Here is a 142622-nt window from a genome sequence, read left to right on the forward strand (position 1 = left end):
TATATCTAACAGGCTACAGATTGTAAAATAGATGACATCATTAGTGATTAACATCCTAGTATTTAATATCTATGAAACAGTGATCAATGGTGCTACATTTAGAATTACATTTTCAAGCAATAAAATTAATAGAAACATTTTCAAGCGTGTACAAGTATATGCAAGCAGCTGACAACATTAAATTCATATGTGGAAAATATTTCTTATTATTACAATTCAGAGCTACAGAGTTTCTTTGAAGCCGGTTTAGAGTCTCAATGACGGTCCTTCAATTAAAACATTGTTAGTTTTAATCCACAATATACAATAATAATAACAAGCCGCACTCTGTGGACACAGACAGGACGTGTTGAGTATTAAATATAATCATGCATGCTCACGCTAGACTGCAATTACACTTAAACCATAATTGAATAATAATGAGTGGAGGCCGTGTATGACCCGGAGCACACAAACATGTTGATAAAAAGGATGCACGCACTCTCAGGGTCAAATGTAGATAAAACAGAATATTGAGACAGACGTTAAAGGTAAATTAATACATGAAGTTATGAATCTAAACTCTTTCCTCAAACAGGCGTAACGTTACCGGGGAACAACATCGGTCTCTGAAACCACATTAAAAGTTATGAAGACTCGTTATTGTATAGTGTAGATTATTAGAAATGAAGTGACGACCCGGTTCATAAATTCATAATAAATAAAATGCATTTAGTGTACCAGGATTCGGCCAGGATTCTGAAACGATGTATTCAATAAATGAGAATAGTGTAAAACCGCAGCTTTCATTTTAAACAGTCCATAAGCATTATTTTAGGCGTTTTTTTAGACATTTTTCCTTTTTTCTAGATGCTCTGTGATTTTCCCATGCATGCTGTTTTGTTACATAACTGTTTATGATTGTTCTAACACATCAGGAAGGGCGAGGGACCTGAAACGAGAGGAGAGTAAACCGTCAAAGTAAAACAGGAAGTCACGCAGGACAAACGTGGAGAGAGGACACTAAACCAACTTGACATACGGGTGTGACAAACCTCAGAGGGCCCACAGATGGTTGGTGCAAAAAGGGAAGTTGAAAACTTCTGAAAGACCCACTAAGGTGTTTGGAGGCATATGTTAGATGATCATCACACACGTCCTGGAGCCCTGACAGGCTGAAAGGTGAAAAGGAGGAAGCAGCCAACGGATTGCTAAGATGCAGAAGTCGAAGGGTGCTGACAGCTGACCAACAGGAGGGACTTAGCAGGTCTCCCTAATACAACAACTAACGGGATAGGCAAAACTTACAGCGGTTCTGTTGAGAGTGACATGGAGTCACAGAACGGAAATTGAAAACCGCCCACACTGTTTGAAAGCAAATATTTGTATGTGTATCAGGCTTTAATCATGTTTTTCAATGTCATTTTATGACTTTCAAATTAAAGGAAGCGCTAGCCAGACATCATCCAACTTTGAGATATTGAAGAGAAGTCTGAAGCTGACCTGATGCTCATTATCTAATACCTAGAATTTTATATAGAGATTTATTTTGAGACATGAGTTAAAATGAACACATGCCTCATCACACACACATCCCAAAAAGAGGGATGTAGATATATTTACAGCATAACTAGCAAAGAGATGGTTTCCGAATTGAATGAGGGAAACGCTTAACAGAATAAATGACACCGAAGGTTTTAGTTAGCGGACCCTGACAATGGTGGAGACTCACAAATGGAGATGAACCACTGCTGTGATTTCTCACTGAGGAACTAGCAGAGAACAGTGACATTGACAAACCCTTCTCAGGTTTATTGGACTCATAAGTTGATAAGTAGATACAAACGATTTGTTTATTTCTGTGATAACAGACTTGGAACAGTACTGACTGGGTGAGAAAGAGCCATCTTCGCGGTCCAGTGTCACCATGAACTCTGTAGAAAGATTGGGAGGAGGGGCAAGTGGAGGTTGGTTGGGGGTAGGGGACAGGGGGGCTTCCTGAAAGGGTATGTTTGGTACAAGAGAAGGACCCCTCTCTCCGTGCCGCACACATTTATTGTATTGTCCACAAACTGACAGGTGTTTTAATGAATCAGGATGTATGACAGGTGATATGACAGGGATTTACTGCCACTCGCTTTGGAGTGATATGATATATCATGCCATCAGTTACCATCTCTTATTGTCACAAATCTGAATATATAGTCAACCTCCATGTAATGTAACTTGCATTGACGCTGCATTATAACACTTCTGACTGCAACTATTTAAATGTATGTTTAGCTACATGCCTATTTTGATATTTGTGTGCCTCCACAATACTATTGTTAAGTTGTTTAAATTACTATAGTAATTTTCTATAGTTATCTCACGTTGCCACTAGCATAACGATGGGAATGTTAGTCAAATTATTAGTATTTAAAATCGCATCACATGCTCCAACAAAGAGAACGATGATGATGGTATAATAATATTTATGACTCAATATGGCTGAACATAACAAGAGCAAAACAGCAGGTATCCCTTTACGTGTTCCTCTTCCACCACAGGCTGAGTGAGTCCTGCTGTTCCCTTAGTAACGACAGATCTGAATCTAGCTCGCAGTGAGGGCACATCTGCATCTCAGCCATAGCAACCCAAGTTAAAATCCTGAAGAAGGGATCATTTTGTCGTCCACTGTAGGTTCTGCTTTGCAATATACAGTATATAGTGCACCTGCTACCCAGAAATAAACATATGGAAGGAAACAGTTAGTGGCAAGTGCACCAACTACTACATACAAATATATGAAATGTCCTGTTCCGCAAAGCTGTTGTAGTTGTAGTGATTCTCCTTAATGACAAAAAGTTGCCTAAGGATAAACAAATAATTAAAATGACAAACATTTGTTTTTGCAGTCAGGAAATTGAAAGAAGAAGTGTGTGTGTGTGTGTGTGTGTGTGTGTGTGTGTGTGTGTGTGTGTGTGTGTGTGTGTGTGTGTGTGTGTGTGTGTGTGTGTGTGTGTGTGTGAGAGACATCTCATACACCAGAACAGACTTTTCCTCTCGGCTGTTAATATAAAACGAACCACCCCTCGTGGCCCTGATGGGTTTACTGCCGTGCGTTAGGCCCCGGACTGAGTCAACAGGGCCACAGGGGGAGAGCATTGCTGTGATTTGTGGGCCCGTTAAGGCTGAAGTACACAATGTGCTTGGTGGACTATGAGAGAGTGTGAAACTGCTCAGGAAGAAGGAACCTTTCGGACCTTTCGTCTCCAGGAGCAGCTCACTGAATACGTATTAACTCACTCATTCCTAAAGGAGTCCTCGGGCTGCCAAGCAACAGAGGGACACACTTGCTCTCACTGCTCTCTAAAAGTGGTCACACAAAGGCCTAAAAAGTTAGTATAAAAGATCCATATGACAAATAGGTCAAACGACAGGCCTTTTGATGCAAAAATACATGCTTCAGTACAACTGAAATGACCTTTTTTGGACTTAATTAATTAATGTATAATACGCAATCCTCAGGGATAGAGGTTAGATTATGAGATCAAGTGAATTACACAGATATGTGGTCTGCATTGTGCACTCGTTATGCTGTTCAAGAAAGCATAATGTATATATAAATACATAGAAAATCCTCTGTTTCTTGTTATGTTATGTCTTCTATGCAAATTTGCACAACTAATATTTTGCATATAGTTGCGTTCTGCACCTCTGCAATGTGTCCACTTGACAGCACTGTTTCATCTGTTTTTGATTTCTTTACTTCTCGAATACTGTATCAATCTGCAACAGAGATTCCTGACATGCCCGTGTCCATAGAGCGTATGTTTTAATATTATTAACATTCAATGAATAGAAGAGAAGACATAGTGGAGTTCATCACCTCATATATTGTGTCCAAGGTCAAGGGTTATGAAACTGAAGGGACCATCTGGGGTCTCAAAAACTGAAAGAAATTTCACCTCTTGAGGCTTCTAAACGATAATTTAAAGGAAATAACTGGAGGAGGAATATCTTTGTGTGATGAAGTGCACACAGGATGCCACCCTAAGGCAGTGCAGCCCCCGATGAGGCAGTTTGCGTCTCACTTACATTGAACAGTTTGCAAACTGCTCTGTCCAAACTGCTCGGGGAACTGTGACTTGTTCCAACTGCTGCTGCAGCTTTCTTAACTGCTAAGTAGGTTGATCAATATCAAGGGCATATTGACATGTATTAGGTAGGCTTCATGTGGTAAACCCCCTCTTTGGTCTCAATGAAATATAGACATATTGAATCCATTCTCATGACATTTTGTGCATTCCCTGACGTTTTATCATCCTTCTCCAATTCCGTTGCAAGCCAAATTCAACCAAACACTGCTATGTAGGGATACTCTTTTCCAAAAATGTTAGACATCTCAAGGAAGGCGCTCAAATGAACGTTTTGTTTAACTCAGCTTTCCGTTTGTTGCTTCTACATACAATAAAAGCCATTTAACAGCAGTCCGAGCATGCGCGTTAATTACTGCTGGGATGTAAGAGCCCTGCACATGCGCAGATCAGACATTATTTTGGCTTCATACATCTTTATTTAGGCATGAGAGCCAGATCATATCCATAGTAATGTACCCCACACATCCTCAGAGTGAGCTGCAAAATGTCAGTTCCTTTAAAATCCCATGTCGTGAGACAGCTTCAAGCACAATCACTTTAGAAATGTATTGCTGTCGTCATTTGTTGCCTCTTTGTCTGTCTTCTTCCCGGAAACTCTCCCATGAGGAGGAGTAGATGTGGTCCACGCGTTGCCCCATATTCCTTGAAATCACCATTACTAATTCACTTTAAGAGGGCCTCAAGATGTGTAAGGGTGTGTGTGTGTGTGTGTGTGTGTGTGTGTGTTAGGCTGAGATAGATGCAGGAGAGACGACCTGGGCTTTAGGGCTCCGACTGACACACTGACCCAAAACTGAACCAAGAAAGAAAACCGGTGCCTCGTTTCACACTGAAACGCGAGGCTAATGTGTTCAGATTAATCCGCTCCGGAGGTCAATGTTTTAGACACATAAAAGTAGCAGCTCTGCGTAGATGGAGGACATAACTCCCCGTTTCCTGTACAAGGCTCCGGGTCTACTGTCTATTCTGTCTGAGTGTCCAATCCTGTGTGTGCATCCTCCATGTGGTGCCCTAAAAAAGTCCCTCAATGCAATGCATTGCTTTTTGGAGGCGTGAAAATGACAGTTGCCCGACCCCTGAGAATGATGATGATGATGATGATGATGATGATGATGATGATGATGATGATGATGATGATGATGATGATGAGTTAAGTGTGGGAAATCTGCTCACCAGCGGTTAAACTATTGAGTGTCTGCTGTGATAGTCTGTCAACAAACATCATGTGCTAGCTTAGCGAAACCCGGCATGGCATCGCAAAGTCACTGCTGATTACAAAGAGGGATATCCAACGTAGGTAATGATGGGAGCAGAGCTTAGTACAGCCATCCGAAACAAATGGAAAATGTTAATTCTCTTTCCTGGGTTCATAATTCAGAAGCTCATTATGGGATTTTCTGGTAAACCAACAATGTTTTGGTTACATTGTTTCTCAGTAAACACAACTAAGTGTTGGGCCTAACAAATGGGTTCATAGCATTTTATGTGCTCATAAAACGTTTCTGTAATTGACATTCGAGGCATGCGTTGTTGACATTTGATTACTATGACTAACTGTGTGGTTTCTTGTCAAAAACAAAAGCAAATAGCGTCAGAATGCTATGCAATCACATAATAATCTAAAATACATACGTTGAACACATGAGTTTAATCCTATGAACACAAGCATTGAAACTAAAGCCGTTCAATTCATTTTCCAAACAATTTGTTTTGGAGCCCATCCCAGCATGCATTGGGCAAGAGGCGTAGTACACCCATAACAGGTACTTGCACAGTTCTCCTCAAGGAAATACCCCCGGGCCGAGGTCTTTTGTCTCACCCATTAAGCCTGTTCTCTGTGGAAAGAGTCTCCGGTTTAGGAGCTTCTTTTTTTTTGCTGTATTGCTGTGAAATCATGTTGCCTTTTGGCTTTTCAGCATAACTGATGTTTTTGTACACTGATCTCCAAAAGCTGCTTTTGTGTCGGGAGCATATGCCTCTAAAGCCAAAAGCCCTAATCAACAGATCAACATGTATTTGAAGTGCTGCCGGGGATTAGGTTGCTCTGGTTGCTCTGTATCCTTTTAGAGGAGCCTTTTAAAGCACGGGCTCCCTGGGAGAGGAGCTGTATGTATTCAATGGTAACAGCAGCTGTTCTTGTGTGACAGCTAGAAGTTGTGCTATCATGAGGGTCGGGCCTTCTTGTCCGCTGGGACTTTCAAAAAATGATTCTTGCAGTACAACAGTCAGCATGGAGGTATTCTTTGAAGAACTGCACGTAGGAAGAGATAAAGAAATAAAATGATTGTAGTGGAGCCTTACTTTGATCTAGAAAGTTAAGTTAAACTAGTTAAATAAAGCTCAGAGAAATTACCACAGTTTCTAAATGAGACATTTTATTTCAATGGATTATGATGGTTAGGTTTTAATAAACAGGAGGGCAATAGCTGGTAGCCAGATGCCATTTCTGAACCTCGTACCGTCCGGTAAAGCACTATCCTGCTAGTGTAAAAGCCCCCCAGGACACCATAACAAGGAGCACTGTATATATTTCCAAAGAGGTGGTGAGAATGTGAATTACTGCCGCCCTACTTCTCCTTTCCTCGCCTCCCGGGAAAAACCTTCAGGGGAGCTGTGTGCATCTTTACTCCCAGGGTGACACAGATGGTTTGTGCATTATACAACATGACAAGTGCATTAAACACGGCGCCCAGCACTACTGTATCTGCTCAACGCATAACTGTGCCTTTATGGAAGGCCTCTTAAACTGGAGATGCTTCCCTTCCAGATGCTTGAGCAGAGTGTCTGGAGGACACTCAGTATGAACAATCTGTCTTAGATAACTGACAACCCAATTAGCTTATTATCAGTGCATCATGTCTTGCATTGGCCAGATTGTGTTTAGGCCGATAAAGTATTTTCCTAGAATTGTTCAGCGCCTTGAATATGTTCTCATTTCTTCTGATGACAATTTTAGTCTTCAAAGAACAGTTTTATGTGTGTGTGTGTGTGTGTGTGTGTGTCTGTGTGCGTGCCGCCCTGTCTCATTCCACTTCCAATCTTGCAAGCAGCTACACCAAACTTGTGTGGCCATGTTGACGCTCCAGAACCACAAGTCCCTCGTTGATACTGTAGAAGCCTTTTATTGGAATAGAAGTCCTTTTTTTTTATATATAAAAGGGCTTTAAAATGGCATATAGCCCTTATAGCTCTGTAAACCTTCTCTGTTTAATTACTAGAGCAGGATCATTCCTAATGATGTAAAAAATGAATCACATGTAATTCAATTTAAAGAAAAAGATCTTCAAGCTTTTTTTTTTCTTGTGTAGATAATTGGATCATATAATTGAAAGACCATATTTGTGCTGTGTAAAGTTGCTTCTTCCATATTTTGAGTGATGAGTCATTTAAAAACAAAAGCCTTTTGTTGAACATTTTTGCTAGAAAAATGTATTGAGCTGAAACAGAATTATTGAATGAATGAAAAGAACTTATTCTTACATTTCCACTTCAGGTTAAACTCCATAGGTGCTAGCGGATATGGCCACTAGTTGGTAGCCTTGCTCTTTTTGATTTGATACAGAGGTAAAGGTGAACACCTCTTCTGTAAAGTTACATTGACATTTAAATTTCTGTAGGCTGTAAATTACCACCACCACCACCATCTTGCAGCCGTTTTCCTTGATCATTCTCCAGAGTGAGGATTAAACCCACATTTTTCTCACAGTGAAAAAGACACCACGATCGCCCTATTTTATAGTGTTTTTCTTAACGTGCTGAAACAACTCCAAAGTTTACAGACCACAGATGTTTACAGACTACAGATGTTTACAGACTACAGTGGGCACCACACCACGCCTTTGATTGCGTGAGTGGGAGTCAGGTTATTCCGTGTACGTGTACGTGTACGCGCGCGCGTGTGTGTGTGTGTGTGTGTGTGCGCAGGGTAGGGGAGGGAGGAGAGGGGGGCAGGTACCAGCGTCTGAGCCCCTCCCTCCTCCCCCGACAGCCACGGTGCGCCTCTGTTCCAATGGAAACAGGTGGGATCCCCGGACTCCTCCAATCACGCCCTCCCTTCGAGCGGGGGGGGGGGGGGAGAGAGAGTCCGGAGGAAGGAGGCAGAACCCAGCCAACTTCCACAAGCACTACGGGAAAAGTCGCGAAAACACATCTGCCCCCCTTCCACCTCCACACATACACACACACACACACACACACACACAAACACACCGTGTTGTCGTCGCCTGCGTGGGATAACGCCGTCGCGGTGAATGCCAGCAGGGCCGCGGTGCCCCGGACCTCTGCGGGAAGTTGTTACCGCCCAGCGGCCGCTGTTGAGGGCGTGAGCGAGCGTTGCATTGCCGGGACGGTGCTCCGCGATGGAGGACATGCACTAGCCGGAATTTGGGAAATTGTTTTTTTTTTTTCTCGTTTTTTTTTTTCTTGGATTACTTCCCGTTAAAACAGTTGGTTTTCCGTGGAGATTATCTTATCTTTTTCCCTTTTCTTGGAAGTGCGGAGTTTTTTTGTTGTTGTTGAAAATGCCCGCAAAAAGCAAGTACAACCTCGTTGATGATGGGCACGATTTGCGGATCCCGTTGCACAACGAGGAAGCCTTCCAGCACGGGATCAACTTCGAGGCGAAGGTGAACTCACCGGAAGCACATATAGGTTAAAATCTCACCCACATGTCCCACTATGTCCCACTATGTTCCCACTGTTACTAACGTTTCCACACTGCGTTTATTCATATATGTTGAACTTTCGCCGACTCGTATCGCACCGAGAACTGAATGCTCGTGACACTTGGCTTAGTTGAGTGAGTTTTTAAGTCATGAAGAATAACCTCGCGCGAAACGCGTGAACTCCTGGCGTAAATATGCCGCTATTGTTTCGTTAACATGTTGTGTTGTCGTGTTGTGTTGTCATGTTCTCCTCCCCGGCTGCAGTACATCGGGAGTCTGGATGTCACGCGGCCGAGCAGCCGAGTGGAGATCGTGGCTGCGATGAGAAGAATTCGGGTGAGTTGAAACCGCGACGAAACGCCATCCAAAACGTTGCGGTTTTTTTTCTCGACTTGCTCGTTTTTTTTCCTCCCAATTCGGACGTTTGTTAGAATAAATCACGGGGACATTGACCGGGATCCCGTGCTGTATTCGGCGGATTTATGGTTGACTTTGCAGACACTTTAGTGCGGAAAGCACCAACTTTCTGAATCTGCTCACCGTCCTTCTACCTAGTCATACGGTTGATTGTGACTAAAGTACTCGTGGTCATTTTTTCTTTTCTTATGCCGAATGGAAAACAACCAGATTAATTGTAGAAGTCTTAATGATTTCACATGGGAAAATGTTGCCCACGGCCTCTTATTTATGAAATGCGTTACTAGTGTATGCTAAATGAATGAATGGCATAACATACCACCCACATTGGTCTCAAAGGGGTTTGAAACAGATGACCTTAAGCCAGCAACTACAATGTTATCATTTGGACGTAATGCGATGAATGCTTTCTAAAAGCACCGTGAAGCCCATTTAAACGCATGCTTAGTACGCTCCATCACTGTAGTGAAGTGTGTGTGTGTGAGCTCTCCTCCCGTCCCTCACCTTCTGCTGGGTAAAACTAAGATTTACAGCTTTGTTTTGGGCTCAATAAAGAGGACTTGATCTTAATCAGTGTGTCCGTCAGCCTGGCAGCACTTTGCCTAGCAACCGAACATAGATCGTACCCGGTGGGGCAGAGGTATTTGAGGATTATGGTGATGGACTGGGAGAAGTGCTGTGGCTAATCGATGATACCATGAAAAACGCACACACACACACACACACACACACACAGAGGCGCCACAACTTGTGTGAACGTATTACTTTCTTAAATATCTGCATTATTCTTTCTATTGACGGCAGGTCAGTGGAAGGCATTGTGAGTGCAGTCTGCATCGGACACCCGTTATCTGATGCATGACTTTACACTGTAGAGCACAAGGGGCCAAATGTTCTCATTGCCCTTTACAGAAGACTGACTTGTACCTATAAACCGGACCCCCCATGGTGCTGCAGCTGTTGTGGTCGGCAGGAAAACGGGCTTTGGTTTGGCCCCTCTCGTGTGGAATGGGGTTGATGCTGACTTAATCAACCCTTAATAACAAGGTGCATGTTTGTGATGGTAAATCAACATTTATTTACTTTAGAATAAAAGCTGCTGCTTTACATGTTAAGAGCTAAAACTACCGGTGCGATTTAATGTGACACGTGATATGTTATAATGTGTCTTGTGATTATTTTTACATAAAAGGTAAGAGAAAATAAGCAAAAAAACACAAACATGACTCACATTACACAACTTGAATGCCCATTGATCGATACGGTAGACTCTATATAACGTTGACAACTGCCACACAGACATATTTACGCAAACGTTTTTCCATTCCACACTTTTTCGGGAAGGTAATTTCAGGATGTCTACTTCCTGTAAGAAGTAGACCTAGTTACAACATTGTGTTGCTTGGGTTTGGTGTTTGGGGGGGGGGGTCTTTTGTTTTTTTAGGCGACTAGAAGAGTGACAACTTGAACGGGAAAGGGTTGTTTTTGGCAAAGTCAGCCCTAACAACGCCTTTGGCTGCGTCCTGGCTCTCCCCTTACAAAGTTCTTCCCGGTTGGGAAGGAACCGACTCGTGAAGTTTGTACTTTGTACTTTCGTGTAACTTCGGACGCCCATGTGGAGTTTCTGAATGTTGGTTTGGTAAAATGATTTGCCCCCACCCACCCGTGTTTTACCGAGAGTCCCAGGTCTGTCAGAACTACGCTGGTTGCCCGGCAACCGCTTGGTGTATGGTGTCATTGTTCGTTGTGTGCATGACTCACCTGTAAGCCGGTAGCTGATAACAAACTAATGACACGCCGAGGTAGGAAACAGCCGCCGACAATACGAGCAGCTCTGCAAGGTCTGGTGAACTTTGTATGTGCGGGCGCACACACACACACACACACACACACGTCAGACTAATGTAGAAAATGCGAATCGCATTTTGTGGACGAATTATTGAAGCTGAAAGCAGCGACGTTCGACTCGGATTCAGTTAGCTGGAGATGGCGAGAACTTCTCGGTCCACGTGGAGATGACCATGCCGTGTGATGTACAGGTCCTCGTCTTAAATGAAATGTACTGTCATTGTTGGGCAGAGCTTATCTGGTTGAGAGGAGAGGAGAGCTTTAACGGTGCATTAGAGGGGTTCATTTCTCATTAATCTGCCTGTGCTGGGTTAACAGACTGAAGGAAGACGGAGCGGCACGGAATGAGAAGATTAAAGATGCGTCTTAGGAAACTGAAAGAGCGCAGCGGCACTGGGGTGGGGGGGGGGGGGCAGGACCTCTGTGTGTTCACCCGGCAGCTAACAAGCCTCTTTTTTAACACCAACTAACTGCTGCGGAAGGATTTCAGTGTTCACTCTAATGTCCCCTGTTTCTCTGTTTCGTGAGGCGCAAACTGAAAAATGTTCTTTTTACTTTATTTAAAAATATCTGGGAGCATCGAATCATCTGGAAAATCAAGCAGTTCACTGATAAAACAACATGTATTTGTAAATCTAATAAACTTCCTAGTTAATTACTTTATTGTGATATATATGTACTTCTGATTACATTCTAAATTTCCTGCACCTGATTTTCTTTGACACGTTGCAGCATGTGTTCTGAAATGCTTCATCCGGGGCTGTTTCATCGCGCCGAGCCTCACGTTGTTGTTGCCGCGTTGTACGGATCACAAAGGGTCACGTTAACGTTATGAAGAAGTGGTGAACATTGCGGAGCGATGACACCATTACCCGTGACAGCTACGTGAGGTAATTACACGGGGGGGGGGGGGACTCTGCTTTCAGTGCAAATGAACCCAACAAATGCACTGTAATGTATTTATCTAACGGCATATTTCCCATCACTCCGTTGTCACGAATAATGGCTTTATAATGGCATTTGCTATTTATTTATAGCTCTTCACAGGGTTGTTTTTAGTATAGACCCATCAGGTAATAGCTGTAGTTTTTGCAAAGATGACTTTTGTCGTGTTTTTGGCATTTTTGTCTCGCACACTTCCCTTTTCGAACGAGGGGCGGCTGCAGCTCTCGCCCTGTGGGTTTATTGACGTTCCTCTCAGATAAATAAACATGCCTGTACACAGAGATGTCTTGCATTAGCAAAGACTTACCCCCCCCCCCTCCCCCTGTGGGACCAGCTGCCGTTGAACGTGGCCCTTTTTTATTCCTTTACATTCCTTTACTCTCCGTCCTCACGCCGCCTCTTAATGATTGTTCACCGCAGCGAGGACGAGAGGGAGAACTCCGGGTTAAAGGTTGATCATTTTTGATAAGGGACACCTATTTATTTGTTTATTGTTAGTTGAGTGCGTTGCACGGTAATTTATATACTCTGAACAGTTACAGCAGTCATTGAAGAGACCAAGCCGATCCCGCTCAGCACCCATCGGAGTAACAATGATCACCGGTGTGTGTGTGTGTGTGTGTCACCTGCCTCACACACACTTGCATGCTCCCCTCCCTGTTCACCCAATCGCATTATAAACCATGACACGAAGCGCCTTCAGTTGGAGGAGTGTGAAGCTCGCTTAACTTTTTTTAATTGCCCATTTTGAATGATTTTGACTTCTTTGTCCGTCACGTGGCTCCCTGCTAGTTTGAGTGGATGATACTTTGAAGAAGGTGCCCTTCTTTCAAAACCACAGGGATTATTTATTCACTTTAATTAAATCCTGTTCACTGAGCTCAATCATTTCTTTGCTTTCATCTTGTTTTTTTTAAAAATTCATTTGAAATGCGAAAAGCCGGTTTTTACTTTGGAAATAGGTCCGTGCAGCCCTGCAAAGTGGTCTCTAATCTGTGAAGAAATCCACTCATTTGAAAAACCGATCAGGATGTAAGGTTTAGTGGTCTCGTTTGGTAGCAGGCGCGCTCTGTTAACTTTCTCAGTCGTTGCTACATCATTCCAGGCTGTGAAACTAGAGAGCAGCAGCCTCTGCTGACCCATAAAGGTCATCAGTAGTCGGGGATGATCTTATTGGAAACCAGTCTCAAGCATCCTGCTCGTCTAGCACCTGAGCATTAAAATGGAAATGCATTTAGGAAGCGGCGATATAGGGATTTGCCCTCGCATGTGACGTTTGTCCTCATCCCTGCTGTTTAGAGCAACAACAAAAAAAGTCTAGATGATGTTATACTTATTATGCATGGATGTCTTTTGAAGAACATTTTCAAACATCTCTTTGTGCAAGTCAAGCCCCTTTCTTCCTTTTCCGCCCTGAGCTCCGAGATATTGTTCAGAGGCCGCTTTTCTTATTTAAGGTCGCAGTTGAAAGGTCAAAAAGTGATCTAATAAAGACCAACGCACGGCTCATTACCCTTCCTCCCTTTGCTCCCGCTGCTCCTCGGGCTCCTGATTTACCGCGCTGGAGGATTGGATTGGATCGGTGCGTCAATCGAGCACGACGGGTAGCTCACGTTATGGCGTTGATTCAGCACCTGCCCAGCGCCCCGCTTATCCACAAGCGTTTCTCCTGCGCCATCGGGGCCCTTCAGAGGCAGGTTGTAAATGTATGCCCAGAGTGGCTTAATGCTTAACCGGCTGTATTCAGAGACAAAAGGGGCTGTTGGGGCCCGGCTGTGCATTCAGAGGTGGCGGCTTGACGGCCTGCCAGAGTGCGATTCCACCTGGAAAACAGGCTTCTATTCTTATTCTGCCTCCTGTGAATCCGCGGTTTATTTCTCTCGATGCGTGATGGAAATGGCTTCTAGGTGTCGGCCCAAGGAGGCTCACACAACAGTCGGACATATCGATCCACCTATCGAATTAATTCTTTGAGTTAAATTATTTTAGCATGCCTCAAGATACTCTCCGAAAGATCAGATGGCTATGACAGTAGAATGTTAGGAGTTATATTAATAATTTTGACGCATTTCAAGTGCTCCTCATTTTCTTTTCTTTTTATCTGTCCGTTATGTCCCGTTTCTTTGGGTTCGCCCGTCTCGTCCTCTTCCATGTTCATGTTCTTTCACCTTCTCGGGGGATCCCAGTGCTTTCTCACAACGTCTCTATCAGCCTGCGCTTTTAACAATGTGTGTGTGTGTGTGTGTGTGTGCGTACCGGGCTGCCTCTGCCACAGCCTCATGCTTTTTCTCCTTTGCAAATGCTCTCAATCTGGCACATCATCGCTCCTCTTCACCCGTTTCCATCATCTTGGTTCCATTTTATTCTCTTTCCTGCTCCCACCCCCCCCCTCCCCCTCTCCCTGGAACAAAGTGTTAAGCCGTTCACATTGGACTGCCCTTCATTACAGGCGGAGGGGAACCGAGTCCCGTTTTTTGTTTACCCAGAATCCCCTGAGCTCCGTCGGTCGTCCGTCGGGCCTAACCAATGGATACACGGGTGGGATTTGGTCCCTCCTTTCTCATAATTAACGGCAGCATTCCCATTAACACTTTAACCCCAGGAACGTTAAATAACCCAGATGGATATCCTAGAACACGGTCCTCCCGCGTTGCTTGTGGTCAAAGGATTGCGCTGATTATGTGGCTGTAGACATCAACTGCTCCATGAACAGAGTGGAAGAGTTAGGAGTTTTATTTTTGATTCAATTCAGCCATGGAAGTAAATGCAAGCAGATATATGGCCGTAAATCTCATGTCCACTTGTCCAGGATCTCTTTATATCGTCTACCGTTTATTTCCCAGCAGTTTCAGTCAGGGGATTAATCCTCATTGTGCACGATGACGGTCTCCTCCCGTGTGGGAAGAGAACGCACGGCCCTCATGGCCCCCGAAGTGGCAATGACAAACTAGGCAAACAGCGGCGGACTGATTTGTCAGCAGTATTAACCGCGCTCCAATTACATCTTTACCTCCTTTTTGATCCCACCCTCCATCTCTCCGTTTCCGCTCCGGCGCCGCCGTTCATAACCAGTTCCAGCGCTCGTTCCTCCTCTGACGATGGGGTCATCGTACAAAAAATACCCCACCCCCTGCCCAACCAATACAAGAGTCTTCCCATATACCCCTCTGACTCCCTCGTTCCCCTTTAAATGTCAGCAATAAATTGGGGGAATGAGTCGAGGTCGTGCCCTGAGACGCTGGCGATCTCTGAGGTTTGAAGGTGGAGGCCGAGGCAACTTGGACCCGCTTCCCCTGCGGCATCAACGCGGGACGGAAATGATGCTGCCTCCGGGACAGAGGAGACCTTTGAAAAGTAGAGGAAAAGGTCGGCTTCAAGTGGAGCATTCAACGCGTTGTCCATCAGCAGCCAGGAGGCTGGTATCGCATTCAAAGCAAAGTGGTCCCGCCTCACCGAGGCTCTTTAGTTTTCTTTTGCTATTCCGTCCTGTTGACCTTGAGCTTCTTGTTGCAACTTACACAGAGAAGGTACACAATACAGGGATGCTTGACCTGTCAGTGAACCCCGTGTGGTCTCAGGATACATCTGCACTACTACCACAAAGCCCTTTAACACACTTTAACACTGCTACGGTGACGACTAGTGTCCACACGGCGTACGAAAACTAGCAGCTGTTGTGCAGTTGGATTGTGCGTTATCAATGCTTTTACTGCCCACGCGAGGGTGTGGAGGGGGAGGGGAGGGGGGGGGGGTGGGGGGGGGGGGGGGGGGGAGGCAAACTATTATTGCAGCAATAGGCGAGCGACCGGTGGCGTTATCAGCCCAACACAGGGTCGTTTGAAGTGTGTGACGATGGACAATGCTTCTTTATGTGAAGTTGAATTAAATATTTGCTTTTCGGGGCGCGTTCGTATGGACTGTCAGACCCCTCGAGCAGCAGGCCCAACGGTCTGAAGGACGACAAACTGCTCCCCAACAAACGCACACAGACACACACCTGATTGCTCTGGCATTCAGCCTCCGTGCCCCTCCGAGGCCCACTCCCCTCCGAGGCCTACTCCCCTCCACCTCTCATCCAACCCTTTGTTCTGTGCCCAGCATCCTGTTCCCTGTTAAAGGGGATCTATTTGTGAACGCCGTGATGAGCAGGTAAATCAAGACATGCTTTTCCTACCTCCATCCTCTCATTCTCTCTCCTTATCTTCCCCTTCCATTGCCTCCAGAGATTGTCCCTAATTCCCCCCCGCCCCCCCCCACCCCTCCACCCTTTTCTTCATACTCCTCCCCTCCCCCCCATGACCCTCCGCTTTTGTATTCCTCTGGCTGTACTCGTTATTCCGGTTCCTCTTCTCTTCATTGGCCTTTAGTTGTTCCTCCTCCTTTATTCCTCCTCCTCCTCCTCCTCCATGTCTTCATGTTGCTCCTCCTTTTGTCTACTTCACGCCTCTTCTACTGGTTCATCTGAACAGTCCGTAACTCAAATACTTTACTTAGTAACTAGTAGTGATTTGAAAATACAGAAGCACATTTCCATTTAAGTGTTGTTGCCATGATCAAAACATGTCTCTTAATTTCCTGTTGACCATTTGATTTGTCAGCTCGAATGGTAATCCAGTCGTAATTATTGAGAAAGAAGCCATTTAACTCTAGTATGGACATTTAGATTTAGATTTTTTTTTTTTAAAGAATAATATCTAAAGGAAAGTCATAATAAAAAATAGGACACACTGTTTGCAACTTAAGTTTGACCATGATACGGTTCATCAAAACCATATCAGACCATGGTTTACATTGATGGACAAAAATCTACCCGTTCATGTGAAAACACACGTTCAAGTGAGCAGGCTCTCAGGTTCTATAAATATCCTCAAAATAGTCCCAACAACAACAACAAACACCTGATTCATCTCTTAGACTTTCCAAAAGATGGGACTTATAATGAGCAAACGGTGGTGTCCGTCCCCTTTTTGAATGACACTTCAAATGACATGGCCTGTATTTGCACTGATTTTATGGTCAGGCTCTGGCCCGTTTGTTGTTCCTGAGTTGCTCTTGGTAACCCGTTGTAAACGGATTGTGACCCTGGTGAAAAGAAGCTCGAGAAAACCTACAAAAGGCCTCGTTTTGCGATGCATACTCGCTTACAGTTCCATGCGGGTCACTCACTCCTGTCCACTCACGGAGCAACAGAAACCACTGCTGAGCGGGTAATGTTATGCACGCTGCCCTCATCTGGGAGATAACCACCAGCAGCCGCCCTCCCCTCTGCGGCCGCGGCTCAATCCCGCAGTGGCCCCTCCTGTCCTTATCTGCTTCCCTCTGCTGTCCTCTGCTGTATCTCAGCGGCGCCGGGAGCCGCCCTAAACGCCCCCCCCCCCCGCGCCCACGTCCTCGCTTCAATCTCAGCGCTCCAACTTCCCCCGCTCCCTTTGCGTTTGGCCGAGGCCAACTCAAGTCTGCCAAGCAATGATCCTCGCCTCCATTAATCCTTTTAAAATGTCACATAGGTTTTTTCCGAGCCAGACGCCTCTTTGCCACGGGGGGGGGGGGGGTTTGGGGAAAGACTGTCTGACAGGGAGGTTAAAACCGTCACGTCCGCGGTACAATAACATCAAATGTTGTTTCGTATTCTTCACTCCATTTGTTTTCTCTGGGTGTAACGTCAAAGGGGCTGCCGCGTTCTTTATGCACATTGAACACGCCGAGGAGCCGCGCGTGTCGGATGGTTGCCCTCCGATGTGTTTTTGATGGAACCCTCGCCACAGACGCCTTTTTTCCCTTCAGCCCCCGTGTGGATAAACTCTTCCCCACCACAAACATTCTTCTTTCCATTATTGTTTGTTTCTGTATTCTTTTCTGCTCCCTCTCTCAAACTCTGGTGTTTGTTTCTCTCTCACTGTGTTTATTCAACCCACCGCTGCTGACATTTAATCAGTCTATTTCACAGCTAATTGGAAAAAACAACAATGCAATTACAGATTAACAGCTTTTACATTAAACCTATGTAGATGGTTATTGATGAAAAGACTAATCAAATGTATTTTATAACCACATATTACATCACATTACATGTCATTTGGCTGACGCTTTTATCCAAAGTGACTTACAATAAGTGCATTTCCACATAGAGATACAAACTCAGAAGAACAAACACATATCAGCACCAAGATGTGTATATATACACAATAAACTAATGTGGTATATTAAATATTTTGTATCCCCCATATATATGTGTATATATAGATAATACATGCCATTCGTGAAAAGCCATGCACTATATAATAATCATAACAAACTATGATCAAGCATTAATGCATCCATTAAGAGGCGTCTATTCCAAATCTGTGAACAGTATCTGTGTTACACCTTTTTTGCGTAAATTAAAACGCACCCAATTCATCACAGTAAAGAAGCGATCCGACTCCCCGATAATAACAACAATGGTCCCTTGCAGCACGGTCTCCATTGGAATGGGATCGGGGAGGAAACGATGTACATCGAGCTGATTGTGTAGTTTCCAGCTCAGAAGAGCGCACGCCACTTAATTGATCCTAGTTTAGTGTTGGAGGGGCCGCTAGAATATAGCGAGCCAGCCATCCATCAACGATTAGGTTCTCCTCCTCAGCTAGCCTCCTGCCACGTCGACCTCGGGGTCTTCGGTGTGTTTGTGTTTGTTTCGACCCGTTGAGCCGTAAACATCCGGATCAAAAGACTTTGTTTAAGGTCAACTTTCTGACCCGACTCCCAGGCAGCAGCTAATCCGTGAGAGTTGTGCGTGTTGTGCAGCAGCCTCTCATTCCGCGGTCCCACTCGCCGAGTCGATATTCGCCAGCGGCGCCCTCAGCGGATGCGGTTTGGAGGCGGCGCGCTGTCAGTTACTCGTCTGTAAAAGCGTCTGCAGGAATCCTCCAAGCGACCTCATGCTGACAGCAGGGCGTCGGGGATATTGGGCTGTGTGTGTTGTGTGTTTGGTTCTGCCCCCGTGTGTGTTGACGCCACGGTTTCTGTTCTTTTTGAGTGTAGTTGTTTTTGTCGCGAATGCCACTGAACCTTTTATTGGAGCCCGGGCTGCGTAACAAGAAACGAGATGGCAAACTTTATCAGTCCCAAAGGATGACATCCACTCCTGCATTACCTTTCACAATAAAAAGACCTCAACATACAATATTTCCATTCAAGGAATAAGCTTTTTACCCTTAATTCAAGAATATATGCAGAAAGAACAGAATTATATAGAAGAGGGAAGACTTTGGTTTTTGGATGGTGGCAAATCTCTTCTGGATGGCTACCCAATTACAAAAAAAGGAAAAAAGAAATGTGTGTTCAAATATGTATGCTATGCAAAAGCATGTGTATGCTGACATTAGCTTAATTATTGGCTCATTTATCATTAGCTAACGACGTGAATACGACACAGAACTGCTTTCTATTGAGAAGGTATGGCTTAGGAGTTTTTTCATTTTTTTCCTGAAATGAGAAGCAGTGCCCCAGTAATAAAAGGCTTCCAAGAAAGGGTGTTTGTCCTTGACTTAACTGAATGATTTCTCTATTAATGGCATGTCACAGACACCTGATGAGAAGCCGTACGCCACACGCCCCCATTTGATTTGATTTGGCCTCCATATGGGTGACCTTTACAGAAACCGATTAAATCCATAATCTCCATAAAGAGTTATGGAGAGAGTTAGCTAATTTAACACTTATAGTTAATACATGCCCGTCCCATTTTTTTTTTAAACAACAATCTTTCTTGGCTCAGTTAAATCGCTCTTTATTCATCTAAAGGGCCAGGCGTATGTATTTTCCAGAAAAAGAATCTTATTCTGTATTGATGTATTCTACTTAAGGTTTGCCCAATCGCATTATTACCATCTCCAGTGAATCAGAGCTTGAAGCCATCATTCTTGTCTTTGAATTCTCACCTCTGTTTCATTTGCAGTCGGTGCATCCTTCACCCGTCTTTTCTTTCCTTCCCTGCATACTTGTATTATTTCTCCAATTTGCTGCATTGTAAAGCGTTGCCTCCCGAGAGTTGCACCCCAGAGTTCACAATCATTTCCTGTTAACGAGCCCCGGTTTGGCCATTGTGTGTTGACATTCACCCCACTCATCCGGATCGATGACCTGAAAACCTTTTTCTACGCACTGCTTTTTATTGGCATCCCATTTTTGACCTTTTCACTTGGACCTCGAGGTCTCCCATTGCTCGCAAGTCATTGGAATTTAGACCCCAAGGGTCGACAAACGAATGCATTGAATTCAGGTTTGTAGAAATTCCTCTCAAGACGCATGAGGTATTCGACGTACCCACAAATTGCAAAGCAGCAGTGGGATAATGGTCACTCGGAATCAGCCCCCGCCTGCACTTGGCTAACCTCAACCAAGTTTCCAGAGCCTGGGCCTAATGAATCGAGTTGTGCCGCGGCATCGGAGGCGAGCCGCCAACGGTGATACGGCAGCACGAGGAGGGCGCGCAGCTGCCGCCGTGCACACGAAGGGACACGCGCCACTGCTCACGCTTGTCCGTCTGCGTCGCTTTTCGCGGAACAAGGCGGCTCGTCCCAGTGAAGCGTCCTCTCTAATGGATTCAGCTCGTTTATGCAACACAGAGACTGGTTAGAGGGCAAAACCATGGCCCCGAGGCAAGAGAATCCTTGATGGAGGATATGACTGAAGAAGAGATGGAAGGTGTTGGGGGGGGGGTGGTTCCACAGCAGGAGACAGAATGTATAGAAGGAAGAAAAACAGCCTTTTCCTCTTTGGGGGATTTGACTGGGAGCCGTGGGGTTTTATTCCTTGTGTTTTGAACAATACATGCATCGGCATTTTTTTAGTAGTAAACTTTCTCTCAGCCAGGGTTACTTTTGACGCACACTCCGGCGTTGTGTTTACCCGGAGAGCAGTCCCATGTACACAGATGGAGAAAAACAAAGACAACATAACCACATGTCAGACTATTACCATAAATCAACAGAGATCAATGGATCTGTTTTATGTGGTATTTACACGGCGCGAAGAAGTCAAGATGTCTAACAGTCCCACTCGCACGGGATGATGAGCAAATACCAGCATATGGCAGGACATACTGTACACACAACACAATCCTATGTGTGTGTGTGTGTGTGTGTGTGTGTCTCTTGAGGGTGGGGACTGTGGGCACAGTGCAGCAGGTAGACCTGGCAGGATGTGTGTAATGTCAACATGTCGTCTCCCCCTCCCCCTCCCCCTCTCTCTCCGTTTCATTCTGGAATGGCTGTAAGTTGGTTTGCCGGTGGGTTACTGCGTGTGTGTGTGTGTGTGTGTGTGTGTGTGTGTGTGTGTGTGTGTGTGTGTGTGTGTGTGTGTGTGTGTGTGTGTGTGTGTGTGCATGTGTGTCCAGGAAGGAGATTTTATGGAGAGGAAATGGGAGAACAATACCTCTGGCAGTGGGGCAGAAAGAGGGGGGGGGGGGGGCCCTCTTTCTCCTCCACTACAGTCCATGTAGCCTCTTTGAACTTTTGTCCTGAGTTTGTGAACGATGGTGAACCTGAGACTCTGCAGTAAAGATGAAATACCTCGCATCAAAGTGACCAAACACCTCTAGTCTCTTTGAGCAAGTCAGTCCCAATTTTTCAGAAGACCCACCTGTGCTTCAAGCTCCCTCGTGGGAATGTTTTCAGCTCTTAAAATCTTCCGAGGCACCTCCTGTGACTTCCTGCGGCGCAGAGCTTGCAGATGATGAGCCGGTGGAATGCTGCCCCCGGGGGGGGGCTTCGGGCTGATCCTCACTGCTCCATGGAGCTCGTCTAATTTGCCCTCTCACCAGAGACTCTGGATAATTGGTCCCAATGAGGGATTATCCTCCGGCGACTGCACATTTCAGATCAACCGGACGAAATGGCCGCCCTGCGTGACCCCCCCCCCCCCCCCCCCCCTCCCCCCCCGATGCCAGAGATCTGCCAGTGAACTCCTGACCGGCTGGAAAGCAGCGAGGCCGGTCTTAGTTGGTCATCTGACGGGTAGATTTGGGACCACGTTTCGCTCGAAGCTCGTCTCATCAACGCACAAATCACACCCTGCCCTGTTGTGCTTTCCATTATTTTAGCAAAACACTTCTTTTACTATATCATTTTGAAAGGAGTTGAATTGATGCCCCATTACCGCCTAATGACTGGATTCCTTGTGGAGCTCTACCCAATTTGCAACACCCTAATTGTGTTGTAGATTAGGGGGTCTCGATGGCGGAGCCCTAACGCGCACAGAACTGCCAAATTGTTCAACGCTGAACTGTCTAATTGCACGAGGGCAGTGATTGGCCCGCCGGCGGAGTCCTCTCGGTGGAGACTGGAAGCACTCGAAGCCGGGCGGGCCGATCTCGGTGCACTTCTCACTGCTATGGGTGGAAGCTGGGAGTCTGATTGTGCATCTGATTGACTGGCACTGCAGGGTTATTGAGATATTAGCAGTGTTGTGCATGTATTTATTTTAGAAAATATAAAAACATCAACATCCAAAGAAGGGGGGGTGCTGAGAGCATATTTTATTCAAAAGAAAAATCGACTCACTGCTTTCCTTTTTTTTAAATCACAATATTTCGTATTGGAAACCATTAATTAAACGTTCTAATGATAATGATACACTTGATTTAGAGTTTATACGCTTCAGCATTTAACATGGAGTAGCATTTTGCTTTGAAATAGTTTTGTCAAAACTGTCAACCACAGTCCAAACAGATTGTATGTACAATTAAGAAAATAGCTTTTAAACGCTGTGTTTGAAGGTTTTTGTAATTCAAGCCAAGTTTTCTGCTGCGAATGGACGTGCCCTGCAGGCATTTCTGAGCTGGACTGAATTTGACGGGTATGAGTTACTCCACGGAATAATATACCTCACCGTGTCGAGATAAACACCAGCATTTCAGCCCACCTTTCTTCCTCATTTGACATTTCCCCTTCTTAAGCCTTTCTATGATCTCCTCTCGCTGTAACTCTTGGTGTGTGTGACACCTGCTGTGGGATCCTGGATTGACTTTGCATTGACACGTTTATAGTCCGTTATTAATTTCAGCCCGAGGTCTATCCATTAACAGAGGGCTGGGGCGATGATTGATCTCTGTAAAAGATCCGTAATAAACTCCATCGAGGACTGCAAAGTGTGTGTGTGTGTGTGTGTGTGTGTGTGTGGTGTATCAGCTATTTAACACAGCACAACAACTGCATAAGGTCACTTTCTGTGAATGTTTTAATTGGAGGTAAACGTTTGATGAAAGGCTCCAAAGCGTCATTACACATAACGCGTAACTTTAGACATAAAATCTCACAATTGGTGTTTAAAGTCAGATTAGTCGCATTTAATCCATGGGTTTCATGGCGCATCCTCAGAGCTCCACATTGTAGCCGGTGAGTAAAATATTCATCAGCGAGCGCTTTGAAGTGTGCCGGCCCGCCACCTGTGGCAGGATCCTCCATCGAGAGCGAGGTGGCGGTTTACACCGCGCTTAAGGACTCTCTGTGGGCAGCGTGATCCCAGCCTGCACAAACCATAGAGAGATTCCCATCCTCCCTCTACACCTCCGTAGCAATATTTAGTTTGATGCCGCGGGTCGGTCCGCGCTACGCTTCTTCAGCCATGCGGTTAAACATTGATCATAGCATTTTCAGCGCTTTGCCGATAAACAACATTGTATAAATCCCACATTTTTATCCGGTGCCTTGAAATGATTGATGAGGTCTAGAGGAGGAGGCACGAGTTGCTCACTGCATTAAATATTAGGGCGGTGGTGTGAGCTCAAGCACTATTTCCTTTTTGATATTGAGCTCTTTGATTCACATGGGTTTTCCCTTCTTTTTTTTTCCCCCATCTTGAACACATCAAGTCCCTCCCAATTAGAATAAAGCCCAATGGAAGCAGTTGAATAATCTGTGCGCTGGCACTCAAACGTCTTCATAATCACACCCTTTGTTATGAGCTATTGCAAAAAAAAACAATGCTGTTGATGCTGCCGACGGGGGCTAATGCTTTGTTCTGATCCGGTGCCGATTAGAAACGACCTGGTAATCAGGCTTCCCACTCGGCGGCCGGTGCAAATCGTCCTTTCTAACACGGCTCCGCCGCTTCATCACTCGCGCGGTGTGAACGTAAAGCGCTGAATTGGGCTGCCTAAGGAACGGCCTCGATGTGAAATGGTGATCCAGCGCAGGAATAATAATAATAATTACGGCTCGGGGTGGACTGTCACAGGGCGCTCAAACCAGCAGCTCTGAGACTCCCCCCGGAGGTCGGATGTGACTGAGCGGCTGTGTTCGACAAAAACGTGCTTCACATTCATGTCCAACTCTGTTCAGATGAGTGGACAGCGGGGACGGATTTTAGATCTGGAAATTGTGCCTTTTAGAAATGCAACCCGACCCCAAGAGGGACGGTCACCCAGATGTGATTAAAACGCTATGTAAGCTATGTCACTACCTGCATTAAGGCGCTGACGTCTGATGAACAGCTCGAGCAGGCTCCGGGCGGTTGGAAATAGTGGGGGGCGGGGGGGGGGATCCTTGGTGATGGAATGTTTCATTCTAGCCGTTTCCTAGGTCACAAGGCAGTGTTTCCATTTTGCTTCTGGTATTTTTTAGAAGAAAAAAAAAAGAATTGTCCTTGTTTTTTTTCTTCTTTCTGGACTAACAACGGAAGGTATGTTGGTTTGAGAAGAAGTTTGTGTGTTCCTCTTTTCTTTTGTCACCGGCCTGCAGCTATCGGCACGGACACAATTCCATTTTTTCACCTTGCTGTCTTGGTTTGCTTGCAAATCAGCATAACCAACACCATGCAGCACAGGACATGACCCCCACCCCCACCCTCAAAACATGAGGGCAATGACATGTCAGATTCTGTATGCCCATGTGCAGTGAATAAAGTCTTTTTTTTTATTACAGCCTCTAATCTAGTAATGTTTCTGATTCAATTACTTGGGACGACCTGTCCTCACTCAGTCATCCCAACACGAGGCTTAGGGACACCCAATGGCAGCAATGACACAAGGTGTATCCCCCACCCCTCCCTCCCGGGGATGTCCTGGTCCCCAGGGGGAGAGCAGATGTGAGGATAGACACGTCGACCCAGCCTTGTAATGATGACAGTGACACAGACTGCTGGTCCAAGCCTCAAGGACAAGAGAACGACATTTATCCCTGGATGAAGGCTTCTTCATTCCACTGACAGATTGTAAAGGCCTCAGTTAAGTGGCTCGTAAGTACTTTGTAAGATATAATAATTAGTTGCCAGCAATATCACCCCCACCTCCCCCCCACCCCACCTCACTTGAGTGTAGAAATTCCTGTGCCACTGAAAACAATCTCTAATATTCGGTTCCTGTAATCCACCTCGTCTCCGCTGTCATTATTTCACAAGACTACTGATTTTACACATACAGACAGGCAGGAGAAACATCATCACCCCCCCCCCCCCCCCGAGTACTTGATACAGCTCCCGATCGTGCTAATTAAAGTAGATATCACTGCTGATGCTGAAAGAATTGAGAAGTTTTGAAATGAACCCGTCTGTTTTGTCTCCGATGTCTCTCACACCACGGGTAATAAATGGGACACGTGAACCTATTAGTTTTGTTCGGGTTGGATGTTCGATGTACTCACAGGTGTTGTTGCAGTGTTGTTGCTGACCACGTGCATCCCTTTATGACCACAGTGTCCCATCTTCTGATGCCTGCTCCCCTGCAGGGTAACGCACCATGTGACAAAGCCCATATCACCTCAAACATGACAATGAGTTCACTGTACTCTACTGTACCCTCCAGTCACCACATCTCAATCCAGTGGAGCACCTTTGGGACGTGGTGCAGACAAATCTGCAGCCACTCAGTGATGCTATCACCAAAATCTCTGAGGAATGTTGGAAGTAGGCCACTAGCAAGGTGTGTGTGCGCTGAAACTGACATCAAACGATCTTTATAGAGTTTTTGTTTGAAGAATCACACGTTCATGTGAAGTCAAGTCAAAAGATAGCCTCTCTTATCGTGTCTCATGCAATGTCATGTCTATCTTTCTATACAGTCTACGGTTAAAACACTTTAGAAAATGTGTTGGTCTTCAAACTGCGTACCTCTAAAATTGTGAACAAGTCATTCTGCAGCGGTCGGATGGATCCACCCGTCTCTGTCCAACCTGGAGAGACAATCTCCTCATTCGGGAGAGGAATTAATCCCCAAAGCTAGATTGAAAGCTTGGACGGCTACTACACCCATTTATGACCAACGAGCCCCACTCCATCGCACCGCTTAGAGCTCATTTGTTTTGAACCGTACGCTGAACTGTCCTCTTAGACAAAGTGTGTCCACGGCTAATGCACTTCCCCGCCCACCTGTCTCATTGCCAAAACTACAGGTCTGACTCCATCCATCAGAACAAGACTCATCGGGGACAGCAAAGGCCGTCCCATCAAAAATAATGTGCACTACAGAATGGGGCGGCCATAATGGTCGGGGGGGTTTGGGGTATTAACTGGCCTCCTACATCACCAGTTTGACAGGGAAGCCAGCCTGAGGGGGCATTGGGGGGGGTACTCTGCATAATGTATGTAACTAATGCTGATGTAACCGCGGTGAAAAGCAAGGCAGGTGGGTCTTCCCACAGGTGTGTTAATCTCAGGTCAGGTCGTTTGAGTGGTACTTCAAATGTGTACGATGACTGTTCTACATGAGGATGGCATGGGCTTTAGCGTTGAATCAAGTTAAATGTTGAAGGGGGCAAAAGGAAAGGGAGATTTACAGAATATGGGGTCGGACTTGCAAGGTTAAAACACTTGGGAAAATGAAGAAAAGAAAATGTATGTTTCCCTGCTGCTTTGGAAAGGCCTCTGAAACTCCAGTTTCTGAAATAAGGAAAGTAATAAAGAGGTCAGTGATTGCGTGATGGCAAACCGCTAGTATTGGTTTCAAATTGTGCAGTGACTCGACACGTTTCTTCCTAAACGAGGACTGTTTTCCAGCCGTGTCGACTTGGCATTCTCTGACTTGATGCACTTTGGCTGGTGATGGACATTTGGCAGCACGTCTGAAGCTGGGTCCCTTTTTGTTCTGTCCCTTTCATGTCCAGGATGTTGGTCACATCATCTGTCAATTTGCCTCGTGTGGCCTTCGCGTCCCGTAAAACTAATTGCTAAATTGACATTGAGAACGTGTTTGCTCTGCCCCCCCCCCCCCCCCCCCCCCCCCCAAAAACGACCATTCTTCATTCACACAAAATATGGGGTACACGTACAGTCATGCTGTCAAGAGGCAGACACCTCCACACCATAGTTTGTTTTCAGGGAAACGCTTAGAAGGCTAAACTTTGAATATTCGCTTAAAAAAACACACAAATATATTTGAACATATTCGAATATCTGGTCTCGCGTCAATAACAGGACAAATTAAAACAACAAGACATAACTACTTAAACATGGTAAACATGGAAATCATCAAACCAGTGCATGTAGCTGTTGTCTATCAGCACTCTCAAGTCTATTTTACCCGTCTTTGCCGCAAGCTGCTGCTGTTTTTTTTTTATTCTTTTACATTTGAGTTCATTTTCACATTTGAATATCTGTTTTTAACAACTATTCGAACATGGAATATTTGTGGTCAGCCCTACTACACACCAAGAAAGATGGTTGAGTACGAGAAAAAACAAGGCAATGACACCCAATGTATAAGTAGGTCAGGCAGTGTCACATACTAAAATATGAAAATGTACCAATATTCACTACGGTAACCCTACATTAGAAGCGATGGTTGACTACTTCAGAAGCTTTGGGCTGTAGTCTATTCACAGTATGCGTAGATCAGATTGAAGCACGCTGATGTCTGCTCTAAAGGCACCAGCATGTCATCAACATTTCCTCTCTTAATCCCAGTCCAAGTATCAGGTGGGAAAATGACGATGAGGCCCTAAAGTGCAATTTGAGGTTTCTTCACAACTGCTGCGCGTGCGGTTGGCGCATCCTCTTCGGAGTTTCTTCAGCGGCGTTCGCTGGCCTTATTTTGGGAGAGAAACCTCGATCACGACGAGAGTACCTGATTGAATTTGCGGGCCACACAAAGGCTAACCTCTCCAATCTCAGCTCCACGATTGGAAACATCGGACTTTACCTTGTTCATACAAGCTCAAGCGTTCCCTTGGGGAGACGGTGGGGCGTGATGCTGGGAGTGGAGAAGAAAAAAACGTTTTCAGGTCATCCAGGGCAAACACACACACACACACACACACACACACACTGGCAGTAGCAAACATCTACAAGGTAGGAAGATTTAAAAAAAAAAAAAAAAAAAAACTGGAGGAAACTGCTGGGATTTAATGAGACACACCTGCATGCAGAGACACGTGCACACTGGCGCGCACAAACACATGCTCTCCCCTTTCCAGTCAGCCATGTTTCTATCTTTTTTTTTTTTTTTTCAATTACCGAGCCGCACATCTGCTCATCATTTTTCAGTCGCGCATGAAAGCCAGCCAGCCTGGCCCCCGCTAAGCGGCCATGCCATTCTTCACATTATGCAAATCGGGCTAGGATCGGAGGATTGGGGGAGGTCCCGCAATCTCAACATCCACTGTGGTGGCCACGACGATAATGAGGGGGACGAGGCCGGTGTGCGTTACCATAGTTACCATGCTTAGTCGATTACGGGTAACAGCTGGAGCTGTGGGAGGATAGATGTGTAATTGAGGAGAGACTAGCAGAGATGGAGCAGCTGAGGAGGGGATGAAGACGTGATAATGCAATTACATATTTCAAAAGTTGCTGTTTTGCAGACTTTTTAAAGCTTTCTAAATTTAGGGTCTAATGTAATGTTGTTTTTTCTGATTTGTTTTGTGACTTTGACTTTTTTTATCTTATCAATTAGCTCTTTCTGAGGTATCTGAGCACAGGTGTTACAGGCACTGGTGAGGACTGCAGTTATTCTGTCCTCCATCTCCACTATTAGGAGGACCAAGTCACAGTGCAGTACTTTTGTCACAGATTTATAATTGGCATTTTAAATTATATATATTTTTTTAGGTTGTGCAATTGAAACAAGCAAAGAAAGTGAAGTTTCTCATGCATTCCCACTCTGTAAATCTGATGAATAGCTGAACTTGTTCCGCTTGTCGCAACAAGTCCCATTAGCGGTCCGGTTTAGATAAGCAGCAGCCCTGTGGTTCGGTCAGCGAGGTGAATGCATTGTGTGTGAAAAGGACAAAATAACTCTATTCCCTCTCAGTCTTATGTTCAGCGTCAACGTGCCAATTCTGTCTGCCAAATTTGGCAAAAAGGTATCCGTTTTCTTTCAAATAAAACAACAACAACATTAGTCAGGGTGCATCCTGGGACATGAAGCGAGATCACAAGAACAAACTGCCATGGAAGGAGGTGAGGTCGGCCGCGAGAAACTCGGCGCACGCTGTCAGCTTTGATACTGTCAGCTTTGATTCCAGGATAAGCCGAGGCTTTTGGAAGGCTCTCTAATTACAGTAACGTCGCGTAGCAAAGGAAAGAATGTGCTCCTTGCGTGACTGCACGCTTGAATGAAGACGTGTGTGTGGAGGGCACGAGCCGGGCCCCCGTCTCACTTTGGAGATGCGTTATCTGTGGTCTGCTGAGAGTCCAGGTGGGCCCCTCCCACATCAAAGCGTCCACCGCAGCCATGTAACGCTTTGCAATAGGTCATAGTCTACACAATGGAACTCCATGAAAGTCCTCTTTCATTATTCTCAAATCTTTATTTTAATCTTTTTTTTTATCTTCCCTTTATCCCTTGGGCATGTGCCCTCCCTTCCCAATTCCTTCTTCTTTTGAAAGCTTTTTTCCCCCCCTGCTCACTTTGTATTTTTTTTGCACAAACTGTAACCTGATGCCTCACAATACAAACTCAGCCTGTGGTGCAGAGAATGGGGCGGCACGAACATTAATTTCACTCCATGCAAATAAAGGTGTTGTTTCAAAGGCAATGAGGCGACAACACAAAACTGAAAACTTGGCTGATTTGTTTGAATCCCTGTGATGGAATGGCAGACAAGGACACCCTTCTTAACCCGAGGGCTGCGCGGTGTGGCCAAAAATCCATATCGCAGTATTACGACGGTATTGCCTTTTCAAGTAAACACATTCATTAATTGACCCTCGAAAAAGGACCGCCAGCTACCCAATCAGTTGCTCGCAACTGGCCAGCTTGTTAGCGTGTTAGCTCGTTAGCGTGTTAGCGTGTTAGCTCGTTAGCGTGTTAGCTTGTTGTGGCTGCTAGTGTTGCCACCAGAGGCTCGACAGACATAAATCGTTTTCTGATCTAACGTAACTTACGTTGGATTTTCCAGAACCGGTATACCGGGCAGCCCTACTTAAACCCTGAATCCCTTTGGAATAAGTGGAAATTAGATTAGGCTTTGTAGAGCAATTGACTAATAACAATAATATGTCAGCATTGAAGGAATGTTTGACATGACTCCCTTCATCTTGGCCCACTGAGCAAACATTGATGCTTTTACAGTGCCCTTTGCCTCTGTCGTATGGCTCGTGTTCGACCGGATGGAAATCGCTCACCCAAAAGAGTGAAAATTGGCTAGAAACAGTCATGGGTTGTTTTCAAGTTATCAGCAGAGATGGATATCTGTGACACAGAAACTTCTCCATCCAGCCATTCATGTGAGCTGTAATTTTCCTAAATCTTATTGCATGGTAAACATCTTTTTGAGTTGGCTGCACAGATGTGTTGCACGTGGTTGTCGCACTAGTTCACACATTGGGACATAAACAAGATCTCTTGGGTCCATGACTTGGTGCTGTTCAGAACCACCGGTCTCTGAATCAGATATCTGTCTGCTGTACCAACCCTCTGGTGCATATTTGTCCATGAGACATTCAATTCTGATTGTTTTAAGTCTGCCGTTTGGTACTTTTATCAGGGCTTCGCCTCAGATCGATAGGTTGTTAAATGCAAACAGTGAAGTTGGCTGATTGACCAACAACTAAATCAGGTACATTTTTAAGCCAAACTGCCAAACACTTCTTCTGATTTACTACTTTTTTCTTTTGGTTCATCTCAATGTGAATTGAATATCTTCACTGACAAAATAAGCACTTTTCAGAGTACTGAGAAATTCCGAAAAACCATCAACAGATGATTCGCTAGTGAAAATAATCTTCAGTTCCTAACCCAACACGGATGCTATTTGCTTTCATACCTGATGATTAGAGACCCGAGGAATGTTGCCCTTGAGCTTTTCTTTCCACTGCTGGGAAATCAGTGGTGCAGCTGATAAGCCGGTCGCACACGGGGCCCCCGGCCATAGCTCACCACAGCCAACACCGGTCCTGCTCCCATGCATGTACAGGCTGTCGCTGCTTCCTATAACAGCAATACCATGAGATAAGATAGCAGCCTATGGTGCCCCCCATGCAAGGTTCAACCCTTGTCAGGTTGTTTTGGACTGTGTTTGGCATTTGGGTGGATTACTGTCATTGGAAAAGGAACACCCGCTGGGGGGGGGGGGGGGGGGGGGGGTGGTAATTAGTTCCTACTATGAGCGGGGATATATATTTCTGTCTGTGAAAACCCCATGTTCTTGCCAGTAATGTGTATTGAGTACAAGCCATTGTTGTTCCGCCCGGCGATTGTGTGTATGACCCAGAGTTTTGTATTTTCCTGCGGGGGTGGATTTGCTTTGTCTGATAAGTGGGCTTTTGGCAGCGGTGCCGGCCCAAGACATTAAAAGCACATTTCCTCCGCCCTGCAGGGAAGCAGGTATGCTGCGGTCATCAGGCTGACCCGACAGGCCATTCTTTGCCCTCTCTGGTAGCTGCGGGTGAGGCGGAAGAAACAAAGGGCTCGAGGAGAAAGTGAAAGGAGTCTGGAAGTAGAGGGGGGGGTCATGCTGTGGTTAGTCATCCTGGATGTATGTACACTTGGTGAAGGGCCTTTCATAAAACTTATTGAATGACATTTCTAGTGAGAAAAAAAAGAGAAAGTCAATAAATGATTACATGTACGTCTGACTAGACTTCACATCTGCTTCAAACACAGCAGGCCGATTTGTCTCTGCATGGGTCAGGATCGGCTGGTTTCAAACGGCCAACAGAACACATCCAGTGTTATTTCTTTTTCACCTTTTTTCAAGTGAAAGCAACAAAGCAATTAGAAATGCTCGACCATTAAATGGCAAAGCAATGCATCAACCATGTTTCCCTAATCAGTTATTTGTGGGCTTGTTTCAGCAGCAGACCTACTGCATAACGCTGACCACTATACTGTTGTGCAGACAAACCTCGTAATATCAAGAGTTTTAACCAAATAGTGTTGTATTAAAATAATTGTGGCCTTCCCAACAAGATAACGATGACGGCAATCCTACACCTTTTTAATTCCTGACTGTGTAATGACTAGAAAGTATCAGCTCACAGACACTGGCAGCTTGAGCAAATCCTCAAGTGTGAAAATCCCTAAATCCAAGTGAGCCGCGCTGATTCAGACACATCCGCACTGCAGCTGGGAGCATTGACTCAGGAGTTTGTGTATTTTGGCCTCACTTTCAGTAATGCAAAAAATTGAAATTCACAAGGTTGCAGCTTCACTCAATGCAACCAGCTGCTGCATCTTCTGTGATTATATTGTCATCTGTTGAAATGCCCTTACAGGTTTGAAAACTATTACGGTGTATAAAGTTCTCATTAACCTGTAATGAATTGGCCACACTGGGTGCCCAGCCAGTGCTTACCTTCTAATACTTGTCGTGTTTGGTTATTGCACGTCAGCAAAAGCGGGAGCGGCCCCCTCCTCCTCCTCTAAAGCAAAGACATTCCCCTTTAAATCCAAAGCCTTTTGCCCCCCACGAAACAAAGTGTACAAAGTGTTATCAACATCGTAGAGGTGGAACATTTCATGTGACGCACTGTGAGCGATCTATTGAACGTGGTCCCTGCTAGTGAAAGCCGCTGCGGGCCGCTCTGATTTGTCTTTGATGTGTGCAAACAGCCTCCTTTTACATTTTGGGGAGACTTCATCAAACCGCCAATTAAAGCCGCAAGAGCCGATAATCCTTTTACTGTGTCTTCTGCAGGGCTTTATCGTGGCGGCCAGTAGCTGCTGGGCCCACGCTGTAACTTAACTCCAGCCCCCGAGAACGCCTCCTCAGCAGAGGATCCTCCCGGGGGGGGGGGGGGGCGTGTTTGTTGCTTTTTTCGCCACCGGTTTGCTGAAAGTTTGTCTCCGCATGTGTGTTGAATTCTGAGGATAGGAGATAAAGGGCGGCCACTGGAGCCGTGGCAACAGAGGTTCTAGCGGGTGGCTTTTTGGCTTTGTTCCCCCGGCGTCGTGGAGATGTGGAGGCCTCCTTGTCGCGGCTGTGATGCCGAAGGATGTTTTGCATCGAGGGATACGGCGCCTGGCAGCTCGGCCCCTACAAAGCACCGCAACGCGAGCTTCTGAGCCAACGCACCCGGTGGGGGGGGGGGTGGCGGCGGACGCCAGCTTCTAACATTTCCTTTTCCCTGGAGGCTTTTCTTCACCAGAAAGACGCCGGACATCTGCTCAAACATGACCTTAAATTAACCACGTTAGATGCTTTCCTGTCAAGCAACCTCCTATGGCTGCTGACCGCTGGTCTCATCCTCATTCCCTTAATCTTGTCCAACTACAAAAGCAGAAAGGTGCTAGCTAGAAAATTCTTTTTTTTTAGTTTTGGTAAATTAAAAAAACCCTTAAACAATTTCACTACACACCTTTTAGCAGATGGGCAAGATATTACAAAGTAAAGATTAGAAGTATTGGTTGCATGTCCGTATGCTTGTGTTTTTGCGGTTTTCATTTCCTCTCTTTGTGCCCTCCAACCTTTTAAATCTGCTGTATTCAGACTGCAGACAGGGCCTTTTGTCCATCGGTGTTAAAGTAATAAATGGTGCCAGTGCAGGATTGAAAGGACTTTATTAGCTGCATTGTGAAAGGTAATTAAAAAAAAAATCAATAAATGAACTGCATCCACCCGACATCACACACACACACACACACACACACTTGGAATGTGTCATTAAGGAATTTCCAATGACTGGCAGCCTTTGAAATGGGGATGAGTGTCTCTCATCGGACCAGACGTTCTCTGACAGGGAATCTTTATTCAAAAGGTTAGTTTAGATGAAGAGACAGTTTAAATCATGAGAGTGGGAGCTAATTGCAGCATATATTCCCTCACATGTGGCTCATTGCTTCCTGGCTTGCAAAGATCAGTCCTTGAAATTACAAGCAGGAAAAAGATCAATGAATCATAAGCCGCTTTTTTGGTTCCCTCGTATAACTTTTGATAACTTTTTTTTTTTTTTTTTTTTTTTAAACATCTGAGTTTGTTCTTATCTCTCTTCCCCAAAGACTGTGGAAAGGCAAAATATTTGCTGTCAAATCCTTATCTTTGTTGGGAATAGTCAAGAGATAAAGAAACGATGCTGATTTCAGATTTGACATATTAACAGACTTAAATAGCACCGACAATAAATGAAATGCAGACAGAATGTATTTTTTTATCCTCCTTGATATCAAGTTTCCGCTACCTTTTTTCTGGCCCCTTTGGGCTTTTCTTCCCGCTGTGCTCACTCAACTTATGGCGTTGATGTCGGTACTCGCCACCTCACCCCCCCCCCCCCCCCCCATCAGAATGAGGTCTGCCACCTAATAAAGTTGTGTTTTTACTTTCTCTTTCTTCTTGCAATGCGACTTTGGCTTCCAGTCTTCCCAGTTGACATTTATCTCTAACATAATGTGGCAGAAATCTTTCCGTGCATTTCACTCTGGGAACAGAAATGGGCAAACTCTCCCCGCTTTTCTTTGATGTTTGATGGACGTTTTAGTCGAGGTCAAAGCAAGCACCGGCAGACCTCTGACTGAAGCGGTGCCCGTGGCACGAGGCAGTACTCGTACATCTCCTCACGAGTCTTGTTGCCGATGGGTATCAGGGAATCCCATTGGCTGTAATTGAATAAGAATTTCCTATAAATATAATATTAGCTGTAATCTCTCTAACCAACGAGGGCCGTAAGTCACCCGGAAAATGAAAGTGCGCCGGAAGTGATTTGTCGATAACGCCGACGAGTTCCCTGGTCTCTGTATCCTTTTGGGAAAGAGGGGTGAAGGGGGAGGGAAGGATTTCTCCACTGACACGGTTCAATAAGAACAAAGAAACCCTCCGTATCTCGTCTCCTCCTGCTCCTACGGCTGATGAGAAAGAAGAGAGCCGCGCATTGGGCTTCCTGCGAGGTGTTGAACGTTCACTTCTGCTTCCCGCAAACACGAGTGCATTGATTCATTTCACGGAGTGGAAAGGAGCCGCAGCCACTCTTAACCGTTAGCAGACGTGAGCTAACAGGGCGCATTGCTACTTGCTGTTGTCAGACGGGTATTGATCAGGGTGACCTGAATCTCTCGGGTGAGACCGGGGGGGGGGGATTCAGATGTTACGTCTTTGAAGCTGATCTCCAATGCATCCAGCATGCAGCGGTTTCCCCTTCCATTATATTGCTACTGGCGTCAACCTGAAGTTGTAAACACTGAACATGGGTATAAATGTATAACCTCAGAGGGAGCGAACAGAGCTCTGTCTGACAGGAGGAAGAATCTAGGAAGTGCGATGGGGAGACAGTGACAGAGTGTCAGAGGAGAAGGTCCTTAACTCTGCATTACCGTTGTGACGAGTGACAGAATTTAAAGTCTCATTTATCAACACTAACCCTCCTTTTCTTTTCCTCTGGGACGGTGCAGATGTTGAAATGTCTTCTTAAATGGATGCCGTCCCACACATTGCTTTTTATGTAACAGTTCTCCAATTGGTTTCTCTCCTTGGCAAGGAGAAGAGTGTCTGCGGTCGACTCGGTCTTCGTGGGATGTTTTTGTGCGACAGAGTTTGTGCACATATCGAACGGGCGTTAAGTTTGCTGTTATAAACGATCACTGTCTAAATGGAAAAGAGAGGCCTCCAGCGACGTTTCAACTTATGTCCGCATCACATCCTCAAAGGCATCAAAGGCTAAATGAAATCTGCTTTTCTGATGTTCTTTTCAAATGTATGGACACCACAATAACAGGGAAAACGCATGTCTAACATGTCGGAAACCTCTAAAAGGCACCTGGGGACGACTCCTCAATAAGTAATCTGATTACAGGCTATAAATGTCTATGACAAATGGACCCTACATACCACTAGATGGATTGCCTTTGTAATATTTACACACATTATATTATATATACTCGATTTGCTAGATTTAATTGGTTAAAAACCAAAACAAAAGGTCTGCAAACCCAAGGACACTATGTGCACTTCGAATAGTATGTACTACTATGAAGTTAAGCCTTTACATGGAAATCACAGAAAAATCGCACCTGAAGACCTACTCGCTCTGCAGCGTTGGAGGATGTCGGGCCGCAGTGACTGGACTCGTACTGTTTCTGCATGCTCCACAGAGAATGCAATGGGATTTCAAATGGGTTTTCCTGAGGAGTTGTATGATGAATAGTTTTGCCTCGTCGACTCATAATATACGGGTCAATTTGTACTACAGTAAGTGCGTGCGTGCTGTTGCTGCGTTCCCCAAAATGTATTCAATTGGAAATTTTTGGCTTTTGTTCAAAGACGCCGCTGAGACTGATGCGACGGGACGACCCCGTTGCGTCCGAAACACAAATGGCTTTGGAAAATGAAATGCCTTTTCATAAACAACGTTGCTCGAGATTGAATCAGCCGTTTGTGGAGAGATGGGGGGGGGGGGACATGAAGTGATGTGCGAAGGAAAAAGAAAGAAAAAGAGGGGACACGCTGTGTTGAGCAAGTGAGTGCATTACAGATGAAAGAATGGGATGAAGAGAGAGAGAGTGGCTGTGGGAATGAGTAAAAAAACAAACAATGGTATGAGATTGGGAATGGGCCATACACTGACCCACTAGAATGACCGCCAGTGAAATAATAAGACTGTGATGGATGGTGATGAGTGAAACAAGAAGTCAAGGGGGTATTGAGTATGAGAGAGAGAGAGAGAGAGAGAGAGTGATGAAAGCTTTGTGCTTGAAACAAAGAGGACAGTGTCTCTGGGGACCGACTGGTGTAGAAAAACCCTGTAATTCCATTCTACCTTCTTTTTCTCCCTGTTATTTTGTACATGCTCATCCATAGCCGTGCTGGACAAGTGGCGGCATTTTTTTTTTAATCATGCAATGGACTTATTTATCCATTGCATGCTTGAAATACCTTTTTATATGCAATTATTTTCTGGGTTTTTTTTTTAAATATAAAAGTGTTTACTTATGGTAATTCCGTCTACATCCTGCTGTGTTCAGCTACATGACGGAGCTTATTGTGGATGGTAGATTTTAATTGGTGAGATTTTTATGTGACCCTCTGACACCTTCAGGATGGCCAGAGACTTGCAGCATAAGAAACTACAATCTATTTGTACCAACCTTTTTTAAAAGGGAGGGCCCTTGACCTCTCGCAGAAAGATATGTGAATTAAATGTTTTTTTTTCTTTTTACTTTCTTGCCTAATCACACTTGTCCCTCCTATCGACACCCCCCCCCCCGTGGCTACTGCTCATGGTTTAAAGGGGAAGACGTGATTAGCCGACTCATTACAGCTGGGGCTGATTACGGCCCTCCCAGCACCTGGTCACTTGTCTCCATGTGCAGGTCAGTCGGTCCTTGCACACACATTCATTATTGGGGAAGTACGAGTATCGGGCGGAGTACGAGGCAGCGTTAGGGACGCTAGCTCTTCTTGTGTGTGAGTACCGAACCACCTTCGCCTTCGTTAACCACCTAATGACCACGCCGCAGTTTGCCCACTTAAGAGGCCTTTCAGTTTGTTTAAATGGGCGCGCAATGATCTGAGATGTTCGTTAGACCTCATATTCCAACTAAACGATTGCTTCTTGCCACCCACATCTCCCCTTATTCATACTGTCTTCCTTTTTTTGTCTTGCAGCTCTTGCCGAGCAATAGATTTCATTAAAGCCAACAGAAAATGCAATCGACAGGCGAGGTGTTTACAACACGAAGCCTTCAAATTGAGTGAATTGAGACGACAGGTTGCAGGACTATAAAGACAAGTCGTCTGTCCAAAAAAATGTAACACTATTTGGACCTAAACTGACATCCCTATAGTGCCCGTGAAAAGCTATGGAGCAATGTCCCCGTTGAAAAGCCACTGGTTTGGGACTAATTGCCTTGTGTGTCTGTGCATGTGGGGGCAGAGGAGGCCTGGTTGGCCCAGCACACGGGCACAGTGTCTCTTGACTTCATGAGAAGGTGGTCCTGGACAATGAGACCGTAATCATCTCTGCAAAGTCCTTGCCAATGAGCTGCGCAAACAGGCTGTCTTACAGCAGAGCGCTTACCTCACCGAGCAGCCCGCTGAGTTCCCTGAACACCCCCAAGGGGCCAACCTCAGCGCCATACTGTGTGTGTGTGTGTGTGTGTGTCTGTGTGTTCATTTGAATCTTTTATTTCACATTCAGCCCCTTCTGAATGAACCGTCCTCTACAGAAGCGCAGGCTCTCATTGTGCTCCCCCCCCCCCCCCCCCCCCCCCGGCTGATATCTGTGCGGGGGTAAATAGCACCGCTGGGCGAGGACTCTTTTGTGTCGCCGCTGTGGCGTCTTTGTTGCCAAAGTGATGGATTATGCTGGAAACGGGAGGAAAGGGACCTTTAGGAAACAACGACCCGTTTATCAGGGAAATGGGGTCTGCAAACAGGAGACTGACTTCTTTGCATGACGGATGAGCTTATTCTTGGACTTATTGGGATTCATTTCACTAATATCCGGTCCCAGTGAGGCATACTCAAGTGGTCCGTCTGTCCGATGGCAAGTCCTATTAATAAACACCTCGGGAAGATCAGTTTGACCTGGATCATCGTTATTGCTGTTTATCGTGTTTTTAATCACTGTCAAATGCGTAAAACAATGCCCGCAGAGCTGCTTCTACCAACTATTTTGAGGTATTATTGTAACGCCTGTTAATCCTAGTGCATCCATGTTTTCCTTACAGAGATGTAAGAGCCATTTAATGCCACTCATTGAAGGCTTTGTGGGAATGTTGGGGGCCTATTTCCAGGTGTATCTTGGACTTGGGAACATTTCATGAGGGGGGGTGAAATTTAAAGGCATAAAAGTTTATTTTTGGGATCTTGAGGGGAAAGCAGTGGGACAGCAACAGCTTGAACAGGATGAACTGTTGCCATGGCGCGCCTTTTGTCTTTGTGTGTTTTTGAGAAACCCCAACGTGTGGGGTGACTGTTCGTAGCTCACCTGTTTTCTGCCTCTGCTCTGATCAGCATGTATGCGTCGTTGTTGTTGTTTCCCCCTTGTCTTCTTGTTTAAATGAGGCTAAAATAAACACAGACCGATCAACATAAAAGCAAGAATTGCAAATCCAGGAACATCATCTGAGAGAGACATTAGAGATTATTCGACGTGACCCAGACTGAGTTGGGCGCCGTTATCTGTGCTCATTAAAAGCCCCCTCACCAACGCGCCGTAGGTGCTGCATTCTGGGAAAGGACTGACTGGATAATTTGCCCGTTATGTAAAGTCGATGTGTCTGCGAGCAGCAGTTGGTTGTGTTTTGATCGCATGCATTGCTTTCCTCATGTTATGCCAATGCAGCGCCGCTATTATAAGCCTCTTGTTTCTCGGAGCGGGGGCGTGGAGCGGCAGGCGGCGGGGGGGTGAGCTGCTGGTGGCTGTGGATTCAACCGCGTGGCTGTGTCAGACTCAAATGGACAGTCTTATTGAAGTGCTGTGCTTTTTAAATGGAAGCTATAATCATTTCCAAAGAGGTCAGTCAGAGCGACGCTTGTATCTTCCACGTGTGATGCAGATAACAACACCCCCGTAAATCGCATTCACGTGAACATCAGAGCGCCGGAAGGCTGGATAATAACAGCAGAGGGGCTTCAGGTTTCTTTCTATTTCCTAATGGAAATGTATTCTTGGGAGGTTTAGTGCGTTTTTATTGATGGTATCAACAGGTTGTTGAGTGCACTGGGTAAAATAACATGCTTTCAGCTCTTCATTCACTGAAGATTATGCTTCTCAAGGTGGCTACTCTGAAAAGTTTATCACAACTGTTACAGTCCAGGTCAGAACAATAACTCCGCATTAGTGTACACACTATAACTGCATTTAGAAATGATAATAATAATCATAATTTCTGCTGTATTGGCTTGGTTCTGTTGGATAATTGACCTTATTTGAATATACCTTGTGTAATGTTAAGAGTTTTCTTCTTGGATTAAGCCATACATTTTAAGTAATTTAGTAACGTTTTGCCATGTGTTCTTCATATATCTGTCATCTACCTCATCCCACAAATCATCTCCAGGTGACCAGCACTATCGGACCTTTTCTGTGTTGGAGCAGTGTGTGTCATCGCAGATCTTATGTGACTTGTGCTGCCACAACCTTATTAGCTGTGTGTGTGTGTGTGTGTGTGTGTGTGTGTGTGTGTTGGGAGTTTCAAAGTAAGTCAGCTTATGGGAGCGATGTGATGTCTCACCTTGAACTGAGCAGATGCAGAATAATTCAACCCGAGCCGACCAGGCGAATCCTGCTGCACCTCCGAGTGAAAGGATTCCCGGGTTGCTTTTTGCCAACTAACTGGTTGAGCGCCCACTCCGGGACACCACGACAACGCGTCCCCCAGAAGGACCAGCCAACGCGCAAATGGCGCTTTGGCGCTAACATGTCAGCACACAACTCCCTTACAACCAGTAGCACCAAAACAATGCAGAGGATTCTGGGAGAGAGGGAGGGAGGCAGGCAGGCAGGCAGGTGTCGCCAGTCCTCGCGGCTCCGTCAGAGGCAGCAGAGACGACGGGATCCGTCTCGGTCCAATCTGTGGCGTGTCTGCCAGGTTGGCTGCGTTCGCCGGGCCGTTAGTGTGACGCGTTGCACTGGAGGGGAAGGGGGCGCCCCGCTAATTTATTCCCGTTTTTTTTTTTTTTGGGATGCCAGAGTGTGAAAAATGTTCAATTCAGCTCAGCGGGTGTTTAAATGGTTCTTCACAAAATGTTCTCCACACCGTCGACCACCAGCAACGAAGCAGCTTCACTCGCACACTTGGCCGAGGTTAAGTGCCTTGCTCAACAGAGGTTTATCCTCAGCACTTTTTGATCACGGACATCGTGTAGCAGCATTGACTTTCAAACTCTCTTTTATTGCAGCAGAAAGCTGCTCTGTGATCTGAATAGTTTTCTTTTGTCGGTCACAGCGATGTACTTCCAGCCAAATAATAAATGATTTCTTTCCTCTCTCTTTCCTCTCTCTGCAGTACGAGTTCAAGGTGAAAAACATCAAGAAGAAGAAAGTCAACATCGTGGTGTCCGTCGACGGCGTAAGAGTCGCCTTGAGGAAAAAGAAAAAAGTGAGTACAATTTTTATTTATTCAAGAAACTGGACCTTTGATACGTTGTATGTGTCTAACCATTTCAAATTAACAAAAATCTGTTCGTCCCATAGAAGGGGATGCAGCCAAGCAGAATAAAATGTGAATGTGAGCTATAGTTCACTAGTATGCCTACAATGCCTTTTCTTCTTGATAAGACATAAAACTTAATTTGATTCTACAAGCCGATATGTTATGTGACACGTTTCTGGTTCCAACAAGATAACTTGAAGAAATGTATAGTAGGTTCCTTCAAAGCCAAGTGGTTACAACGCATGATGCTGCTTTATCACGATGTCCACGGTTTGCTTCCGTCCTCGGGGCCTTTGTTGCATTCCCACTGTTACTCTGACGATTTCCACTATGTGTGTCTGAGCTGTCGAATAAAACCCTGCACACGGATCTGCAAATATCATCCAGAGAGAGTCACTAAATCTGCATCCGCTGTAGTCCTGTGAACCGTGTCTGGGTTCTACTCGGTTTGGTTTGTCGCTGCCACGCAACATGTTTGCATCCAGTGCAAACAGTTACAAGTCATAATATAATAATAAAAGGAGCATAGGTTGCATAGCCGGCAGACACAGGTGACATTGTGAGGGCGGACAAAGAGCCTCAGAGTAACTCTAAACACAGGCAAAATGTAGACGTGAGGGGATGAGCCAAGAGAAAACATCAGTCTCCTCTGATCCCTCCCATCGTTTTTTTTTTTTTTTTTTTTTTTGTGCGACCTTTCTATTCGATTCTCTTCAAAAACGTAAAAAGACCAACCCATCACGTCAAGCCAGATTGGGTAACGCATTTTGTTTGAAAGCAAACCCTTTCAAACCAACTTAAGCGAGTAAAGATGTGATTTAAATGGCAGTGATATTGATTCCATCGTCGAAGGCTCAATGTCAAATTAACTGGCGGGCTGGGATGAAAGGAAGGTCGCCTCCACCTGGTTCCTTGTCTCCGTGTGGCCAGGAAGCCGAAATGTCAAGCGCCACCGTCTCTTTGGTACATCTCCGAGTGCGAGATGGGAGTGATTGACTGACCGAGTCAACAAAGCCAGGAAAATCCATATGAATAGTTCCTGCGTGCTCATGTTTTGACATTTTGATGGTGACATTAAGGAGGAAGGCAGCGTTACACAAATCTACGGACAAAAGGACCAATGGGAGAGAGCGTCCCGAGATGGGGGGGGGAGTTTTACATCTACGCGTTTGTTTCCACAGAAGAAGGAGTGGACGTGGGACGAGAGCAAGATGATGGTGATGCAGGATCCCATTTACAGGTGAGCCGCAAAGCCACAATGTTTAGTTTGACTGGAACGTTTCCCCTCTGCAGCTTAGCTTGAAATGCTAATTTATTGTTCCTACTCTGGTTTGTAGTGTCCGTTCCAAACAAAATTGAATCCGGACTTGATTTAATGCACAGACTCAGGGAATTAGAAACTTGTGTCTCCGTCACTGCAGGCGCTGTCATTTTGGGGAAAGAGGATATTGTAGCCCTTTGATGAGAACTTTTACTAACGGGGCAGTACAAAGATTTCAGAAAAATAGATTAATTAGAAAGTTGCTGCATATACATGATGTATTAAGTAGGGGTCCACTGATAACGAGTCGTACAGACATTTGGAATGGATGAAAAATCGATTTGTATTAGTACATTTTGAGAAGGCAATTTAGCAGAGGCTGCAACAAAGAGCATTTTATTTGAATAATGCATGGCATAACATTAGCTAAGCCGTGATATTAAAAACAAGTGTTAAAGGTAAGTTATATTTACACTATCAGTATTACTACCTCGAACCCTTTGAGAATGCTGTAGCTTCAATTTTTAGTCCAATCATCATAAACAAAAAGTGCATAAAAATGACCCCTGTCCTATATGTGGACAATATTGTTCTTTGTAAACCTGTTTATTCCATTTTAGAACTTCTAGATTAAATGTGAGATCAGAATGGACAGTTTATGCAGATCTGAGTGACTATCATCAGTAGACGCGACCTTTTGGTGTGCGTGTGCGTGTGTGTGCGTGTGCGTGTGTGCGTGCGTGAGGTCTGGTTCACTCGGTCCACGGCACAAACCTTTGATTTGAACCTCCACCCAGTCTGTTGTCAGAGCGCACACACGCTCACACACACAGACTGCTGAGTGCTTGTGTTGTGGCTCAGAAGTATTCGTTGAGGAGGGAGGGCATTAATCTTGAGACAAACAAACACACACACACACACACACACAGCTGTATGGTGAAACCTGTGACGGCTGCATAACTTAACTAGTAAGGAACAACGATGTTCTATGGAGCAGTAAAACACCACATGGACACACAGTTCATATTCAAAGATTAACTCTTTATCCTCGTTTTCCTGCCATACACGCACACGCACGGACACACACGCTGGCTCCCAGGTGGGCGCAGCTCAGAAGTGCATCCAGGAGCCCCGTTGGAGCTTTGGAAATGATTCTGTCACAAAGATGGATTTTGCTGGGCAGTTTGTGTAAGCTTTGAAATCCAGAACGGTTTGGTTTTGTTGGCGATGCTCTGGCTTGTCCCGCCCCTCTGAGCCGTGTGCCCAGTCTTTAATTTCACAGTCAGACCGCGGGAGGAGTTTTGGTGGGGGGGGGGGGGGGCAGCATCAGTCAGTCACCGTCATCAGTCAGCTGAGGCTGACGGGTTGTGATGACATCTCATTGGTTCTGTCCAACATAGTTACTAAAGTGATGCTTCAAACAGTCATCTCACTGGTATGAAACGTACCCACTAATCCTTTTACCTGATACGTGGGAATGGGGGAAGGGGAATGTATATTCCACCCTCCGTAAACGCCTGCAATGGACAGCTGAACCCCGAGAGGTCGTGAGAGGACATACCGGGGGGGGGGGCAGTGGCCAGGCCAACCTGGACTCCTTATTTTCCGGCCGCCTTTGGTCACCACCGCAATTTTTGATCGTCTGTTTGCTGCTTTGCACTGAAGCTGATATTCGGTCGAGACAATGACGAGATACTTTGGTCTTTGTTGCGTTTCCCCTTCCAAGTCTCCACCAATAGAAGAAAATCCACCAATCATACCATACACACGCTGCCACGGTCTTATGTGAAAATATGTTACGTTTCAGCCGCTTACTTCCTAACCAGGAGGATTGGGACAGTACTGTGGTATCAATGTCCTTGGGTCACCTTACACTGGAAGGTCATTTCTAACCAATATGCCAAGAGTGACGTTGCAGTCTGTGTAGTTAAAAATCAGAGAGATTAGGGATTGATGTGAGGTTATGTGTCTGCTTCAAATCGGCAAAGTGAAAATTGCATAAGGCTTCCCCCGGCAACTGGAAAAATCCCAGCATGGTAAAACATGGTGTGAGCGTAATCCTTGAGATAAAGTGATACACGGTCACATGTTGCTTTTTTCAACTGCAGTGAGAAGGATGCACATCCAAGTGTTTCAGAATGCTCCCGTGTGGTTTCTCTTATTCACAGCCATTGGACGCTGCCTGTCTAAATCTTTCAGGAGGCTTTAGCTGAGATGCTTTTGCGTTTCTTGTGCATTCTCTTTTCATCTGGAGCTGCTTTGTAGCTGGAGCCGCTGGCTCACTGCCTCAGAGGCCGGGTCCCCGCCTCGTATGCAACATGAGAGGCGCTGGCGGGGGTCGCACTCAATCGCATTGACACATTTAAAGATGTGTCGGAACGCTTCCCCCAGATCTTCACTCTAAATCTGAGTAGTCAACAAAACAGCTTCACTCCGAAGGGTCTATAACTGTGCTTCACACACACACACACACACACTTGAATGATTTATTCAATACTTCCCTGTAAAACAAGCCACACAGACATAATTGAGGAATATATAAATACACAATTAAGCCCCTTAGCTCTAAGAACTACTATCAGCACCAGCTGCTCTGACCATTTGAGAACGGCACCGGGAAACGGCTGTGTTTTAAACGCGCAACTAGTACGAGAAAGCCTTTCAAAGATGGTAATGAAGACAACTTCATAATAGTCTTTCTAAATGTTTTGCGTTGTGATACTTGATGCGTTTCCAATCTCCCATTTTTAACTGTGAAATCCTTAATGTCAGAGCCATAAAGTCACAACATGCAGATGAAAACAGAAAAATGAATTTGGCTGTAATGCCAGTTCCTTGATGAAGAATATTCTGTTATTGTAATTTGATAGAGTTGAATACTTTTCCTACGAGTTACGAGCTTTCCCTTGTGTCTGCTTGCAAGCCAGTACACGCAATGCTAACTTGGCCATAACCATTAAAAAAACAAAACTGAGCACCAAATGCCAACAAGACGCCGACTGCTGCAGGAGGCCTTGCTGCCAACACTTTGTCATCAGCATCACGCCGACGGCAGACATCAGCTGGGAGGTTTCAGCCAGGGAGGAGGACCTCTCGGCCCCTTTGCTGGAGCTGCTGAATATTTTACAGGTTCAGATGGTCCTGCTCTGTGTCTTCAAACACTCAGTGTGCGTGTGCGTGTGCGTGCGTGTGAGCGTGGGCAGTTTATATTCCATCTGCCTGACCCCGGGGCGAAAGCAGCAGACCCACACAGTCAGGGGTGGACCAGAATCCCCTGGATCAAGAACACGTGCCCACACACAACCACAAACTCAAACAAACAACATCGTGCACACAAAAACACTGAGTCTTACTCTGTCCGTCAGGCTCACATAAACACTTGCACACGCTATTATGGCTCCTGGCCTGAGCTGAGAGTGAAAAGACCTTGAGAGGATGAAACTTGTCCAGAGAACTAAATAACTTCATAATACATTCCACTGTTTCTTTTGCTTATTGTCAATGTTTTTAGGGTAAGAGAAGGGAGGTTAAAAGTGCCTCAGTCCGGATCCCCAAAAATTCAGTAGTTCAAAATTTCAGAACCCCAGGGGATGATGAAGGTTGGAGGTGTAGATTACAAGTCTGTACTTTAATCTAGTACCCATGATGAGGCATTGCTGCAAACTGATTAAACTGTCAACCTGTTTTTTTTTTTCTCAGATATTCTGGGAGTCTCATTTCGACAGAAATGTGGCCGTCTGCGTGTTATTTAAAATCCCTAATGTCTATTGTAAATGGACTTTTGGCAGTAAACACGCTCTCACCTCAAAGGGGGGGGAATTGATACATTGGCAATAAAATGTAGTGTGGATGTGAGGTTTTGCTGTGTGGACACGACCACCAAGTTGGCGATGGGTGTCAGAGAGTCTTTGTAATTACATTATTGCGTATGTGGTAAAAGATCAGCAGGTAATGCGTCTTAAGGCTGTCTATTTTAATGGTTTGCGTGTCTCCAGAGGAGTCTTTTCTCGTGTCTCCTCCACGGGTGTGTGCCAGGGAGATATTGGAGGGTGTGTGTGTGTGTATCTGTGTGGGTTAGAGCTTTTACGGCCTTCAACCATGTTAATTGCTGTCATGTTCTGTGAGGAAGGCCGCACTCGTTGACTTCCGCCGAACCGCCTATATTAGAGGAGTTTGTTTCTGCCCCCCCTCTATCCTCCAGGCCCTCCATCTCACTTCTAACCTCTCAAGTGAGTAGATCCAGCCCACCCAATTAAAGTCAATCTCGTGTTTGCGTGGTATAGAACCACCCAGATCATGTGATATGGAAAGCACGCTTTGATACGAGGCGCACTCCTCTCGGAGTGTGCTCTCGCCCTGCTGGTCAAATACTACACACTCATTGTGTACACACACACACACACACACACACGAGAGCCCATGAAGATTCCCACAACCTCATTCAGTCTCCTACCATCTCTGTCTCTGCAACCCCTGTGCTCTGAGCTAATGCCCTGTCCGGAACAACTCAAAGAAGTAGGAAGAAATTGAAAGAACAAATCTCCTCTCGGACAGAAATTCCCCAGAAAAATAGTAACTTTTAAGGGGTTGTTTTGCTCAAATTACAAAATTTGTTTTATGTTCCCGGGTTTTGCGATCGCTTCCTCTGAAGCTTCTTTCACAGCTCGAATGGCAGTAAGACTTAACAGCATTTCCTGCTCAGCATACTTCATCTAGAGTTGACGGGAAGTCATTTTATCGGGACTATTTCTCCACTGAGAAAACACATGGGTCTAAATATTGGAGTAACTTTTTTTCAACACGCTTTGCGCAAGATTAAATTCCCCCGCTTTGCATTGTGTTTGCAGCCAAAATCCCATTAAAATGGTTATTAAAAAATGTAAACAGCAGCAGATTTAGGAAGATCTCCTTAATCGCCCCGACTCCCTGCGGGATCAACAATCCTTCTGGTGCTCACAGGTTTGAGGTGCCGCCGGCCACAGGTCTCAGGCAAATTATAGTATTAATGTGGGTGGGGGGGGGGGGGGGGTACAGGCTCTTGCAGAAAGCAAACAACGTCTGAATGGCAGCTAAACACAACCTTTCCAATGGAGCTGACCTTTTGTTCCAGATATCAGATCTTTGTTATTTTGATCCTCTGACTGGATTCTTAAAGCGAGCTGATGACTCTACAGCTACTGCCATGTGCAGAAAAATAGTTTTGCACAATCAGTAAAGTCTCCTCCCACAGCCGGATGAAAGGGCCCCCGTGGGTTCTCTGCATTGTTACAGTGCTGGGCTGTGTCCAGAAATACCCAGGGGAAAACCACATGAGCCACACTTAATCATTCAGTCTCAACACATGGCTGTGTGGGATTCACAAAGGAGAAGTGTAAAAATAAAGAAAAAAAGGGGCCACCCTTTCAAATAGAACATCTGTACAGCAGCAGGTTGCACCCGAGCTGTCCTGCGTTATTTAGACGTCCCCTCAGCTTAAATGACACCTGTTGAATTACTTTGTCCTCTTAATCCTGTGATAGTTGATGACTTTAGATACTGACTTTCTTCACCTTTATGATTTATTAAGACAGATCTTGTCTCCCGGACAGCTGTTTTTTTTTTCCTCCCCTTTTTCTAAACGAAAACCATTTCTTTTTCAGAGGTCGACGGGCGATTTGTCTTTGAAGTGTTTCTAGAACCACTGGGTCCTACAAATTGTGCCAGCGGATTGTGTGAAAAGAGATGCTTGTGGAATCGTATCAATCGAACCGTTTGTGCCACTTTAGTAACATAGATTGGGGCTTCGAGACACGTGGAACTGTACGTCTGAATGAATTGCCAGAGGAGAGGAAAGCGGGAGATGAATGGCAGCTTGTATCTACAGATCTGTTATTGTTTGTGAAAATGACCTCCAAGCTCAGAAAACAACCCAAACTGAGGGGCAAAAAGTGACCACGGTTATTGGATTTATTGTCCTGTCATTTAAAACGAAGGCGACATATCTGGGAAATGTGTCATGTTGTAATTTGAGTGCCTTTACTATGCTTTCTCATACGAGGAAAGAACCCGGTAGAGCTATGAATCATTGAGGATATTGATCATCTCAGTCCTCAGGATAAAGGACTCAGGGTAAAGCACTATGTTATTGCTATTGCTAACACTTAAAGTTATTGCATTTTCTGAGAATGAACAGTCGCTACCTGTGTGTCTGCATTTATTTATTCCTTCCACTCTGAAGCTTTGCTACAAGCCTCTTTGTAAAGGAAGCGAGTGAGTGACCCAGACGGTCATAATGAGTGGGCAGGGAGGGATGGAAACAAGAACTGAACCCTCTTCCTTTCACACACACACACACACACAGCTGGAGGACAGGAAATGGTGATTTGTCTGTGGCGGTGAGGGCATGCTGCGTCACTGAGGAAACTCTGCTTTGCACAGAAGGGTTCCCCACCTCGTGGATGCAGCTGTATTCAATTCATACTTTGGAATATTTGCCCCTTTTTTTCACTGAAAAACTGTAAAAAGGTTTGTCAGTTCGATCACATCTTTTTTTTTTTTCCAAGACACCAGAAGGTCTTCCTTCACCAGCTGGAAGATGTATTTTTTTGTCCAATACTATCGTCCCATATTATACATTAGTATTGTTGCTCAGTGTTGTGGTAATTCTTTTTTGACCTGTGCACGTCCACAGGATATCTGTGCAATACTGATAAAAAATGATAAAATGCATCCCTTTGAGGCTGCTGTGTGTATGTGGGTTTTCACACGTCTTTACCATATGCTTACCATATTCGTCCTATGTGCTGCCTCGGCTTTCAAAGACCTCACTGCGGTTACAAATGAGTCACCCTCCCACTCAGCGCAGCGATTATGAACAGTCACGACAACCTTAATTAAATAGGAGGCTCGAATTGATTTGAGATCTGACTGCCCTGTGGTCCATTTAACCACAAAGCAGCAGGGTGTATTGCTGGGGCGCCGAGGACCTGGACCCGACTGTTAAAACGCACTCCTCAACAACGAGAGCCGCCATTTTGAATCGGGTGCAAACATTGTTTGACGTCTAGCTTGGCACGGTGAAAGCAAGCAAACGTTTGGGGGTTGTTTGTTGCCTAAAGAAAGACGAGTAATCAGTAGGCAGGAGTTCAATGAGGTAACTTAATACGACTTAATCTCAATATAAAAACATCAAGACTCCAATATGTTGTTCTGAAAACCGAATAGTTTCTCTCCACGTCTTGATCCAATTGCACAATCCTCCCTTGCAGATAGCATTTACTTTTTTTTTTTTTTTAATTGTACATTGTTCTGAAATCTCATGCTTGTTGGCTTAAAAAAATGCGATTGAATCGTCTTTGTTGTATGAACAAATATTACAACAAGGACCCATTTGTAGCTCTTCTTGATCTCTCGGGTGTACCACACAATCTTCCTTTCAACCTGAAATATATCACGGTCGTTACGCAACCCAAGAATGTTTTTTTTTTTTTTTTTTTTAGTTTTGAAATATCCGAGCAAGGACAAGGACTCGTTGCTTCAGAACACGTTGGAGAATAACTCTGATTTAAAGAAGAGTGGGAGGGCCTGAGGAGGGGAAAGTAATACCCAGCAGAGAGAGGGAGGGAGGGAGGGAGGGAGGGAGGTTTGTGTGGGAGAGCTAATGGCAGTGGAGGAGCGTTACCAGGGAGGGGTGAGGACGGGAGGATAAGCAAAAGGTCACGGTTACTGAGGACCGTTCTCAGATGCCTTCGCTCAGTCGTGCCACTAAAAGCTGACGGGTACTTTTCTCAGTGTGTCTGACTCTTTGATACCAATCCTATCTTGTTTTTTGGGGTTGTTCGGTCCCATTCATTCATACAACTAATAATCTAGGTCGTCTGCCTCTCTATCTGCAATCATTCCATGTTCTGTTTGCTGTCTTTAGAACACACAACATCTCAGTTCTTTGAACTTAAAAAGTCAGAATTGGGCTCTCTGTAATCTCACATGTATCAGTTGTGCTTGAGGTTTCTCTCTGTTTTCCTTCACTGGCTTCCTTTTCTCTTCATTCCCCCATCATTTCAAATGATGTTTTTTAATTAGTGAGTTAGTTTTGGTTTTATCGATCTCCCGCCCATCCGTCTCCTCTTCACAGGGTTCTCCGCAGAGGGGCCGCTGCTTCTTCCACATTTTATCTCCCTACGAGGAGCCGTGTTATCTCAATGTTGTTGCGTGTGTGTGTGTGTGTGTGTGTGTGTGTGTCATGCAGTAAGTGCGAGCTCCGGCGCTGCTCCCTCCAATCTTTTTCGGCTCTTCAATAACAGTGAACGTTTGTTTTTATTTGTCCAACAAGGACGTCAAATGTCCTCTACTGGGAGGACGACTGCTTTTAAACCAAAGAAGGGACCGAAGTCTTGTGTGAGAGGCGGTAAAGGGGTGAGGCCGAACTTTTTACGCTTTGGAATGAAGGACTAAATGGTAAATGAGAATAAACTCAAAGTCCCCCCCCGGGCCTGAATACCACCCACGGTTATCTCACAGCTCGCCTGCGTCACTCGAGGGAAAATGAGATCTTCAATGGCCGCCGCGGTGGCTTTTTAGGGCATGCGGCTGGATTCGGCTCTGAAGTCCAAACTCTTTGGAGCATAACCACACGTGGCCATACCCCTGACCAAAGACAAACATCCCTGGTGGTCCTCACCCCCCCCCCCCCCGAGGCAGAAAAGCACATAAATATTAAATCCATCTGGATTTCGTTCGAGATTTGTTTGTCTGGGAGAAAGTACGAGTTTCATGTGGCGTCTGAGCTGAGCTCTGTTCATTGCAGGGCGGGATTTAAATATTTAGTGACATCACTTTTCATTAAAGTGTTCGTATGCATCCAGATAGGGGCTAACCTTTTTTTTTTCCCCCCCTTGGTAAATAATGCATGAAAGAATAGAAATGAGACCGAGAATCTTGCCTTCTCACCTTGAATAACAAGTGCAGGAGGAAATTGCCTGTCCGCTGGATGATGAAGTCTGTTTAGTCGGGCCGTGCTGCATAATTCCAGGGTTTCCCTCACGTTGGCACCCGCAGGTTGAGCTGACACAACAGATTTTCTGATGATGAAACACTACCTTTTCACCTTGCCTTTTTAGAGCCACTTTTAATCAACATAATGTCTGATCTGTGTGCTGTGTTATTGAGTCTGGTTTAACTGGGCGTTGCCAAATTTCTTGTGGAATTGATTTAGAGGCCGTGTGTGTGAGTAAAGAATGAAATCTGCTGGGGAAACCAACGGGGCTAGTTATTGCAGAGCGGAGCACTGGTGCTTCTTCTTCTGCTGAGCTCACGAGGGGTTTTAGTGTGAAAAGGCTTTATATAACCGCTTTTAAATGTTCTATTGTTTTAAGGGATTCTCTACTTTAAGCCCAAAGCTGAAGTGCTTTCAACTTTCGGCTCAATGATCACGTTGACGTCTTACTGACAGGCGGCTCGGTTCTTACTGTCAAAATGTCAATGAAAATGAAAACGGAAAAGGCGGTTAATGTGCTTAAGATGTCCAAAATAAACCTGATAAAATCCCTAACGTACCATTCATGGCTCCTGAGGTGTGTAAGTTCTATATCAGGGGGAACATATTTTGTTCCATGACGTGTTGTTTCATGAGCTGTGGACTGAACCTTTGACTTTCCCCACGTTAAGTTAATGTCTGAAAACCCTGGCAACAACGATGCTGGAGTGTCCCCGTGCTGCAGCGGGAAAGGACACCAGTAACGAGCGCTTGTCTTAAGAGACGGGGAGTGCAGCGATGTGAACATGTGACGTGCTTCGTCAACTGTACATGACTAGTAAACCTAGATCGAAGTACAGTCGGATTACGTTCAGACCGTGCTTCACACCTATGGAGCCAAATCCAGGATCAACAAAGAATAATATTCAACCTGAGTTTTGAATTAAAAGTCTTGAGTAAATGACTAAAGTTTTGAGTCAAAAAAGTCATTTTGATTGTTCTTCTTCTGTTGAATAGAACATATATGTATATTTTGGTATTTGAAGTTTTGTATTTCTCACATTCATATAATATTTTTTCACTTCAGACCTGGCTTAAGGGGCGTGGCATCAAGTGAAAGGGGCGTGTAATCAAGAGTGACAGTTTAACAAAGAAGGCTGAAAACCTTCAGGAAACAGAAGCACAGCGAGAATTACGCACTAAAACAAACCTTCCACATCACCTCCTGCCTCTGTATTCCATTTCAAAACGCTTCCCCCGATGAACCTGATGAACAGAGACTGTTACTGGTACTAATTAGTGTCAGTGGTTCATGGTAACGCCTCCTTGTACAGCAGCTCACGCTGTGGAATCCAACGGAGGAGACATGATTACCGTTTTTTAACTGCCTTTACCACCTTTTATAGGGCTGTATCAATAATTCACTCGCACTACGCAGACGGGACCCGGTGCGTTCCAGGACCCGTCGATACTTTCAGGGAAACGCACTATGTATTCCAGGGATGTTCTTTGGAGCTGAAGCTGGAAATATCCAATAACTAGGGCGTTACGTTCTGTAGTCTTTGATTGACAGCAGTTGTGTTTGTCAGGTGAACGACGGAGGCCTTCTCAGATGAGCCCACGCTGTCACTGAGACGCAGAATCACGGCCTCCTGCTCGATGAGCTCAGCCTGTTAACGAGAAGGGCTCCTCGTTGAGGGGGGCGAATCTGTGTGACTAATAGCTGCCTTTTCTTGCTCTTTTGTTTTTATTTGTACACTTGGAGCCTATGTTTTGCCGTGGGAGACTGAAGGAGAAGTGTCTCGAGTTGTGTTGCTAGAGATGATGATCACGACCAGGCGACGCACAAAGAAATCCATCCTGTGGGACTAAATGATGATCAAAGCAAATTGATTTTACCTTTTTCTTCTCAAAATAGCTTGCTGATGGCGGACAGAACGTTCTGGGCTACAGAGTGAAACCTGATCCGTGCTCTCCTTTCCCCTGATGGAAAATCATTCCCTTTTGAAGTGTGGAATTTAATTTGATTCTTATCATTTTTTTTTTTTTTTAGATTTGTCCTCCAAATGTCTGTGATTATCTACATTTTCTGAAATTAAAAATGGATTAATATTGATCACCGGGGCTCCAGCCTGTGTAGATATTTATCTTTAGAAAAGAAAAAGTTTTGTCTCGTGTTCCACTGTCAACTGTCCGCCTCTACTTGGATCATCTCCAGCACCCATGTTGGCACCCGATTCCCTGCTGAGGAGCGTTTGGCCTTTGACCGTCTTAGTGGACTCTCGGGTCGGGCCCCCCGTCTCTAGTTCAAAGATCTGATCCATCCGACCCGTCTTCACCTGGATGGTTGGCAGCTGTTCCCTCCTGACACGGGACAGTCGATCAGGACGTATCCGAGGGGGGGGGGGGGGGGGGTCCATGTGCCTGTTCTTTTCCATCCCTGCATACATGCTTTGAATACGATGCAGTTCTCTGCAGGCAACAATTGGCAGGACATAAGACCCTTTCCCTTTTATCTACATTATCAAAGGACTAAAATCTGTCGGTACATTGATTTTTATCGCAGTGACCGGGGTTTTTGGAGGGGATCAAAGGGGCGATGGCTTAAAGTGCAGTCGGAAGGGAGTGGTCAGTTTATCCTCCGGTACAGATAACACGGCTCGATAGCAAAGAGCCCCTTGGCGCTGTGAGTTTGTAGACAGAAAACCGCTCTGATTAAGCCGCAGTTCCCTCGAGCATGATGGCGCCCTATTTTCTTTTTCTTTTTTTTATTCGCCGTCTTTTCTGGAAAGTCGTGTTTGAACTGGTGAGGACGCAACAGGATGCACACGGTCTGCCTCACTGTGTTTTTATTTTGTTTTATTAGCTTTGGATTTGAAGTTTATTTTCATTGTTCTCCAACGTACTCTCACGATGTTATAGAAATAAGAGAAGAAGTCCGGAAGCCAGTTCATTTTGTTAGAGAGCACTTCCCTCGTAATCTACTCACTACTTTATTTTCCCTCGTTTTTTTTTTTTTAAGCCGAAGTTTGGTTTCACGCCTCTGGATTAAAACACATTTAAAATACTGTTTATTTCTGTCCCTTGGAACCCCGGAGAAACGGGCTGAGCGCCTGTTTTACGTCTGAAGATACATTTAGAACAGTGCCAGGCTCTGATTTTGTTTTTCATCGTCTTTTTAATGTCTGACCTATTTTTATTTTATCTTTCAGAATATTCTATGTGTCTCATGATTCACAAGATCTGAAGATATTCAGCTACATCGCCAGAGACGGACAAAGCAACGTCTTCCGCTGCAATGTCTTCAAGTCCAAGAAGAAGGTAAGAAAGAAGGTTAAAGATTCCTCCTCTTTTATTGGACACTAACAGCTCACCGAGGTTACTGTTATTATTGAGTGGCACTTAAAAGCTACAGTAAAAAAATAATATATATTTTGAGAATTTTAAACAGTTACCAAAAAAGAAAAAGCACACATGCAAACATTAAGAAAAAGGCAACGCATCCTGTTGTTCTTTGGAGAGGAACTCTAGGATTTCCAGTGTATTTTTTAGAGCAAGTCCTCTTGTAAATCAGGTCCCTGCCTGAGACACTATGTAAAGACACCCGGTCCTCGTTGGTCCTCCAGGCATCACGGCCTCGTTGAGTTGGAAACCCACTTGGGCCGTGAAAAATAGTTAGTTAGGAAATGTAGACTTGGTGTGTTAGCGCACACACACACACACACACACACTGCCTCATGATCGCTGACAGACACGCCAACATTGACACGTCATTGAGAACATGCACACAAACGACCCTGTATGTCTGTGCTTGTCACTCGTTGACATGATGCATCCTCAGAGATATACTGTACACACACACACACACACACACACACACACACACACACACACACACACACACAGGCTGGTTCCCAGCTTAATGGCCCACTGCAGTTTCCCCAGAGAAATTTGGCATGCATTACATTTTCATTTTGTCTTCCGAACAGAGGTGTGTGTGTGTGTGTGTGTGTGTGTGTGTGTGTGTGTGTGTGTGTGTGTGTGTGTGTGTGTGTGTGTGTGTGTGTGTGTGTGTGTGTGTGTGTGTGTGTGTGTGTGTGTGTGTGTGTGTGTGTGTGTGTGTGTGTATTGATTTTACACTATGGCAGGGTAAGGAGAGACAATGGGGAATATCATTTGTTTTGAAAAAGAACACCATGTTTTATATTTGCATCTCATTCATTAGCTGCTATGGTTACTAAGGGAATTTGTTCAGTCAATATTGACTTTGAGACATTTTCTGTTTTCTCCGTGTGAAGGCCGGCAGGAAAAGGAAATGTGTGAGATGAAGTAGGAGATTAAGTCGTCTTCATTTCCTTCTTAACTACCAAAAGGGGAAGAACGGCTGCACTTTAGATTACAGTGGAAGACTGTAGACTTTAGTGTCTAATCAGTACGAAGGAGGCGGGCTGTGTGTCTCTCTCTCATTCTGACTCATAGAGTCTCTCCCTCTTCCCCCGTCTTCTATTCACAGTTTAAAGGAGGCTAATGAATGACCTGGCCTCTATTGTGTAGAACTCAAGAGACAGTGATGGAGCAGAGACCAGGGAGTGAATACTGAATGTTGCCTCTTCTTGGGGGTCAGTTTTGTTTGTGTCTGTGCGTGTGATTGGGTATTGTGTGTGTGTGAGACCCTCTAAAACCCATTGTATTCATGTGTGCTTTGTGTGATTAACACACAACAGAACAGCAGCACGGCTGTTACTAGGTAACTCTGAAATGACCACTTTACATTTGGATAATGGGGAAAGCTACATCTCCCTAAAACACACGCAGGGCTTTTTCTCATTCAGTTCGTATTTCAAACCAATAAACCCGTCATATTTATATTTTCCTTAGATATGCCTTACATCACCAATAGAGTGAATAATGTATGTATAATAATGTGTTTGAATATAGTTGGAGTGGATGAATCTCCAGAATTCCACTGAGGATCAATAGTCTTTTCATTGACTTTGGGGAGCGCTCATAAGGGATGACACATTGCTATTTGCAGACGCATCAGTGAGAAGGACTCTCAACGTGGTCAAGATAATTGGTTGGAATGGCCTTTCATCACTTTTCATTGAATATCCACATCTCCGTGAAATGATCCGTCTGTCTAGAGCTTTGTCTCTCTTTACATTTCTTTTTAATTTCTCGGTCCAGTCTGCTATTCGTGGCACGGTTTCGGGCCGCGTCCTCATCCAGTCTCAAAAGTGGGACAAGGCTTAAGCGGCTGCCTTCTCAGTCGTCTGTGCGGCTCCACCCTGACCCCTTTCTTTGATAACAATGTCCCCACATATGTTCATAGACCTGCTTCATATGCTCTAATGATGCCAAACCGGCTGGAATTGGCCACTGAAGAACTTTAGCAAGTCCAGAATTCCTAAACCTTTGAAGTATCAAAGAAAGTAAAGAAGAATCTGAAAATTGATTTGAATGTTCCCGTCCCTGTGCCATCGTGACTTGACTGTAGCACACTGCACAAACTCACTGCTCTCACACTCGTACTCCTCATCGCCCCCATCACACACTCAGTTATTGCTCCCACTTGTCCCTCTACTTTCTCCGAGCCAGTCGATGTGTTTAATAAACGTCGGGGGCCGGTGATTAGTGTACTCGGCTGGTGATCAGGAAGTGCAGGTAGGACACTTAGTACGAGGAGGCCGAACCCGTCACACTTCATCGGGATGTGGACGATGTGTACACACAGGAAGAAAAGGGAAATGAATGATCTCATCAACCGAGAGGAAAGAGTTTAAGATCAGAAGAAAGTCCCCTGCCATCCTCTCATTGTTTACCTTTGCTTTTTCCTAAATTGCTTTATATTCCCTTTTGTCCCCTCACTCTGCTTGTGCCAAGACTTTCAAAAAGACAGCAAAGGCACCGCTGAACCGCTGCGGCTAATCTGGGATGAATAATGCATGGGTCCTTTTGACTGGGCCCTGTTCTATGGCCGCTAAGAGAGAATACTGCGTACCGGCAGCGTGATGTAGAGAGGAGACCCAGATATACAGAACGGCTGCGTTTACTCCGTCAAATGGACGGAGAGGAGGTCTAGTGGTGGGGAGAGCGATGGAGGAAGAGGGCCCCGCGCGGAGGGTGACGGATGTCCTGCTTGGTGGAGAACCCTTCATCTTGAAAGCAGGCTTTGCATTGAAGGGACATCTTGTCATCTGCGAAGGAGCGCAGAGTGTTGGAAAGCAAAGGTGTAAACGGCGCGGCCCGTGAAAGCGCACATTTGTAAACCAGCAACAAATGTCCAGAATCTTCATACCATTGAATACCCCATCGGGTCCGGATCGAGACGCCAGAGGAACCCGTCAGGAGGGAGGCCTTAAAGGCGTTGTGTCTCAACAAAGAAATGCGTGTGAAACAATGTGTGTGTTATCCCTCTGATCTAGTTTTCAGAAGCATGAAGAACACAACCAGCGTCCCCCCGTCATCTAAAGGCCGCTGTTAAAATCTTTCGTTCTCCAAGTGAACCGGCGTGTGAGGGCTTTCATTTCAGTGATGCCTGTAGCTGCTGCAGGATTACAGGGCTCTCCATTCCCCCCCCCCCCCCCGAAGAGGCTACGAAACCATTGGTGCCCACTGAGTGTAACTAACGCGAAGAGCGCCAGCCTCCTGGTTTGTTTAGACTTGTAAGAGGCTGGTTAGATGAATATGTCCCGACACTTGACTGTGAGGTTGATCTGCTCCAGAGTAGCGTCCCCGATGTCTCTGCTGCTCACCACATAAAGAGATGTTCTGCACCCTATTTCCCTCGTGAATTTGTAAAAGTAAACCAACTACTGCTTGAATTTTAGATGAATAAAACCTCTTTTTAAAGCTTTACCACTTCTTATGTGTAGTTCTTAGTGATGACCTTAGTGGAAACTTGAATGGTTTCCCGACCTCTGAATCACAGTCTGAATCAGGTTTGTGCTCGGTGACAATTTTCTCTTCATTGCAAAACGGTTAAGCCAAAAAGTTGGGCGAGATGGTTGTGAATCGATACATTCCCTTGATCAACCGGAGAGACGTTTGGCTGCTTTGAGTTAAGTGGACAGGTTGCATTTCAGACTTTTTGGCGAGTCAAATTTTTACAAGAACAGACGGAGACTTTTTGTGTTTCCCTATAATTTTTGCAATCAGTAAGCGGGTGAGTGAGGGGCAGCCGGTTCCTTTTCGGTGTGTGGAATGACAACAGCATCTGTCCTCGTCCCCTGTTCACCTGCCTCTGGAAATGTCTTCAAGGGAAAACACACGGGTCTGCGGTCACGCTGAGGACCAGCGTGGGTTCAAAGGACGCGAATGGAGGGTCCACAGAGAAGCAGGACGATGAACCCAAGGTGATTAATGGAGGCAGAGATGGAAAAGAAGAGAGCGGCACAGAGCAGTGGGTCAGAGGAGGAAAAGAAGGCAGGAGAGAGTAAAGGATATGAAAATGTGGCCGTCTCCAACCACTCATCATGACAGTTCAAACACTGGGTTTGGTGCATTTTTCATACGGACTCCGTTAGTTTGATGTGTTGCTTTTGAGCTGTCAGCTGTTTAAGGCAGGAGGCAATAGTTCATTTTAAAACTATTTGCCGCAAAACTGGAAAAGAGACACAAGTTAGAAGCTAATGGTGATTTTGGATAACAACGAAAACCACTGAATTTGCTTTCATCAGTTAAATCATACCAAAGCTACACTTCTAGCAAAGAAAATGGTGCTGGTTGCCATGGCTGCAGCGGCTGATTATTTCAAACAATCAGTAAATCTGTTCAATTGAACACTGTCAAATCAGAGAATGATTCCATGTTGATATTCCCTTCCATCTCAGATTGAGAGAGATAAAAGAAAGTAGAAAGGTAGTTCTGAAAGGTTGATGATCGACGCTTTCATGTAGACCCCATGAAAAGCTCTGGCACTTTAGTGACCACATGCGGTCGGTAGCCTTTGGCCCGGGCGACTGAACACAATAAAGTGGAGGCTACAAAGACGCCGTCGTTCCTGCTGGTCAGTAGGTGCTGGGAACGATTTTCAGATCAGGGCATCTTTTGTTTTTGCTACTGCAAGCCGCTGCTGGCTAGTCACTATGGAAACAACATCAGCACCAAATGATGCTGAAGCCGCACAGTTGATATAGAACACACGATGTGTTGGAATGTGGTTCTGATTATATTACATTATACATGAACAAACAGTTTATGGGTATAATGTAACCCCTCAATGTGCCTACATACTTCATATTTGTCATCTAATGGTAGTGCTTATGTCCCATAGTATTCTGACACTTGTCTGGTATAGAGGTTCTTGATTTGCCTTCTGGTCTTTAGGACAGACTACATCTGTTCTGCTCGTTCGGCTGAGAATGAATGATGTTTTGAAGCGAGGCCTCAGTGCTTTAAAATGAAACCGTTTCGGCAGCTGCTAGAATAAGCCAGACAAGGGGGGGTTGACAGCAGACAGAAGTCACAGACGTTGTTTTTTGACTTGACCTGCCTTTTCAGAGCTGGGAAGATGACGGATAAGCAAACACATTCAGCTTTTTGCACCTGAGGACAAAGGAAGAATTCAGTCTGAAATAGAAATGGCATTGTGAGGATACAGATGCAGATACCCTCCTCTGAGACTAATTATGTAATATCATCATGTGACCTTGTGGGACTGTGTGTCCTATATAGATGATTTTTATACTGCCTTTTGTTTTTTAAACCGGATACACAAGTCTGGGGTAAACGTTCTTCCACTCAGCATCTGAAAATAGTGGAAACTTTAGATTCCCTGGCAGGGATTTTTGGAACTTTTCCAGATCTGGTTTTCTTCAGAACTGGGTCACGAAATCACAAAAAAAACAAATCACTATATATATATATATTTAAAACATTATGAATAAAATATTGGAACGTTGGTTCATAAACACACCTGCATATTTGAGGTGAGAAGTGGAAAGTTGTAAGAATTCTAAATACTTATTTTTTTTGTCTTTCCCACCCACCCAGAGCCAGGCCATGCGTATTGTTCGGACAGTCGGCCAGGCCTTCGAGGTGTGTCACAAACTGAGTCTGCAGCACACACAGCAGAACGCAGACGGCCAGGAGGACAGCGAAAAGAACGACTCCACAGGTACACAAACGCACAAACACACACAGGATGACACTCACCTGCCACCCATGCTGCACCAGGAGCTGTTGAACACCCGAATACTTGATGATGGAAGACGTGGTGGTTTGCGAGGGTTGAAGCTGTGAAAATCTGTTTGATGGAATGAAAACCAAAGAAATGAATTGTCTCAAAGCAGACAAATAGCTGACAGTGGTGTCCAAGCCAGCGAATCAGATGTGTGTGTTGACTCCCTGCCAGCGGACCACCACTCTGTTACATTTAAGAGTTAAGATTCATCATCTTTGAAACTTGTAACAATACAAGGTTTTTATGTTTTCCTAACTTTGCAACCTTCCCTGATAAATTACCCTGCAGCAGAAGAACAATGTGATCAATTAACCACTGTTGCCTGCCAATCGGAATAACACAGATCTTGATCTATACTGTCTGGCTATCAATATAGCTGCAGGATGACAGCCTTAACCGTTGCTTAAATGGATGTCCTTTTCCTGCAAGGAAATAAACACATGTTAGTACAATATAATTATCTTTGTCCAAAAAATGGTGGCCTGACAGAAATGAACAGTGTCCATTGTCTGGAAGCTCTGAGGCAGTGCCCCATACAACCACTTTGTACTTCTATGTCACAAGGTTTTCAGATCTCAGAAATTTCTTTGAGTCATCACCAATAAATCTGAGGGGCCGAAGCAATACAATAAAACTATGTCGTAGCAAGCTTTAGTTTCCCTTTAAAGAATATGAGGCAGGGCTGTAGGGGGGTTTTGAAGAGAAGGCAGAGAGGAAGGTGCAGCGAGGATCCATTCACTCCCAACGTGAAGAAAGACCGGACAGACAAACCAGGAAGAAATGGTTCTATTATCTCGTGGAATAAAGCTCGCCTCCAAGGCCAAACAGAAGGGTGAAGCTGATGTTGACAGCACATTCAGTCGTGTGCACAAAAGGCTAGACGGCTCTCCCACAGGCAGAAGTTCTCTGATACACACACACACACACAAACTACACACGCGCGGTGGTGCAGACACTTTGCTGCCTCCTCTGCGCCCGAGTTGGTGAGCAGGAGAGGGCATTGCTGGAATGAACGTCACGGATGAGTCAACCCAAAGAAAGAAGGCACCACGCAGAAACCCCCGGTGGGCTGAGCTGCTTTCATCCTCTGCCTCGTGCCTGGACAGGACGGTCCTCCCTGCAGCCCGGGGACACGTGGCTCCGAGAGGACACGCGTGGGGATTTGGCAGCAGGAGGATTCCACTTTCAGAGCTCTTTCACACCCTCGTTGCACTCATTACATCAGCCGACCCCCCCCCGTCCCCCCCGGCCCCTCCAGCCAGCAGAGACCCGCTCCCTTTCACATGCTGATAGTACCGGAAGTCACCCACGCGCTGTAACTGTACGTCCATAATGGAAGGACCACGGCACGCATACAAACTCGCAGTCATGCGGTGTAAAGCAACACAACGCACAGCCAATGCGCTTATCTGGAGACCTAATTATCCTGGCAGTGAAAGTAGAGGGGATAGAAGAGTGTGGAGATGGCAGGATTAGCGGGGCAGAGACATGGAGGACACTGTGGATAGCGGAGGAGTAGAAGAAGAAGAAGAAGAGATGGACGTGAGAGCAATGTGGAGCTGGGGATCATTGAGGACGAGACGGCAAGATCAAACGTGGAGGCTAATTGGGTTTCTGCCAAGTACCAGCCCCTCGTATGCAGACGGGTCAGTGATGGAGCATCGGCCAGCTCCAACAACCTAAATAATAAAACAAAACAATGCTCATTAACCAAAGGATATAAACAATATACAGGTCTAGGCGGATGCCAGATAACCACAAAGTCATTCTCCTTTCTCTTATTTTTTTCTGTCACCCCAATATTTTAAATAAAGGCAAAGAATATAATTCATAAAAGGCCAATCTGGTGATGCTCCAATAACGTCAACAACCTTTAAATGGAGCAAGACACAGAGGGCAGGAGGAAGGACAGGACAGCTCTGCTGATGGAGGCCAGGTGGAGAGGAGGAGGAGGAGGAGGAGGAGCAGTGGTAATGGATAAAGAGGTGGGAGTAGTGCCGCTGGCAGCCGGTCGCCAACCACAAGGTTTAAAAGTGGTTGGAGGACGCTGCAGCACGAGTGGCAATAAAAGAGAAGGACAGGACGGGAAAGGGGCATGTGAGGGAAAGATGTAGCAGCGAAGGCAGAAATGTCCATTGAATACTCCATCAGATCTGGGAGGAGTAAATCTGGAACGAAGTGGTCCACTTTGAGCCTTTCTTTCTTTGAGCAGTTTTTCTAGATATGTTTCTTTGCCAGGTAGCAATATTCCCAGTGGCTCCAAGTGAAATCTTATATTTATAAAATAGCAAAGTTGGCAGGAGTTCTATCTAGGGGACTCTTGTCAATTATTATGCTTGAGAAACAAAAAAAGCCTGATAAATACACCACTGGCACCCACAATTCCCCCGTTATTCAGTTTACTTTGATGATACACAACCTCAGGCTTTATAGTCAGAGTGGAGGCTCCAACTGTGACGACCAGCATTGCAGTTGTTTTCCGCCAAATCGCCCGGTGAAATGTAAAAAATGTAAAACATTCAACAAAATTGACTGCTGAAAGCAAAGACAGTCTTAAGATTCTGAGGAGCTTTTCAGCATCCCAGAAATAGGTTTTTGTGTTGAATTTGTTGCCATATTTCTAATTATTTTATTCGATGAAATGTGTTTGAGAGAATTCTTTTGACATGTTACTAAGTATTAATCTGTTAAAATTCGTTGCTGCTTTTGTCTGTGTTTGACTGAACTGAATTGGACAGTTTCCTTTCCCCAAGATGTTGGAGTCTGCATTAGTTTTTAGGCAATATTGTTGATCCTCATTGTTAAAGTTGAACCAATAATAATCAGGCCTCACTGATATTCAAGCATATAAGCATGCACAGAGCAAGCTGTTTCTTACCGTGTCCATGTGTGCCCACCCATGTGTGCGTGTGACCATACTCGTGCTCACATGTGTGCGTGAAGGCGTGCGTGCTCATCCGCCTGTATGTGTGTGCACCTTCCTCGGCTCAGCTCGAGAGCTGAGTGGCGCGGAGAAGACGCCGACCGTCTCCGAGGAGACGGATATCGACGCGGAGGACGCGAGCCACGAGTCTGCGGCGGAGATGAACCCGGACAGAGGCGTGACGGATCTGGACGCCACGGCCAAGCCCCCCGACCCCAACCACGAGGAGAGCAAGGTAAAGCGTCCAACTCCTTCAAATCGCCTGGTGGTGTAGTCGCCGTTGACCACGGATGTCTGCAGAGCACAACACAATAGGGACATATTCAGTGTTGAATAATATGGAAACCTGTTCAAATCCTTTTAGAAATTGCTTTTGCAGATAATACGCATCGGAGCTCTATCAATTACACAAAAGAGTGCATTGGTTCTTACATTTCAAAGCATCATCTGTGTTATTCATATTTAAACTGTGTCGTGTGGGGTTTTGTCCCAGCATCTGTAGTTCGAAGATGAAAATCATCTCAAGTTTGGCAGTGAGACTGGAAGCTCTGGTTTCTACTATACAGGTGAAACTCAAAAAATGACTTTCAGTAATTCAACTTAAAAGGTGAAACTAATATATTATAGAGACTCATTACACGCAAAGTGAGATATTTCAAGCCTTAATTTGATATAATAATTTCTAGCTATAGCTATTATATAGCTATATATATATATATAATTAGTTTCACCTTTTTAAGTTGAATTACTGAAAGTAATGAGCTTTTGCACGATATTCAAATTTTTCGAGTTTCACCTGTACCTTTAAGAAGGCAACGATTATAACAGCAACCCATATCACACTAGAATAATGATTTATAATAATAATAATGATACACTTTTTAAAACCCAGGCAAGAGAATAATTTGTAATTAGCAAATGAATATTTTTTGGTTTGACTGGCTGATGACCTGTAAATCAGGTTGAGGCTTGGCTAAGTCTTTCATACCAGAGATATTGAGTGACCATGGACTCCATTCCATTGATTTCAGTGTTCTTTAGAGTGTAAGCTAACTTTCCACCAGCACATGTTTCATTCGACGCCAGCAAACGGGAGAGTGGTTTAGAACAGAAAGGTCCACACAAGGACGGCCATAAAAAAAGTGTCTGGCCATTAACACGGAGAGTCGGTCCACGTTGAGGCCCGGAAACCTGGCAGGAAATCAAATATCTGTTCTGTAGCTCCAGATCAGGCCGACCCCGAGTGTAACGGAGGATAACCAAAGTCTACACAAGCTCCATTGTTCCTTTAGGCTTTCTCATCCACAAGATTACCTTGAAGCCATTAATGAAAAGTCACGTTGATTTACCTATACATATACCTATACATCTACCTGTATCAACCACCGGTTAAATATGAGCGTAGAAATAGAACTTTGTTCTTAATCAGAAGCTGTCGGCAGTACATTGAGCTGCAGTGGGCAGTGGCTGTTGTTCACTAGCATTTACAGTAGTAGGCAGGGCGGGGGGGTAATTGAGTTTTAGATCGAGGTGGCTGTCGGAGGACGAAGCGGCGTGATGAGAGGCGGCGTGATGAGAGGCGGCGTCGCTCTTTGCCTTTCAGACCCTGGGCACCGCGTCTATCCGGCTACAATGGTGTATACTAATTATATCTATTATGTTTTTCCTTTGTATTACATCCCATCACATGACTTGGCTGACTGAGGTAGTGGAAAAAAATAGAGGATTGTCAGTTGTTTTGTACCCTACAAATTGGGAATTTAAACGGGATTGTTTTTTTGTTTTTTTGCAACACCTTCCTAAATTAACAATCCATCTAGAAACATGATTGCAATTTCACATTTCAAGATGAAGCATTATCAAGACAGCCGCATCTAATTTAGTTTTAACCTTTCTGAAAAAGATAATTTGACAACGACCTTCCACAACATTTGGCTCTTTTCTGCAGAGGAACGGAGGTTCTGTCTCGGGTCACATTTGGTAGAAAATGGGTATGAATAGGGGATGACATCATACAGTTTTTGGCTCAACACCCCAAGTTTTAATAAAGGGGTTTTATCTTTTAATCAAAAATGGTGAAATGAATCGTTAGAGTGAAGCTGTAGCCTGAAAAGTTGGCGTATGATTGTAAGTTTATTGTTACATCCCCTCTCAAGAGCAGACGTCACAAAATGTTCCCCACCAACAACAGAAAGCATGGAATCCAGCAAAGAGAAGCTCGTCCAAACAAGTGTCCTCACTGCCACAGAGCCAGTTACACAGTGGCCTTTTGCATCTCGTTGTTTATCGGAGTTTTTCCCCCCAAATATTCCCATTTTCAGGAAGCGCTCTGACGTGTAGTTAACTCTGAGTAATTAGGTAGTCCCTGAGGCCATCTGGCAGGCGACTACTAAAAGCGACACTAAATAGTTTATTGAACTTCTACCAGCACCCTAAGGAGAAGGTTACACATGTCACCCTGAGGCTACAAGCTAATTGAAACAAACCCGTCAAGTCACCAGGCAGAGACTCACCAGAGACTTAGAGAGCCATTTTGGGTCCTAACTCGGAGTCACAAGCCAAGCTCTTCCGCTCCTTCCAACATTCCACACGTCCCATTACCGCTTGAGTTGTATGACCTTTTTATTTTTTATTACCACCCCGTGATTGAAAGCAACACGGCGTGAAATCACTGAAACAACGAGCTCTCGGCAATGACCTCCATTCCCAGGTCATTGGAGGAAGTGTGTGTGTGTGTGTGTGTGTGTCTGCGCATGTGTGCGAGCCCGTTTGGGCTGCTACTCGTGCACATATGACAACTGTATTATCTTCGGCATATTTTGATTTGACACATTTATCACTCTTGTCAGCGTGACAGATGAAATGTGCAGGGATGGGTGGAGGAACGTAACATTAATTAAGCCGTGCGTGCCTTTACGGTAGTGACGCACTTTTACGACCCAACCGTGTGTGCGTGTGTGTGATTCACTGCAGGGTTCCCCTGGAAGCTCATGAAAGAGAAATCCGCCAGAGAGTGTTCAAGTTCATTATTTTCCTGTCTGCTCCCGTTAGACTGACAAATCCCCCCCGGCGCCTACGTTGAAACCATCAACCCTACCTTGGGCTTTGTGTCCACAAGGTCCAGTCAAGACGTTGGGTTTTCAGAGGCTCGCCTCCAGTATCAGGGGACAAGAAGGTTTCAGAGTGCAGCCACAATGCAGATGGTGAAGGCACAGGTCCCAGTTGAGAGATGAGTGCATTTCAGTCATTTCAAGAGAGCTGCACATGTTTTGTCTGAACGGCGGAGAGAAGGGGAATCAGTGTGGGCCTGTTGGCTTTAAAGTCAGACTCTACGAGGCAGATGAAGGTCTTGCCTCTGGCCTACTTTCAGTTGCTGCCATGCAGGTGTAAACACTCTGATCCACGAGTGTTGCGCTACAGGCGATTGTTCACTGTGAGCACTCTCTCTCCCTTTCTTTCTTTTTTTTTTTTTGCCCCACAATTTGTGTGCCTTAATTGTTTTGGACTATCACGACACGGACGGATTAGTGAGCAGGCCGACTGGCTGAAGCACTAGAGGCCCCTGTTTGAAGTGACTGTTCACATTTATTGTTGGAGGCTCAATGCCCTTTAAAGCTAGCGTTGTTAAGTTAACTACATTATCGGGCCAAATTGTAAAAGGTGTTCCTGGGTAAGTGGTTTCCAAACCACTCCAAAGTATATATACACTCACCGGCCACTTTATTAGGTACACCTGTCCAACTGCTCGTTAACACTTAATTTCTAAGCAGCCAATCACATGGCGGCAACTCAGTGCATTTAGGCATGTAGACATTGTCAAGACAATCTCCTGCAGTTCAAACCGAGCATCAGTATGGGGAAGAAAGGTGATTTGAGTGACTTTGAACGTGGCATGATTGTTGGTGCCAGAAGGGCTGGTCTGAGTATTTCAGAAACTGCTAATCTACTGGGATTTTCACGCACAACCATCTCTAGGGTTTACAGAGAATGGTCCGAAAAAGAAAAAACATCCAGTGAGCGGCAGTTCTGTGGGCGGAAATGCCTTGTTGATGCCAGAGGTCAGAGGAGAATGGCCAGACTGGTTCGAGCTGATAGAAGGGCAACAGTGACTCAAATAACCACCCGTTACAACCAAGGTGGGCATAAGAGCATCTCTGAACGCACAGTACGTCGAACTTTGAGGCAGATGGGCTACAGCAGCAGAAGACCACACCGGGTGCCACTCCTTTCAGCTAAGAACAGGAAACTGAGGCTACAATTTGCACAAGCTCATCGAAATTGGACAATAGAAGATTGGAAAAACGTTGCCTGGTCTGATGAGTCTCGATTTCTGCTGCGACATTCGGATGGTAGGGTCAGAATTTGGCGTCTACAACATGAAAGCATGGATCCATCCTGCCTTGTATCAACGGTTCAGGCTGGTGGTGGTGGTGTCATGGTGTGGGGAATATTTTCTTGGCACTCTTTGGGCCCCTTGGTACCAATTGAGCATCGTTGCAACGCCACAGCCTACCTGAGTATTGTTGCTGACCATGTCCATCCCTTTATGACCACAATGTACCCAACTTCTGATGGCTACTTTCAGCAGGATAAAGCGCCATGTCATAAAGCTGGAATCATCTCAGACTGGTTTCTTGAACATGACAATGAGTTTGCTGTACTCAAATGGCCTCCACAATCACCAGATCTCAATCCAATAGAGCATCTTTGGGATGTGGTGGAACGGGAGATTCGCATCATGGATGTGCAGCCGACAAATCTGCGGCAACTGTGTGATGCCATCATGTCAATATGGACCAAACTCCCTGAGGAATGCTTCCAGCACCTTGTTGAATCTATGCCACGAAGAATTGAGGCAGTTCTGAAGGCAAAAGGGGGTCCAACCCGTTATTAGCATGGGGTACCTAATAAAGTGGCCGGTGAGTGTATATTTACCAGAATTTGAAAATGAAGCTCATGAGGCAAAGCAAACCTCAGTTATGTTACACGGCTGCTAGCTAAATCTATCCAGTATTTGCTTCTGAAAACCCCAAATAAATCTTTCTAACAATTAAATTCACTAAATTGAGTGTTAGTCATTTAAAAGACTATTCAGCCGATTCAGGTTAACATGCATGAATGTAAAATGTGTCACTTAATAATCAATTAATAATTGAATAATTTTTATGTCAGATGTCCGAAGCCCTCGGTATCAATAAAATACGTTGAATAAATATAGAATAAGTAGAGCAGCTGTCCTCTGCTTGGAGGTAGAGCCTTCAGCTTGGTGGGTCATATTTGGTATAATATATGGGAGGAAGAGTGCAGTGAGGATATGGGTAAGTCATAGCCTTTATCATAAAATATTCAAGTTCGGATGGAGATTTTCAACCTTTTAGTATTTTAGTAACATGTCACTGAAGGCAATGTGAGGGAGGGAATTATTTCCTCATGTCTTGCCGTATTCAGAGGGGAGCTGTCTCGTCCCCCTCCGATGTGTCATTCATGGTTTGATCATTCAGGGTCTCTAAAACGCTGCCGTGTTCCCATTTTTAGTCCCACTTCCGACCAGACTTTTGTATTTTGAGGTAAAATAATCACTCCGGTCGGGTTCATTCTTGTTTTAAAGCTGATTGCGATGGTGCTCGCACAGAGTGTGGTTTTTAGTATGAAATGAAGAAATAAGTCAAATGTGTTGATCGTGTTAATAAATGCATTTTTTTGTGCTACTAAATGTTTTCTTTTATATAATCAGCTTACTTACTTGGATTCATGCGAATAATACCAATAGTTGAACAGTTGATTGATGTGCAAACAGACACCTGACCTCTCTAAATCCTGGCGACGTACTGCATCACCAGAAATCAGCTCCCACAACACGAGCACAGTGCCCCACTAAGTATTAGTCCCTGTTATCCAGTGAGAATATAATCCTCTCACACGTGTGATTACTCACCCGGCTTCAGGGCAAAGGGATGATGACATGAAGGACTTGTGTAGGACGGCGGTCTGAGGTGAAAAGGAGGAAAATGGAGCTAAATATGAAGGTGGAAATCTCCGTTTGCCAGTGTGTGAGACTTGTAAATGGATGTGTTGAAACACATTACGCAGCCATCCGTCTAGAAGAGATGCAGCGGTGCCAGGAACATCAGCATTAAGACATTCGGCGCTTTCCTGTGAAGCAGGAGACATCTTTTGTGGAAAGTATTTTCTTATATTATAACCAGGAAGAACATTGTGGAAAACCCATTTCTGAAAGTAAAATGATCTTGATGGTATTATTTTTAATATATTGTAGGACAATTTCAACAAAGCCGATTCTCACTTTGAGGGTTGCACAGCCTCCTCTAGAGTCTCTTTCTATTCCCCATCTGTTCTACCCACAGCCCACAGCGACATCCACTTAACACACACACATAGGTTTTCTTTCTAGTCCTTTTTGTGGTTTTCATGAATTTCAACCCTTGTTTCCTGAGGCTGATTTGACGGGTTATTCTCTGGCTCAAATAATCCGACCCACCTTTCCTTCCACATTGTACGTTGTTTCTCCCCTCTCTCTCTCCTCCTCACTCGATGCCTCTATCACTTGACTTTTCTCTCCATTAGGCCGCATTTTGTGCTGACATTTAATATCTTTTGCCAGGAATGCTTTCGGCGCAGTTTCTCATGGAAGATTCATGCAATCATGTGACTCTCCATTTTCCTCCCCTGAAACTCAGTTACAAAAAATCATCAAAACGGTTGTTAAGCGCTATACAAGGAGAGTTCAAGATCCTGGAAAACAGAGGGACGAAAAGGCCAATACGATCTAACCAATTGCACAATCACAAATGTGGGTTTACAGTTTTTAATGCAGGAAGACAGCAGGTTTTCTTCGTAATCAAAGAAGAATAAAATGATAAATTATATAAATAACTAGTGTTGCAGCACCAATGCTCCACTGCAGGGCGGCACTCCAGAGGTTGGCTATACATTTTTGATACAGGATTATACATCTGTTTAATTTTACCTCAGCGGAATTTGTTACTTCGTAAAATAATTTGCCTTCTTTGAAGATACTCTGCTGCATAATGAGTTTGTATTTAAAAATGTAGATCTGTGACTTGTACGTTCCTGGTTCTGTCATTTCAGTCCAGATCCATGCAGGAACTCGATAGGTGGCGCGTGCTTCTGGATCAGTGCTGATTAAAACCTTCCAATGCTAGCTCACCCCCGACTCAACCCAGAGTAGCGTGACCCGGCCCTCACATGAGTTTCACTGATCACTGTCCTGATCCACTGGGCTCTGTTGTTTCTCCATCCTCGCTGCTATTACGCCTTCTATTACTCCATGATTTAGACATCATTTAAGACGAAGAGCGGGGGCTCGTATTACATGCAGAGCCAAAATAGAGTCTTCTCCCAGGGTTTTTCTTGAGGGCCCCTTGATAAAGTTGTAATGTACGCTCAGGCTGTCAGCAGAGAAAGATGCCAGACCACGAAGAACCTCTGGCTCTTTTAGTGTGTGTGTGTGTGTGTTCGGAGGGGTGTAGGGCCTGGGGGTGGGGGTGTGGACGATCAGTTTGACGGATAGAAAGCACCTTGTTTAATCACAGCTGGAGGCTCAGAAATGGTGACATCCTTCATTCTCGCCTCGCCCCGTTCTGTCCCTCAATAAGCGCAGGCGGAGGCTAAAAGACTCCAGCTGCCTACTGAGAGCCTGCATCAGCGCGTGCACGTGTGGGAATTAGATGTTAATAGCGATGGTCTCCCTGCGGCGGGCCTGACGCGAGCGGTTATCACGGCGTATTTCAGTGGTCAGCAGTTTGTTCCCCACCTCCGTTTGCATGTGCCATGCTGCCGTCTTCTGGGATTGGGTTCGACTGGGGCAAACGAGTTTAGAGGCTAAAACGATGCTTGAGTCTCAACACATTGCTTTCTCAGTGTTCACGGTGCATCAGTGCTGCTGTCCAGCCCTCCGTCGTCTCACTTAGTTCACCCAGTCCTCTCTCCCACGAGACATGCCATGATTGATCTCCTGGTGGACAGCTTCTCATGTTCTTCGCCTGCGGTCCCTTTCTAGCGCAGTCAGCTGTTTTTTTAAGGAGCCACTCTGGGTTATTGGGTAGTTTTTGAGAATAATTTGCCATCCAATCTTCTTAGCTGTTTGGGCTCATGTATTTCCTGACGGTGATTGGCATTTTAAAGGTACAAGTGACATGTTTCAACATAAACATGATTTTTCCATTACCATGGCGTTTTTGGGATGCTTAATATACATATGGCAGCTTTGTTTATAAACCAATATTCCTTCTCTGATTAGCTGTGGGTAGGTTTTACTGTTTCTACACCTCTGCGCTGTGTCCCTCCATTGGAATCAAAAAGTTTAACAAAATGGCGAGTTTCATTATCATAATGTCAGTTGGACGCCATGGAGTTGAATGAGAAAATGTGTCCAAACGTTTAAACGACAAAGGTCGTGAGAACTAGAGGGATGTGGAAGGTGCTGCACGGCTGCATGGGTTCCACCATGGGATTCTTCTCTAGTGTCTTGTCCCGCGGCTGTTGACAGTCTGTTTGAGTTTCTATGATTGAGAAAAGTTTCTTTGTCCACTGTGCGTGAAAGCCTAACGTGTCGTAATTGCTCCTCTGTCAGTTTGACGGTTGAGTCGTCTTGCACTCACCCAGGATCCCCCGTTTGTGTGACAACGCGCCGTTTGACATCCTTTCCTCTGCAGGCGGAGTGACGCTTCAGGTGTCTGCTAGTAGCTCCCACCAAAGGACGTGAATTATTTTCTTTTATTATTTGACCCCAGACAAATGATTTCAATCACTAACACACACACAGCCTTCTGTCTTGCTATAAATTATGTGATGGCATGTCTACTTTGATAATTACCACTCATTACCTAAGAGATTCAGCTCAGACAGGCCATCGGTCATATTCCTCTCATGGTTTGTGTGTGTGTGTGTGTGTGTGTGAGTCACCAGAAGGTTTGACACACTGTGTGTATTGCCATGGGTTCCTGAAGGCGGGTTAATGTTAGTTTTAATCCGACCTGTTTGCCTGCCATCACTTGGAAGCACCTCGCGTCGCCCATTGAGGACGTGACAGTGGTGGCCATGAGACAAACTGTGGCTTTGGATCCGAGGTGGCGCTCGCGCACTACGTACGTTGGAAAGCCGTGCGCACTTCCTTTCCCTAGAGTCTTTTTTTTCTGCCACACATCGTCAGTGTGTTTTAATTGTTTCTGGTTGAGTAGGAAAAAAAAGATGTAAATCCTTGGGATGAACATCATAGCGTTTGAAATCCTGTCGCCTAAACCTCCTCGGAAAGAGGAATTGAGTTCATTGTAGGAAAGCTTTTTATTTTGTTTACCTTTTGTTGTTTGTTTTTTACCTCCTATCCGACGGGCCCTAATGGCAACATGTTTTCACTGAACAATCGCAATTATCTGACTTTCCACTTTGGAGCAACAGGTTCCTCCCCACTTTCAGTTGTTGCTATTTGGGATTTCATCAAACGGTGCTGCTGCTTTATTTTAGCTGCGATGTGATTAATGCGCCATCTGCAATTTCTGCATTACAACCTTTAGTCTGGTCTGGTTGAATGTTAATAAGAGGCTCCACGTGTGACTACTACCCAGGGCCGTGAAATCAGGAGGATGTTCGATGGCGCTAGATGGAGAACATCCGAGTCCCAGAGCTCATTATTGTTGAAGCGTCTCAGAGCGAATGATCCGGATGTTTCAGCAACTAATCAGCACTGCATTTCATATTCTGATTCTTGTTTTGATGATGACTTGTTCTCTAAGGTATTATATTGATTCTATGCATGTCCAGATTAAATTGACTTCAGTCCTTTTCTCATTTCCCATGTGCATTTGCAGCCTCAAACTTTTTTGCAAATTCAAATGATGAAGACTGAGGAAAGCAGTTTTAATTAACGTGCTTAAATGAGACCCTTATGATTAGGAGTTTCTAAAATATGGGAAGAAAGTTAAAAACAAAATGCTGGATTCATTGTATTAAATATACATTGTTTTACAATAATGTTTTGAAAAAGGGTTTTTTTGGGGGGGGGGGGGGATACATATTTTCGTAACTCTAAGTCACTTAATATTGTCTGTCTCTGTCGTCTCCCTGGTTTCAGGCTTCAGAGGAGGCCTCTCTGCTGATTGCCAGCCCCAGGATGCTGCTGCCTCCATCAGGCACGCTAGCACCAGGCGCCCCCCTGTCTGTGCACCACCAGATCCAGCTGCTCCAACAGCAGCTCCAGCAGCAGCAGCAGCAGACACACGTGGCTGTGGCACAGGTACGTCCTTCCACATACACACCTACCACCCGTACTATTCTAGTATTCTATGGCAGAAACAAGTACCCTGTTTAACAAGTATGGGGCCAATGAGTTAAGACATTTTTTACTGTTTACTGTCCCACTTGGCTTTCTCAGTGTCAAATACCCCTGATTGATAATCAATTGGCAGTCTGATTCCACGAACCAATGTTAGAGTGAACATGGTACATCCAAACAATATGTAACAACATGTTTAATCCAAAATAGTTAAATAGACAAGATTATTTTATTAGTGTATTATGATTATAATAATTCAACGAAACCTAGATTCAAATGTAGTTACAAACAGTCTTCATGTTGGGAAGCAAGTTGGCAAAGAAAATGATCTCAATCATCTGGATGGTGCTCACACATCCTGCTTTGCAATGGCGTGTCCTGTATGGTTTCTGCTTGACCTACTAAATAATGGTACAGGAAACACTGCAGTAGTTCATTTTAATTTTATACTCGTTACGTTCGATGCAAACCATTACTCCCCAAGGCTGGTTGCGGCCACTTGGAGTCTATCCTTGCAAATTAAATCTTGATATCTTCATTTTAATACCTAAATAAGCCTTTGTGGAACCACACTGCCTGATGAAAAGAACCGTGTGACAGTTGGAAACCACTCAGGGACTATTTGACAGAGTGAAGGAGATCAACACCTACCTGCAGTGCAATCTGGATTTCAACAGAGAACTTGTGCACACAGCATTGGACATCAATCACACAGCTGGAGTGGCTGCATTCGGAGAAGTAACTAAAGCGGCAATGGCTTCAGGCTGGATCAAAACCCGCACACACACACACACACACACACACACACACTGCTTCCAAAAGGCCTTGAGAATTGAAACTGTAATTGAACACGCTGTCTGCTGCATGCATGCACACTCGCACAAACACAATCCCGACCCACATTGTGTCTGAGTGTTGATTTCTGATGTTTAGAGAGACGGACACAGCGGGCCCCCCTGACTGAACCGGGTCACTTTACAACGGGCCGAGTGCTACGTCTAAATTACTTTCCATTGACTTCTCACTTTGATCTGATCGTTCAGTTGGAATCTTTTTAGAATTTAAATTTAAATTATTTTTGCCTTCTAATGTGTTAATAAAACACAATATTTTAAAACGTCACCGTGGGCTCTGGGAAGCTTCTAATTTCCAAATTAAAACAAGGGAATAGTAAAAGGAAAAATGAGAAATCATCAGTTGCATGAAGTATTTTTAAATAATGTGTTTTTTTTGAACTGCACTAAAATATAGTTTGACACTTTTTTTTCCAGTCAATTTGAATTAAATCAAACAAAAATTATTTAAAGACCCTTTATTGACTGCAATTAGACGGCAGCTGCAGTTTGGGCTCTGACGTGGTGCATGCCCACATCAGGTCAGACACACATTTTGTGTGGAAAGGGAGGAGCTTACTGAAGGTCAATCACCAGGCAGTAAATTCTGCTCAAATAACAATTAGAATGATCTGTAAAAAGTTTTTCTGGATTCAGATGCCAAATGCACATTGTGGCTGAAGAGCGGGGAAGAGATGCCCTACTTGGCTGTCACAATATGAAAAATATGTGCCTGCACAGCGAAGACTTTGTTTTCCCCCCCAAAAAGAAAAGATCTCCCTTGTGTCGTTGCCTCAGTTTCACACGAGTCTAGAAGATGCCGTCGTTCTGTTTTCACTTTTCTCTGTGAGTAGTCAAGCTATTTGTTTCACAGCATTGAGAAGTATCCAACTTTTAGGTCAAGTTAAAGGCAGACATTAGTCAAATGTACCTATTTGTAATTTGTATTTCTGTTTTTCACATCAATCATAAAGCAGATTAATCAATGACGATAATCATTTTCCATTTGGGGCCAGTTCTCTTGAGCTGTCTTGTGAATTCAGCTGAACAAAGCCACGTCAAAATGGAAGAAAATACTCTAAAGGGGTGATTATTTTCACCCTTGCCTTGTGCTGATGAAAGTGCCGGTAACTCTGTGACCCGACCAGGAAACGTAGTGTGAAAATATTCACTCTGAGCAGAGGTCCCAGCAAATGGAGGCAGATTAGCGAGCTAATCACAGCCCACTGTGGGAAGAGTGGAAGGGGAGAAGTGTAATGGAGTCAGGAAGAGAGGGAACACGTGGCCCACCTGTTTCAGGGTGGAGGTCACTGCAGATGCTGCTCCGTCACGGCCAAATACAATTTCCTGCCTCTCTCCCGACGCCCCGTCCTCCGCCTCCTTCCAGCTTTCTCACCAATCTTTCCTTCGGCACTTCCTCCCTCCCGTTCCTCACCTCTTTAAATGATCTTATACCACTGTCTAACAATGTTTTCTCCATCTTGTGTTGTTTTCTTATTTTTCCCCACTTACCTACGTGTTTTTTTTTCTTGTTTTCTCTTTTCATTTATTGATCTCTGCTTCATTTCTCCTGCCACAACCTATATATCTCTGCTCAGAAAACAGTGCCTCCTCATCCTCCCCATGGTTTCATAGACCTTCTGCTTCTCTCTCTCTGAATCAAGCACTCCAGCGCTATCGTACGCTCAGAAGTGCAAGTGCATGTCTAATGGTTTCCTTATCATTGCAACAGTCAAACGATCCAGTTCAAACTCTGATGCTAATCCTGTTTGGAGAGCACATGCTCGGCAACCCAGGGCCCCAATCCCCTTATGCTACACTGTTTTTCAGTCTGGTCTCAAAGGGAAACGGTATAATTTAAACAACCCTGTCATCCATTTTTGTATGACATCTGTAATTTTCGGTGTAGCGTATGCTGTGCCAAACTCACAATTTACAGCTTGACTCCAGTGGTTGTTGCTTAAATCACAGGGAGGCTCTAGGGAATGTTGTTTGTATTTTCAAATCAGTGATGCGTTTTTCATTTTAGGGAAGAGAGGATATCCAACCGTTATGAGAGAAGCTGATGACGATGCAAATTGGCCTTGGGCACTTTTGTTTTAAAATCCAAACTAACTAAAGTGTTGACATACAGTATACCTCTATGGGGTTGCATATGGGCATGTTCAAAGAATATATTTTGTTCAACTGGGATCAGCTGAGGTCAAGAGTCTCCCCCAGACAAGCCTAATAGATACCTTTTAATGAATATTTGTTTAATTAGGTGTTTTAATTAAGATACAGACATTCATAGGACCTTGGCTTGGCGTGCTTTGTCCACACGTTTATCCATGAGATTGTTACCTGGGATTGCAACTTGGTGAGAGACATTCGACATGGACAGCATCAGGACAATGTGAGCAAATCCTCCGTGTGAACCAGGCCGGAGTGACTGATGCCCCATTAGAGGTGTCAGCAGGGCAGCTCCGGATGGGGTCCTGTCACTCGTAAATTACACCTCCGAAGTCATCGTCTTTACAAACTCTTTGGATGGAGGCCTTGGGACAGTTTAGACTCTTTGTATTCTTCCGCCGCACCGGCTCACTATTCTTTTTTTCTTTTTTGAAGGCTGAAACATGTTTTAAAAATGATTAAAAGACAATAAGCAAACAGGCAATGAAGGAGAAGAGGGAACATTTATTGAGTCAATGGTGTAATAAATAAATAAATAAAACTAAGAGGTCATTCTCCATAAAATTACTTTATTTTTACTCAGTTTTATAATACTGATAATGAATTTTCTTGCACAATTTTTGAGTCTTAAAAAAAATAATTAAAGCTTTGTCCTTAATATAAATAAGGAATAAATAGAAATTGAACTGATGACTAGTATTTATAGATATTTGATTCCATGTTACAGATAAATGCTAAATAAATGATTCAAATTCATATATATATATATATATATATAACCAAATACTAAATTAGAATTGGTTAATAGATGATTATACTAAATGATCAGGTACTGAAAGCAGAAGCATCAGGCTCAGCAATAACATTCAGGGAGATTCATTTTGTACGATATGTACCAGAAGGACAACATTGTGTTCTACTACACAATGCAACAGCAACACACACTATTGGGTAATGAAAAAATAAAACGGTCAAGTAAACATCTCAGATCTTCAGAGAGCTGAACCACTTTCTGCTGCGTTTCAAATGCCAATTAGTTTGTTTTTTGTAGTTTTTCCTTTTTATTTGTGTCCCCAATGACGTCAGGAGCAGAACGGGTTTCCACATCAAGCTGAAATGAGAAAACCAGGCCGTGTTTACGAGTGTCGCCCCGTGATTCATGGCGCTTCACACCCGCTGCCTGTTCTGGCGCTCTCTGATTAAGCTATTGATGCGCTCACAGCCGAGTAGCACGGGTTCACTGACGAGCCATGAGACCAAGTAAGAGAGGTTTGAGATGTTAACAGTAAGACGCACTTCAACATCCAAGTGGCGTTTTGACAACATTGGCTCCTCTGGCGCCTCTTCGCCTGTTAACTGCTGAGATTCCGGGGTTGAGCTTTTACTAAAGCATTGAGAGCCGCGCGGGCCCCTCCTGTCATTAGTGTGTGGGCTCCTTCTGGGCCGCTCTCTGCTATTCAAAAATGTCTCCTTTCATATCGTCGACAGCGAGGGGATATGTGAACTAGGATAAATGATTCCGAATGTGAGCCTTCAGTTTGGAATTCAAACCGTCCCTGCTTTGATCTTGCGGACCGCGGCAGACCGAGGCGCTGTGGTTACACGGGGATCAGAGCCGCCACCAGAGCTCCGTTTCGCCTGTTACACAAACGTACGAAGCCACAGAAATAATAAACAGCTTAAATCTTACCAATCGTGTTTCATTCAGGACCTTGGAGGCTGTGCTCAAAACCAAAGATCGCTTTAGAGATCGCTCACTTGCAAACAAAAAAATGCATTTGCACGTTTAAATAAGAGAATCCTGATCCAAATGAACGATTGCAACGGTTATTATTCACACATAAGAAGTATAAAGTAGTCCTAGTGGCCTGCAGAATGGTTGTAATTCATTGATCATCAAAATATTCATTATTTTCTCCTTCTGTGTTTTTCTATCTACAAATGTTTCTTTAATTAGTTACCACGCAGTCAGAATGCAGTGTGACTGATCGATCCACACAAACCCTCCCACCTCACTTCCTGCTAGTAGTTACAAGGTGGAGGACTAAATAATAAATGATCATGTTTTATTTAATAAGAGAGTACTAATTTAACGAAGCTATATCTATGTGAATGTCTCTCCCATATCTGATGGATGGTTTTGTCAGTAATACTCAGCCCTTGTGTTCACATATTGGTGTCATCATCTCCAAAGTTGTTGCCTGTAATCTAAAGGCTGATTCTTCTTCATCATCTCAGCTCATCTGAATCTTTGGAAGCGCTTTCGTCATACTGCTGAATGACCGAGCACCTTACATTTAGAAAAGATTCAATCTGCTTCCGGGGGGGGGGGGGGATTATATCTTCAGAAGACTGAAAAAAAAAAAATCTCATCGTTATGCAACACACCAGTAAGTGGCGGCTCAGGATGATGACTTCTAACACTGTCCACATGTCCATGTGCTGCCCACAATGCAGCATCTTAATTGAAAGTTTGTCGTACAGGATTAAATAAACCCGCTCAACAAAAGCTTGGTAGACACTCCGTTGGTTGTTGCTTTCCTTGTTCACTCATTCCTGCTCACACGGACGGGCCTGTTTGGTTTGAAGGGTCAGCAGTGTGTGGGGTAATGTACAACGAGAGTTGAAAGTAGTGCTGATTAACCTTTTGGAGACGCTTGTCTGCACTGAGCATCTGTTCAAGTCCTCGTCCTGTCTTCCCCCCCTAAATGCGTCCATCTCGACCCGCCTCCCCCTGTGCAGGTTCACCTGTTGAAGGACCAGCTGAGTGCGGAGGCCACGGCGCGGCTGGAGGCCCAGGCCCGAGTCCACCAGCTGCTGCTGCAGAACAAGGACCTGCTGCAGCACATCTCGCTGCTAGTCAAACAGATTCAGGAGCTGGAGCTCAAGATGTCTGGAGGAAACTCCAGTAAGTGGATCCCAGCACAGATCACGTTTGGTGGCTACAACTGTTTTGTGCTGAAAGGCAGCTATTTACTTACCGTTTAGAATGTGTCTGTTAACCGTGTTATGAAAGCAATAAAGCACTTTATCTCCAATAATGTTCAGGTTTGAGGGTGGGCCTGTTACATTATTGGACTTAAAGTACAGCCTCTTACCTTATTGCTTGAATATAGTTTTGACTTCATGTTTTCATTCTTCACTCATATGTATGTTTTAGTATTAAATTTTTTGGTTGCAGTGTTTATATTTTCAGATCTTTACGTTTCAAATCTTTTGGATGGCATTTTTTCACATTGAAACTGCTGCTGATTTGACCAAAGCCGACTGCAGATACAGAGGAAACGTACACAAAGGGTTATTTGTGAAGTTTCTATTGATCTGTTTTATCGATGCCGTCACTGATTTTTGATTACGACTTCCATCCTCCATGATGTCCAATTGTCAATGTTTCATAGATGAGTTCCTTTAACGTATCCTTCTCTCAGCTTGAGCTGCAGGTCTCTTCTGCTTCCTTGAAGGAAACCCAACGTTTCACTGAGGCGCTTTGAAGATGATGAAATGCTTTGAAACAAGTTTTTTCTTTTCTTGCTTATCCAATACAAAATTGATTTATTGGTAACTGAGTGACGGATTTTGTTAGTTTGTAAGTAAACACTTTCCAGCACAATTCAGATATCTATATCACAAACATTGTTCTCCTGTCATGATCCAAGAGGCTCTGATGAATTTAAACATGTCACGGTGGAACATTTGAATTTAAAATGAAATATGATGTGTCCTTTATTCCTTGTTTCTCCCTTCCTCTGCTCATTCATCACTCTTCCTTCTCCTCTCTCCCTCCCTGCAGTGGGATCTCAGGACAGTCTGCTGGAGATCACCTTCCGATCTACCGTTCCTCCAGTCATCTGCGACCCCACGACGCCCAAACCGGACGCGTCCGCCCCCCACCTGCCCGCGCTGGGCTCCGCCGACGGGACCGGGAGCGCCTTCTCGTCTTCCAATGGGAGCCTGGGAAGCCCCCTAGGTAGGGACAAGTGTCTCCTCAAACTGGAGTGTTTCCGTTTCCTCCCGGGGCCGCCGCGTCCTCCGCTCGCCTCCCCTCCCCCGCCGCACGTGGCCGACCGGCCCGAGAGCGAGGGCCAGGAGGGGCCCGAGGCGCCGGGGGGGCTGTCGTGGCCTGTCGACGGCAAATCGCTGAGCTGCCTGGACTTTGCCGCGAGGTTCCGCGAGTCGGGCATCGCCTCGGAGTACGAGTCCAACACGGACGACAGCGACGACAATGAGGAGGAGGGGGAGGAGGAGGAGGAGGAGGAGGGGGAGGGGGATGAGGGGATGGAGATCTTTGGCTGGGGGAGGGACGAGGAGACACTGAGGCTGCTTAACGTTCTCAACAGACAGGAAACTCCCGACTGCCTGGGAGATGAAATAGCGGTGTAACGCACCAACCTGCTCCCCTCGAGAATCAACAGCCCGCATGTGTTCATTCACACAAAGTAGCCTGTAGGAACCACCTACAGGTATAGCTGCCAGCCGGCTATACACATACCAGGTGTAACAAAGAGACTCTCACCCAGCAAAGGGAAGAGAAGCTCAATTACACATTTATTCATTCATTTCTAACTCTGCATAAGTTGCTTTAAGAACACGCCCCTCCCGCTTTTGGGTCTGTTTTGACGTAGTTCTCATCCAAAACTATATATCTTATGTATCAAGTCATTTATTTACCATTATCACTACTTTGTATTACGTAGATCCACAGCTGTGGATCAGCGCTCAGCTTCAGTTTAACCAGTTTGAACATGAAGCGGTGAGGATCCATGTGAATGTACGAGTCTAATCTCTAATTCTTTTGAAATCTTGTGTCCTTCATTTGCCTTTGTCTTTTCGTCTCCTTTTTGCACGCACATAGCTCAAATCCGTACATATCACACACGCACACACGCACACACTCCTCCCAGCTCTTTGTTGCTGAATTCCGATTGGAGTCCTGTCACAAAATCACTGAGTTTGTCTTCAGAGTCTTTCCTCGTTTCACCAAACCAGATGAAGTTGTGAGTGCGTCTGTCTTTGTCGTGGAGATGTGAGCATGGAATTGGTTCGGGGGTTGGGGGGGGGGGGCTGTCACTTTGTGAGGGTTGGCAGCGTGGCTGTCGGGGACAAGGCGTCAGGGTTTGGGACTGTGGAGACCGATGAGCTCGTGTCCTTACTGGAGAGAACAGTGACTCTTCTGATGGACACCAGCCAGATCTGCCAAGGAACTTACTTTATTTCTGCCTCTGTTTAGAGAGAAGTCCTTTATTCAGCTCATAATGATTATTATTCAAAGACTATTTTTAGACAATGATGTGTATGTGTACTGTGTGTACAGACTTTGTGTGTGTGTTGAACTGCTCGGCCCCCGTTTGGTCTCCTCACAGTTCTTGGTAGTCAGAGCATGTTTGCGCTCTCTTCACTTGTCTACACATTCTTTCCCCCCCCCCCCCCCCCGCTTTTTGATTCATGTAAAGCCAGGATTAGTCGGACCTCGAGAAATGCTGTTTGTTTCTTTTATTCATCCCGTAAACAAAAAGATGACAGCCCAAAGTGTTGAAAGCCGGCTGTGTGCGCGGCATAAAAGCACAATGTAGTCTTAACGTGTTCACTTTGTTTCACGTGGAAAGCCACAGGGTTTTTCTCTCTGTGTTCTGTTGTATCAAAGCCCTCCTGTCAAATGGGGCGAAAGGTGATGCTGCACACGTCTGAGGGGGAATCGGGCTTTGGCTTCAGCCCTGACCGGATCAGTCCAGTTGTGTGAGTCACAAACTTTTACTAAAGGATAAGGGAGGTTCAATCGGAGATGTTATTTCTCTGAAAGTTTGTTTGGGGGAAAAATGACTTCTTGACTTAATCAGTGTCCCTCGAGTGTGTTGGAGTCTGCGATTCAATCAAAACCACAAATGCACAAAGCTGCTCCGTGAATTAACAAGCAGCCACCGTCCCAAAAAAAAGAGTGGGGGAGACTCCAAGCACCTCCCAGAAATGTAAAATTGTATGTTTATGACAGAAATAACAGGAAATGAGGGGGTAGGTGGATGATGATGGACAAGCAATGGACCTTCATGGACATCATGGTTTGTGGCCCACTCGGGTGACCGATTGTTCCACTTGGGATGTCTTCTTTTCAGAAACCATCCCAAACGCACCCAGACCCCCCCCAACCCACATTTATAAGCACCACACGATGGGATTTCTCTTTCTGACGCCATCCGTCAGCGCCGGTCGGTTCCTCTGAAGTGCTCGCTTCTCTGTGATGAGCGGAAACGCTGATCACAGATCAGACGTGTGTGTCAGTTCATAAGGCTGTTCCCTGTGTTTGACACACTCTGCTCCACGTTCTCTTGTCTCATTATCTGACTTTTTCATTCTCCCGTTTCATTTTCTGTTCTGTTCTTTGCTGTGACATGACAATTTTAACTATTACTGAAACTCTCGTAACACAAATGTTTGTCAGACACACCATCGGGGCTCAAATAATCTCCAACCAGCAGCCAAATTCTATAAATGCCATTTAAATCCTATTGCAGCAAGTGGTGCAATCAACCTGAGATAATCTGATCATTTCAAATTGAATTAAATAGCCATTGAAATTACCCCCCAAAAATACAATCTGAGCTGTTGCAATAAATCACCAGTTAAACACATCTTCACACGGATGTTACATAATTTAATAAAGGTGACCCCCCCCCCCCATCTCATGATGCAATAATTGCATTTTATCAAAGAAGGTTTCTCATTATCAAATAAGAAATTACTTTAATATCAAACTCAATCTCATTTTGGATTGATGCAGAGAGATTGCCTGGAGACAAGGGCGTGTCTGGGGAACAGGTATAATTAAGTTATTACATGAATGCTCGTTTGGCACAGTTTTTATTTGTAATGCGCTCATCTCTCAAATTTATAACAGACGACACACAGAACCAAACACAAAATAACGACTTGTCACAGAGGTATTTTTTAGCATTTTTAGATTTGTACAAACCCAAATCGTCAATCATCAAACTATTTCCACACACCAGATAATATATATCATTTTCAATACGTATGCAGTTAATGTAGAAGCGATTATCTCCTGTGGTACTTTTTGTGATTGCATTGAAGAGATACATAAAAAAGACTTAACAGCTATTCGGAATGGAGACTATTCAGCTGCCATTCTATAAACCTTTGTGTTCGTACTTATTTATAACAAAAATGTCATTGAATGCGTTTTTTTAGACGTGTTTATCTAATTAAAGAAAATTACACGTAATTATGAGATTAGTAATTGTGGCATTGCATAATATTTTAATTTGCCTAACTCCTGTTTTTGTTTTGTTTTTGTCCTCTTAGCACCTCAAAAACTGTTATAACATTCAAATCTTGCCTCCTATATGCTGCCAATCTGTGAACCTCGCATCCCAACACCATTTTTAACTAGTTGTGTGAAAACAAAATGGAACACGCCAAATTTTACTATTTTATTTCTTGGACGTGTTGTCCATTATTTTAATGTCAATGTTTTGTATACAATTTGTTTGCATTTTGCATCACAAATTGGTTCAAACCCGGTGGTGCGGCTGCGTTTTGTCCGAACCCCCGAAGTGCTCCTTAGAAAAATGTGAAGACTTAATTGTATTTTCCTAATATTTCCGTTCCTGTAAGGACATGATCACAAGAAGCGTAATAAATCAAAGAGTACACACTCTGCTTTCTGTTTCTGCACCTTTTGTTATTTTCCATTAATACGCCTCAGCATTTCTTTATGCTAAACATGTTCTCTCTTCCTTCCCAGCCTGCTCCCTGACACCTTCTTCTATTTTAGCCTTCAGTGTGAATCCTCCCTTTCATTTGATTTCTCTCACATGTGTTTGACCTTATTCTCCTGTCATCTCGAGAACCAAGCTGCTCCTCCTCAGACCTCTCCGAAAGGCCAAACGATTCCTGCTGTGTGATAAAAAAAAAATTTAAAAAATGGAGATGCTGGTGGTCTTTAGTGAGATCACACGCCGAAGCCGAGGTTTGTTTCCGAGTTTGAACTCATTCCTTCATCTTTTACTGGTTATGGAGTGAGGCTCTGATGTATTTAAAGGGTACAGTTGAAGTGTGTGCGTATTTGTGGTTGCTGTTGTGCACATGTGAGAGTGAGCTTACTTCAGATTCACCATGGTTTGCTCTTAGCTCCGTTAGCAGCAAGAAAGTTCATCTCGTCATGTAATATTAGCAGAGGCACCATTGTGGAATCACCACGTTACCCCCAGTATAAACATCACAAATTATTTGCTCTTCGAAGGTCTTTGAAACATTAAATTTCACACTCCATTCACATCCGGTCCAGTCGGATCTCGGGCTCAGCCGGTGTGTAATCAAGTCATTAATTGTGTCATCGGGCATGTCGTCGGCAGCCAGTCCGTCCGAGCAGAGCACGCTCCGGTGACTTGTATCGATTTCCCCGTCTCAGGCAGGTGTTTTTGAAACTGGGGTTAAGAAGCACAACAGCTTGGGAGCAGCGCAAATCAATACCCACACATATCAGGTCATGACGAGTTTTTAAGCCCTGAAAGTGACACCTTTTTATTTAAGGGGGCAGGGGTGGACAGTTTGGTTCCCCCCCCCCCCCCCCCCCCCCCATTTTAAGGACAATGCAGCAGGTGAATGATGTTTTTAAGGGAAAAAGGGATTAAGTCAGTCACATGACATTGAGTTTCACTGCATACAAGTGCAAAACTTCAGTCACATATTCATACAAACTTCGGGAAGAGCCACTGCCAAATTGTGGATGCATGCAATAACCGTCCATCCAAAGATCCAATATCGCTGTTGAACAGTCCTGCTGATGGCTTCAATCGCATGTAGAGATTTTAAAGGGAGAGCTTCCACAGCATGACAGAGTCTCTGACAGTTGGCACGTTTGTTTAATTTATTTCGTACACGTTGTTCTCGTACCCACCGATTATCACTTCAGATGAAAAGGGGTTGGAGTTAGTAAGTAAAGCATTATTCATACACCATTCTTTTTAGTTATTTACTAAATGCTTTACAGGCATTAAAATAGATTTCATATATGTAGAAAGAATGAATTCAAACATAAAACAATGAGGGACAGAGCAAACTTAAACGGACCAAAAGATGAAGCATGCAATGCAAAAGTGGATTCTAGCGGTTCGGGGCTAAAGGAGGTGACTAGGAGGCTTCTTACTGGGGTACTGGGTCACGTACAAACGCACCGTCTCAGTGCTCAAATTAATGACCACGTCTGCACCAGAAGGGCAGAGGGAATAAAGGACTTTAAAAGCCAAGCTATTAATCCTCTCACCTTGGCTTCAATGATTGGAGTCAAATCCACCAAACTGCTACGATTCACACGGAGAAATGAACAATCTTCTAATCATTGTTTATGTCCTTACGCCGCATTTTCACGCTTGTAATGGTAATGATTTAATTGACAGATAAAATTGTTGCCGGAAGTCGTCCATAGTTTCAGCCCAAGTGCACTTTGTGTCTCGTGGCCGACCTTCCACCCGCTGACCCTTCAGCGTCCACGGTGGGGTCGGGTAAACCTTTTTCTTCGAGGCGCTTTACTCGGCATTCACACAAATGTGCACGTTTTGAGGCAGAGGGGACGTGAGAAAAGCTGCCCTGGTGACTGGATCTCTGCTTTGATGTTCCCACGGTGCAGCGCTGAGCGGCAGCTTGGCGTTGTGCGTAATCTGGAACATGTGCGGCTCCAGATGTGAGGGTCTAAGAGAGCAAAAGTGGTCTTGGATGGCGCGGAAGGCTCAGCTCGGCAGCATCTGTCTCTCTGTCCCATGTCTTTCCTTTCTGCACAGCGTCCTCTGTGTTTCTTCATATCTCAGCTGACAAAGGAAAGTTGACAACATTAAAGTGTGAATGTCAGCGTCCGTCAAAGAGAAAAACTCCCACAAGCAGGAACCTTTGATTCAGTCAGTAATATTTAAACGTGATGCTTAGTGTTTGATATCTGATAAAGAGGCACACTGAAGCTCCTTTACACTGTCTCAATAGGAACAAACTCGGATTAACACAACGTGTCGATGCGCACAAAATCAAAGTTGGCCTCGCTTTGTCTCAGTCCCACGTCCTATAGTGCACTTTTTGGGGGTGGTTATTTCTCACGGCTTTGACTAGACCGCCTTATATCCCACGGAGGGATCTTAATGTTTGCCACACACAGGTGAATGATACTCTAGATAATGGCAGTCCTTCAACACAGCAATGGCCGCTCCACAAAGACCCCGTCTAACACCTTTGGGATGTACTACAATGCTATAAGCCTGTAAGACCTTATCAACAGCCTCAGTGGCAAATCCCCACCAGCAGTGTTCCAACATCACAGATCCGGGGGGGGAGGCTGCAGATAAGTGCCCGTGGTTTTTGAAGTCCATCCATCCATCCGTTATCTGCAAGCGCTAATCCATCACCGGGTCGATCCCAGCCGACCAATCACAAGGCTGATGATTTAGCGCTGCCCTAGCCTGCGCGTATTCAACGCCGCGTTGGGAGCGACAGACGCGTGGGTTTTCCTGCCGCCTCGTTTCCCCCCCTCTGCAGCTCGGTCTGTGGCTACATGCTCTTCTGTGGGCCAGACGCTCCGCCCCCCCCCCCCCCCCTCCCCACGGGGAGCCTCGGGGTCAGACACACAGCGATTTGGCAAATGGCCGAATGAATTATTGATCTGACGACACAAACATGTCTGGTTCTGGAGTTTCCTGTTTTTATGCCGTCTTGTGGTTCCTTCGCCTCCTGCTGCGCCCTGTTTTCCTGGCTGAGTGCGACCTACGTCATAACTACGCTTTAGAGGTTACATTTCATTGTTTACCGCTAAGACTTTTACAGTTTGGGTCAGTAATTTCCCCAGAATGTGTGTCAACCTGTTCCAGTCGGTGGAGTGAACTCCTTCCATGCGGCTGTGGGTTTGAGCACGCATGGGTTAAAGAGAACAAGCTTTCCCAGGTGGGTAAAACTGTGTGTTCCCTTTAATTAGCACATGACGGGCGCTGTGGCAGCAATGCATTGTGGTCTGATGAGGACGCAGTAAGTGAAGAAGTTGGCATTGAATTAAAGAATCTCAAATTATACTCACTTATGCCTTACTTTAATATACATTTATAACAAAGCGAGTCAGAAAAGACTTCCAGTGGAGCTGACAATACTATTGATTGTGTCAACACATGACATGATGATTTACCCGTCGATGGAACCGTTTTGACAGAATATCACATTGCACGTCAGGAAAGCTCAAACTCAAAGACTATTTCATTGATTACCTTTCATTTTTGTATTTGATGGCAAGAGGCTGAATCGCTTGATTTCGTGCCTTTGTAGCAAGTGCCAACCGGGAAGATGGATTCACTCAGGGATTTGCACAGAGGTTTGTGGTTTCTTCTGACGCATTTCAATACCTTTGGTGATCCGTCTCTTTTAATCTAGCACACTCATTAGGTCCAAACTTCACTAGGAAATAGCGCTTGACATTGAGTGGACGTCTAGAGTCTAATTGTAGTGTAGGTCGCCCAGTTTGTTCATTTATAGGTCCCTCACCACCCATGTGCTGCTGGTTTTATTTCTACGCTGCCCAGAGATTTGTCCAAAACTTGTCGTGTCGTACTGTGATCTGAAACTGTCTTTTCCCCCGAGACGTTCTTAAACTGTTTGGCCTTTTGTTTTTTAATGGGTGCAGACACGGATAATGCACTGCAGCCTGGATTGGTGCTTTACTGCTGCTTGTCCAAAATGCAACGTATTTAACACGAAACACATGGTCCTACGGAAAGAGAGTGGTTTTTTTGCAGAGAAACCCGGCCTGAGGTTCCCTGAAGAGGTTTCAAAGACAAAAGCCTGCTGCCGTAATTGATCTTCTAATTGAAGAGTCAGGGCAGGTGGACTCCTCTCTAATTAGTTTAATCAGTAATGGATTCAGAGGAGATTATGTGGGATCATTCATTGCATTGTATGAACTCCTAAACAGAGCTTCATTTGTAATAATTATGATGAAGGCTTGTTTCAAAGTTTAATCTGGGGGCCTTAACACTGCTGCTGCCAACAAAACAACCCCAAAGGGGACTAAAGGTGTGGTTTGTGGAAAGATTTATTTAAGGTGGAGGAGGAAAAAGAGAGAAAGCGAGGAAGAGGAGATGAATCAGTTTTGTAAATGGGGAATCCGTTTTCTCCAGAGGTCAGAGTGGGAGGCTCGGCCTGTCACCACATGATGGATGCTGGCGGATGTTTTGGGGGATAGAATGCGGGGCAGCGCCTGTTAAAGAGGAGGACGTTTGTTCCTCCTGATGGACCACTCAGAAAAATCACATCGGCCAATAAGATTAGATGAAACTGCAAAGATGTCCTCGGGGGGGGAAATTAGCTTGTGAAGCATCGTGTGGGTCAGATGGAGACAGAGAACTGACAATAATACAACTACAACACAACTGCACATTGACAATCATGCAGGAAATAAAATATCAGGCGTCTTCATTTCAAGCTGTGTTGGATTTATAGAGTTTGATTTTCTACTTTTTCTACCATCTAAGCAGTTAGGAGGGAAAACGCATACTAAAGGAAACTGAGGCATGATTTTGAAATCAACTAGACTGATCTTTAAAGAGAAGATTCAATAGATTTACTTAATTTAGTTTATTTTTGTTTTGTTTTTCTCCTTATTTTCACTCTAATGTTCAATATTAAGGTCGTCCTGTGTGCAGAAATTCATGAATATTACATCAGATCCTCCATAAAATTGGAAGTGATATCCAGACGTGGCCCTTTCCAAGTAGAAAATGAGTAAAAGCCGGCACAAAGTGAGGATGTGACCGGCAGCGTGTCCTTCAGAGTTCAATCCACCAAATCAGGAACTTCTTCCATTAATCCTGTCAGTCATCAGTCTGAGGAAAACCTGTACCAGAACCCAAGCACTTTTCTGTGAAGCTAATCAGCATATGGGAGGAGTAGATCCTCACAGATGCAAAAGCCAAAGGTGGTACATCAGTGTTCTTCTACTTCTTGGATGTTTTTTTCTTACGTGGACCTACAACTTTAGTATGTTTGCACTTTTTCTTCTCCGTTAATATATTTTTAAGAAGGTATATCTTGGCACAACTTGATTCCTCAAAACTTATTTGACAATCTCGTCTCAGTGTCTTCATCCATAGGAAGTGTGTCGGGTGGATGTAATGAGAGCCTCACGATGGCTGCTTGGCAGAGGACAAAATCCCACACACAGGGGCACTTGGAGCTGATTTGGCAACACAATGGAAAGGCGAATCATAATGGCCTTTTGAGTCCTCATTAGTCCTTATTAAGATAGAGGAAATTACACTAGAGAGAAAAATATTCACTTCTTAGCTGTTTATTATATTCAGTTTAACTAAGAGAATAGTGTGATTATTATGGTACATCCCTGCATTGTGTTCAGCTATCTTTCAATGTAAAGATGTAAAGCTGCATTGATGAGAGACGTAAGAGTTGGAGTGAACACGTTTTTCATGGCGTAAAGGTCAGCTGACCTGCTCGTTCTCCTGATGCAGAGACAACCCCTTAATTATGGCAGTCCTGTCCAAGAAAATCCAAACCTTGTCATTTCTTTCAGAACACACACGTTTAAGTAACAGTAACATTGTTTAAATTAACAAAAGGTAGCTTTTGCAATTTTGTTAGGGTTGCAGAAAGTAGCGTTATCCTTGTAGTTGATTCAGCCCGGACGACGGCTGCTTGTACTTGAGTGGGAGTGGGAGCGAGTCCCTCTTTATTAACAGTTTTATACACCTAAAATCCACCTCTTTTTTTTCCCCACTATGTTTCTCTTCTGGCTCTCTGCGTTGTCTATTTGGCACAGGGCTGAAGTGAGGGATTACATGTGATTAAACTTCTGGAATTTAATAATGAGTTTGGAGGGATTACACACAGACATAGCCCTCCCAGAATATAGCACGAACGATCATTTTTGCAGAAGAACTCTGACGTAGTTGCACTTAAAAGATAACAAAACGCACACTGTAATCTGCTTTTACAGTTTTACAGAAGTAGGGAATCGAAGTGCAGAAGTTCTCACATTATCTTTGATTAAAGATTCTTTTGTTCAGAAAATGATGCCCAGGGCACCTAAATCTTGAATCTTGTCTTTTTTCAAAAGTAACTGAAAACCCCTTCTCCAGTGGACACTAATACGTATACTAATAACTAATGTGAATACTAATAACTAGTGCAACGTAGTATTAATACTTAATTTACTGTTTTCTCATTTTCTGGCCCACAGTCAAAGGTCTGATTAACTCATTTTGATATGCATGTTGATATTTTTAATAATGCCTTATTCTTCAAACTTACTGGCCACTCTAACTGTGTATCTTTAGTATTCATGTAATGCCGTTCTAGTGGCTTTAAAAACCTTTCACCAGGTTAATACCTAATTGAATTCACAGTGATTGCTGCGATTCAAACTCAATGTGCAGCAGACGGTGCTTAATCACGCGTGGCACTGCCTGACTGAAAGGTCTTTATTGGAATATGTCCTATGCTGTAGTTGCCGTGCGGGTGGATGAAACAATTACTGTAAGTGTAATGCTTCAGTAGGCAAGAAAATCCACCCGTTTTGTCAAACTAAATCCCAGTGGGGCTGCTGCACAGAGGGCCTGGTCCCGTCTGCACTAGTTGGGAGAACAAATATTAAAGGGATAGTTTGGTTGTTTTGGGGTGAGGTTGTATGAAGTACTTATAGAGCGTCAGTACATTAACGCTGATGGAGACTGAATTACTTCACGGGTTAAACAGGAATATCAAATCTCACGTTTTGTGACTGGTTCATTATCTTCCCCCTAATTAGCTGCAACTTCAATATCGCTGTGTTGTCTTTTGATTGGTATATGGAATATGTCCAGGTTGCCCTTCTTCACCGCAACACCCTCCGGCGGAGACCAAGGGACTTCTGCTGCGTGTGGGCATTTGCATGCAGCACTTGAGAGAACACCATATTGGCATTTGTTTGGTGAATAGTGACGCCTTTAGAAGAAAGAGCCTGAGACCATCCAGTGGAGAAATTGTCATACGTATGATGTGTGTAAACGAGCCGGGCTGCTATTTTACTTCCAAATAGCAGATGTTATATTAAGAGAAAAAGTAGATTTTTTTTTATTTAAAAAAACTAACCTGACCAAAAGGTTTAGCATGCAACATCTTCTCCTTCAGGTGTCCTTCATAATTCCTTCTCCTATGGGTGCATTTCAATGTTCACCCATTAGGAAGCAATGGGGGAGGAATATGTGGCCTTGTTTTTTAATAGGTCAATATGTTCCCTTACAATCACTTGTTTCCCTGCATGTTGCTGCCTGTAAAGCACATGTGTACTTTGTGTGTTCTACATTCATGTGGCCAAGAAGATGTCCTCTGATTTGTATCGCTATAGTAAGACAGGAATCCGCTGCATTTTAAACTCGCAGTAATCTGCGTCTCTGGAGGTACACTATTCTGAAATCTGGTATTTTTGTCTCATTAAATGCCTTCCGAGAAACATTTCTCTCCGAGAGGTAAGATCTTCTATCTTAAGTGGATTAAAATTTCCCTGAGCTCTCCTTTTATATTTTGCTGTTTCTGACCCTGCATTTTGGTCAACTTCTGCTTCATTTTCATTGGTTGTTGCATGTTTCATTAGAAATGCCTTACTATTTTTAAATGTTTTATATATATTCTGTGATCATTACATATATCACTCCCCTGCCACCTGACTTTAAATGCATTCCCAATAAACGAACCGCGGTGTGATGATGTGACGTCAGAGGGACCCGACGTGGTCCCCTTTGTATCGTGTGGCTCTTTGCAACAACAACACGTCCTGTTTGGTACTCACCTCCGCTCTCTTTCTGTCTCCCGTTTCCCTCCTTTTCTCACAGTTGATCAAAGTATGTTTGAGAACTCCATTGCCCAGCAGTCCAGTCCTCAGACCCCGAGGTCGGGCCAGCCCTCGACCCGACGCTCCACGGCATCGGCCAATCACAACCTGGGGTCCAGCTCTGTCGACTCTCCATCCTCTGGTGGCCAGCAGAGGCTCAAAAACGCCATTAACCTGGGCAAGGCTGTCGGCGCAAAGGTCAGCGCCGTTTAAGCAGGAAGTTGTCGATTTTTGCAGTTGTGTTGTCTGTTTAATTTCTTCAATGTCCCATCAGTGGAGTAGATTTCTGTCTTTGTCTTTTTCGCAGGTCAATGACTTGTTAAGGAGAAAGGAGCCCAGTCACCTCGGGGACATCGGGGTCACTGAGGTCAACAAGAACGTGGATGCAGTGTGGAGCGATATGGAACATCTCAACCAGACCACTGCAAACAGGTACACACACACACACACACACACACACACGTTTTGAAGAAAGTCTTTTGACTTGATCCATTAGAATCTCTCTTCTTCTAAATTTATTTTTACTATTATTTATTAAGATAATTCCAAATTAATTTGCAAACTTGTGCGTCAAAGGTTGCTGGTTTAATGCAGTCTGGCCGAACTGATTAAATGTTTTCTTTTAGAGCGTTTCTGTATAAATGAATGAATTTTATATTATATAGAATTCCTAGAACTTTTGAGTAGATATTATTAGTAGATATAATCGTATCATAGAAAAACTTTTGAATGACCTGCTGTCTATCAATGCGGCGGCAAGAATGAATGATTTATGATTTTACCTGTGAAGTGGGGTTTAAATGAATAATGGCACATTAAAATTTCCTGTGAGACGTCTGAAATTGAATAAGATAGAACTTTTCAGCCTCTTATACAGTCAAAATGGAAATTCCATTCATTATGTATTCATCCCACTCATACAAGGCAGGTTGTTTGTGTGTGTCTGCATCGGGGATTAGTTCAGCAAAGCATCGGCCTGTTGTGTGTCCAGAAAATCGATCAAGCACAAGTCATTTCCAGCAGATCTGCTCCCAGCTGTGGACTGATGAGTTTGGGTTTAATTTAGCAGGGACCACTGGTCTGACCGACCTTGTGACTGACTGCTGCCACCCGGACCCACGTAAAGCCGTGGACTCGAGTTCAGAACAATCGGGGAGAGCGTTTTTCAGTCATCATCATTGAAAATCAATGGATATTTCTCTTTGAATTTATTCAGGCAATGTCCTCTGTCTCCTCCATGGAGGAGGTGTTAGTCATGGTCAGGTGCTCTCCAAACTGCTCCTTTCACCCCTCAACAATAGTCCCGGTTCTGCGGTTCTCCTGAACAAAGCCAGCGCAGAGCCCTGCTTTCCATCCTGAGTCGTCATCCAACCGCCAACCAAACGTCCTTCTCCGTGCCACAGCCCCCCCCCCCCCCATCCCCCATCCCCCATCCCAAAACCGGTGACTGTTTCAAATCACCCTTGAGTATCCATTTGACAAGGTTCCCGGTGGTTGCATTCTATGAGTTTATTAGTATTTGCATATTTGCCCTTCTGTTAAAAAGAGAAGAAATGTAGAAAAAAAGCCAAGATCTCCTAACTTTAAAACGCAGTATGTACACTAATACCAGAACTTCATTTTGACTTCTTTTTAACGTATTGCCTCGGTTCCCCTCCTCCAGCCGCATCTCCTCGTTTGACTCCTTCCCCCGGCTGGACCCGCCACCCCCATCGGGGAAGAAGCGCCTCCCCAGGGCGCTGAAGACCACCCAGGACATGATGATCTCCTCTGATCCCGTGGTCTCCTCGCCGGACCCCGCTGACTCTTCCTCCTTCCTTTCTTCTCCTGACAAGACGGCCCTCATCGCCAAGGAGGAGCTGAGGAACGCCAAGGAGCAGCAGGGCGGCGAGATGGAGGACGACGGACCAGAGGAGCTCGCGGAGAAGAAGCCCGTGGCCGATTGTTGGGAGACAACCGGGAGCGCTGAGGCGCTCGATGGAGGAGAACCTGTGGTGGAGAACGGGAGCAGCGCAGGAGGCGAAGAGGAGCACCAGCTGCAGCTCTCTGTGCCGGACCTCATCAACAAAGAGCCCCCCCCGGACGTCTGGCAGAGGGCAGAGGGGTCGGACTCCCGGCTGGCCTCCACCCCCCGCTCGGGCAAAACGTCCTGCCGCATCAGCCTGGGCGAGGAGGTCCTGCTGGGCAACGGCGCCGCCCGCAGTAAGAGCATCGGGGGGAGCGCCGCTGACTCCGGGTCCCACCCGGACCTGCTGATGTTTGAGTAACGAGGCAGACGCCGGTCCAGCACGCCTCAGAAAGATCACATGGGTCGCTCTGAATTTCAAGTCGAGGGCTGAGAGGGTGATTCAAACAGACTACGAAGACGCACCGTGGATTAAATATTCACTGCCACTGCTACATATTTAACTCTCCCTGCTCCAGGGCACGCTTTAAGAAAAGGGAACAAGGGCTCCTGTGGATCCGGGCACGGTCCAGGTCTGTGGCTTTTTAACTTTTCTGAATCTTTTTAGATGTTTAAATGTCATATACAATGTGGCAACATATCCCAGAGACACTAGCAGCTTCTGCCTGACGACAGGAGCGCATAGCGACCAGCACCACATGACCATTAAGAGAGAGAACTTGTTGTTGGAGGCGTGGGTTCATTATGGTGCAGTGAGAATTAAATATTAACATTTCAAACATAGATTGTTACTACTAAGCAACATCATTTTATCTTAACAGTCTATCATGTAAAGCTCTTCCAACATTTTGTAACATTTTTGTTTTAGGAATGCAACAATACCAAATAATGTAATAGTGAATGAATTCGGGGTAATGAAATATCCCTTTAAATGGGCTAAAAGTGGTAAACTGGTCATCATAAAAAAAAATTGTAAATTGTTCTTCCAGAAAAATCAAAACAAGTGAGCAATAGATCTTTTAAATGTATGAGGAGTTCTATTATTTATCAGCTTTAAGTTATTATATCATCATGCCATTCAGTTCAGCTTTTGTTACATTTAAAGGGATATTTGTTGTCACTCTGTAGTCCATATTATACAAAAGCTGCCACAATGAAACCAATTACAAACCGCATTGCATTGGATATAAATAGTATACTTAATTTTAGCATAGATTTTGGGGGGGTTCACTTTCAGTCGAGTCGCCACACTTACATGCCGCCCAGTTTGTGAGGCCTGGAGGCCTTTTGACCCGCAGCAGCTTCATATTGCAGCATCTCTGTCCCATCTCTGGTCCGTTGAGAGTCATAGACGTTTGTGCCCTGTGACCCTCAAAGGGACCTTTCAACGCTCCGCCAGCAGGAAACAGATGCCACAACATAGAGACACTCATTATTTTCTCCTCTATTTGTTTGTGCCGAAAATATATCGGAATCACAAATATAGAGGCTTTACCTCTTCACCCCAGAGAGTGTTAGAGATTTGCAACAGTAAATATTGGCTCGGCTTTAAGGTTTGAATAAGCAAATATGGAAGAAATAAAACTGAGTTTGCTGGCTGTCAGTATAGTTATTTGCCGTCTGTATCTCAGGTCCAAGAGGAGAATGGCTTCCAGTCTTCCTTCCGGCCAAGAAAGTCGTCTTCTGAGGCGGCTAAACTCAAAGTAGATTCTTATTATTATCCCCAAAAACCTGACAGCAAGTTGGTTTGAAAAGGGTAGATGGGCGGCGTGTTGTTTTCCATCGAAAGAGACTAACGAGCTGTCAACAGAGAGATGAAAGAGGCGTGTTTTATTGGAGCAGATCATTTAGTGACAGACCAAAGACAGGAATTAGCAGCTCAGCCAGAAAGCGTTGTCTTTGTCTTATAGCTGTTGTGAAAAAAAACAAGCAATACTTCAAACGGGATTTTTTGAGTATTTCTCCTTCAGTTGCCCTTCTACAATTAAGGAAGAAAAAATGCAAAACCAAAGTTGTGACGTTTTCGACAATTCAATAGCGACTTCACCATTGTTTTGCCGACGGATCCGGCTGCGTTTTATTACCCTTTTAACATCTGGCGCACATGGAAAGCAGGCTTCCAGATGCCAAATCCACACCCTAAGAAATAACCGCATTTTCAAAAAAGAGCTCCACTGGCGGCATCTACAAGTGTCCCCTGCGTCTTTGCATGGACTTCTTGACCATGAGCCACGGAAACAGACCCAGGAGCAGCTGTAGTCGCGTCCGGCAGAATGAGAGGAATGTGGAGTTGTGCCGTTTAGAGAAAGGAAGCTTTGTCTCCCTCAGTCTGTCTCCTGTCTCCCTCGTTTTCCTCACATACCCCGTTGATTTTTTATTTATTTTTTTAAAGCGCTGGCATAACAGCTGGCATCCAAACACAACAAACCAAATTGCCCAAAAACAATTCCCCCAAATGTTTTAATGGCGGAATCCTCAGACCTTCGTGTGCACTTTAGTTTTAATTCGGTTTACATGCAGTGAAGTGCGTGTACTGACGGAGGCCCCCGGGGGAGTGTGCGCAAACACATGCTACTGTTGGATTTTTTAAATGTCATATCTCCTCTGTATTGGGGTGACAGATGTTCCAGCAGTGGGTGTCTCCAAAACAACACAATTTGCATTGCCGAGACCCAAGTGTGAATATTTTGAGGTTTGGGCAAAGTGACCTTTTGTGAAAATAAATGCTGTGAAGAAACCAAAAGTAGAGACCCGAGCTAAATGATCTGATACTGCTAACCATTGAAAGTTAATCAATCACCAATAGATTTAAGATGTTTTCATTGCACATGAAATATGAACTAATCAAAACAAATAAAGTAATGAAAGGGTTGAAAATAAAAAAACACATCACCTTTGTATCAACCCTAAGTCCATTTTAAACTAGTGATGCAAAAATATGGGAAATGAGTCATTTTAATCTTGGATCACATATATATAGATATAGATATATATGAGATGAGCAGGTTTCAAGAGAGGTTTCTGCTGTTTATTATCAGTCAGATTCGAGGAGATGAATCAGACGCGGTCAGGACTTTCTGTGTTTCCTTTCAGCAGCATCCTGAGAACAGCTCCATCTAGTCAACATGCATCCTTTGAAACCACTAAAGTAGATTTATATTGTATTTTCCGATGATGAAGGAACGGTGTTGTACATTCTGTGGAGATATTTTATTGCTTTTTTTTTTTTTTTTTTTTTACAATCTCTCTGAATATGCAAATCGGGTCTTGCTCTAACAAATGAAGGAAAGTGATTTATTTTGATATTCAGTCAGAAGTAGGCGTTGCAATCTTATCTAGTGGCCTTGGTTCATTTGGTAAAAGGAAGAAAAGGTTGTGCTTTCCATCTGATGTTGTTGAATCTTTTGTGTTTGTCTTTGTGAAGCCAGTCGACATGATTTCAGCCGCTGTGGTGGACGAAGGAAGCTGAACGCTGCACATGACGCACAAAAGCAAACCTTTGTACTCCAAAAGTGCTGCAGATGAAATCTTTGGTTTTGTACACATGATGCTGAAAATGCTACAGAAATTGAAGTGAATCAATATTTGTATTTCTGATGTATCTTTTTTTTTAAAGTGGGGATGTAATAACTCCTTTAATGAATGTAATCATTTCAATCAAAAAATAGACCTAATCATGACCCCTCGGTTTTGTGTGGTGTGTTTTTTTTTAAAGATTGACGTCACTTTGTTTCGTGTGGAAAAGCGTTTCTATTTATTCTGGGCATATCCTGTCTTTATGCATTTCCTTTGTCTTTGTCCCCCCCCCCCCCCCCCCCCCCCCGCACACTTCCTGTTTACAATCTGTCTGTCTTCAGTACAGATGGACCCTTGTGTGTCCTTCCTCTGTTTGACGGACTGTCAGTTTTTAGGGAACCAAACACTCAGACTGACGGCGGCGGCTGTGATGTTTAATTCATCCGTTTGTCCTCATTTCGTGGGAATCCCGGCCGTCTCCGCGGGCGCCGCCCGGCTTGGCGTTTGATGACGCGTTGAGGCGAAGCCCGTCAGGAATGAGAAGAATCCAAGGAGGGAGACGGGTGTTTGATGAGGTCTGGTTTGTTTACCCAGCCTCCCCGTTGCATGTGCAAACAGCCAATCAGCTAAGACACACACGTCTTATCGCTGTGCAATCATTCCGACATGATGCATTTATTCATTCTTTGCACAGGAACCCAGGCTCCTTTGCATAACGTAACCCAGTGAGCAGTCTGGGTGAAGTCTTTGCAGCCGAGCTCAATAAGTTGTACCTAACACAGCATGCGTCCAATTGGCTTCCAGCAAGGACGGGAGGAAGAGATGAGTCCAACAATTTTACTGCAGAGAAGAACAGTGGCGAGGTTTCCACCATTAGATGTGGAACAGACGTGAAGATTCTCCACCTGTAACTTCTTCAAAACAGGATCCTGTGTGGACGTCAGGGTCCAAACCACCTGGACGGGCCCTGTGAGATACTGGGTGTGGTGGAAGTACATTCTTGTTTATGCTCCACGTCCCAATGATATTTATAAGAGACCAAGCTGAGTCAAATCGGCCTGCTGCTTCACTCTTTTGTTTTTTTCAGAGCACCGTGAAAATGAATAATTCCATGTTTCTTGTGGCTGTAAAAAAATAAGCCACATATTGAGTGTGAGGCTGAGTGTTATGTAATGTATATTTAGTACAGGCTATTATGTGATGAGACAGCCGGGCCCCTCTCGCGCTCTGAATTTCTGTGGAAAATGTTCTCTGCGACTAGAGCGTATTATCTCACCTACAAACCCTCGTTGCGTCCTTTTGCTGTGGTGCCGACACAGATGTTAAACTTACTCTCAGGTTGATTAATTGCAGCAGATTTAAGATTTTTCTTAAACTCTTTTTCATTTTGTCGAGGCCATCCTCCAATTTCCTGAGAAGTGTAAAGTGTGAGGAAAAGGTGTCTGTTCAGCATGCGATCTCCTTCCAGGGCTTCTGCACACGACGTCTGAGGAAAAGGACCTACTGCAGGGAGGCAGTGGAGGCCCCCGATGATCGGACCGCTTTGCGCTTGTTAAACCGAACTAAGAGCAGGAAAGAAAGTTAGTGGATTCTTTTTTTGCTTTTAATGCTGACTCGTTCTGTGTTGCTGCCTTTTGTTTTCCTCTGGCTCAGATCCTGTGCAAGTGTCAGAAGTCCCCCTGGGGTTTTTTTTTCCCCTTCCTCTTCCGGTCTGTCTCTCACACAGTAATTGCTCCCGTCTCTCACAGCCCAAGTGTTCCGGTCTTACTTTGACTTTCAAGGGGTACAAGACGCAGTTGTGAGTCTTCAGGGGAAAAAAAGGGGGTGCTCTGTAAATCTCATCTGCAGCCTCCTCATCCATCTATCTGTCCGTCCACATGTCACACACAAGGCTATGGACAGGGCGTCCGGTATGGGGGGTGGGGGGGGGGGGGCGCTGTCAAAAGAAAGCCCCCTACAGGGGATGGCCATTAAATGTAGTGTTTTTTTCTTCTTCAATCCAGAAAGCAATTAGTTTAGTACGATTGTTTCCAAAGCAACTCAACATCTTTTTTGGATTGTGATTTCGACGGGGTGGCTAGTTTTCTGTTGCTTTCGGCAAAACACCTGAATTATACTAAATGCAGTCTTTTATTTCCATTAGCCTGGATTCCCTGGGGAAAAGAGTTAAAATAATTGAGTGCTTCCCAAAGATATGCAGTAAAAAAAAAAAAGCAGCAGTCAGTTAATCAATTCACTCACTGCTGGAGCTGCTTTAATGGAGCAGACTCACACATGAAGATCAGATGTCTTTGTTTTCTCAATGTTAAACATGTTAAAATTGTTTTAAAAATGATATATATAAAAGTTTATTACTCGAACATGTTAAACATTCGTTGATGAAATACATTTCACGGTACATTTAACGTGTCTTAAATGCAACGTCCATACATTTTGACGGACGACTACTGTTATTACAGCGAGTACACAGCACATTCCTCCATTGTAGATGCATAGTTTGAAAGATGTCGTTCGAAACCTCTTTGTTGACTACATACTTTTCTCTATAATACTAAGAGAACACTTGCCACCCAACCTAGTCGTAGTCGTACTCGGGTTAACAGCGCCACCTCAAGGGCAGATGAAATCATTACAACTTGTATTCCCTCCCACTCAGATGTACGATACATGGAGTGTCACATACTGAACATCATGGATCATGTGACATTGACAACTAATGTCAATTAGGTTTAATTAATAGTCAAACGTATTATCAAAGAAAAAGGTAAAACACAAACTGATATTATTTTTGTTTTGGTCGATACAGTGTTCATGGTGCACTGTTAATCCTTCATGTTCTATATATTTATATAGTGTTCTGTGTGGTCCAATTAGTCTGTTTCATGCCCTTCATCATTTAGGAGGAAACTGGTTTGGTTTCCTCTTGAGACTCTAGACAGATGAAAGGCACACAAACTAATATTAACTGCATTATGTTTAGTCTTTTGGGCAATTCACCCCTTCGTTGAGTTGGTAGTTACCAGCCAAACTCAAATTGACCTTTAACTTTCATATTGTTTCAGTTTCCTCATGCTTGCCACTTGCATTCGGTCCAGTGAGTGAGCTGAAGCTGGAAATGAGTCAGTAAAGCCTACTGCAATCACTGCTTACATCCTGCAGGTGTTGGAATGCAGGTTGATTTTATTCAAGTCATTTCAAATCTGTTTGCAGATACCTTACAATGATTTAATAAGTAATTTAGGCTTTTACTCAAAGTAGCAATATCAAACTGTAAGACAAAAAATACCCATTTTTACACTTACTTTTTGCACCGCGGAACGTTTCTCACTGGATGAGTTTCGGGGGGACCGATTATACTGGAGCACCAACTAGCGTTCATGACTTCAGACAACAACAAACCACAGTGAAAATGAACGAAGAAGCTGACGAGACCGTGTCGGGTGGCCCCGTGAATGGGAAATCTTATTATAAAAAACACACGGATGGAAGCGTCGATAAGAGCATGGTTGTGTGCAAGCTGTGTAACAAGGAATTCACATTGAGCCTCAAGTATCACCTCAACGCTAAACAATTAGCAGCTAGCGTGGACGTTACAAGGACCCACACCCAACCCACACTGCACCAGATGACTGGTTTAAGGACCCCGGTAACTAAGTCCACGTCTGAAAAAATAACCAATGTTCTGAATGTACTTGAAAGTATTGGTCTACTTAAAAAAACATTGTTTACAGAAGGTCTACTTACCTATAGGCTACCTGAATTTCTGAAAGTACTATTTCTAAATATGCTATTTCTAAAATAACAATCCATGTGAAAATAATTACTTTTCACTGTTCTCAGGTCAAATATTTATGCAATTAAAATGCGATTCATTTTGATTAATTACAAAGCCTCTAATTAGATTAATATTTTTAATCGAGTCCCGGCCCTAATATTATATTATATATATATATTGACCTTACATATATTTTTTTATAATAATTTTTTACCTATTATTTTTAAAAAAATCTTTTCTTTTTGGACTTTTTTCACAATATTTTTTTCCCATGACATTACTGGAATGATCTTAGATGGAGCAACCTACACGTCCCTGTCACTAATGCCAAATGCCCCAAATTTCTGTACTTTAAACCTTATCTGGGTTCAACCCTCTAGGGATATGGTGGCTCTTCCTAAATCCTTTTTTAGTTTTGGGTAACTGACATTTATAAAAAATCATAATGGGATATTGCCCCAGAGACGGATTGTTGCATCTTGGAGGATCAACCATGCTATTCATTCTTCCTGCATTGGTAAAGGCACAAGTGAGTTGAATTTGAATGTAACTGAGAATTGGAGGGTGGATGCACTAAAAAGGGTAAACAAATCTACACCCTGTGCCAGACTGTCAGTTTAAGGTTGTCCACAGGATGCCCTGAAGTAGACAAACATGTGATTGTCTTGAAAAATGCCCTCAGAGGCTGTAATAAGTTTTATGTCAGTGTGACCACTGAATGAGACACATCTGCTCATCTTTACTGACTCATCCGGCCTTCTCTCCCGTCAAAAAGGTGGAACCCTATAGGCTACGTAGCATGGCTATTAAGTGCTAAAAGATTCTTCATCATTCTTGACAATGCCATCATAACTCAAGTGAACGCGCCTTGTGTTTCTGCATAACCCCTAGGGTTCACTTCTCTGAAACAACCAGTGGGGACAATGCCCCCACTACTACCTCCGCGGTAGTGTGCTCAAGACTTGGCAGGAGCGGGATTTGAACCCACTGGCGGCGCGTACAGAGGCTTCTGGGCTCAAGCCGGCACCCCTACACTACCAGTCCTGGTCACATTTTGGCAACTTTGATTCTCCTATTTAACCTTGAGCATGTGAGTTAAACTTTAAAACTCTTTTAAATGCTATTTCCACATCTGGGCTTGTACCCACAACCTTCAAGAGCAGTGCAGGGGCTTATGTCAGCAGCTCTTCCGATGTGCTACTTCACCACACTTTAATAAGCCCTTTGTTTCTCGTATTTAACCTTGAGACTGCTACTCAAACCTCAAAACTCTTTCAAAGCAGAAGTGATGTCTGCATGAAGGGGGCATGAACCCACAACCTCAGACAGCAGGTTGGAGCCTGCAGCCCTTCAGTTGGTCCCTTGTGCTATTCAAGCACATGCCTCAATGTGTCTGTTTCTCATATTAGACCTTGGGATTGTTTACTAAACCTCAAAACTGTTTCAAAGTTTACAGTTTGAAGCCCTGACTGCAACCAAACCCTCCTTCTGAGAGAGCAGGTTTCAACTGAGGATCCTCCACACTTCAGCCTTCCTGCTATCTCCCTGCACTGTTCCACCACACACCTGTTGATGCTTTTGAATCCAACCTCAACTCTCATAGATTCTCAGGCTGGAATCCACAACCGTTCCATACCGTTATAATAGAATTGCAAGTGAAGTAAAGTCATATAATGGCATTTCTAATAATTTAATCTAATAATAGTTGATTTCACTACTTTTATGCTGTGATCCTTATTTCACTTTTTTCGACAGGTGTGCTGATGTCCGCGTGTGAATTGAGAGGATCCATACCGACTCCCCTATGGAGCTAAACCAGTCTGAGGGTCCTCCTCAGCTGAGTGGAGAATAAATCCCGGAAGAAATAAACACGTTTGACACACGGCACCTTGAGGAGAGAGAATCAAATCCCAAATGTGGATCAGGAAGGTCAGCTTTAATTCCACTAGAGACACCAGAACTCACGATGATTCAGTGTCACTGTTTGTTTAATTTAATGTTTAGTGTAAGCTTGACCATACTTTGTTGTTTAAGTCTTTGTCCTGCATATCTTACTTCAGTTCATTCAAGTGTGAAAAGATGGAAACCAAAAAAATCCAGAATTGGATTAATTTGATCTTCTAAAAGGTCTAACTGAACAGTAGGTTAATATTATTTCAGCCTCATTCCCCTGTTAACATCAGTGGATTCATGTGATTCTGATCAAATTTGATAAAGGATCTGGCCTTGCTTGCTACATTTCTCATTTTGTAGAACAAAGTTTGTTTGGATGGGCAGCAGTTTGCCTTTTTGTGACACCTTTAGATTGCAGGAACCAAATGGAAGGAGACTTCTCACTTTCATTTGTTGAAGTAAGTGGAATTTAAGTAAGTTTGTCATTTTGGGGAAATCTCAGGTCACCAAAGAACACCAAATAATGAGATGATAGCTTCAGTGCAAGAGTTTGTTTTATTAATAGCATTAACTGTTGACACAATCAGAGAAACAAGGCATGACGAAGGACAGAGAGACACTCTGGAATCAGATCTTGTTGAAAGCTGCTACGTCGACGCTCTGGATCTGAAACGGAGCAAGAAGGAGATATTTTAGTGCCGTTTCTGTGTGAACTACAAACTCAGCTCAATCACAAGAGGAAAGTAATTTGCTGACAGCAGTCAGACAAAATTTTATTAAGAAAATCAGGATAGATGTAATGCAATAAATACCTCCATGAAAGTTTGAATGCTCAGGTTTTATGTGTTTATTTTGGAGGCTGTAGCTTGTGGTGTTTTTGCATTGAGACAAAATGTTAGTGACTGATGGTGAAACACAATTTAACAGCGTGGTAAATGACAATCTCAGTCACTGCCTCCATTGGGTCAATGAGTGCCAGTGGATTACTTGGGTTAGGCATCTCAATGTTGACTACAAACATGTTCAAAGACATTCTAAAAGATTGGTAGTAACCACAATGTTTGACCTTTGCAGGAGTACTTACATAGTCTTCAAACTTGGTGATTTCTTCCTCCAACAAGTCGGTTCCCACCTTGTCGTCCTCCACCACACATGCAATCTGGAGCTTCTTGATGCCGTAGCCCACAGGAACCAGTTTGGACGTGCCCCATAGCAGGCCGTCCGCCACCACCGAGCGCACACACTCCTCCAGCTTCACCATGTCCGTCTCATCGTCCCACTGACCAAGGCAGGGCGGCAAAACAACAAGCACAGTCATTAGCAAACTCACAAAAAGCAAAAGCAAATACTAAAAAGTAGATTCAGTGCAATTTATATCAGAACTGCTGTTGCCATTCTTGTGGATCTAGTTTTGTAGGGCACATTGAGTGTGTAGACTTACAGGTTTGACATCCAATAAGATGGAGGACTTGGCGATGATGCCAGGTTTCTTGGCCTTCTTCTCTGCGTACTCTTTCAACCTCTTTTCTTTGAGTTGTGCCGCCTCTTCATCATCATCATCACTGCCAAACAAGTCGATGTCGTCGTCCTCCTCCTCCTCGTCGTCGTCGTCTTTCACTGGGGCGCTGGTCTTCTGCTGCACAGCAGTGCCCTGAATGGAGGTAACCCAGCCGGTGACACACTGGAGATAGAATACCCCTGAGGCATGAGGTAAAGCCGTCTGGATGAACTCACGTTGGTGTACGCTGCTGGAGCAGCGGGGGTCACCGCTGCAGGAGACTTCTCCAGAAGAGACACTCGACAATCCAGTTTGGAAAGAGCGGCCCTCAAGTCCTCCACCACTAAAGCAATTGCACAGTCAATGTGTATGAATAAAAAATATACACATCAATTGATGAGCACGAAGTATTTTATTTATTCCTAACATTCTAAAATGATAAAAGAGCTAGCATTGTACAAATGTAAACCAACTTGGTGCTAAAAAGTAAAATTATTTGACTGACAGGCACAAAGTCATTCTATAACATAGCACACTTTTGAAATGTCATGATAGTGTACCTCAAACATATAGTTTGTCAAATTTAAAGACTTGGCCTCTTCTGCTGGTTGGAAAATAAACTGTTGGAGTAGCCTGTAACTAAACCAGCTTTAGAGAATGACCCACCTTTGTGTAAGCTGTGGTTCTCCAGCTCCAGGCTCTTGATGCGACAGATGATTTCTCCTTGATCAGCTGATGCACTGATGCTCTGCAAAGACACAGAAAGCAACACAAGTACATTACATACATGTGGGTGTAGGATAACACCAAGTCTACAGGACTTTCTTTGTAACCAGCAGTTTTGAAAGGTCTACGAAACAATCGCATGCGTTAGATGCATTTCCTCGACCACTAACACATGGAACGACGAGTTGGTTGGTCTCGTGGTTGCCTGAAATAATTTAACCGTCTTGCTCATATACATCACTATACCTGCTGAGCAATGAAAAAAAGATTTACTTTTGATCAAATTTCTGCATACAATAGTAAGCAATAGTGATACTTGTAATGTTCAGTCAATATGAAATAGTGGCACATTAAATCCTTTTACCACCACGTGAATGAATACAGACTTCCAAATCAAATGGTCACCATTGATGAAATAAAGTGGCTCTTATCTTAACACATGTCCTGTTAGCCTTAAAGCAACGTGCTATGTGCATGGCTCAGGCTACATGTAGCGTATCGGAGGGAAAGTGGAAGCAATGGGATGACGGATCCTGCACAGAACACATGCTTACTCCTGCTAGAGACTTCTGGATGTTCTCCCTGGCTCGGGCAATGTCCTGCAGAATGGTGTTCCCCCCGACATCCTTAAATAAAAAGGTTTAGAAAGTGATATTCATCCTTTACAAATTCAATGTGAAATATTATTTCAATTAATGGTTGCCACATATATGAATTATGAAAGTTTATCCTGAATAGTGTCAATTTGATCCGTGCTGTGTCAGATGATTACAGCGTTGTGAATCTCCCTCTATTCACATGGCGTTTATGTGCAATGGATCGACTGCAGCAAGAAGCCAGATTCCATCAATATCTGGCAAACATATCTTTCTGATATCGTATGTAATTTGTATTAAACAATAAAACAAGGTCAACTACACAATAAAACAATCATTGTGAATTGATTGCAATACACACTAAATTGCTGGGAGCATATTGTTGGTCCTGGTGAAAGATAAACACCAACGGGACGACGGGCTCATCAAATGATCTGAGCGATCTCACAGAGAACCTCTGAGGCGGCGTCTACCTGCGCCGCTTGGGAGCAGCCGTTGGGGTGTTCGTAGAAGCGCCGCTCGGCCTCGTCATAGCGAGGTTTGTCAAACCAGATCTTCTCCTTGGCCAAAAAGTCCACGGAAGTCATGTTGCTACAGAGGAGAGAGCAAGGGGGGAGGAGAGAGGGACCGGTGAACAGGACAGAGGTAGTCAGGGATTCTTTAACATAATAATCACTAGTTCAAATATACTGCTATTCACAATAATGCAACAGCTATAAAATATTTAAACTTCCAACAAAACTGTATAAAAAGAAACTTTGGATGAAGTTGGCAACAATGGTTCATACAAACTAGTCTAACGGAACGATTTCAAACAGACTGAAAGAAATATGAAATGAGTGAACAAAGATGGATGAAATAACAAGGAGTATAAAAGAAAAACGTTCACAAAAGGCAAAAGAAGGGAAACCCATGGTAACAAAGAAGAATGAAATATAAAAAATAATCTGGAGAACTCCCTTCTCCCTCTTGGCTCATACTTGTCCCTCAGTGGGGCGGTGGAGGCGGCTTCTGGCCTCCGGCCCTTCTTCCCCACCACAGCTCCACTCTCACTGTGACCATGGAAACGGCTCTCTGCAGCGTCATACCGCCACTTATCCAGCCAAACCCGCTCGCTGTCTGGGTGAACAAAGTGGCGGACCCCGGCTGGCGGCATTTCGGCGTTCTCCGGGACCTCAGATGGTTCCTCTTCCTCCTCTTGAATAGGAAGCAGAGCGTGAAAGACTTCCGCTTTGCCCTGTGGGGCAACCAGTTTTTCCTCCTCCGGCGCCAGTTCGCCATCTTCCTCCCCCTCCTCCTCCTCCTCCTCGAGTCGTTGCGGGTGGTCGGTACTTCTGCACGTGGAGGTGCAGCTGGATCGTTTGGAGGAGTTGTTACCGTAGAGGTTCTGGTAGAAGGCTGCCTCGGCGCGGTCGTAGAGCTGCTTATCCAGCCACACGTCTCTGAGCAGCTCCACCGGGAGGCGGGGCAGCCCGTTAATTGACTGACGATTGGTCGGCGAAACGGATGCCGGCTGGATGACCGGTGTCGGGGCTAAAGACTGATATCCTTCATCCGGTGTCCTGGACGCAGCGGAGCGCTTCGGCAGTGCCGGGAGGTCAAGGGACTTCGGAACGGCCTTGTTCACCCTCGCGGCCTGGACGACATGATGGCAGGCCACGCGGTCGCCGTGGCGGCACAGCGATCCCGGCGAAGATGGGGCCGCAGCAGATTGGGAGTTTTTACCCGGGGCTGCGGACAACCGGTTGGACTTGGCGGCCCCATCAGAGAAGCTCGCCAACCAGCCCTGGTAGAGGCTCTCGGCCCGCTCGTAGGCGCTGCGATCCAACCAAACGCTAGCACACTCGGACTGCAGGCCCACCAGCTCGGCGGGGGGGCCGGGTCGTGGATGGCTGCTCCTTTTGTCTGGCTTCTCTTCATTCTTGACCTTCACGTCAACCTTCTCATCGGGGCGACCGGCGGCGTTGGACGAGCGTTTCTTGCGGCGGCGGCTCTTCCCGCTGCGCTTTCCTTCCCCGTTCACGTTGGTGCTCTCCGGGGACGACGACGCGCCCTCCCCGTGGCTTTGAGGGCACTCGGCCTTGCTCTTACACCCTGGCGCTGCATTAGCAGAGCGGTCCACTTGACCACGACTGGGAGGCTGATCAAGCTCCGACCGATCCAGTGCAGAGCACTGGGGGATCTTCTTAGTCATCATCTTTGATCCGTTGCAGGGGAAATAGAGAGAATAACAAGCACAGACTGTTGCATTAGTTGGAGAGACGCAGGAACACGCAAAGGGACTGATTGGATAGACTCAGCGCTGCAAACAAATAAGTTCATCGAGTTGAACAGAACAGAGTCTATGAATCAGTCCCAGGGAAAAGCAAGGAGCATGCAGGAGAAGAGAGGAAACCCATGCAGATGAACTACAGACCTTTAGTGAATGTAATCTACTCCTTCGGGTTTGTCAAGAGTCTTTAGCAGCCACAAATTGTGCTGCAGAAGAGAAACTGGTTCTGCTCCATCTCGTAGAGCTATGCTCCCATCATCTAACCTCCACAGCATATGATAGAGAATCAACACTGTTGTTGATTCTGTGCAGTTGAAACACCAGTTGGATGTGAAGTTGGCCAATTGTAGCCAAAATGCTAGTTAGTTTTTCTGCTACAACATAATTTCCTAAACACACAAGTAATTCACTTTTGTAAATAAGACTTTGAGAAGCACAGAGTGCTTATTAAGAAAAGACTATAATCAAGTATGTGTGTAACATTTAATTGCTACACATGTCGAACCAACACTTAACTTTAAGCCAGTTTCCTGTAGTAAATCGCTCTTAGTAAAGAAACAAGATACTGGATACATCTTGACAAAGTGACATGAGAACATGCAAAAAAGTTTGTAATGAATCCAAGGCCAAATAGTAACGAGGCATCCAATTAGGTAAAAGGATTTAAATCCCACTCCCCGTTGGATCTGTGAAAGACACACATATACGTGCAAGCCAACTAATGAATTCAGCAGGTGTTGACGTTTTCACACATCGTGCAAGCGTGAATGCAGTTCACGTTACATTATTCTGTGACAATACAGGAAATGCATTCCTTTAATGTTTCACCATGAGGTTGTAATACAAATCGATGAATACTAATACACTAGTGAAATGGATTTTTGCAACATTTTGGAAAGGCATTTCCTGCTTGAAGGAATACTTTACCCCCATATCCCCATACGGATAAAGTATTCCTTTTGTTTCATAGGAAAAATTATCCAGACTCTCAACTCACCTTCCTGGACAAAAGTGTTGAGCTTAAACTACTACTCAACGTCAAATGCTCAACGCGTTCTTTTCATCCAGTTAACCGCAAGCAATTGAAAAAGAAATTTAACAATCACCATCTTGCGAAACTACGGAACGTCAACAAAAAGGTTTAACTCTAAATAAACCAGATCTCCAACTCGCTAAAGTTCAATTTCATTAGCAAAACTCACATGTCAAATTCTGAATGCAAGGTGGAGCGACGCGTTAGGTCTTTAAATAAATTCCTCAACATGAAACAGCCTCAAAGGGTTGCGCCTGTAGTCTTGGATGACGCTGATAATGGAAAATACTCGGCTTATTACTCGCTGAATCTGAGACTCCAATATTGAGCAATAACATAAAAAGAACAAATTGAATTCCTCGCAGAGCTTTACCCGCCCTTCATCTGCTTTTCTCCTACTTTGACTTTTCTGTGGCACAATTTCATTACCCAGAACTTGTCTTATTATCCTTTTGATTGTCTGGCAATATTTATTTTGTGTGTCATTTGGTGCTCTATGTAGCTACCAGCAGCAGGTAGATCAGTATTTGTGGGAATAAACCTGTGTTAACCTAAACAAAAAGAGCATCTCGGCCTGTGTAACTCAACGAAAGTTTCAAATGGTTTATCGACAACAATTGAGCTCCATGACTCATATCAGACTTTGGATGAATATATACGTAAACATGGGATGGATAACGTGTTAATTTTGGTCTTTACATGGATGATAATAAATACAGTAACACATTTAGAATCTGAGATTTCCCCCTCTATCTAAATCAGTGCAGTAACACATACTGTAATAACTTTGGGGAAGTCAACTCAAATAACCAATGTGGCTGAAGCTCTCAAATGGCATTTACTTTACTCGCAAGGTGTAAAACAACGGATGCATTAAGTGCAGTTTACAATGAGGTCCATTGCATGGTCAGCAACACTCAATGAAGGGTTTGGTTCAGTGCTTTTGCTCAAGGACACCTCAGCAAGGATGGATACAATTAATAAAACGGTACTCTTGTATACATTTACCGGAGGGTTTCAATACAATATCCACAGCCTCTTTCGAGGATTAACGTTAACATAATTTCATTTTTTTTTAAACAGCTGAGATTCATTAAGGTCTGAAGACTGAACACCTAGAAACTAGCACAGCATTCCACTATATGTCACTTTATTTTATCATATTCTTCTTTAAATCAAGAAAAACCTGTCGTGCAAGATGTTTAACGTTAACACGCTAGCATCATCCAGAGGTGTGCCGTGCTAACCGTAACATGAGCTAACGCCGTTAGCCACCTCTCCTCTTGTGGGATGTCCTAGCTAGGATGCGACACTGCCGGCTGTCACAGTTAGCCTTAAAGAGGGCACCTAGACAACGGTGTACACCGCATCAAAGCCCGTATTATTCATTAAACCGTTTGGGTAAGATGTCATTGTAGAGGACCGACCACTAAACCCGGCGTGACAACCGTCCTGGTGCGCGTTAGCATTAGCCAGCTACCCCATTCAGCTAGCTAGCCCTGTGCTAGCCTCGGCTAACACACGCAGGGTCCCCGCTGACTGAACACCGCTAAATATTCATTCATTCCTGAAAATGTCTCATACGTGAGGGGTAACATTAATCCCCAGACTGAATAGTTGAGTGTCAGTCAGCGTTAACGTTACTTACTGCTGTGCTGGTTAGTCTCGTTGGTTTGGGACCAGGCCGGCGGATAAAACGCGTGTTTCTCAAACCAGTGAGTGACAACGAGGAGGAAGCAAAGAAAGCAAGGAGCAGCAAGGAGTGTGTGATCCTAGGATGGGGGAGGGAGGAAGTATGAATCATCAATGTTTCAAAGTCCCATGCATTCTTAACACCCAATCAACAAAATTATGTTATCTATTTGTAGCATTACTAATGGAGTGAAGCATGTCAAGATCTTGAATTACCACTCAACCCATGTTCCAGTATGACAAGCATTGCTGTGTTGTTTCTGACATACGTGTGTACGTGTGTACTCATTTCCTTTCATATTAAACTAGGTAGTAAAGTGGCAAAATTCTAAACGAGTTTAGAATAATTTTAAACGAATTTAAAAATACATAAATATTACAAATAATTATGCATTTATACATCACTTAAATGCTGCAGCTGTTAAAAGCTGAAGCTAATTTTATTTAATAGATATATTAGTGGGTAGCTTGGCCTAGTACACTTTATAAAACACACAGTATTTCTCAGCTTTGTGATATACACAAACCTAGAAACTGGATTTTAAGTACACCTGGGACAGATGCACAGCCAGGTGATTGTGGAATTAATCACAAGTAAAAAGTCTAGTCATTTAACCGATTTTACCTTATTTAATAGAGACAGACTTTCCTACATCCTCAGTTTTGTGCTTCACGGCGGATCTGTGGATCGATACCGGACTCCGCGCTCCAGCTGGCGGGCTTCAAGCTGCTCAGAATGGACCGCGACACTGAGCTCTGCGGCAAGACGAAGGGTGGAGGAATCTGCTTCTACCCCATCAGCAGCTGGTGCAGCGACGTAACCGTGATCCAACAACACTGTTCTCCTGATGTGGAATCCTTCATCATTAACTGTAGACCCTTATACTCCAGTCATTCATCCTGCTCGATGTTAACGTGCTGCCGGCGGGCAACGTGCACAGCGGACACTCGCCGACCAGATGGGGCGTGTGGAGCGGACCAACCCGGGCTCCTTGGTTAGTGTCCTCGGGGACAAAGGAAACCTCAGCCAGGAACTTCCTAAGTACAGTCTATGAAATGCCCACAATGGATCAGTTAAACCACACCAGACCAAAACCCTGTTCAAAAAAATAATGGGAAATTGATATGGACCCGCCTGATAGAGCCTCTGTAGATCACTCCACAACATCACTGTGCATTCAAACTCACTCGATGGCCTTCAATATGCACACGCTAAAGTAACCAATCCTTCAAAAGAAAGCTCAAGGTCATGTTCAAATAATTTACTTGTCAGTGTCAACAATTTAGCCAACTTTTTCTTCATAATAAATCCCTCCGCACAAAGACATTACAGATGAAATAAAGAAGTATGAACTGCACTTGTTTTAACAAAATTTAAAACAACAAAGTGACAGGTCCTGCTCAGGCTTTGTTTTCCGTGGGCTAGAATAAGGTCCATTGAGTAGTTATTAAAAGGCAAACAGCCGCCGTCATTTCCTGGATCCTGCTGCTGACTTTTGGCCCAGCTCCCTGGCTCTCTCTGTGGCAGCTTCCACAGCGCTCATGGTGGACGCCCTCACACCACCCTGTTCCAGGGTGTGCAGCCCGTAGATGGTTGTCCCCCCTGGGGTGCAGACCTCAGCGCGGAGCTGAGCTGGATGCTTCCCAGACTCTCGTAACAATCTCCCAGCACCCTGCAACAGATGGATCAACGATATTGCAACTTAAAATATTCTGCTGGCGAACAAAAAAACTGTTTTGTTACAAATATCAAATAGCACAGCTAAACTGACCAGGACAGTTTGGGATGCGATGCTGTGTGCCAGAGCACTTGGCATACCCATTTTAACAGCTCCTTCTGCTAGCGCTTCAGCAAAGAGATAAACCTGTAGAGAGGGATCACGTGCATCAGAATCAAAGTTGCTGCAAATATTAACTCACAAAAACACGCGTGTGTTGATGCTGTGTATTACTGCACAGTAAATTCAACATCATGTCAGCTTATTTTCTATATCCTCTGTGTGGGCGCCGCATGCAGCATCTAATGTAGCAAAAACCTGTGACGTCACATGTCGTTATACCACGAAGGCCCTTTGATTTACAAGGTAATGTACATTGACAGTGAGAGTAGATCTAAGATTCATGGTGACAATGAAAGCGCGGGTAAGAGTGGGGAAAAAGAAACACTGTGGTACCCTTTAAGCTTGAATCTAACCATCAATTCAAATTAACTTTGTAATTGTGTAATTGCTTGGTGACATTCTTCAAATACTTCCTTCTAAACAAAAACATACACTCCTGGGACACTCACAAAAGCGACACCGCTCCCGCTCAGTCCAGTGTGGATGTCAATCCAGGCCTCGGGCCCCTCCTCCACCAAACCGCAGTGGTGCAGCAGAGAGCAAATCAGAGCTGCATCCTCCTGCTTTGCATGGGATCCCCGTGAAAACAGGAGAGCCCCCTCCTGAACCAAACATGGGAGGTTTGGCATCAGCCTGATGGCCACTGAATTTGACGGCAGGAGCTGGGAATTATAAAGAGCAAATATACATATTATTCATTTTTATATCACCCCAAAACCACAATTCTGTTTAGAAACCATGACACCAGGGCTCTCACCTCCTCCAATGTTGCCAGTGTAACGCCTGCTGCAACAGACACAATAATGTGTCGGTCAGTTACGTGCACTGAGATCTCATTGAGAACTGGTGCAACCAGGTGAGGCTTGACCGCCACAAAGACCACGTCTGACCCACACACCACCTCTGTGTTGGAGTGAGTGACGGTAACCCCGAGCTCCTGAAAGCCAAAGAGAGGGTTGTTATAGTTATTGAACCATATGTCCACCAGCATGTACAAAGTGGAGTGTGTGAAGGGGTCAGGAAGAGTAACAGTTCACCTCGTTTTACATGACAAAGAAAATACATGTCAACATGCAAACTGGACCCCGGCATTGAAATACGTTAGGGTGCATCCCATTCTCGATCCCACATTAATTCAGGTCAAATTAGTGTCATGTAATTGATGGGGCTTCTAATGTCCGTGAGGTAAAAAAGGTTGCGGACCAGAGATTTTTTTTAAAGGACAATGAGGTGCCTGCAAATACTGAATTGAGTCATTATTTATTCACATACATTACATTGCTTGTATAATTAACATGTTTTTTTCTTCCTTACAAGTACAGTCTCATGCTTGTTTCAGCAATACTGGTCCGCTATGATTTGTTGCAGCTATCCGGTGGATACATGCCGCTCTGTGAAGCAATTCAAATAGCAAATGCTTAGTCAAATGTTGACTGACTGAAAATCAATTGGAAGTTATTTAACAAGGGAAAACATAATCTGCTTTTGACTTGCTGCTTTTCTGTGCTTTATTGTAAATCGGATATATTTTGATGATGGACTGATTATGGCCACTTAAAATGTCACCTTGTGCTCTTGGGAAATGAGATGGGTTGTGATGATAGTGAACTGAAAAACTTTTTTTTGCCCTGTTGATCATAAAAAACAAATAATTTGTAAACATCACAAGGCATGATACAGATTAGAATTGTAATCTTTCACTTTATAGCTGAATCAATGATGGGAATATTATTAACTCAAAGCTTTACCGAGACATTGTCTGTAAATCTATTTGGTAGCAAATCAACAGAATTGTCCGTTCTATTAATTTATGCACGCAAATCACTACCTTGAACATTACTGTGTAATTTGCACACGTAAAACAAAAACTTGACACCCACGGGACGGAGCAGAACAGGTAAAGGGAAAAAGTACCTGAAAGCGGCCCAGGTTCCTGGAGGAGGGTGCGCTCACTTTGACGTTTACAGAAAGAACATTTCCTAGAACGGGAACACACGAGAGACGGTCAACTTAACGTTATATAGAAGCTTTGTCTAATTGAGTCTCGCTCTCCTCACCAGACAAGATGCCCTTTGCGATGCCAAAAGCCATGTTCCCTGCACCGATGAAACCAATCTTCAGCTGAGAGTCTATCTCAGGGTCCATTTTGATCTGAGGAAAAGGACAGAAAAAAATTGGTTGGTGACTTTTACAACAGGCTACATAATAGATTTCCCCGTCGGTTAAATACATGGGTGTAAATCACATGGGTGTCAATCACATGATAACCTGTAAATCAATGCAATCACGACGTTTCCTACAGTAAGAAGGGTATCACACACTATTACATATACGCTACAATGCCGTTGTACATAATTAGTTAAAAGGATATTAGATCCTTAAAAAAATTATACAGTCAGTGTTTTGATAATCGAGCAAAGTTATAGCTGATATCTTTTGGTTTTGGACTGTTTGTCAAATCTAACAAACATTTTGAATAAATCACCAGGTAAGGAAGTTATTACGTGCATTCTTGTGATATGCCAAAACAATGACACTCAGATTCATTGGCAGCGACCAAGAAACAAATCACAGCAATCTACAACATGCAAAGAGATCATGTTATTAAATGACAGAAAATGTATAAATAACAACTTTGACTGCTGAATGTTGGAGAGACAATGTTAATTACATATCTAAAGTATGTGGAATTTGAAGCGGATTTCTCAATTAGATCACCTGTTCTAATGGATAATAAAAGCTTTTCCTCTTCGTACTACTCGTATTGATATAAATAGGGCGGGAAGACCATTAGTCAGATCCCTTCAGCATCACCCTTTAAAGATTCAAAGTGACCATGAAGTTAATTGATTGCATGCATCTATTCAACACAATTAAGGCTTGAAATCACGGTTATCGTCCAATGAGAAGATGACGTCGCATCCACGGCATCACCCCTACAATAAGCCCCAGGTTCTGGGTGGACTTGTCCGGGCATGGCTGCGGCCAGTGCGGCATCGATGAGTCTCCGTCCGAGTCTTCCGCCACTTCGTCATTCCTGTCACAGTGGACTCCTTCCGCCAGCAGTGGGTGTCTGGACTCCATGATAGCGACCATGGTCTCCTCGTAACGCCACCAGCCCTGTATTTTGGTCGGCGCCGGAGATTCGGGTTCTCTTTTACACTTGTAATACGCACTTTTGAGAAGTTTCCAGCGAAACTTCAGTTGGTCCACAGATCTGTGATAACCGGCGGCTGTCATTCTCCGGTGTGCCACCTTGAAGAGCTTGTTGTTTCTCACTTTCCTGCCGTCTAAGCATTTCTTCATGTCCAGCTCCTTGAGGATTTCTAAAAATAACTCTGTCTCCTTCACGTCCCAGTTCTGCTTCTTGATACCAGACTCGTCCATTGTTGTTGCACTTTAGCCCAGCTAGCTCGACGGTGGTAGAAAGCCACGCTGCGAGGATGCTAATTAGCCGCTAGCATGTCTGATGCAGTGCTGTTGCTAGCATACATTTCGGCAGTAACGTGGGGGTCGTAAAAGTACTCAATAAAATGTTAAAATCCTTTGTCTAAAAAAAACAATAGCAGCAAGCCCACCCCGATGCAACATGTAACGTTAGCTAGCGATAACATAATCCACCACGGATACAAATACAATGCAAGCGTTGCTTGTTGTCTGGACAACCATAAAATAACACGGAGTTACATCAACGCGATGTTGTGAATAACAACGGCTGACAATAACGCTGGCTCTATGGGTATTCATTCACCTGCAGTTTTTCCGAAATGGCCGACGTATATGAAATGTCACGTTTACTTTAACTTTCTCCGGCGTCGTTAGCACCGGGAACATCCGGAGACTCCAGTGAACTGTGGGCTCGTTTTTTATTCCTGCGCTGCTGCACCAGGTGGGCGGCAACTCCGCCAACCAAATCTAGTACACCCCGTGACCGCCCGTCCCCCAAATTAGTCTAATCTCATTGGCTGTTTCGTTGTCTTTATTCATCCGCGAGGTGCGCGGTGTGGAATTGGCCCAAAAATATCACCTCTCATTGCGATCAGCTGTGAGCGGGAGACAGCAGCATCAAGGAGCTGGTGCAGGCACATGATTTGTAGCAGTGTTTGAAGGCTGCCTTTAATCCAGCGTGCATAGAAAGCAAGGTAATTGATTTAAATGATGTCACTCGCATATGGTCTATCGCATTTGTTAATTTGCATATTGAAGAAGGAATTGTGATGTGCTCCGCGGAAAGTCGGACGTGTTCATTTAAAAGTATATTTTAAGTGATTTGTTTTAAATCAGTTTATTGTCAAATTTATTTTGTCATTTGTAATGTAGATTGGGCTGTATTGGAGCACCGGTACAGCAAGGCAGACATGCCCGGGCAAAGCCTCTCTGTGGTCTTAATTCTGAATGAAAGTTCTGAATGTTGTCAGAACCCCTGCACTTGCGCTCATTCTGTATGGCCCTGCAAGGTCACATAAATGCAGATACATGCATGCATGCATACAAACATTTAAACTACATCTATAAGGCTGCACATTTTGAATCTTTCAAACACATTTGCCCGGTTTCTACCGCCATCTGGCGACCTTGTTAAAATGTGACATGGCAACCTCTCCACAAACAATTACCTCTGCTATGTTGCAGAGACTTCTGAAAAGCTAGTTAATAACCGTACATATTATGGCAATAAACGTTTCCTGATTCCCGATTGAGTAATTTTATATGGCCCGACAAGTTAAATGAAATAGATAAAGTTCAACAACTACTACAAAGTCCCGATGAGTTGTGGCCATTTATTATTCCATCTTTCCATTCAGGGGTTACACCGATGATTCATTCTTATTGTGATCCGCTTTCAGACATGGCCCATCTCCCGATCCACCACCTGTACTTCCTGCTGATGTGCATGCTGGCCTGCCAGTGTCCTGCAGTCAACGGGTTGTTTGAGTGGCTGAAAGGAAAGGAGACGCCTCCAGCAGCCGCAACGCAACCGCCAGCAGCACCGGCAGCAGAAGTCCCGACACTTCTAGCTAAGGATGCCCGGTTTGAGATGAAGACCGTCGACGAGGGTTTTTTGGCCGAGTCAAAGCAGATAGAGCTGAGCCCATTAGACAGCTGTCATTACAGGGTAAACAAACACTGCAGTGGAGGTTTTCGTAGAATGGCGGCAGTGCTCAGAACTTTGTCACTTCAGTACACCTCCGCTGGTCTTCCCCCCCCCCCCCCCCCTGATGTTGTGATAACGCACCGTGCTCGTGTGTAGGTGGTCGCCCAGCTGAAGGCGAGTTGTGAAAGCCTCCCAGAGGAGCAGCTCGCGAAGCTCGGAGTCGTACTGTTCAACTGCCAGGCCGAGACCGAGGGGCGCCACACCTACCCGTGTACGGAGCAAATGGTAAGATATGAAGTTCTAGTTACATTTTGGGATCAAAGTCGTGTAGTTTTGGGTCTCGGTGGCGCTGTCTCACACTCTGGTGTTTCAGACCATCAAGGAGTGCACGGCCGACATGGACCCAGACACGTGGAATGCCTACCACATAGTGAGCAACAGGGCGCGCTCGGTCTGCTACGCGACGCGGCAGCAGCTCTTCCGGCGGCGGGCGGAGCAAACTGTGAACGCTCTCATCACCACGGCAACGAGCCAACTGGCAGCAATGACACACCTGAAGGTAGGCTTCCCCCTTGGTCCCCCTACGGCCTCGTCACCGTTGTGTGCGCGGGATGCAAGAGGAGGAGGGTGGAAGAGCTGTTTGTGGGGTTTTCTGACAGGAGGGCCAGCTGGAGCTGAAGGAGCTGACCGCATCCTCCCTGGACAAGCTGCTGGACGGTCACAGCGCCCTGCAGGCCCAGCAGGGGAAGCTGTACGAGGGCCAGGGCCAAATGGAGAGTTCTCTGAAGGACAACCTGGAGCGCCTGGGCCAGGAGAAAGCCCTGATCGCCTCTGGACAGCAACTGGTAGCGCAGCTCATTCAGAGCATTACAAAGAGAATGGGTGAGGGCCTGCATGGACTGGACACCGAAGAGTATTCCGCATTGTCGCACCCTGCAGTATTGCATTGAGATGTATTCCTTTCCTGGCCGGTCTTAGAGAATGTGAGTGAACATCTGCAGACCCAAGGGTCCGAGGTGCAGGACAGCCACAAGGCAATTGTAAGGGACCTCGCAGATGTCCGACACCAAGCTCAGGACATCCACCAAAAAATCGGTAATCAAATCTATATCCATCGCTCAATTTTAAATCGAACTTGCCGTTGAAAATCAGGGATGTCTCCCATTTGTCTTCCCTTCCCTTGTGCACGTGGCTGATCAGACCACAGTATGTCAGAGTTTCTGCAGTACCAGGATCAGACCTCGCAGTACTACGCTGACCTGATGAGTAAACTGGAGCGCATGAACCACACCCTGGGGGCCACGCTGCACTTCTTGGACAACATGCAGAGCCGCATTGAGCAGCGGCTCCACATGATCCAGGGCTACCTTAGCTGGGCAGGTGAGACGTGACACCCACCGTGCAGGGCCCACGTTTGCCATTGAGCACACGTGTATTATCTAATTTTCCTTTTGATATCAGGTTTGAGCCTCACTGCCATGTGGACCTGCGTGGCACACACGGGCTACTTTGTCATGTGTGCGGCCCTGCTGACGTTCCTGCGTTGCTCCGCTTTCTCTCGAGCCATGCTGCTGCTCAGCGTGCCTCTTAATGCAGTGGCGGAAGTCAACCAGCAGCCGGCGCTGGATCTCCCCGGACTCAGCCTGCTGCTGCTCCTCCTCTCTCTGGGTACCAACCGTCAAGAGGCCACCACAACGTCTTCAAGTTTCTCATGAATGTGTTACAACGTTTTGTTTATTTCTTCCATCTCTGCAGGTCACTGGTTTGTGAGTCTGTTGTGCAAATGCATCCAGATCAGAGGAAAGCGGGCCTCCCCGTTGTCACTGGCCCCGAGTGACACAGTGAAGCCACTAAAGGACTCGTTTCCGCAGTCCTCTACGCCGCAGAAGTGGGTCCGCGGAGTTCATGATAAGCTGCTGCAGGCTGGGGCGGCAACACGTTATTAAATCAAAACAATTGATTTAATTCTTTTGTCTATAAAATGTTTTGGTTTATTGTCAGCTGGACAACGCAACATCTTGTTTAGTGCTGTTGTCTGTTTATTTTATCAGGGACGACAATGATTGCTTTGCAGAGCAGGATGACCTTTCGATTCAAGACAGCTTTATATCAGGTTTGACATTTATATTGTACCTAAAAAGCAAAATCTTCTACAAATAATGTGAGGAAAAACTAAAGTTTCCTTCACAAAATGAAAAGTATTCCTTTTGTCTTTTTGTACAGGTAACCTCGGGATCTCTGCAGTGTCTCCCCGTCACAGGAATCCAGTGCCAGAGTCCAGGTTCATGGCGATAGTCGGCAGCTCGAATCACTCCACTCCCCGGACAGTTAATTCTGCGGGGAGCAAATCTAACGTGAGGGATGACTGAAGATCTGTTTACAGTACCTGTAAGTAGTAACTATTAGAGACGAGCCATCACGCAGCTGGTTTTTATTTCATAGGCTCTGGTTGCTAATATCCTCCCGAGAAACCTCGGCGGTATTTTTGAGGCTGTGAACAGCTCTCAGGATTTTGCAAATGACTCTCGAAGTGCAAGCCCGACCCCGTCGCTAGTCAGCAACAGGTCGGCATTTTCTGATCATTTCAACAAACTCGAGGCAGAAAAAAAAAATGCATTGAGTCCCGTGCTGCACATTAGCAAACGGATCATGATTTCCCTTTTCTCTTGTGCTGCAGCTCTCTATCAGCCCGTCAGCTGTGCAATGGGGTCACGAAAACCGGGAAGGCGTGTAAGAAGAGAGCAGTGCCAGGACAGGAGTACTGCAGATTCCACGAAGGGGGGCACACCTCCTATGTTGTCAAATGAGACCTTTTTTTTCTTTCTTTTTTTTAACACCACAGATGTTTTAGATCTTTTCAGGGCCATGTTTTAACTGTCCTCAGTCTGTACGTTGCTACAGGGTATTCTCTGCAAAACAACATTCTACTGATGTAGTGTTGTCATTGCAAATTTTTCCTAATGTTCATTTTTAAGTTAATAAATTATTTCTTTGTGTTCCATCTGTATGTCTATTCAAAAAATACTTTTAGTCCGAAAAGCTGGATTCAATTGCTGTTTATTTTCTTGTAAAAGAGGGACACCTTAAAGTATCCTCATTATGAAAGACCGCTTAATGATTTAGGCCAGACACAGTAATAAAACATGTATTGTGCCAATATGCTGACTGAAAATAACCAAGCCTCTACTTAAACAGTACCCTGCAAAACCTTCTAGTGTGTTCCTGTTGCAAAGTGCTTTTTCTGAACTAAAATTCTGCTTCCCTTTAGTTAATCAAAAAACATGCACTGAGCAGCAGCAGAGGAGTCTCATGTTATCTAAATCTCTCCCCCACAAAAGTTTAAAATGTAAAATCTAGGAAAAGTGCATGTTATGAAAATGAGTTATCCTAAACGTGTGGAAAAACTCAATTACACTAAATACTGATTGAATTGTATCTCATCACTAACGCCTTGATTAAACAGTGACTTCAAGCTAAATAAGCAATTCAAATGCTGAAGATGATTTATGGTAAATATAACATTTTGCCCAAACCAGATTTCAAAGTTGCACCACTTTAACAACTCCAATGAATAACCGCACAAAGAGAAATACACCAGTAGACGCAGGATTTCTCCATATACTCTAAAAAAACCAGTAACAGACTTTAACTGAGGGTCTGTCCAAATCAGTAACTCAACAATTCTTAAAACCATCTATCCAGAACATCTGTCCTCCTTGGCTTTCGTGGACCTCTTCATCGCCGTCTTCTCTACTCAGCTTCTATTCCAACAAAGCGGGAAAATCCAACTACTGACGGTACAGACTCCTTGGCAAGAATTTTCACTTCCGGGACAATTCATAGTTGGCCACAAACCAATCGCAGGTTTCCTTCAAAGCTGTAAGAAAGAGCTGGAAGAATCAGGCAGGCAGCAATACAGACACTGTATTTCCCAGCAATTATTTTGAATGTCTGCACTAACGTATCTAACCAGCAGAAGTCCGTCCCACCTTGTTTGAAGGGTGTGAAGGTGAAGTCCGGCTTGTAGCGGCGCAACTTTTCATTGCTGGCTGTCTTTTTGAACTGGCCGTCAGATTTACTGGTATCAAACTATAGGTCAAAGGTCAAGGTAAGTTCACAGAACTCATGTAGATATATTTTTTGAATAACCAAATTGATTGTACTATCTGATGGACTATAGTAACAATTATAAAATTATGGTGAGTGCAAAAATAAATTATATTTCAATGCCGCAAAAAGAAGGGTTTTGTAATCAATGTGCAACGAGAACCACCCACCAGCACTCTTACGGTGCGCGCATCACTCCTAAAAAATGGAACCTAAATAGTTTGCCAAGAGTTGTTGACCGAGGTATACAAAAAACCTTAACTTGGAACTCCCTGAAGTCTAGATCGTGAACCAATATGTTGAACACCGCAATAAAAAGCACGATCAGAAGGATACCACCACCTCTCCTTTAAAGTCCAGTGCTTGCACAACTGCTTCTGCTGCTTCTTTGATGGACACTTCATCCTCCTCTCCAACTGGAACCAGTGGACACAAACCAGACATCAGCACTTTGAACGTCATTCAGCCTTCACTGTGCATATGCCGCGTATGAGCACTCACCAGAAAGAATGATTGGATCGACCTCTGGATACTCTCTCAAGACCCACAGAAAGAGACGAGCCAGGTCCAGAGAGTAGATGAACTGCCTTCTGGGAGTGCCGGATCCCCAGACCACCAGGGGCTTACCCTCCTCTAATCATGCACCAAGAAGAAAAAAAGTAAACAATGTATATGAATCTATCGTTAATTGAATTGTATGGCGCTTGTACAGTACAAAGAATTGGTCAGCCAGCTCAAGCACTGAGCCACAGTCCCCCATAAAGAGATATTTTGTATTGGTGTTTTGTCAATATAGAAATGTTAGATTGTCTAAAAGAATGGGACGTACTTTGAGCAATGTACGCTTTGTGTATGAGGCCTGGCAGCACATGACCATCTTCAATGCTGAAGTTGTCATGGGGACCAAACACATTAGTGGGAATTACCGCTGTATAGCAACACCCATGCTGCTTGAAATATGCCCTGTGAAACACACACATATATACACAGATCATTTTACAGACAATTATTACTCATTTAACATTGTGAATTCACTAGCACAAAACTACAATTTCCCACCTGTTATGGACGTCAATCATTCGCTTTGCATAGGCATAACCGAAGTTTGACTCATGAGGTGGACCATTATGGATCTTATAAAAAGAAAGTAAAGTTAGTTGTCATTTACAAATGTACTAATGCCAGCTAAGATGACACATGCAGGGCTTCTACCATTGTCTCATCAATGGGGTATTTGGTCTTATCAGGAAAGATGCAGGTGGACAGGCAGGAAACAACTTTGACCACGGAAAATTCATGGGCAGCCTGCAGCACGTTGTCATTGATGTAGATATTGTTTCTCTGGAGGAGACAGACACACCAGTTAATAGCAATATAAAAATACCACAGATTCTTCTTAAACACGCACATGTCAAACACCATTCCAAACATCTGTTCTAATGTGTAAGCCAGTGACAGCAGAAGCGAGACTTCCTCATACCCAAAAGTCCAGGTTGTATTTTATGTTCTTGAAAAGCCCCCCAACCATAGCAGCCAGGTGAATGACGTGGGTTGGCCGGAATTTCTCAAACACTGCCCTTGTCTCCTCCATGCTCCTGAATAGAGGCCACAAAGACACAGCATGTGAACTATGGAATGCCACTTTATTTTATAATGGCATTGTATTTCATAATGGCACTGTATTTCATTTCATTTCATGTTCTTATATGCAAATCAGGGGGCGTGGCTATCTCTCACATTCAGAACAGACAACAAAGCCGTGTGCAAAAAAAGGCTGGCTAAGGGACGTGAGAGTGAAATAAAAGTACCATGAAATGATTAAATGTATTTAATATTTATCTATTTTTGCCTCATTTATTTATTTCACAATGTATTTCCAATGCATATTTCATTTATTTATCTATTTATTCAATTTGGAATAAAACGGCATTCCATAGTGAACAGTGCCGCTCCACTTTGTACTTTGTGCATGTACCAAGACAAGCGTATCGCATTATGGTAGCAGCTGGAGGACGTAGTCTCTCACATTAGATTGGCATCTTTGGAGGACAGAAAAATCCACTCTTCCCCCTCCTTGCCCCCGCCTTCCTCCTCTTTGACCACATGTTGTATGGCTCGGCCCACCAAGCCGGACCCTCCGGTCACCAAAACCCTCAACGCAGCGGTTTGATCACCCTGGCAGCTCATCTAGAAAAACAACAACGCACAAAAAACACTTAATGGAGGGGACGCATCAGTTTGTTGCACGTGATAGTCGAGCTTAAATGTCATTGCCAGTGGTGAAAGTAAGCCGGTACTGGCCGGTACGCCGTACCGGTAAGGAATTATGCTTCAGGAAGCCAGAAAAGGAAGAGGAGGGTAATAAAAAACAATATAGTAGTAAGTGATAATTTACCACCAAGAAATAAAAACTACTTTCACCCCTGGTCATTCCACAAACGTCCACAGGTGTGTGTGTGTGTGTGTGTGTGTGTGTTGTAGGTAACGTTAAGTGCCACGTCACTGAGCGGGGCAGTTTAGCAAACAACATCAAATGAGCCTTAAATAACCAACAATAGCTAACTTGCTATTGCTAACTTTAATAACGCAAAGTTTCCTCACCTTTCTGGTATCCAAAAGAGAACTTGTTTGTCACTATCCTTCCTTCTCATCGGAGGGGAGCAGTCTGTAAGGAACCGAGTTGTTGAGCTGAGGTAAGACAGCCCACGGGGAAAACGAAAGTTGATGTTAGCTATGCTGGCAGGTGCAGGTAACTCTAGGAAGCGACTCCACGTCCACTAAGCTACGTCACGTAGTTATGATGCGACGGGAGACGCATGGTAGTGACGTCAGCGGCGGCGAAACAACAATTTACCCGAAGATGGACTACAAAGAAGCGCATCTTAAATGCCTTCGTCCTTGTGTTGTCACAGTGCTATGCCATGCAGACGACATGAAACCACCAGGCACAAAGTATTACTTTAATAACAAGGTTGCCATATAGATGAGTTATGCTAATGCTTACTTACGTGATATGCGTTTCTCGGTCAGTTCTCGTGAACGGCCGAATTATACGTCACTATTGTATTACTGATTGTATTGGAATGATCTCATTTTCTCAGGAAGAGGAGCTTGCTCTGTTGTCAGCAATGCTCAAAACATCACTGTCACACGCTGCTTGGACATTTCAGTGATCCACATGGCATATGGGAGGAGCAGATCCTCACAGATGCAAAAACAAAAGGTGGTACATCAGTGTTCTTCTACTTCTTGGATTTGACCACTGTGGATGCCTAGCACCTCTACAAATGTCTGGTCTGGATCAGATGGATCTCCTGCATTTCAAGGCATCTGTAGCTTGTGTGCTCCTAAATGCAGGATCCGTCCAGACACGTGCGGGAGGAAGACCAAGTATCAGCCCACCTCCTTCGAGGTGCAGTGTCTGAGGCCCCATTGAGATCAAGTGTGTATTATATTATTTTATAGTTTTTACATCTTTATACCTCAGTGGACATGTTAAAATATTTTTGATGAAATCGATTTCTCAGAAACACATTATTTATATCACCGCCCGTGAATGAGATACAGTGACTCAGGGGTCACCTCGAGTTAAAAGGCCATTCAGAACCACCTCCGTTTATTCTTTGGTTTGTTACTTATCATTGTGCATTGTGGTAGGGATGCTTTCCCAGGACTTCAACTGGCGCTTGTGATTTCCATGTTTCAAAACTCTTTCACAGCTAAGTAAAGTTTTGCACTGATATTAAAAAAATTATTGTAAAAGGAAAGACAAACTGCAGGAATTTACGATATTGAAAAGTGTCTCACGAATGTATGATGCAACCATTAACACATGTGAGGCAATTCATGTTTTTATGCTGTATCAATTTTTCTAAAAGTAATAAAGAATAGGATTTCAGTAAAAATGAGATTTTTCTGTCACTAAAATAGAACTGTGGTGAAAGGAGCAAATATTTCAATAAGCTTTCACAGTTTTATTGTGAACCCATCTCATTATAACTACTGTCAAATTAACAGTCCTTTGAAAAACTCTGGTTACCGACATTAATCACTTTTAAACCCAAAGAAAAATAGATATATTCGTCAATTAAGTGCAATGGCAGACAACCCCCCCTCTAGTTAAATTCAATTAAATATCCCAGAAAATAAAGCATTCATTTCAAAAGGTTTTTTTTCTATTCTTCTTTTGAAAGGAACTTCAATTGGAACAAAATCTTCACCTGCTTGTTCTGTCTACTGAGGAGACGAGAACCTCCCGAGGAAAAGGATGGACTTGGTTTTATTGTGCCTGATGAAGAAGATGAAGGGGTGGTCCGCTGTGAAGTGCTCCTCCCTCAACATACAGAACGATACCATGGCTGCAGTGGCCGCCGCCGCCTCCGTTCCCTCCTCGTTCACCTCCACAAAGGCTTTGTGGGCCACCGTGGACAGGAAGAGTCCCCGTTCCCCGTTCATGCCAGACAGATCGGCCTTCGCCCCGCAGAACACGTCCGTCATTCCGAGTTTGGCCAAAGGCTCGTTGAGCTCGTAGTCTTCCTCCAGCTTGAACTTGGGCAGGTGAACGAGGACTTCTGAGTGGACATCCATGTTTTCCCTGTTGGTCCACTCGCCAAGCTTCTCCTGTGAGATCTCATTCTCCAGCTGGAACAAAACACAGGCACACATTATAGTATAGAGTATAGTATTATATAGAAGGTCTGTTATCTCTAGCTCATATAAATAGTAGACGTAAGCATCAGCTTGTTGATCCATGCTATACTCGTATCCTAATTTGGCTGAAGTAATCCTAATGTATGTCTTGTTTCTTGTTCTTCTGAGTTTGTATCTTGAAATGCACTTACTGTAAGTCACTTTGGATAAAAGCGTCAGCTAAATGACATGTAATGTAATATAGCCTTTATTTCATCAGGCAGTGTCATTGAAATCAAGAACTCTTTTGTAAGATGCAAAATCATTATTATTATGGATATTATTGGTTGTAATGGTTTTCCAAGGGTGCAAATATGTCATTATGCATCACAGCTACTATTACACCCCTTTTAGGCCGAGGTAGGCAGATGTACCTTCAGCAGCGGGTCAGAGCCATCTGCAGACTCCTCGGGCAGCAGGATGAACATGCTGAGCTCCTCATCCACGTACGGGAGCTCCAGGATCTGGAGTCCGAGCTCAGGAACGTAGTTGTAGGGCAGCTTCTTCATCTGGTACATCATCTGAACCGGCTTTGCCTCATTCTGACACACAGGAAACAACGTAAATCAAGGTTAATGGGTCATTTGACAAAGTTAAACAGTTTCATGTATTCCAGCTTCATGTCGCAACATCTGCAAACTTCACCTGGTTGACTTTGAAGGACATCTCTTTGGTGTTCGCCGGGTCAAAGCGGTTCAACCAGTTCCCCTTGAAGTAGATGGCGTTAACCAGAGCCAACCGTGTCATAGGAGTGACTGTTCCGGACTTCAGAAGATCTTTAATCTTATCTGGTAGGAAATACCAAGACAAAGCAAGCATTGATCACTGATTCACAGAGGACAAAACCGGGGGGTGTTAGGTTTGACTGCTTTATCCTACAGTTAGATTGTCACACTGGTGGAAAAAATGTGGTTATAATTTACAGTAATTTGGGATAAATGCGGGTGAAAATGATATTTATCCTATTGCAATAAAAAATGACCCTATTAATAATACTGCTATTAAGAAATGAAACAACCTGCTGAGTGTACGTGGATAAAGATGTACTGGCTAAATCGTGGGACCATCGCAGCAGCATCTTAACAATGGCTTCAGAAATTGTAGATGATACTTCATACCTAATAATTTGGTGATTATAAATAGAACAATGATTAATCAAAGAAATCAGTCAAATTAAGCCCCATCATAAAACTAAATTTTAATTCATAAAATACTTCAGGGGGGATCGAAATATTTTCTCTCTCTACTCTGGCGTTGTTTTTCTTCTCTGTCTGTGCATTGATACAACAGGTCAAATGGAATGAGGGCCAAAAGTCATATTTAAGACTACAAACAGCAAATTGAATGACACCGTATCTAAGCCTCTATCGCTCCTCGCTCCGTTTCAGTGCGTCGGACAGCGACAAAGTGACACAGATTTTGTCCAATAATGTTGTTTCTTCTTACTTTTCTTCTATAGATACATAACAATTAAACAGGGGGATCAAGGAGCAAACAAACAAACAATTTAAAGAGCCGTCAACAATTTTCCACACTTGACCAATCAGATCAGAATCAATTCTCACTCTCTAATGATTGTTGAACAAATCGTTATGCTAATATTCCCCGTCTGAGTAAGAAGAAGGACTCACTCTCCGTCTGCCGCTCCACCCAGCTGTTGATCTCCGCTCTGCAGGCCTCTGGAGCCCCCATAAAATCCACGGCCTTCAGGTCGGCCTGGTAGTGCTTCTGTGTGGCCGTGAGGAACAGCTGCAGTGAGGAGATAACGTTGTATAAACTCAGTCATGTTGTCTTATTCATTAATTAATAATAGACATAGCCTGAGTTCTCTCGTATTGAAATGTAAACTGATAACTCACCGGGAGGAAGTTGGCAGTCTTTTCTCCGTAGAGACGGTTGGCGAGTTTCAGGATGTATGAGGCGGAGGGTGAGTTGACGTCGGCGTTCAGTGTCTGGAAGTCCGCGTGGACGCTTTCACCGCAGTTGAATGAGAGGGCCTGTGTTTGGAACGACAGACTTTAATCTGGTAAGCGAGGACATTGTTCTGCCCTTCATTTATACCACTTTAAAAACACTTGTATCGCTCGCGGCGGAGTTCCGCCCCAAAGCGCACAGAGTCGTGCGCACTTCCACCAGCCCATAGAGAGAAATATGTTGCATGACAAGCAAACAAATATATCTGCTTTTTTTTTTTTAAACGCTCCCACGGTGCATCCACTGGCCTGGATTATTATTATATATTACAGACCCTTCAGGTCGGGGTTCGGTTTTTAGTTGAGGTGGGCAAAATAAAATCCCTGCTGCCTGGGTTTGTCATTAGCAGATCAAGGCCCATAGTTTGGAATGTTGTGTTACAACAATCATATGGATTTAATGTTCATGTGTCCTCATATTGTTGATCATATAGTGTAGTCTATATTTATATGTTGTTGTGTTTTGTGTATTCATGAAGTCAGTCATTTATCAACCTGCTGAACCACTACAGATAAAAATGTCCCTCATGGCTTGAGCTTTACACAGTTTGAACACAAAAGTCATTCATATTATTTATCGGATAAAGAAGAACCCGCCCTGACTATTTACTGAACTTACAAAAGCACATTTCATGAACTGAAGCCACATTGTCAACTAGTTTTTACAACCACAGGCGATTAATATGTTACTTGTTTCAAGGGAGCTTTTTCAGGTCGAAGTTCAGTTGTCATCCGACTTAGTCTGATGACACACCCTTCATGCTGTGCATACATACACACCTGGGCCCACAGCCGGCCCCTCAGAACTCACAAAAGGGTTTATGAAAGCAGTTTATCCGGCTGGAAGTGGAAGGGGGGGGGACCATGTGATAGAGAGTGCGCTGACCTTTGCCATCTGAGCAGCAGTGTCTCCTCTAGCCCCCAGGTAAACCATAGCCAGGGCGGAGCTGATGCTCAGCGGGGAAACAAAGATGTTGCCAGCGGGGCTGGCCTGGCTCAGAGTGCGGAGCAGCTCTAAGGCAAAACCTGTGTTGGATCTGCTGATGTCGGCCATAGCTGATGGTTTACAATTTTCCTGTAAGGACCAAATGACATTTCAATTGTTACACAGTATGATACCATTAGGTAAAATACATTTAAGACTGTTTTGAATGTGAAAATATGTTATAGTTCCTAGTTAGCGTTTATCGAAAACACACGGTCTTACATATATTAGGAAAGTTAACTTTTACATTTTTATCAAGCAGGTAATTGTATTTCATATCGTTACTTTACGCCAAAAATGTAAAACACTGGTATTGCTCTGTTACCCATAATCAATCCATGCAGACTATTGGTATTGGGTTCAACTGGATCCTCATCCATACCCTGGCGTTACATCCACTACCGCGTTTGAACTACTATAAAAACCTTTTAAAGCTTTTTGTTCATTTCAAAGTTAATCAACACAAAATAAATGACATAAAAATGTGGTATTATGTCGGATGCATTATTCTGAACAGTCACATTTCTGCCTGGGGCGAGTCACGATGCGTTCAGGTACCCGGAAATGAAACCCGCACACGAATCTCTCCAACAGATGGTACTAAACACGTAACGCCGAAGATATGTCGGGAATCCGCATTCAACTCCATTTTCACGTTACCTGAACTTCCTCCCGCAGCGGCCCGAGCGAAATCTGTTGGTGCGCACTGAGCGCGTGAAGCAGCGCAGTCAGAACGACGCACGCAAACGTGCCGTGAAATCGCGTGAAGTTGCAGAAGCCGCAGAGCGCGAGGACAGAGGCTGAAGCCAGGAGTCCGCCGCGTGTCATTTATATGGAACACGGGCCGGGCAGGGATCGTCACTGGTGTCCGTGGGTAGGACGCGTGACTGGGCGATGAGTCACCGACGGGTTACAGATAAAAGCCAGTGCAGTGAGGAAGAAACAACACGAGCCAGTGCGCCACACCCACCTCCTGCACTCTGTTACTGTCAGGATGTCATTGCTTTTTAGGCATGAAAAACAATATTTGGACTTTCTATTTTCTAATCCATTTTTTTCAAAAAATATTTTAACATGTCCACTCAGGTGGACAGTATGCGTTTGGGTTTTCAATGGAAGAAAAATATTTTAAAAAATCAATAAAATGATTTATAAAGATGTAAAAACGGAGGCCGTAGCTCATTAAAACAGGATTAAAATATATTTCAATTTTGTTTTCTTTTTTAGAATGGAGGATTAGATGGCCAACCACGGCTTCATATCCACCTAGAGTCACAGGCACTGAAATACCAACAGAGGGTCAATGTAAGAAATCATGAATGTGCAGGACTCGCTCTTTGATCCGTGATCAGGAGTCAAACTTAATCCAATACTCCATTCACTAAGTGAACCTCCATTAAAAAAACGCACAAATTTGGAGTTTGATATCCAAAATGTATTGCAAGACCAAAAATAGTAACTAAGTTTAACAATCTTATTTGTTTCACCCACACAGGAAATTCAGCATTATCTTCTCAGTTCGAATCCTTATGGTTAAACATAAACTTATACGAGATTTTTTAGTGCACCAAAATTCTAATGACTAGTTTGGTAGAGGGGTTTAAATACTTTCATATTCTTTTGTTGAACTTGAGACCTCCTGTTGTCTCGGTCTGCTGTGCCCCTCCCAGCTGATGGAGCATAGATTGCTGGATGAAGCAGCTCACGGTGAGCTGAGACAGAATGTACACTTAACTGGCTCAGACAGAATGGAAAGTTACACATTTTTTACATGATGTCCTGTACTTACTCTTTGTGCGAGAATTTCCCTTGCTTATTTTGTTTTATCCTTGCAATCATTTAAATGTAGATGATGCTGCAAACATGGCCCCGCCTTCAGCCATGTTCAGAGTGGCATGGCAATGCTAAAACAATTTAGTAAAGAAATAAAAGTTAAGTTACGGCTCAATGAAAAGAGTTGGAGTACGCACACAAGTTGTTCCCATTTTTTATTAAGACCGGCTGTGGTAGATTGATTCATAGCACTTTATTTCTCCTTTTTATCTCATGAAAACACATTTTTAGCATGACTAATACTACCACAACCTCGATGGAGACTACAGTGACAGTGTCCCGTTCCTGCCAGGAGGGGGCGTTAATGGACCACTTCTCTGATAACCTGTTGTCACTATAAATGGGATTTTTTTGCCATGTTTGCCTTTAGGTAAACTACATACAGGTATTTACATATTGGCTCAACGTACATACAAGAATATATCAAATAATTTGATTAAAATAAAAATGTAATAGAAAATAATTTATCCAAAAAATAATGTATTTTACATCTACAACTAATCTACAAGTTTGAGGAAATTAAAGGAAAAATCAGTAAAAACTGCTGAAAATGCTAAAAGCTGAAATACAGAATTGAAGGAAGCTGAAATTAATTCTAAACATTGCTGAACCAATAGAACTAGGAAAAGCTTAAATGCGAACAAATACAGAACTGTGAGAACCTGATATGAATTTGAAAAAATACAGAAATAATAAATGCTGAGAATTTTTTTGTAGTAATATAAGTAGTAGTATTATTTATAGTTGTAACTGTGGTACTAGTGGTAGTAGTAGTAAGAAGTAAGTTTTTGTTTAATAGTAGAAAAACGTACAAAAATAACAGTAATAGTGTTAGTAGTGGTACTAGTATAATCAGCTGTAATACTAATAATATTAGTCATAGTAGTAGTCGTAGTAATAATAGCAATAGAAGTAAAGTATTGATAGTAAAAGTAGTTACATTGGTAGTAGTACTACTAGTAGTAAAATCAGTATAAAACTTATAGTACTTTTCATAGTGGTAAGAGTAGTAATATCAGTTCCAGTGTCACTATTACTGGTAGTAATAGTATTTTAGTACTACTACTAGTAGTATAATAATAATCATTGATAATCATTGAGGCTTTTATTTTGAAACGATGGTATTGGGTGAGTGAAGAGGGAGGGTAGTTAAAGTAGATGAAGCATTGATAGCAGTAGAAAAACTAGTAGTGCTACTCTTACTCCTATAAAAAGTACTATAAGTTGCAGTGTCACTACTTCTGGTGGGAATTGTATTCTTAACCCTCCCGTTGTCCTCCCTCCCTCACCCCGTCCTCCCGCTCTCCAGTAGTCGTACGTACATAAGTCATGCATTCAGTTTTGAACAAATCACTGTGTAATGTGTATTCTGATAAGGTCTCCACCTCTGGAACAAAGCCAGTGACAGTGAGAAATGTGCAGCTCCTGCTGCAGCTGGAAAGTACCTTTTCACTTCACTTCTGCGAATACCAGCCCTTCATGGAAATACGGTCACGTGAGAAAAGAAAATCATCCATCTAGCTAAAGCTTTGTGGATATCTTGTTTTAGATTATTATTTTACCACGTGAAAACACTGTGATTTGTAGTTTTCGCTCCAGCCCACCGCACCACGTCAGTTTCCTGATTAGAGTAACAGTGTGTTTTATTAGGTTTATCTGGAGACACGCACATATCTAACATGTCCGTACCATGCCAGTTTTATTTTGGTGTTGAACTGACAGCCACTGCTTAGGCGACTCCATGCGTGATGGGCCGCAGCGACCCCCGGCTACAAGACTCCCGCCCCCGGCTCCACGACGCCTGACCGTGCTCCCTCCCCCCCGCCCTTTGGGGTTTTGGGTGCCAGCCGGAATTACGAAAGAATGCCTTGTTTTTGGAACTCTGCGTCTGTGGTCCTGCCTCTACCAGCCCCCAGCCCTCTGTGATAGTTTCCACTCTGGCCCAGCGCCGCGACTGTCTCCCGGCCGGTCTGGAAAGGCTCGGGGCAAAGGTGGCCCACAGCCAAGGCCACTTCTGCTCAGCTCCTACTTCTAGTAGTACTACTAGTACACCATTTAAACTTGTAAGAAGGGCTTGAATCATTTTTTAGAGTGTTTAAAGAGGTCTGAAGTTCAGCTGCCCACCACACACTACAGGTGGATGAGGCACCTGCAGTCTACTGCCAGAGGCTATGGGTCGAGGTTTGGCCTGTAGGTGCCAGTGAAATGCAGGCGGTGGATCTTTCTTGCTTTTACCAAAGAGGAGGGGCAAGTACATTATAGCTGCACACATGTTGACTCAGCAGAGACAACATTAAGTGAGAGCAGTTGATCTTGAGGAGAAGAATTAAACGGCAGTACAGAATGCCTTAGAGCTTTGAAGCATTGCATTTGTTTTTAATTTAGGAGCAAGGATAGAACATTTTCTTAACTAACCTTTTACATTTGTCTGATTTGTTCTCCACATTCATTTTCTAGTCGACCGCAGTAGACTCTTGGATCTGACAGATAATCTCACACGCACTGGTGAGTCTCCACTTTGTGGTTTTAGATTGGCCCCGTGAGTTAGTTTTCCGCCCGAGGCTGTTTAAACTGTAAGAGCCCGACCACAGGATGCCTTTGTGCAACAGTCCTTGTTCTAAGGAAGTTGAAAACCCCTTTACTGGGTGTGACTACTTTACCGTCACACCCGGTAACTATAATCATCATACAAATTCGTTAACTAGTTAGTTATATCATATAATAAAGTCCAGCTGTTTCTTGATCATTGGTTTTGTCTTATATTAATTTGAAGTGTTATGACCAGATGATTCAGGAATGCAGTGAGCCTACATTCCTCACCTGTTGACTGTGTCAGTTGAATGTGCCACACATTTACGATCCAATCACATCCCATGTGTGGTCTCCTAACATTAATGTAAACATAAGGAACAAAGCGTAAGTGTTGTTCGGTGCCTGGTGTGTCTCTAACTCCCATCCTCATCAGATCTGTGTCGGCCTGTTTGTCACTTTCCGCTTTTGCCCTTTGACCTTGCTCTCCTGGACAAGACAGTGACTCCCTAAATGTGCACTAGGAAAGAGATTTTGATTATGACCAACAGTTACTGCTACTTGTTCTACCTCACACGTGTAAACCAAGATACGAGGCAAATGAATAACCTTTTACACCACAACATCAATGTATTCATTTGCCAATTCAATAATACGAAATATGATCAAGAAATGCATTTTGAGGCATTTTTAAAAGATAAAACACAGGGAAGGGAAGGCCAAGCTACCCAGCAGAATAAAAGGAACATTGAAGCGATTAACACATTGGAAACCAGCCAACCTAGCCATTCCTAATGTCCAATATTTGTTGAAATGTTTCAGGCCGGCGCAAATTGGTGGAACATAATAACCATGTTTTTTTTTTAAATTAGCAAGTGGCATGACGGTAATTCTCCCATCTTTGTCTTGTCTATCAGTGAACTCCACCATGATCTGCATCACTGAGAGGTGGTGTCTGCCCAGGACTTACTTTCTTCTTCTTATCATCTCGGTTTTATTGTTATTGTTATTCTTGTAGTCCTTGTGTATCTGCGGTACATCTACAGACGCAGAGTAAGAGAATGTTGAACCACTAGTGTTTTGGACACTTAAGCCGGACAGGTGGGAGATAACATAAAGACACCCATAAGAGATGATGTGGTGCAAAACCACATTCACAAAGGTCCTTTATATTATAAACAAACTTCAGGGGTCACTCTGGTCTCTGTGGAAAAACCAGCAGTCTCATCTTTGTAAAAATATAGATACAGATGTCAGGAGCAGAAAGGATTATGGTGTAAAGTTAAGTGAGTTAAAACAGATAAGCAGTTCAGAAAATGAAAATTGAAATTGATCTAGAGAGTCACTCAAATACTTATTCTTTGTTACATTTGTTATAAAACACTCACAAGCTCTCTGACTTTCTCTCTTGACTTTTGACCCTGGCAAAGGCCACCTTCGGTAAAACTGTGATACGTGTGAGCGTAAGAGAATGCAGACACCACATTTCTCCTGATTAATACCAGCTTCTGAATACCTCAAAGGCTTGGAATAGGTAGCCATGACTGAGGTTTGTGGTCAGACCCCCAAAAATCAGCAGGTCAAAGGTCAGTGCACATAAATAGCAGCTCATAGCAGATGAATGGTTTTGATTAAAAATCCAGCAACCCAAATGTTTGACTGATATGTGAATGAAAATGAAAAAAGGAAGATAACTTTCCATCACAAAACCACATGATGTGGTGCGTCTGAGCTCTTACTGATCAATTGTGACATTGATCCTTCTCTGTGGAAGTGGGGAGATACATTTATTATAACGTTATAATACGCCTGTACACATGTCAGTTGACACGTTGTATCTCAGGGCTCTTGGAGTGACCAGAAATCAGCCTTAATCTTTCTCACATCGTCTTATGTGGGGAACCCGCAGCCTGTTTCACCAAGTAAAACCAAAACTGAGAGAGTGCTTTTTTTTTTAGCAACTGTAAAGACAGTGGTTTAGGTTAATATGCAATTTGCTTTGCTTTTATTTTTGTGAATCAAAGAAAATGAGAATGTGCTCTTCATGGTAATTTTTTCTCAATATGTGTTAATTTAGATTACAAAAGTTGTAATTAACCCTAATGTAAATTATTTAGTACTTAATGTTAAAAATATTGAATTGAACCTGATTACAAAGTTTAAAAGCAGGGCATAGAAATGTGTTTGTTGGGTGTGTACACAAAGTTTGGGGTTCCGAAAAAATGCTGTTCAAAGATGATGTGTGTGGTTTATTTTGAGTGCTTTCTGCATTTTTTGATCGACAGCAGACTCGTGCCAGAGTCCTGTGAGTTGCTCTTGTGGTGGGTTTTGGATTTTTTTTTTTTTACTGATTACAAAATAAAAGAAATGTGGTCATTTTTGTCATTGTTCATTTAAAGAAGACTTTTGATCTTACTCCTGCATCTCTTTGCACAATAGAAGTTAGATTACACGTTTCGATTACCGACACTAAAAGGATCAGACAGTGCCTGCAAACAGTTAAACAAACAGTCTAGGAAAGTTCATGGTGAGTCACAGCCGGTGCAGGTGTTCATTCGGGTGGGGCCGTTAAGGGAAATTACCTTATAATGACTCGTGTCACACTAAGAATAAGCAATTATAACACGGGTAGATGACATGCAGCGTTCTGATTGGTCAAGCGAGTCACGGGGGGGTGGGGCTTATACCCACACCCCTGCCCATCGTCTTCACTTCACCGGAACCTTTCACACGTTAACATCCTAAACTTAAGTTCCGTAAAGATGATTTTTAAGTTTAGCATCTTCGTCGTCCTCATCGGTAAGTGTTTAGTCTTTTTTGCCAAACTCCATTACGCGTGGAGTCGCCAAAGCTGTGGCTGTCGATTGAGATTTTCGCCATTCGATTTAACACCGAGATTAAACCCAAATAAAGCAGGCATGGCACGGACATGTTAGATACGCGCGTGTCTCCAGATAAACCTAATAAAACACGCTGTTACTCTAATCAGGAAACGGACGTGGGTCGGTGGGCTGGAGTGAAAACTACAAATCGCGGTGTTTTCGCGTGGTGAAATAATAATCTAAATCGGGGAATCAACCAAGTTTAGCTAAATGGATACTTTACTGTTACTTTACGAGACCGGATTCCAGTGAAGGTTTGGAATTCCCCCAAAGTGAATTGAGGGTACTTTCCAGGTTCGCAGCCAAGTGTCACTCCGCAGTCCGGTGTGTTCACTTGTCCACTGGCGTTCTTAGGATCACGGGATCGTCGGCGGTGAGGAGGCGTAGGTCTACGTGATGAAAAACGCCGCGTACAATCGCGCCATGATTACGTAACAACGTCGCCGTGACAGAACGTTCTTACTTTGATTCATTCACTCACCCCCGTCTGTGTTGCACTGACATGTGGATCTGTGGATCTTCCGGGTCCTCGATCTGACGCAACGTCACCAAGCTTTCCTTTCTCCCGATAGGAGTCAGAGGCAGTCAGCGCTATTCTCTGTCCCAGAGTTTGTACAAAGTTTGAAAGTAACTTAAGTGTTTTCAAAAGTTACTGTTACCTGTAAGTGAGAGTAGTTTATATGATTTTGTGTGTCTGGGGGACGTCACAGTGCTTAGTGTATGGGGCGATGGGGCAGGCGGATATGAGGCTGCAAGGGAGAAATGACAATATAGTCACTACAAAAATATAGATTACACCACTGTACCCCACGGCCTTTGATGTGGCCTCGAGCAAGACACTTGACTCGAAACATTGCTCCTGTAGCTGTGACTACAGTGTGTGTTACTGGTGGGTATGAATGATGACATTGATGACAGTGGTCAGGATACTTGAAAGGTGCTAAATCAAGTGCAGTTCATTGACCATTTACTTGGTTTAAGTACATGCAGGTTTGGCAAGAAGCTGTTATCGATAGAGGTTATAGATACATGAGGTGATGGTGGCATACAGTGAAAGTGTAGCGGGAAACCTGTGCCGCCGTTAACAGATCATTGTGTGCGCCACGCCCAAAGTCTGGAGAGGACTTCTGTGTGTGTGTGTGTGTGTGTCCGAGTGTTTGGGCCTCTGTCTTCAAAAAAGAAAGCGTGTCTCGCCTTAAGTCAACATTCCATGACCTGTCTGATGTGATAACTTTGAGCTCATTGTTTGAATAACGTTGCATCTCTGGTTTGAGTTTGAATTAAGTCTGTTGGTGGACTCTTTACAAAACTGGTTTTATTCATTCAATCACACTAAGCAGCATCTGCACTCTACGCAGCAAATGTCAGAGAGTTATATTGACTCTGTGAGATTCCATTTTAACTAAGCTGGTGTTTATATTGTCCCTATCAGGAATTAGGAAACATTTATTACCAAAATATGTCAGACACACAAGGAATTTGACTGGGCGGTAGGCGCTTAACAGCACCCAGTGAGCACAAGACGTTATTTCAACGTTGAAATATGGTTGAAATCGGGTTGAAATGAGGTCTGAACGTCTAAGACCTCATTTCAACGTCTTTTCAACCGGCGAAAAAGTGCGTGAAACTTCAAAGTGCTAGAAAAGGGTAAATTTCTCGAGTATGTGTCATGTGGTAACGTAAGGTTGAAAGAGAGACGATAATATCATTACGATTATCATAATAATGAATGAACTGGTCCGCCAAATTTGGTCTACGCAAAGACGTGATTTCAACGCATTTAAGATTTTTCTTAAAACGTCATGAATATGGAAATACAGAGTGTGTGTCTGTTACGCCGCCACCCCGGCTCGGGAGAGGAGGCGTAACAATATGCTTTAAGGACAAAATAATGCGGGCCGTTTCAAACATTAGTTGTAAACACGTAACTCTGATCACATCTGTAACGCGCATGCGCAAGTTCTTAGACGCTTGCAGCGCTTCCACCGGGTGCAGCGCGAGGGGAAGTGCGTCCGGGAGCAGAGCGACGTGAACGGGCTGATACAACCACGGCTACCGGCCCCAATACTCTGTAAGTACGTGAGTGTTTGAATGAAGCACACCTGGAACTATAACCAGTTATTTTACTGCTTCCCACTCGATACGGGAAAGACTGTTGTTTTGGTAAGCTAGTTAGCGTTAGCGCTATCGTTTGCTAGTTAGCATGCTAGCTCGGAGCTTGCTAGCGTTCAACATGAACTGGACCAAAAGTAAACCTCATAGAGTATTTTCCGTGTGTTTGGTGTTGCTAATGCGTTAGGTTGTTGCTGTACCCATATCATATTATTGCCGTTCCCATTTCATGTAGAAAATACACGTTTTTAAAGCAACGCGGCCTAAACACAGATTGCAGGTGAATTCAACAAGTTGTGGCCTGTAAACAAGCTAGCCAACACATTGTAAGTTACTGCATGCTTAAAGCAACATTGTAAAGTATGGTACTGTGTAATATACCTGGAAATGTTACTCCAGAAATGCCATAAATTGTTTATAATGTCATAAGTAAACAATCTATAAATAAGGGTTCTCAAACACCTCCTGCTGTTATCATTATTAAACTTTTTTTATTAGTGTCATTATAAACCCAAATTACACACGTTTCCCTAAAGTCTTTGTTCATCCCTCCTCACAGGTTCCTGTGGATGGAGGTTACATCTGATGGAGTTTGTCCCTGCAGTTGTCCTGCCTTACACCTGGTGTACTACTCTGAATATTTGAATAATTTCTGTTGCAGGAATTGAACGTACTGTACATCTTTAAGTTGTTCTTTCTGTACATACTTACTCCTCCACTGTTCACCCTTAAGTGTTGTCCAGTTGAAGGGAGTTTTATCTGTGCCGATGTGATGGTTTTGGGACAGGATGCTGCATGTTTAGACTGTAAAGCTCCCTCAGGCTTATTTTTCATTTTGGGTTGAACAAAATAAAATGAATTGAATTAACTTGTTGACTAGAGGCATCTGCAACTGAGGGGTGTTCTGCACATTCTGAATCATTGAAGTGACGATGAGGGAGACGGAGCTGATTTCAGGTATACGATCCGGATTCAAGTGACTCGGAGCCAGATCTTGTTACAGAATCTGAAAATGAAGTGCCAATGATTCAGAAAAATGGTTTACAAACACAAAATTCTAAACTAACTGGTTCATGTTGTTGCTCCACTTATAATTTCATAGTTTATTTTTTGACAAAATATAATTTATTTTTGTATTCTGTTTTGTATAGGAAAAGTGTTGTTATATTGATATGAATAAATACAAATTAATCAAATTGTGTTATCCTTGTTAAGGGCTGTTGACATGATTGACAACTGTCAACAGTTGATTGTGTGTAACTTGTACTTTTTCAGCGAGCAATTTTGCCGTTGAAAAGACGTTTAAAAGACGTCTATGGCCCGACGTTGAAAAGACGTTGAATATTGGTTTAAAAGTGAAAGTTGTTTCAACGTCTATTCGTAGACGTTGAAAAGACGTCTATGTTTAGACCCGTTTTCAACGTGATTTTTAATATCGGTGGTAAACGTACAAATGTGGACGTAATTTCTTTTTAGAACCTATAAAATAATGCTATAGCACAAAGTAGAGGATGACATTTTACCGTATTAAAAATGACGTCGATATGTGGTCTAAATATAGACGTCTTTTCAACGTCTACGAATAGACGTTGAAACAACTTTCACTTATAAACCATTTTGCAACGTCTTTTCAACGTCGGGCATAGACGTCTATTCAACGTCTTTTCAACCAAAAAATGTTCACTGGGCAGACAATGGACAACAAGACAGCATGCAGTGCAAGAGGAATAAAATATAATAAAATAGTTTGCTATGGCTTAGTACAGAGGTGGGCAATTATTTTTTCCAGGCGGTCACATGAGAAAAATAAAATATTGTGGGGGGCCAAGCAAAAGGCCGGACTAAATTATGCATACTATTAATTATTTCTTTATTAAAGCAGTACATACACAATGCAAAAATATCAATTTGTCACTTCATCTTGCATACGTTTCAAAAGTCCGACATTTTTCCCGGTGAGACTTGGACCGTCGTGCGTTGTGACACCTGCGAGTCGGTCCCATTTCAGACCCAGCGGGTTCATGCAGGCATCGACCTCCGTGAGTGGATCGCTCGATCCTTCCTGGATCAATCCTGGATCAATCCTGGATAGCGGGACTTGTCTTTTCAGCATCGGTCAAGCCTTTGTTCTCTGCTTGCTTCTCGTAATGCGACTCAAATTGAAATCCTTAAATACGGCGATACGCTCTCCGCAAACTAAACACACAACTTCAGTAAATAAATACTTATTTTTTGACTCTTGATTCAATCATGCGCGCGTATTCGATTTACGTTTTGCATCGTTACGTGAATAAAACACTTCAAAATAAAAGCACTGCAGCTTCAGGTAAAATTGCATCAGGTAAAATTAGAAAAAAACATTTACTTTTTAATTTCTAATCAACCTCACACGGGCCGGTCACGGACAGCCAAAGGGCCGGATGTGGCCTGCGGGCCGTACAATGCCCACCCCTGGCTTAGTATATAAGGCTATGGGTTAGTTTAAAAATAAAAGTTTAAAATAAAGTGCACCAGCGATCAGAAAGTGACATGTGTATGTGCATGTGGAGTGTGACTTACATTGCAATTTTTAACCCATGGTTTTTACATTTTAGTCCGATGAGCAATTAGGGGTTAGGTGTCTTGCTCAGGGACACTGGAGCAGCCAGGGTTCAAACCGCCAACCTCCTCGTGGTTCCCGATGCACCCTCCCCGGTACATTAACTCGAAGGATTTTGCTGTGTAGCGTCCACAG

The 142622-nt window shown here is 44.2% G+C and overlaps 7 protein-coding genes across 13 annotated transcripts; 3 read left to right on the plus strand and 4 right to left on the minus strand.

The window, feature by feature from the left end:
• Positions 1 to 8218: 8218 nt before the first annotated feature.
• On the plus strand, positions 8219 to 81525 carry LOC119216375 (carboxyl-terminal PDZ ligand of neuronal nitric oxide synthase protein-like). The gene is made up of 10 exons (XM_037469129.2): positions 8219 to 8746; positions 9050 to 9121; positions 41292 to 41384; positions 42620 to 42678; positions 54865 to 54973; positions 60647 to 60770; positions 63780 to 63994; positions 73871 to 74032; positions 79819 to 79984; positions 80867 to 81525. Exons 1-10 carry the CDS (start codon positions 8642 to 8644, stop codon positions 81454 to 81456), a joined length of 1695 nt encoding a protein of 564 aa, XP_037325026.2. The 5' UTR covers positions 8219 to 8641; the 3' UTR covers positions 81457 to 81525.
• Positions 81526 to 87822: 6297 nt separating this feature from the next.
• Positions 87823 to 97314, plus strand: LOC119216376 (uncharacterized protein C1orf226 homolog). Its single transcript, XM_037469130.2, has 4 exons — positions 87823 to 92573; positions 92937 to 93133; positions 93243 to 93367; positions 94599 to 97314. The coding sequence occupies exons 1-4, from the start codon at positions 92543 to 92545 to the stop codon at positions 95200 to 95202; spliced, it is 957 nt and encodes a 318-aa protein (XP_037325027.2). The 5' UTR covers positions 87823 to 92542; the 3' UTR covers positions 95203 to 97314.
• A 7247-nt stretch (positions 97315 to 104561) lies between these two features.
• On the minus strand, positions 104562 to 112862 carry eef1db (eukaryotic translation elongation factor 1 delta b (guanine nucleotide exchange protein)). Of its 5 annotated transcripts, XM_062563622.1 has the most exons (11): positions 112468 to 112862; positions 111799 to 111922; positions 110115 to 110173; positions 107826 to 109042; positions 107319 to 107436; positions 106804 to 106875; positions 106190 to 106271; positions 105760 to 105866; positions 105467 to 105676; positions 105110 to 105304; positions 104562 to 104691 (listed from the first exon to the last, which is right to left on the minus strand). In XM_062563622.1, the coding sequence occupies exons 4-11, from the start codon at positions 109040 to 109042 to the stop codon at positions 104653 to 104655; spliced, it is 2040 nt and encodes a 679-aa protein (XP_062419606.1). In that variant the 5' UTR covers positions 110115 to 110173; positions 111799 to 111922; positions 112468 to 112862; the 3' UTR covers positions 104562 to 104652. The 5 variants fall into 5 exon arrangements, with proteins under 5 accessions (XP_062419606.1, XP_037326667.2, XP_037326670.2 ...); XM_037470770.2 differs by lacking the exon at positions 112468 to 112862 and having other exon boundaries at positions 111799 to 112027; XM_037470773.2 differs by lacking the exons at positions 107826 to 109042; positions 112468 to 112862 and having other exon boundaries at positions 111799 to 111953.
• Positions 112863 to 113089: 227 nt separating this feature from the next.
• On the minus strand, positions 113090 to 117563 carry pycr3 (pyrroline-5-carboxylate reductase 3). Of its 3 annotated transcripts, none has more exons than XM_037470778.2 (7): positions 117435 to 117563; positions 115741 to 115834; positions 115598 to 115662; positions 114441 to 114620; positions 114133 to 114345; positions 113615 to 113707; positions 113090 to 113515 (listed from the first exon to the last, which is right to left on the minus strand). In XM_037470778.2, exons 2-7 carry the CDS (start codon positions 115826 to 115828, stop codon positions 113312 to 113314), a joined length of 843 nt encoding a protein of 280 aa, XP_037326675.2. In that variant the 5' UTR covers positions 115829 to 115834; positions 117435 to 117563; the 3' UTR covers positions 113090 to 113311. The 3 variants fall into 3 exon arrangements, with proteins under 3 accessions (XP_037326675.2, XP_037326674.2, XP_037326676.2); XM_037470777.2 differs by lacking the exon at positions 117435 to 117563 and adding an exon at positions 116624 to 117428; XM_037470779.2 differs by lacking the exon at positions 117435 to 117563 and adding an exon at positions 116860 to 116989.
• Positions 117564 to 117686: 123 nt separating this feature from the next.
• bmb (brambleberry) lies at positions 117687 to 121772 on the plus strand. The gene is made up of 13 exons (XM_037470774.2): positions 117687 to 117825; positions 118531 to 118799; positions 118935 to 119063; positions 119152 to 119337; positions 119438 to 119660; positions 119757 to 119873; positions 119979 to 120158; positions 120240 to 120446; positions 120534 to 120666; positions 120830 to 120891; positions 121002 to 121132; positions 121221 to 121342; positions 121456 to 121772. The coding sequence occupies exons 2-13, from the start codon at positions 118533 to 118535 to the stop codon at positions 121583 to 121585; spliced, it is 1887 nt and encodes a 628-aa protein (XP_037326671.2). The 5' UTR covers positions 117687 to 117825; positions 118531 to 118532; the 3' UTR covers positions 121586 to 121772.
• Positions 121773 to 121819: 47 nt separating this feature from the next.
• On the minus strand, positions 121820 to 125684 carry LOC119217265 (GDP-L-fucose synthase-like). The gene is made up of 10 exons (XM_037470780.2): positions 125487 to 125684; positions 124912 to 125072; positions 124366 to 124480; positions 124098 to 124226; positions 123945 to 124018; positions 123715 to 123848; positions 123387 to 123518; positions 123222 to 123301; positions 122768 to 122867; positions 121820 to 122655 (listed from the first exon to the last, which is right to left on the minus strand). Exons 2-10 carry the CDS (start codon positions 125070 to 125072, stop codon positions 122600 to 122602), a joined length of 981 nt encoding a protein of 326 aa, XP_037326677.2. The 5' UTR covers positions 125487 to 125684; the 3' UTR covers positions 121820 to 122599.
• Positions 125685 to 126844: 1160 nt separating this feature from the next.
• LOC119217263 (leukocyte elastase inhibitor-like) lies at positions 126845 to 131455 on the minus strand. Its single transcript, XM_037470775.2, has 7 exons — positions 131193 to 131455; positions 130434 to 130622; positions 129434 to 129571; positions 129206 to 129323; positions 128220 to 128362; positions 127949 to 128116; positions 126845 to 127526 (listed from the first exon to the last, which is right to left on the minus strand). The coding sequence occupies exons 1-7, from the start codon at positions 131358 to 131360 to the stop codon at positions 127119 to 127121; spliced, it is 1332 nt and encodes a 443-aa protein (XP_037326672.2). The 5' UTR covers positions 131361 to 131455; the 3' UTR covers positions 126845 to 127118.
• Positions 131456 to 142622: the final 11167 nt, after the last annotated feature.

The sequence above is a fragment of the Pungitius pungitius genome, chromosome 7 (genome assembly GCF_949316345.1).
Source record: "Pungitius pungitius chromosome 7, fPunPun2.1, whole genome shotgun sequence".
NCBI classification, from domain to species: Eukaryota; Metazoa; Chordata; class Actinopteri; order Perciformes; family Gasterosteidae; genus Pungitius; species Pungitius pungitius.

Bases quoted from the DNA above. Each gene is read 5' to 3' on its own strand.
- LOC119216376 (XM_037469130.2), top strand. From the start codon at position 92,543: ATGCCTTCCGAGAAACATTTCTCTCCGAGAG. The intron at 93,134-93,242 runs GTCAGCGCCGTT...TCTTTTTCGCAG, and splicing joins GCAAGGCTGTCGGCGCAAAG to GTCAATGACTTGTTAAGGAG. The intron at 93,368-94,598 runs GTACACACACAC...CCCCTCCTCCAG, and splicing joins AACCAGACCACTGCAAACAG to CCGCATCTCCTCGTTTGACT.
- LOC119217265 (XM_037470780.2), bottom strand. From the start codon at position 125,072: ATGAGCTGCCAGGGTGATCAAACCGCTGCGTTGAGGGTTTTGGTGACC. The intron at 123,849-123,944 runs GTGGGAAATTGT...TGTGTTTCACAG, and splicing joins ATGATTGACGTCCATAACAG to GGCATATTTCAAGCAGCATG. The intron at 123,302-123,386 runs GTGAGTGCTCAT...CACTGGTTCCAG, and splicing joins CGATCCAATCATTCTTTCTG to TTGGAGAGGAGGATGAAGTG.
- LOC119217263 (XM_037470775.2), bottom strand. From the start codon at position 131,360: ATGACACGCGGCGGACTCCTGGCTTCAGCCTCTGTCCTCGCGCTCTGC. The intron at 129,572-130,433 runs GTCAGCGCACTC...TTCCAAACACAG, and splicing joins CTGCTGCTCAGATGGCAAAG to GCCCTCTCATTCAACTGCGG. The intron at 128,363-129,205 runs GTGAGTCCTTCT...ATTTCCTACCAG, and splicing joins GGTGGAGCGGCAGACGGAGA to ATAAGATTAAAGATCTTCTG.
- pycr3 (XM_037470777.2), bottom strand. From the start codon at position 117,070: ATGGACGAGTCTGGTATCAAGAAGCAGAACTGGGACGTGAAGGAGACA. The intron at 115,835-116,623 runs GTAGGGGTGATG...CCTTTTCCTCAG, and splicing joins CCCAGAACCTGGGGCTTATT to ATCAAAATGGACCCTGAGAT. The intron at 114,346-114,440 runs GTGAGAGCCCTG...TATAATTCCCAG, and splicing joins CACTGGCAACATTGGAGGAG to CTCCTGCCGTCAAATTCAGT.
- eef1db (XM_062563622.1), bottom strand. From the start codon at position 109,042: ATGATGACTAAGAAGATCCCCCAGTGCTCTGCACTGGATCGGTCGGAG. The intron at 106,272-106,803 runs GTAAGCATGTGT...GTGTCTTTGCAG, and splicing joins TCCAGAAGTCTCTAGCAGGA to AGCATCAGTGCATCAGCTGA. The intron at 104,692-105,109 runs GTAAGTACTCCT...GCTCCGTTTCAG, and splicing joins TCACCAAGTTTGAAGACTAT to ATCCAGAGCGTCGACGTAGC.
- LOC119216375 (XM_037469129.2), top strand. From the start codon at position 8,642: ATGCCCGCAAAAAGCAAGTACAACCTCGTTGATGATGGGCACGATTTG. The intron at 63,995-73,870 runs GTAAAGCGTCCA...CCCTGGTTTCAG, and splicing joins CCAACCACGAGGAGAGCAAG to GCTTCAGAGGAGGCCTCTCT. The intron at 79,985-80,866 runs GTAAGTGGATCC...CCCTCCCTGCAG, and splicing joins GATGTCTGGAGGAAACTCCA to TGGGATCTCAGGACAGTCTG.
- bmb (XM_037470774.2), top strand. From the start codon at position 118,533: ATGGCCCATCTCCCGATCCACCACCTGTACTTCCTGCTGATGTGCATG. The intron at 119,661-119,756 runs GTGAGGGCCTGC...GGCCGGTCTTAG, and splicing joins GAGCATTACAAAGAGAATGG to AGAATGTGAGTGAACATCTG. The intron at 120,159-120,239 runs GTGAGACGTGAC...TTTTGATATCAG, and splicing joins GGGCTACCTTAGCTGGGCAG to GTTTGAGCCTCACTGCCATG.